Source organism: Cynocephalus volans, chromosome 4, assembly GCF_027409185.1.
Source record: "Cynocephalus volans isolate mCynVol1 chromosome 4, mCynVol1.pri, whole genome shotgun sequence".
NCBI classification, from domain to species: Eukaryota; Metazoa; Chordata; class Mammalia; order Dermoptera; family Cynocephalidae; genus Cynocephalus; species Cynocephalus volans.
Window position 1 is genome coordinate 67284444 of NC_084463.1, and position 106569 is coordinate 67391012.

The 106569-nt window shown below is 39.8% G+C and overlaps 1 protein-coding gene and 3 pseudogenes across 1 annotated transcript; 1 reads left to right on the plus strand and 3 right to left on the minus strand.

Annotated features, from left to right (window-relative positions):
• Positions 1–1145: 1145 nt before the first annotated feature.
• On the minus strand, positions 1146–20810 carry LOC134375276 (protein O-glucosyltransferase 3-like; annotated as a pseudogene).
• A 6806-nt stretch (positions 20811–27616) lies between these two features.
• LOC134377187 (exophilin-5-like) lies at positions 27617–105113 on the minus strand (annotated as a pseudogene).
• On the minus strand, positions 68451–87135 carry LOC134374978 (ADP-ribosylation factor 1-like; annotated as a pseudogene).
• Positions 93362–94210, plus strand: LOC134377025 (non-histone chromosomal protein HMG-14-like). Its single transcript, XM_063095631.1, has one exon. It carries the CDS (start codon positions 93362–93364, stop codon positions 93665–93667), a length of 306 nt encoding a protein of 101 aa, XP_062951701.1. The 3' UTR covers positions 93668–94210.
• Positions 105114–106569: the final 1456 nt, after the last annotated feature.

Here is a 106569-nt window from a genome sequence, read left to right on the forward strand (position 1 = left end):
GGGATGATCACCAGATAGACCAAGCACATGATTAGAGGGTTGTCACTTTCAGCAACCTTGTCCTATATATATATCCTTTATACTAAAACTGTAATCATTATGCTTTCCTGAGTTTTGTGAGTTGTTCTGGTGAATCATCCAATGGGGGGGTGGTCATGGGAATCTCTGAATTTTTAGCCAGTTGGTTAGAAGTGTAGGTGGCCTGAGAACCTCACTTGCAGCTGGTGTAAGGGCAGTCTTACAAAAGACTGAGGCTTTAAACTTGTGGAGTCTCCTGCTAATGGGTGGTTAGCATAAGAATTGCATTGAAGTACACTCAGTTGGAAACAAAACAGAACAGGGGTCTTGCAAAAATATTCTTTTATGACTAACCCTCTTCCCCTCTTTCCCTCCCTTCTGGCTGTCTTGTTTCCCTCTACATATGCTATCACCATCCCCGCCCACTTCCAGGATTTGCTGTCTTCCTACACAATAAAGAAACCCCAGTTTTTTACCTTCCTTCTGTCTAAGAAATGTTTCAGTGTAAGGTATCAGCTTAAAGTTAGCGTCTCCCACTTCCACACAACTCTACAGAGTACTTGGTTTAGAAGAGACTTGGTTTTGATCTGTGTCTGGAACAGCTCCACGAGATGTTGGAATGGGCTGGGGGCAGCAGTGGTTGGGAAACAATAAACAGTGACTCCGTGCATAAAAGAAGGATTTTTATCCTAGGGTCTGGCTAATTTTCTTGCCAACTATTTGAAGTCAAACACACCTCACCACCACAAGGATGATTTCCTTTCCCTCCAAACAAGAACTTTATATTTCTTTATATTTCTTCCTTGGCCTTATTATGCCAGGAGACCATTTGTCCTCTGCCTATCCTTCTTACATTTTCATCATCAATTCAGAATAATGGTGTCTAGCCCACATATCTTCTCTCTAATATTAGATTTCTGCCTACTAGGGATTGAATGGTGGTGACAGAAGCTTTGGTTCATTTATTCATGAAGACATAATAGAATTAAAATTATACCAACCCAGTTACAGAAATACCAGGCCTGTGGTGGTTACAACTTCTTTCTTAATTAAAAAAATTTGTCTTTTTCAAATTTATATTTAGACATTTACTTTATTTAAAAATATATATAATATGTTCTATCACATAAAATTCCAGACATAGATTTAAAAACAGCATAATGAAAAATATAAATATCTGTTTTCTTGTCTTATTTATATCTTTTGTGCATTTATTTTCCCAGGTTGGCATTTTTCTTTATTTTACAACTTTATATTCATACGTATAGTAAAAACAACTTAAGTATTATAGAAAGGTATAGAGCAAAAGGTAAAAATTCCCGTCTCTCCATCTTCTCCTCAGATTTGGTGAATCTCCTTCCAAACTTTCAACCACATGGATACATTTTTTTTTACATGAATGGTTTTACATTATACATGTTCTGTAACTTGTTTTTCAATGAACAATCTCATTGAAAACTTTTTTTTATCTTTTTTATTTTTTATTTTTTTTGTCGTTTCTTCGTGACCGGCACTCAGCCAGTGAGTGCACCGGTCATTCCTATATAGGATCCGAACCCGCGGCGGGAGCGTCGCCGCGCTCCCAGCGCAGCACTCTACCGAGTGCGCCACGGGCTCGGCCCGAAAACTTTTTTAAAAAGTTTTTTAAAAACCGTTTTTTTTTTTTTTTTTTTTTTTTAAAGTCTATGGCAGAGTTAGTGAGGTGGAGGATTACCTAGACTAAGGCTGCTTGCTCTCTATAGAATTTCTTGAGGTTTTCCACTTTATTTCTCCAGCACACCTTTTCTATTCCACTCCCTGAAGCTGTCTGGTTTGTCTCATCTTGCTTTTAACTAATAGGCCTGTTTGGCAGCAAGTTATAATAATTTTAAAATTTTAAGATATTTCTAACATAATACCATTAGCCATCAGGACCTAGGGTTGGAGGACAGAGAGGTATGAGGAAAGCAACTTTTCTTGCCAAAATCCCAGTTCTGACAAGCCCCAACTCTTTGTACAATATATGTAAGACATGGATTCATTAGGATACAGTCTCAGGACAGCTTGCTCTTTATTTTATATTTGTGAACTTGTGGTTTTGAACAATTGATGGGTATTAGAGTTTGCCTTGGATACTTGGCTTTCATTGCACTGTTCTGAAATTTGGTTTTGTTTTTGTCTAGTTAAAAAAATCCTGTGTTTTTATTGTTCTTCAAAAAGAATAAATATGACTGCTTTAAAGTGATTACATTGTTCTCCAGATTAAGTAAATATTTTAATCAGGGGAGTAAACATTTTTAAATTGGGAGTGTGGATAGCTCTTGTTCTAGAGCGTGTTAGTGAACTAAATCTTAGATTGGTGGCACTACAAGAAGTATGTAATGAATTTCTGGGCTATGAGAGTTGTAAGTCTTGACCCTGTCCTCAAAAGCAAGGAAATTTCCAAGGTCTTAATCTTAGCACTGAAACTGACTGAAATAGAGGAAGGGTGGAGTGAGGAATGGGTGTTTGCCTCTGATGCAGGCTTATGAGCAAAACCCACGATACCAGGATTCCTGAAGTTGTTGCAGGGGTTTTCAATATTTTCAAGAATCCCTTTTCAAGGTTAGAAAGAATTAAAGATCCCAACCTGACTACAGCTATCTTTTATCTAAATTTTTATATAGATAATAAATGATGCGTTCAGGATACCTTCATCTACATTAATAACTGTGTTGTTCTTGATGGGTATATAACCCAGATACACTGGGAATTACTAGCTTAAGGCACAATAGCTCCTTAATTTTGTCTCAGGCCTTGATAAAATTTTAGTTAAAAAGATATGAGCAGTGCTTTAAAAAATATTCCCTCCAGTGTCCATGCTACTTTTAATAGCAGAGTCATCTAGTCTTCCTTAATTATTCCCATCAGACCTTCCAAGAGGAGGCCGCCATTACCAAACAACAAAAGCAGCTTGTAACAGGAGAAATTATGCAGTGAGGGGGAAATAAACAAACAAACCCTACACAAAGATTTTTCTCTTCACAATTGGAAGCGGAAGAGGGAAAGTGAAGAAGGTATAGAAATAAACCAATAAATATGATGTAAGCAGTTTCATTAAGGGTGATTTCTATTTTGGCAAGCCTCTCTATCTGCTATGATGCCCAAGTTTTCTTTTTAGAGTCATTGTGATGCTGATAATAGCAGTTTTTACTCAAAGGAAATTTATATACAAAGATTATTTGGTAATACTTGTTCAAATACTGCTATATCCATCCACATTATATAAAGCCACCAAGAGAGATGGTGCACTGGGTAAAGTCTTCTGTACTGTTCTTCACAGCTTAGATTCTATCTTAGGGCTTCTCATAAAGACGTAGCTGGCAAACCCCAAAGTAGGAATCTGGGCTTACTTAAAGCTCTTCTCTTAAATGCTTTTTCCTGTGGCACTGGCAGATGGATGTGTTATCCTCTGGCTGAGGAACAAGTTCCATTCCATCACGTATTTCGGGTTTGCTGGACTGGCACTCAGCTTATTTCTGAAATATATGTTTGAAGGCAACTGAAGGATTAGTCCATACTTCATTCCAGTGACTTCTTCACCCCCAATCATGCCATCCTTGCTAGTTGCTGTGTATTTTCATTCTAAAACCAAAGGTCTGGCTTATTTCAGTCCTAAAGTACATTTTAACTTCAGTTATTATAGGCACTGCTCTAATATTTTATAATCTAGCAAGGAACCCCAACCTACAATTTTTTTTTTTTTTTTGGTGGCTGACTGGCATGGGGATCCGAACCTGTATCCTTGGTGTTACAAGGCTGCGCTCTAACCAACTGAACTAACTGGCCAGCCCCAGCCCACAATTTTATGTGTAGTTAGGAAACCTCTACAAAAGGGATGCCAAGCCAAATGTCCCTACTTGAAACAAACAGCAGCCCTCAGCATTTGTGCTCCACTTGTTAATGAATAATTAACTTCACTGACTACTCAAACCAGCAAACAAAGAAGGAAGCATCTCAAAATAAAGCTGGTAGTCTCACACCTCCTTCCCTAAGGCCTGTAGTCAAATTTTTTAAATGGTAACAGGCCAGTGAAATGTTCCTCCACACTGGCCACTGATTGAAATATTGCTATAAATTGGACATTTCAAGTCTGTGGTTCCATGTCCATTTAGCTGTATGTTCCTGGTACCGGGCCAAACCCAACCAAATGCTGACATGAGTTAGTGAAGCTAATTAATATTTTAAGAAAGAAACACCTACTATTAAAATTAAAGTTAGGCCAGCAGAGGGGATGAACCCATTTAAGGAAAGGAAGAACTGCTTCTAGTAAATGGTGTAATTTATCACTCATTTTTCTATAAGGGTAGTATCCAAAGGCATCTGAGGAAATTTACTTTTATTCTGTCCATAGAAAAACAAAGCTTAGGTTAAAAACAAAAACATAATTTCCTATTTTTTTCTTCCTGGCCAGATTTTACTGAGTAAAACACAAGGCAGTTACTCAAAGGACCAATCCTCAGATTCTCAATAAACACTTGCACTTCAGAATTTAGCCCTAACATATTAGAACTATTATAAATATTTTTTATTTGCCTGATTGATTTCTGTAGCAAGCTAAATATTTACTTTCTGCCCTGTTCTGTGATAGCAAGGGCATGGATCTTCAATAGCAAGAACAAGGAGGCGACATTTTGAGAAGAGACATTAACCATCTCCAGCCCAATCCTCTTGTTTTCCAGATGAGGAAAGATGTTTATCTCTGAGGTTTAGAGAAATTACCTATACTAGGAATTCCACAAGGCATCTAATAAAAGAGAGCACTGACAAGATGGGAGGAGCTTCTAATCAATATTTGTAAGGGCTCTAAGTATTGTTTTTCATAATAATGAATGAATATAAAAAAATATGGAGGTCACAAAGGGACTTAGCACTGGTTCTATCATTCCATAGGCTGGTTCCTGGGCTTAGCCAGCCAGGCCATAGGCTGATCTCCAAGTCCTTCAGGAAGCACAGCACAAGGGGCTCAGACCCAGCACGTGATCTGAGGACACCTGACCCAGCAGGACAGACACTCTGAACTGACCTGTAGTACACTGTAATAGTAACAGTAAAGCCTGTGCGGCTGTAGTAGGTCCCTAGCAGTCAACTGCCCTTCTTTTGCAATCTTCTTGGCTTCTTCATCATTTTCCTGAAAGATTAAAAAAAAGAATGAAAATTACTCCTGCAACTTACAATGAAAACAGGGGTGAGTGTGAGGTGAGACAGATGTGGGGTTGAATGTGAACAGTATGGAAGAGAAGGAAGATCATGGAAATGTAACTTAAGGATGAGGCCATGAAAATAGAGTACTTTCCTAGACATCTCTGTTAAAGAGAAATGAACACACGTTTGGACCCCAATTCTCAGTCCCCCACAGTGCATCAACCTACATGCAGCCTCTACTGTGACTATCTTGGTACTTTCCTAGCTGTCCAGGAAATAAGTTTGGGATTCATCATCTTTGTCCCCAGCCTAGCCCTCTCTCCATGAGAGCAGAATGAATCAATTTTCATGTTATAACATCTTTTAAAAGCTACATTTAGATATGCAGTTAGAGAAGATTTAACAACCACAATTACTTGAAGTTGATACGACAAGCAAACAGAAAGGACATTGTTGGGGGGGAGGGGGGAGGGAGAAGGGAGGGAGGTTTTGGTGATGGGGAGCAATAATCAGCCACAATGTATATCGACAAAATAAAATTAAAAAAAAAATAGATATGCAGTTAGAGCCAAAAAGTTGTAATGGTAGTTATAAAAGACTATATTGTTGTTGTAATAAAAAAATTCAGTCATTAATATCCACAGTCTGTTCCTTCAGTAACAGGAATAGTCAGTGTTCCTAACTATACTTTTAGAAAATAGTTAATCTTCTACCATGTTGTCCAGAGGAAAAACCATTTGCAAGCAATGCTGGCTCTTATAAAGGGCCACAAAAAAAGATTGTGCCTCAGGCACACAGTTATTTCCATAACCATATATTGCTTCTTAGAAACTTAGAATAAAGACTTATAATGGAAGGGTAAATTTTAATAGTTTTATAATAAAACACAATAATTTTAAAATAATTTTCCTTTTCAGGAAACTTGTGATTCTTGGGATGTTGTATAACATGCATTTGTTAAGAACTTGTGCCTTTTTTCTAACTGAGAAAAAGAAAAGTGTACCATAATTGCCTTAAATGTTTTCTTGTGCATAAAGTACTTTAACTCTGTGGTCTTTTCAATCTGTAATTTGCATTTCATGTGTTCTTGTTTGTGTGTATAAGTACGATTCATTTAGAAAATCTATATTCTATTTAACACTGGACTTCAAATCTTCAAAAAATCCTTGAAAATATTAATAGAGGTTATACAAAACAATTCTGATGTTGATTCTTTAGATATTTCAAGGGAACAAGAATTTCAGAAAATAACATTTCTTTTGGTTCCATTATATCAAATTAAATTGCCTTGTGTTCATAATAGCTGAGATATAGAATGAACCTAAATATCTGACAGATATGGGATAAAGAAAATGTGATATATGTACACAAATAATGTACACTACTCAGCCATAAAAAACAATGAAATACTGCCATTCGCAGCAGCACAGATAAGCTTGGAGAAAACTATATTAAGTGAAATAAGCCAGGCACAGAAACAGAAATACCACATGTTCTCATATGTGGGAGCTAAAATAAATAAATAAATAAATAAATAAAACTGAACTTTTAGGAGGAGACAGTAGAACTGTGGTTACTAGAGGCAGGAAAGGGGAGGAGAAAGAGGGGATAGTGGGAGGTTGGTTAAAGGACACAAAATTACAGCTAGATAGGAAAAATAAGTTCTATTGGTGTATAGTTGAGCTAGGCATCTATAATTAACAATAATTTACTGCATGCAATCAAACAGCTACGAGAGGAGATCCAATGTCCACATCACAAAGAAATGATTAAGTTTTGCATTGATGATGAATATGCTAATTACCCTGATTTGGTCATCACACATCATATACATGTATTGAAATATAACTCTGTACCTCGCAAATATGTATAATCAATATATTTCAATAAAAAATAAATAAATAAACTGTGTTGTGATAGAACTCATGTAACTAATACTGGTGAATTTGTTATTCCCTAAAGAAATGAAAATTGCAGGAAGTGTACCTTGGCCCATTTAATTTTCTCTAGTAAATCACTAAGATTTCTTTTAATTGGAACATAATGTTTCCAAGCCTTTAGTGCCCAGTAGAAATGTTCATAATATGGTGACTCCTGCTTCAGAACCAGACTGTCGCCCAGCATGAGATATGGGTATCTATAAGCAGCCACGGTCCCATCCACATTCACTTGATACTTGTACTGGAAGGTTAAAAACAAACATAAACAAACAAAGCTTTTATTTTTTAAGCAGTCATTTGCTTCACTTCTGCTTCTCATCAACGCTGTAATTAATGCTAAATACAAAGGAATTACTTTCCATTTTCCAACTTTTGTGTTTCACAGTTTTATTTTATAACTTATGTTTCTTTTTGAATTAAAATCATAAACAGCCTTTAGCAGATCAATTTTAAGACATACAATGCATTTAAAGATAAGATAATAAATAATTTTTGGAAATAGGAATGAATACCTCTTTCAATTACGTCTGTGTAATGGAGAATCCCGATTTCTGTAACCAGGTAGGAAAACTATTTTTGAAAGTTCTATCTTTATTCAAGATGAGTATTGATAAAAATTTACACTTTCATTTTTCCATAATATTATTTGTTCTTTATACTCAACCTATGAAACAGGAAGGCACTATCTCTATTTTACAGTTTTAGAGCTGAGACAGAAATCTGGAGAATTTTAAGTACTTGTGCAAGATGCCAGCAACACAGTAGGTATATTTCAAACACCTGTCAATGTTTGAAAGGATAAATCATGAGGCATAGAAGCTGGAGGCAGTCAATATCTATTATTTTAGCACACTTTTCAGGAATTCACTGTTATCAAATTAAAAGTAGGTCAGTTTTCATTTCATGTTATCTTTAGATAGTTTACAAAAAGTCCCTGGTCTTGTCTACCAAATAAGTCCACCAAACCACTATAAACAGTAATAGAGGCTATAAAGACAAGGCAGGGCTTTTTCTGCTCATACAGTTTGGTTTAATAAAAAGTTGTGTTGTATCATAAATCTAAGGCCATCAATCAGGGAGAAAGGAATTCAGATTTTAAAGGAACAAGAGAGGCAGAAAAAGGAAAGGAAGAATTCCTTACAAAGTGTTGGAAGTAGTAATATTAAAATTATATCACTATCACAATTCTCTTATATTTGCTTATAATTTTTAATTTTCAAAATTCTCTCATTTCATCTGGTAACATAAAGGCATTGGAGTCAAAATTATGTTAAGTGGCAACTTCACCAAATACATATTTTCAAATTGTATTTGCAAGTGACCAACTCAAAGGAGACTCAGTTAAGGTAGGATTAGAAGATACTAAACAAACCACTTCAGCATTTAGGGTGCTGTTTTTCTCTTTTCTTGGTTATAAAATAAGAAGAATGGTTATTTAAATATGTTAGAGGTCTTCAAAAAGTTAATGGAAAGATTCTTATCATCTTTTAATTCCATTTTTTCCATGGACCTTTTGAAGTACCCTCATACACATTTACTCTCTCTGACTGAACATACTCTTCACCTTTTTTACCTCTAAACTTTTTCTTAGAGAATTAACCTTAATTTACCTGTATTTCCCTGAATAGAGAGGAGATCACTTGTAACACCCCTCATTCCTTCAAGTGTGGAGTGCGTGATGTCATATGTTGGAAGGATAAAATCTCTTGAATCCAGAGAGCCACACCATGAAATGATAGGTATAGGGCCAAAGGTTTCATTGACTTTTTGATGCTCCAAGGGCCAGTCTCCAAGATTAACGTAAAGTTCTAAATCTGGGAGAAGGACTTAAATAAACAGAAGTGTAATTATTAGTGCTGGAAAAACCTCTGTCTTTGGTACTAAATTCTACAGTTCTTTGGCTTTATTAAATATTTCAGAAAGAACTGACTACATGTGTTCTAAGTTCAAGTCATTTTTTTTTTTTTCCAAAAGATGACCGGTAAGGGGATCTTAACCCTTGACTTGGTGTTGTCAGTACCATGCTCACCCAATGAACTAACCAGCCATCCCTATATGGGATCCGAACCCGGGGCCTTGGTGTTATCAGCACCGCACTCTCCCGAGTGATCCACGGGCTGGCCCAAAATTCAAGTCATTTTGAGGTAAAGAGAAGAAAAACAGCTGCAGAAGGTGAAATCTGAATGGGAGGAGTATTTAGCAGAAACAGAGAATGTAAAGAAGTGACCTAGAGGCTGTAAACATCTGGGAGTTCACAGAAACCTTGGGAGTGCCCTCTATGGCTTACTTACCTGGGAGGGGGTCTCTAGCCAATTAATTTAAATCTTCCAAGAAAGTGAGCTCCACAAAGGTGGAGGACTTACAAGCACTCAAGTGGTAAACGTCTTAGAAGCACACTTCTGAGCTTGAAATCCATTTTCATCCTTTGCCATTATAATTTTAAGCATTTAAATATGACAACTAAATAATTAAATTTTACTATTTTTGGAATCAATTTATTCTCATACCTTTCTTGCCAGTGACAGCAAAATCTCATCAGAGAACATTTTGAAGTCTGTGTATTTCCCTAAAGATCTCCGGTAAATGAGGTTATTGAGGATTGTGTAATGAACAATGGCACCCCTCTCATCCCCAAACCTTTTGGGGACTTCATTTAGCATCTGTTGGAGATTAATGCTGGGGAAGGAAGCAAAGTCTTTTGCAATCTGTGGTTCTTCGGTTGGACAAAAAAGAGTTTTCTGCCAGGCCTGAGGATCCTCTTCTGGACAGTCACAGAACTCATGGTACACTGGACCTAAGGAAGAAAAAACATGTACAAAGCCACACTCCATTAAGAAGCACCATAACATGGGGAGTTTGTTTCTGCCTCTGCTTCTTGGTGAATTATAAGATTATCCAGACAGAGATAATCTTCCCTAGTCAAAACGCTGGTGATTGTAATTATGTTGGGGTCCTAAGATTCTACTTTCTGTGTCCTTTTCATATCACCCTGGGTAACCTAGCATAGCACATGCCCTCTCCCAGTCTATCTTACTCACAGACAATTAACTGATAAATTCATTTCTAGTGAGGTATAAATGGCTGACGAACATAAAACAACTTATCTTTTAACAAGGAAAAAAAGAATGTATTAATTTTCAGGCATTAAAGTGTAGTAGGGATTGTGATTTTTTAAGACAAGTTGGGGTCTCCTCCTCTGTGCCCTTAAAATCACTTCCATCAGCACATCTCAGAGGAAATGTGTAACCCAGGAGGATGTGGCAGTGTAATTTAAGTGGCCAGCCATAAGTACAGAACTTCTTTAAATGAGAAGACTCATTTAAAAAAGAATTTATGCAAAATTTATGTCTTGATTCAAGATATAGCTATACTTATTTTAATATAAAAATTATTTTTTTAATTATTTAATTTTCTTGAGGATTGCTATATCAGGCCAAGATGAATTACAGGGACTGGTTTACCCTACTACCTGAAACAGCCAAAAAAGCCCAGACAAAACACATAAAACAACAGTGTTTAAGACACTGGACATAGGCAATGAAGGACAGTGTCTGAGAGATGGGAAACAAATAAGATGAGCCCTGTAATTCCTACAGCTTACTTCTGAAGGGAGTTTGTAGTGTAGGGAGGAGGAATGTAGGCAGAAGCTGGCAGTCTCACTGAGTTGAAGAGATAGAGCTGAGAGTCCAAGGGGACCAAGGAACCTAGAATCTGTAGGACAGAATATCTGAAAGGAGAGAATTGCACAGAAAGATCTCCAGAGATCTGCACAATGTCCCCTTTCAAGTATTTTAGCAGAGCACATGATCAGTGCATATGTGTGAGGAAGCCATCCAAGTCAGAGGAAAACCATCTAAAGTGATGAGGGAACAGTACCTACCACTCACAGAGTGCTGGGAATAGTGCCTATTTGTACCAGCCAAACTGGAAAGCCTCCTGATTCATGGGGCTTAGATAGAATATGCAGAAGGGTGTTGCCTTAGCAGTGGGAAATAATTAGCCCTAGACTAAATATGGCTGTAGTCCTACACAACAAATTGTAAAAGCAAAACTCGAAAGGATGAAACTATTTCCAAGTAACACAATTGCATCCCAGAAAAAAGCTCTAGAAGATGAAAAAGCATCAAGAAATGAAGATGAAAAATATACTGTATGGGATTAATGACAAACTGGACATTGCAGAACTTAAAGACATAGCAATAGAAACTATACAAAATCAAACAGAGAGAAAAAGAATTTAAAAAATGAATAGTATCAATAAGCCATAATATATGAGTAATATATGAGTAATTAGAATCTATGAAAGGCAGCTGGAGTAGAACAGAAAAAATATTTGAAGAAATAATGACCAAAATTTTCTAAATATGATAAAAAGTATAAGCCCAAGGATACAAGAAGATCCACAAATCCCAAGTAAAAGAATCATGAAAAAAACTACACTAAGGCACAGAATAATCAAACTATTCAAAGCAACTAAAGAGAAAAGCTTAAAAGCAGTGTGGAGAAATAAAGATGATGGCAGAGTTATTGTTGGAACCAATGCAAGTGAGAAGATAAAGTAAAAGCATCTTTGAAGTACTAAAACCAAACAAATCCATCAAATTATCATTCTATAACCAGCAAAAATGTCTTTTAAAAATGAAGGTGGAATGAAGACTTTTTCAGACATTCCAAAGCTGGATGAATTCATTACCAGTATTCTCACACTAAAAGAAATGTTAATAGGAAATCCTTCAAGCAGAAGGCAAATGGTACTAGATGGAAATATGGATCTACAGAAAAGAATGAAGAGTACCAGAAATGGTAACTATGTGGGTAAATATACAAAATTTTTTTCTTATCACTTAAAACTCTATAAATTACTTAATTTTCTTTCCCCTAAAGTTTCAAGTTAAATTGAGCTTCAGGAGTTATATATACAATGTTCACTGTTACACATGACTTCGAGGTCATCATAATCCATTCCTGAAAAGCAGGGGACCTACACATAAGGCTGGCTCTGGATTATATAATAATCACTTACCTTTCAAAATATAGGGAGACTGAGCCATAAAGGATGTCTATCTTCAGCCCTTCACTGACAGTTTCATACATCCCATATCTCACCAAAAAAGTTCCATCATTCCTGTCCAAAGGTTTAGGAACATGAATCCGGACTAACTCTTTAGGTGAAAGAGATTTTACTGCTACTTTAAATAGTGTTTGACCTGAAAGAAAAAGAAATATAAACAACTCTACCACTTTATGATTATTATGCCTTAACAATTATTGGATAGGTATCTCCATATATAAGTTACTTATTACTGTAGCATCAATAGTAAACAAAATCATTTCAGCTTGGATGATCCTCGAAGCCAGGAACTATGTCTGGTTCATGTGCTGAAACCAAGGATCAGACTCAGACTCGACATTTAATTCGGTTTTTTTTTTTTTTGGTGGCTAGCCAGTACATTCGATAAAGATGTACTGAGTGAACAAAATCAATTCATTTTTAAAAATCAAAGAAGAAATTAACTTTTTGCCATGTGATCTTTTCTCCTTTGGGTAGGATTGAAGCCCAGGTAGTTAAAAATCCATGAACTCTAAGAAGGACAGACCTCTACAGTAATCCAACTTTCTTCTTGTAAAATACACATAAATATACCATTTCAATATCTAACAACCCTTATTTCTGAAAAATTTGCCCTTTTTTTAAACCCAAATTTCAAGCAATACTTCTAAGCACATTTTCTTAGGTAGAGAGCAATTATAGCTAATTACCAGTTTGTGCACAAATACACACACAAACACACACACACAAACACACACACATATATCTTTATAGATACTAGAGTTTACTTCTCTATTTCCACAGTTTGAAATGAAATATTTATACTATGATGATCCCTTCCAACTCCAAAATTATATGGGTTTTCTGTTCTGGTAAATAATACCTACTTAACAAACTTGCCTTTTTTTATCAGCTGACTTATTTAGGCTTTGAAACAATACTGTTGTGATTAATGTTACTGTGGCCCAGGAATAAATTTTGGAACCTCTTTTTTCAGAGAGTACAGTGGATATATCATTCAGATCACTATATCAGAGGGAGATGTTTAAAAAGTGGTGAATCCTCTAAAATCCACAACCCTAGTAAACAGTAAGTTGTGACCAAAGTTGTCTTTCATCTCACATCTATCATATTATGAAATAAAGCTTATTTAATATATGTTTTTTGAAGTTACTGAAAAAGTTTGTTTCTCCTATTCTTAGTTTCTATATCTAGTGACTGTGAGATTCTACTTTCTTTTGATCTTCAAGGGTTTTATTTTTTCTACTGTGTCAGGAGAAATGTTTCTCAGTCTCTTCTATTTAGTAACTGTAATATGATATCTGACACATTGCTATTAAATAAGTAGCAAACACATTTTAGGATCCTTGAAATAAGTGTAATAAAATTATGAAAGAAATCTGCTAAAATAAATGAACTATAGTAAACAGAGCAGATGTTATTTAAAAAGATAACAATTTAATATGAAATTATTAGAAATGTTGGCCAATTACCTGAGATGCATAAATGAAACACATAAATCTCTGCCTTATTTTCTACTTGGTTTCAGAAAGGCCATGTGGCACAGCAAATTGAAAATCAGGAGAGAAAGTCTGGGAATTAGAAAGCACTTTCCATTGCTCTCTTCCCAAATCGGAAATGTACAAAAAGGTTTTCTTGTCTGCTGATCAAACACTCCTGTTCTCCATATGTTTATTATTTTAAACAAACAAAACAGACATAATGCAAGCATATTATTGACTGTGATTTTTTGGAAAGAGCTGGAATTACAGAAGAAAACTAGCTCCAAAATGCTTCATTATTTGTAAATTGCAAATATTGGACTAGATCACTATGGTCTCTTCCAATTATAACATTTTTGTCTCTGAAACAGCATTTAAAAGTTATGTTTCAAAATGTATCAAGCTATAATATAGAAATTGGAAATACATATTTTAAATGTTCCGTTATTTTTATAGTAATCTTTCATGCCTGTGTCATTGTTGGCATGAAATTAATATCAGCATCAATGCAAAATAATATTGATCAGAGTTGAAACAGAAATAAGCAATTCTAATCTCATAAAAGAGAAAATAAGAAAAGTGAAATTTCAAATTGCTTCAAATGGGAGGAATGTGAGTTCTCATTTACCCTGGGTCTAATATAATAGAACAGAATTGAAGCTCAGCTTGAGCTTTCTACTGCACAAATTCAAACTTCTTTAAGAGAAATAGCTAATTGAATGAGAATGCAGTGACTGTGTGGACAAAAGGAGGTTGTCCATATCAAAGTCTCAACATCATTAGAGTTAGAGATCTTGATCACTTTTGATATGGATAGAAATCAAAAGCATTTTTAGACATTCATGTACTTAGCACTTATTATGTGCCAGCTCCTGAGCTTCAGATTTCGTATGTATTTTCTCATTTATTTCCTACAAGAACTTTGAGGTAGGTATTTGTCACCCTCATTTTACAGATCAAGAAACCAAAGCTCCAAGAAGTTAAGTGACTTGCCCAAAGTCACATACAAAGCCAGTAGCAGAGCCAATATTTGAACACAGCTTCACAGAATTCAAAATTGGAGAAATATTGCTGGCGCTTGTGGTACAATGGGGTCATCTCCTGTTGTTTAGGAAGTTTATTAAGTCTTTCTGAAGCTACAATAAATTGTTGACCCCACGTGGCCAAACAGAGTCCTGGAAGGCGAAGGTGTTATGCGCCCTGAGGATAAATGCAAATGCTCCAAAAATGTCTGGCTGCCGGCTGGCCATGCACACTCTCCAGGATCTTATGGAAAACTGATATTAGGGGTGATTTGGTAAAAGGGAAAGAGTATCAAAGTAGGAATTCAAATGGTTCTGGTCTTGGCTCTGACACTTAGTTGTGGGGCCCATGGGCAAGACCTTTTAGCTTCATTGAGCCCAGTTTCCTATGTGTAAAGTGAAAAAAAAAAATCTATCTTCTTACCTCACCAGACTATTTTTCAGGACAAATTAAATAGGGCATCGTTTAAAACACTAAAGTACTACATAACTAGGAGGTAAGATTATTTTATGAAGATACCATTACTGATGAATGTTGAGGACTGAGTAGAACATAATTACATCCTTCCACCTTGACATATTTCGCCATCCCTACCTCAACTCCTTCTTTCTATTCATCTACAATATTTAGTTGGAATCACTGCCAGGCATTGTGCTAGATGCTTGGAATATAACAGTATCAACAGATTCTGCCTACATTCATAATGGAAGGAAATGCTTAATTTTAGTCAGAGGTTAGTGAAAATAAAGATACAGGTTTTTTTTCCCCATCCAAGCTCACAGACCCCCTAATTTCTGTCTGTGGACTCCAGTTTGAGATTGCCTGCTTTAGATACTGAAGTTCACAATATGTTTTCTAGCTATTTGGATATATGCAGCATAATAATAGTATTCAGATAAATGTTACACTGTTAAATAGGAGTGATAATAAGGAAATCTTCCTAAGTGTGTACAATAGACTACAGCTTGGGAAAACTTTTCCTCTTTTTCAATTAGTTCTGGAAGAAGGAAAGATTTCAGGATTTGCAAGTGTCTGACAGTAGCAGAAAATGTAAAAAACTGATTAGGTGAGCTTTTCAGAACTATAAGACAGCTGTGTGTGTGTGTGTGACTGGTAAGGGGATTGTAACCCTTGGTGTGGTGTATAAGACAGCTTTTTAATTGGAAGCTAGAAATCAAGTGGCCTGAAAGAAACAAAGAGAATCCAAAAGAATGACAATAAGATTGTCTTAAGTGTTTGGTGACGTGGTGAAAGACTTTAGCTTTTTTTTTTCTTATGACTGTTTTCCTGATTATAAAAATATTATGATCATTTTAGGGGAAAATTTTTTTATAGAAAATTAGTATGAAAAAGAAAAAAACCCTTGCTGTAACCACTGATAAGCATAGGTACAGGTTCATTTAATTTTTTACAAAATTGGAATGAAACTATATAATTTCTGTTCTGTTCTGCCCTTAACCTTGTATAAGCATTATTAAATAATCTTTACTCATATTAAATAATCTTTAAAAAATTTTAAAACATTTTAAATTGTGATTTAAAAAACACATAAAATTCACCATCTTAACCATTTTTAAGTGTACAGTTCAGTAGAGTCAAGTATTTTCAAGTAACATTTTAGATTCAAGTAACGTTTTCACATTGTTATGCAATAAATCACCAGACCTTTTTCATCTTACAAAGCTGAAATTCTACGTCTATTTGAGACAGAATAGGGCTAGGCCTGTGAACCAAACTGACTCCATTTTCCCAGCAGAGGACATTTTGTTACTTTTCCACTCCTCTATCATGACACCCCAGTGGACACAATTACCCCATGGCCCTGATCAAAGTAACTGAAAGAGACCCGTTGGGCATGACTGGTTGGGTATAACTACCCTGATAAAATAAACTGAGATAAGAGAACAGATATTCAATTCACTGAGTTCCAAAACCCCTCCCCCGCAAGGCTTGTTTCCTGTAACTGTAAAAATTAAATTACAGATTAACCTTACGACCCCTTTAGGAGTTCCCGCATGCGCACAAAGCTTCAGGGTGACCGCTACAATGACCCTCCTGGGGTGATGATATTGAACACCACGACCATCTTGGACCTATTGAGCAGCACAAGGACCAAAGCCCTAACTGAGCATACACCCACGATGCAATCAGGAAGAGCAGAATGGACCACCTCCAGAAGTGCAGAATGATGACACTGGCCTGGTCCTTGACCCCACTTCCTATAAAGAACCCTAAACAGCTCCCCTAAGGGGAGCTTTCCTGTAGCTACCCCCCTTATGCACTGCTTGCTCTCCTGCTGGGTGCTTTGTCAGTTTCTATGACTTTGGGACCCAAGAGCCTAATTTGGTAACATATTTAACATCTTCCTATTTACCCTTTCCCCTGGCTACCATCATTCTGTTTCTATAAATTTAACTACTTTAGATACCTTTATATACATGGAATCTAAAATGTTACTTTTAATGGCTATCAAATAGTCTATCATAATGAATGTACCATACTTTATTTATCAATTACATAATGGTTGGCTATGTGGACTTGCTGTGACAAGTAATTATAATACTGCAAGAATATCCTTGCATATAAATCTCTGACCACACAGATTATTTTCTCAGGACAGATACCTAGAACTCAGATAAAAGGGCATGATTTTTTTTTTGTACATAATATCTTCTTAAAAATTACAGTTCTTAACTGTTGAAACTCTTCATATATATACACACACAAACACATATGTGTATAAGTTTTGTAAAGTTCAAGACTCTTGATAGTTTGGAAAATTACTTTCCAGAAACAATTTACCAATTTGTGCTCCCATCAGTAGGGAAGGAAAGTGACTATCAGAGTGTCCCATTGCTCCCTTAACAGCTTAGACTATTTCCACTTAAAAACAAAAATCTTTGCCAATATCTTTAGATAAAAAATTGAATTTTATTTGGGCTTGTGTTATTTTTATTAATAGTTAAATTAACATTATTTCATTTCAAATCATGTAATTTTCTTTTTTCACGTATAACTTTTTCTTAGTTTTCCATCTTCTTTTCTTATTAAAGTCCCTCTTCATTTTAACATTACAAAATTAATTTTAAAAAATAAAGCAGAAAATACACCCCTCATGAATCTTGAATTTAGATTTAAGAATCTTTTCTTCTGAACCTTAGGACAATGGAAAGTCTCTGTAAGACCAAAAAAAAAAAAAAAAAAAAAAGTCATCGTTTGCAAGGGTAAGCCATGTAGAAACATAGATGTAATCCCTTTTCTGTTAAGATATTTAATAGACACTGAGTTTAAACTGTTTCTGGTTGATGTGTGTGTATACATAACTTTGTCATGTATCACTTGGATTTTGATGAGGGTCTTTAATATATATATCAGGGGTTGGCTAACTATGGCTAATCCAGCTCATTGCTTATTTTTGTAAGGCCTGTGAGCTAAAGAATGGTTTTTACATTTTAAAATGGTTGGAAAAAAAAACAAAAGAAGAATATTTTGTGACATGAAAAATTATATGAAATTCAAATTTCAGCGGCCATAGTTTCATTAGAGCCCAGACAGCCCATTTGTTTACACACTGTCTAAGACTATAGGCAGAAGTGAGTAAATCTGACAGACTGTATGACATGCAAAGCCTAAATTATTTACTATCTGGCCCTTTAAAGAAAAAGTTTGCCAAACCCTGATATACACTCATGAGTCCCTGCTGTAATTATTCTACCCTAGTGCATAAAAAGCATACAAAACCAGTTTTTTGAGGATTTAGGATCTAATTAGGCCTAATTTGATCTAATGCTATCGAAGTGATATTCAAGGACAACTTTAGGAGTGGTGTTCTGAAGCAAATGTAGAGCACAAGCCCCATGTCACTCTCAGCTCTAAATTCTCCAATGGCTCTCCTTTACCTAGTTCTAAAAAGACTTTGCTTGGCATTCAAGGCCCTTGAAGATTTGGGGCTGTGATCTGACGAGCCTTTCCTGCTCAGCATCACTGAAGTACTTATTGTCCTGAACGCCATGCTCTCTATGCCTCTGTGCTTTTGCACATGCGGGTGCATCCACCTGCGTGTCTGCCCCCCGACACCCTCTCATCCTTCAACTGTGTGCTCCTGAAATGTTCCCGGACTTTTTCAGGCCAACTTGGTAGTTCTTCAATGTTTCCACTGCACTCTGCACATACCTTCATTGTAACAATTATCTTGCACAATTATCTGTTATCTGAATGCTTGTTTTCCCAATAGACTGTAAATTCCTTGATGGCCAGTCATTGTCTTTTCATCCTTATTTGTCCAGCAGAATTACCAAACACATAGTAAGTAGACAGCAAATGATTATTGCTGAATAAATAAAAATTCTAAAAATCTTTAAATCTAAAAGTGAACTATGTTTGGCTCCTAAATTTTCTGCTTTGCCTAATTTGTCCCTAACTCCCCATTCACAAGCTGGGGCTCACTTCTGGCAGCTAAGTGAAGTTCCCAGCTGGACTGGCAGGGGAAGACACTGGTTTTGATTGCCTCTTTGTTAATAGGGTGCCAGTTGGCCGGAACCCTAAACTTAGACATAAATTGTTCAATCCTGACTGGAAGCACTTGAAACCAGCAGGACAAGTTGTAAGAAGCTGCAAAGTTAAGATGTGAAGTAGATCGTGGGAGGGGGACCAGGCATAAAGGGATTCAGGACAAGATCCACCCTTGGTGGAGGGAAAACCGAATGATTTCTATTGTTTCACTAATTCCTGTAATCTGCTTTCAAGAACTCAAAACTAAGAAGAAAACAAAACCAAGGGTGCAAAACTGCCTCCTTTCTGTCTACTGCTCTGACATTTCCTCTGTGTAGGAGTTCGTTGTTTCAAAGCCATCAGGCCAAAAAGCATGTAATCCTAGGTGGGCTTGATGACTCATCACGTACAGGCACTCCCTGCATGTTGTAACAGTTCAGACAACTGAGACGCGGAGGGACCATTCTCCAACTCTGTGACTCACACCACATTCATTATAATGTTGTGGGGCGAAGGCACAGAGGAATCTAAGACCAACGTCAGTGTTGTAGTTTTATAGCTCCTTATTTTAGTGTTGCAGCTCTTTGTTCAGCGTTATAGCGCCTCTTTTTGCTTGCAAGCAAGGAGAGCACTGGAGAGCAGAAACTCCTAAGCCAGTGTCTCCCAGAACAAAGGAAGAGACCCCCTTACATAGCTAAATTCCTGCCCTTTTCCCTCCCAGGTTCCCATTCAGGCCCTCTTATGTAAATGAGGGATGCTGTCCTGCCAACTTAGATTGGCTGGTTATGGGACACAGTCTGTTGGTCACTTTAGGAGCCTAATTTGCCTCTGGCCCCTGGGGGTGGGTGTGAGACTGCTGTTATCTCACAGAGGGTGGATCCAAGAAGCAAGCCCGGTAAATGGCAGGGGCCTGAGTTTGCAGTGGAGCACAGTTTCTAAAACAGTTTCCCAAAAGGGAAAAGCTCAACAATTAAAAATGCTTAGGGTTCCCTGCAGCAATAACGCCCTGGGCGCCATCCACTCGAACAGCAGTCCCTGCACAGTAAATGTGCTAAAACCCTCGGAGTTCGTTCATTCATTCAACCAACTTTTGGGGAGACTCCTTCCCGCTTTGTATCCGGCGAGGAGGAAGGAAGAGGAGCAGACCTCACGGAGAAAGGGCCACCCACGCCAGGGGAAAGGATGCCCCGCAGGTGGCGGGCAGATTCCGGGGCGGGGCTGTCGCGGAGTGGACGCGCGGCGGCGACGGACGGGGAGTGCGCAGCCGGGCAAGGGAGGCCCGCGGCGGGACGGTACCTGGGGGCGAGCGAGTGAGGTTCTGGCCCTCCGAGTCGACTGCACGTAGAAATAGCGGACGGGCAGGACGACAGCCGCCTGCAGCCCGGGCCCCCACACCAGGCTCCGCGGCGCCTCGGGGGCCCCGGCGGCCATGAGCATGGCGAGCTGCAGCGGCGGCAGGAGCAGGCAGGGCTTCAGCAGCGGCAGCAGCAGGGCCGGCGGGAGGCGGCGCATGGTCGGCGAGGCCGCTGCGGTCCAGCTCCACGGCGGCGGGGAGGGGCCGGGAGCGCCGCGGGCCCAGGCCGGGGCCCACCCAGGTGCGGGCCTGTAGGCGGCCGCCCGCCGTCCCGCCCCCGGCTCTCGGGGCGGCGCCGTGAGCGAGCGCCGCAGACACCAGCCGTGCGCGCTGCCGAGCATGGACGGCGGGCACTCGCCTGCTCCAGCCGCGGTGGCGCGCACCGAGTCCCAGCGTGCGGCCGCGCGCTCTTTACGGCCGAGGCCCCGGGCGTGCGGCCCCTACCCCTGGTCGTTTGAGCTTGTCGACTGTTCCGAGGAAACCGTTTTTAAGGGACGCAGACCCAGTGGTCATTCCTGTGGGAGGAGAGGAGGGGCCCCGCCGCGAAGAACTTCGATGTAGGTCGGGGAAATGATCTTGCCGCTCCCCTCCACGGCCCCTCTAGCAGCCCTCTGTTGACACCAACACCGGCCACGTTCTCTGGTCGCCTGTTTTCTTTCTTTTCTGCTCAGCCGTGATTCCCTCCACTCCTTCCCTTTCCCCCTTCCTGCCACACTCCCCTTCTCTCACCACGTGTTTACTGAGCGTCTGCGGAGTTTGGGCCAAGCCCGGGCTGAGGAGCTGGGCCCTGGAGCGGCAGAAGGCGGGGTCTCGGCCTTGCATTGAGCCTGGTGGGTGAGCTTCACCTCAAAGCCAGGAACCTCCTGTCCCCTGCAATCGATGGGGAATGGTTCGTCTTGGCCACTTCCACAGCTTCTCAAGCTGGAAGTCGGATCCAGGAAGAGAGTGGCAGGGACCCTAAGAGCCAGACGCTACTGTCTGCCTCTCTTCTGACCGTTTATCAACGTTTGTTGGTTATTTTTCCTTTTTAAAATCTGCTTAGGGTTTCGATATATTTAAAGGAAATAAAGATTCTCCTCAGGGATCTCACACCCCAGAATGGACACAGGGTTTCTGCACCCTCTTAGCAGGCTTCCATCCGAAAATGTCAGAACCAGGCAGTGGGCAGCCCTGTGGTCATACCATGGCTTTAATTGGCCTACTCAGCAGTCTTGCTGTGACCGAGTTTTATGAGGGCAAAATCTTTCCCACATTTTCACCCGTTCTCTTGACCTATTTTAGTAATGCTAAGCAGAGGTTGTAGACAGTATTCTTCATACTTTGGAAAAGATTATCAGAAACTGGTAGTAAATCACTGGTAAATTGTAGGGCTCAAGTGTAGCATTACTTGGTATTACTTTCATTGATAAACTTATTTGTGGGGGTGTGTCTGCATGCTTTAAATGGAAAGCTGCACTCAGTTCCAACTGTCACTTTAAAAGATTGTATGGAACACATTTTGTTCACTCTTCCAAAATCAGACTTTAAAAAATTTTCCTGAGAAATAATCCGACAGCAGGTACTGGATGATAGTGAATTATGGCCTAATAAATTATATAGCACTTGGGGTAACACCCAGTTTTTTTGTGAGCACATCAAGGAAGCCATATAATTTTATCTGAACACTCTTGTTTAGCAATACTGAGTCTGTACTAACCTGTTTTCTTTCTCATTTTAATCCATCTCATAAGACCCTATCTCTTTAGATCAGCCAATTCCTTGACCAGATTCTTTATCATTAATCAAACTTTATTCATTCAACAAACATTTATTTAGTGCATACTATATTTTAGGTATTGAACTTTGACTTCAGAATACCTGTGTTTAGTGGAGACGAAAGACAAAAGAGGCAATGTAAATAGGGTATCAGTGTTAAAATATGGGTGTTAAGAACTGTGCAAGGTCTGGGATTTTACCTTACAAGCTAACGAGTTAGACTGTTACTGTTTCAAGGATGCTCTTGAAAGACACAAGACTCCTGGGTCAGAGACAAAGGACTTTATTATTCACTGCAGAAGGAGTAGCCAGAGTTTCGTTTTGGTTCATGTTGGTTCCCTATGCCCCCCAAGTCCTGCAGGGACATTGCAAAAGGCCCGTCATGGATGCCTGAAGTGGGTGGCATTCCAAGAGAGGAGCACTGAATGCATAAAATTTTAATTATTTCAATAATATTTATTCAGCACCCACTTGATGTCATCATGCATTTTGCAAGGTGCTGGAGATATAAACTCATTCTCCACCCTTCCACAATTACAGTCTCATAATCAGATTGTGAGACAATTGGTTTAAATATTAACTTGAATCCAGAATCTCATAATATATGGGTATTTCCTCCTAAAAAAACAACTACTCATTAGTCCAGCCTGAGTCAAGGACTCATCTCTGAACCAACAGACTGTGCCCAGACTCTTAGGATCATGTAAGAATATTGATTCTTCCACAGTCAGTATGTGGCCTAGAGGGGAGGAGGGTGTCATTCAGAGAATGGAATTCCCAAAGAAAAAAGTGTCTACTGGGCAAACAATCATATCAATATCTAGTACATGCTTCTAGAATATTTCTAGAAGTACTTCCGAGTTTACCCCAGACTGGAATGACAACACAATGTGGAAAGGATGCTTGGGGAAGAAAGCATGGGCCTAGAGGGAAACTTAGTGGTAGCATTTATGTTATTAAAATACAGAGTTTTGTAGAATCAAGTACGATGATCAATTTTTAAAAAGAAAGTAACTTATTAAATATTCTCCTGGAGAATAACTAAAGAATAAATAAAGAATAAAGAATAAATAAAGTAACTTATCAAATATTCTCCTGGAGAGTAAATCTTTCAAAAAACTATCTTCACCTGCATACCCACTGATATATAATTCTACGTAAGTGCATAATCATAATTATATACACACATATCTCAATATTTCTATATACATGTATATTTAGTTTCTTTTCTGAAGATGGTCTTGAATATCCCTTCTCTTTCTTTTCTCCTATTCTCAAACCCCATCCCCCCTTCCCAAACCTGGCCGCAAAACAACTAACCTAGGATGTATCCCTCCATATGTACACATGCATATACAGTTTTTTTGGTTAATGCTTATTAAAAATGGGATTTTGCCTTTCTCGCTCAAAAAAATCTCATAAAAATTTTCCAAATCAACTTGTCTAGGTCTATTTTATTTTTTTAATGATTTCATAATACCACATATATAATGTTCCATAATACTGTATTCAGGCACTTCTTATTAACTGTTCACCTTGTTTCCAGCTTTTGCCACAAAAACATTGTAGCAATAAAAACTATGTGTAAATCTATACACACTTGTGTTTTTATTTCTATAGCAGTCATTTCTGGGGCAAGTGAATATGGTGATTCAGTGTATTGACCCACTTAATGTCCTGATTCTGCATCTTCCTGATTATAACAGACATAGCACCTCCCTTGGCAAGTCCAATTCTGTGGCATGGCTTTAGGAATTGGTTCTGGAATTTCAGCTTAAAATCTGTCTTCTCAGCCTTACCAATGAATGTGTGAGCAAAGTATACACTTTAATAAATCTTCTATTTGAATCAGCTAGAGAGGATGCTATTGTCTACCACTAAAAATCCTAGATGATCGAATGTATTTTAAATTTTAATAACAGTAACAATATTTTGAATAAAATGCTGTCCATATTTAAGATGATGACACTTTCCTGTCTTTGGTAAGGAAAGGGCTCTGGGTTGCTATTCCAGGAAAGATAAAAGATTAGTATAAATTAGCAAGAATTAACATCACATGTCTTATATTCAACTAGAAAGATCTGCTTATCTGTCATCAGTGCCACTGGGCAATCAGTGCCACATGGTCCCCAACTCCATGTAGCTCCCTCTTCCTCCATAAATATAACCCCCACCCCCAATGCCAGACTTTCTTCACTCCTGTTCTATTATGCAACCAGGAACATTGATCTCTTGATGCTGGTTAGTTGCTTTTTGAGTACAAATGAAAGAAGAAAGAAGCAAGCCACGGTTTTTTTAAAACCACCTATGTGGTCAATCTCATTCAATTGCCACCACAAGATTCCTTTGAATACTTTCGCTCCCCACCCCACCTCCTTTTTTTTATTCCTAAAACTTTCACTCAATCATTTGAGGACGGGGATAAAACCAAACAGTACAACTATTTAAATCTTTTATTTCAACACAGGCATTGTTTTAAATTTGCACCTTGTATTGTAACACATTTCATACCTAGAGAATAGATGTGAGAACAACTACATAAAAGGATTATTTGACAAAGTTTTAACAGAAGTGTTTATAGCTTATTTGTTTCAGAAACACAGAATTGCTAGACACAAACAACCACTAAGTGGCAATACATTCATTTACAAACTTGCTTAGAAACTAAAATATTTACATATTTACACTGTACATTTAGGTGGGATACTCTGATACATTATTAACAATAAACTCTTAGCAATAAGACTTCTTGGAGTTCAGTGGAACATATTAATTTTATGGAGATGTGAAATTTCCAATTTGATTTCCACCTTCACCATAACCTAAGTGAACTTTCTTTAACCACCTTCAGGACACATGCTTACCTCCTATACAAAATAGCTTTTATTAGCTTATCACCAACCAAACCCTTGTTAGTAACAGATGGAGTTTTATTATCAATGTATTTATAATGTAAGGGTAAATTATTTAGAAGGAAGTCTCTAAAAATTATAATCTCATTAAACCCTATTTTAAATGAACTTTACAGTATAAAATTTATGGTCACATGTCTATTATCTAAAGTTAATAATCTACAAGGTACTTATTTGTATTGATACTCTCATGATTTACTCCATTTACATAGATATTTATTTTAATAATGACATCTTTTAGAAAACAAGTTACGAATATAAAAATGACTATTATAAATTACCATAGCTATACCAAAAATGAACATTCAAAAAGCAGCAATTTGTATGTTAAAATACATAGAAACTTGCTCTACTTCTTTAGCAAAATGCTTTATAAAAGTATAAAACTATAAAAGGTGCTATTTTCTTGAATATTCAGTTTTCTTGATACTTGAGCCAGACCAACAAGCAAACATTACAAATAGTGCAACTGAGCACTGGTCATCGATTTACTTTGAATACAGACAGTAGATTCCAGTGCACAGAGTCGGGCCCCAAAGCAGTTGTTCATCCTTTTGTTAACATACCTAACTGTTGATAGAGCCTAAGCTCACTGAAAAATAACTTAACTTTATCTCACCTTTTGTAGAATACATGTAGACTCAGTATTTACTGAAATAGAGCTAACAAGCTTATCATTACAAAATCAAGACTTATTTAAAATATTAACTGAATATCTTAACAGGAAAATATAGGTCATGATTTATGAAAATTTTACTCAAGCACATAAGTAGTAAAAGAGGAAAGGCAGAATTTATAAACATACATGAAACAAAAATAAAATGTTATTCTTTACCATATAAATTTGAATTGACAAGTTCAGAACAGTCGATTTAAAATTTTGTCATCAGTCTCTTTGCACTCAAGATTGGTCAGAGCTTCAAATTTAAAACAGTTGACAGATTTAAGGAATAGCTTTCACATTAATGACCTCATCTTTATTCATTTTGAGTTTCATGGGAACATTGTAAACTAGCCCTGGCACTTTGTTCTAGGCAAGGCAATTATTAGAAGGGTAATAATAATATAGCTCTTTCTTGCATTTCTATCAGTTCTTGCATTGCTATCAGCATGATAGTATTGAGATCCAAGACTGCATGCTGTCTAGTTCTAGCAAATTATCTTCGCCACCATCTATTGGTCTTTATCTTGAATTAGGAGAGAAATCCCCAGATGTTCTGCACAGTAACAAAAGTTAGGAAAGCCAAATTATCAGGACGTATCAGAAGTGATTTACTCTAGATAAATTGAAAAAGTTATAGTGACAGGCACTTAGGAACTCTGCCTTAGAATTTCCCAAGGATTTGCTAAACGATCCTGCAGAGATGCCTGTGAATCCTAGTGTCAGTTCTGACTTGACAGCATTTTTGGGACTTGGCCAAGGTTCCCTCTTGATACTTGTAACTGAAATGTCCCACCTGAAAAGAAGTATTCTATCCTGCAAATAAAGAAAATGTGAAAATGGATAGTTCTAGTTCTGGCAGAATGGGATAAAAAATGGGAGAGCTGCAGTAAAGATGTCAGTGCCATGGAGAGAAGTCTTCTTGTCTCCTCCCCTCAGTTATGCTCCCTTCATGCAGAAATTCTGTGGCCACGCCACTATCCGTATGGTAAGGTTGCCTGGCCTAAGTCCTTGGCTTGATTAAAACTTAGCCCTTAATAATTCAGCCAATTCCCACAAACTGTTTCAGAGATATTCGTAGGAGTATTAATGTTCTATTAGCTTACTAGTGAGTCAGCTCCTCATCTATAACTTCAACATGTGCTTTAAATATGTGCCTCCTGGGCTCCATTATGGATATAACAAGACATCCTAATGAAAATTCTTTTAACTTTGTTTCAAAGAAAAAAAATTCCTCAAACTCTTAAATGTTGTTGAGTCAAACTGGGTGATAATATTTACTCTACTGTCATTGTCCCTACATTTTATTTAATGTCATGAGTATAAGGTACAGACGGGAAGAGGCAATACAGAGTTTTGCAGTTCTGCTGAGTAATTAATAAGTTTTCCATGTGCCTGGGATACTAACGTTGCAAATCACAATGAATGTGTAAACATTTTAGGTGGACGGTAAAGCAGAAAGCCAAAATTGGACATTGAATTTGAGATTAAGTTGGTGGAGAGTCAGGGAGAAGGCAGGCCAAGAACAGACATGGAAGGAGAAAATAGCAGAAAATTCATTGTTCTGGAATTCAGGAAGTATATATATATAGGGTATAGAGGGAAAAAAGGAAATCTGGGCTGTTTGAGAGCAGGCACTGCCCAGACTAGACCGTTTATATTTGCCTTTCCCATGGACACACACATTTACACTTCCTTTCCATGACAAGCTTTTGGCGAAAAGGTTATGCATTTCATTGAAAAAGCCTCACAGTTCTGACTCTTTGTCCTTTTCATCCAGGTAGTATTCATCATCTGTGGTTGTGTCTGTGTCACAATCCGAGTCCACTGGGTCCTCCTCATAGATATTAAGTGGTTTATTTGGAAATAAGCCATCTTCGGGCATCTGACCACTAGGAGAATTTGAGCTTAACAACTCTGATGGGTTGGGAGGGTTAATCACATCATCTTTCAGGAAGCCAGGGTTCTTAAGAAAACTTGGTTTCCATAATCTTCCCTGTGTGAGTGACCTCTTTACATTCTCCAAGAAAGCCAACTGTTGTTCTTTCCCAAAAATACCATAGTCGATAGGTCTGGATATAGATGATGCAGACTTGGGACCTGTTTTTGTCCTGCTGCTATACAAAGTCCAACTTTCATTTTCATCACAGGAAGGAAATTCGGAAAATGATTTGAATCTTAGACTGTACCCATTGTTGACAGAGAATTCATTCCCAAGGGTCAGTCGACTCAGGGTATTGTCAATAGAAGTGCTTTCAGAAAAATGGCGCTCCCTGACTTTTGGAGGATGACTTTTGTGTAGCAGATCACCGTGCACATTGATGCTTTTTAAACTCTTTGAACGATAGAGGTGTGACTCGGGTTCCCACTCCAGGGATGAAGCGCTCCTTTGCTGCTGCTGACAACTGGCCAGAGGGATACTGAGTGTAGATTTCTGTGCAGGCTCCAGTGGAAAAGGAGAGCTCAGCCTCCTGTGATGGTCAGAGAAGTCTGCTTCCCCGAGGCTGGTGAATTTGAGCTGGTCCGGGGCTCCTGACTCTCTTTCCAAAATCTGAGCTACTGTTATGTCTTTAGAATTCTCATGCTTTGGTGGTGATTCTGAGACATTATTAAACCCATTCTGATGTAGTTGTGAAATGCTGTCAGACTTCTGATTGCTGGAGTGTGTAGAAGGTTCTCCGTTGGATATTACAGTAACCTGGAGAAGGTTCTCAGATTTCTCCACATTCATTCCATCATTACTCAACCTGCTTTCACCTATGGATTCTGAGGACTTTGTAGTAGGCTCAGGGGACAGTGGGTTGAACTCCAGTGTGCCGAGAGATAAGCAGCCAAAGCCAGACCTGCTCCCATTTTGGGGGATGATAGTAGCTACACGTGTTCTGGGACTTAACTCTTTAGCAGGGAATTTTCTGATTGCTGTAGACTTGGTTAAACATCTGTGTTTAACTGAAGATCTGTTTTCCTCTTTTTCTAGGTCATCCAGGTTGGTTTCATTTTTATTATTTCCCCCAGGAAGTAAAGGTGGATCCCATGCAAACTTGTGCATTTCATCTTTAACCTTCCTCTTCTCTGTCACATTTACCTCCTCACTTCTTTGAGGTGATCCTCTGGGTTCAGTCTGCAAACTCTCTAAATCTGGGTCCCCGGAATGAGTCTCTTCAACAAGCTGTAGTTTATGCAATGCTGGAATAAGAGCAAAGACTTGGTTTTCTGAGTCAAAAAGTGTTTTCTCAGTCATTTTTTGGCAATCTATTCTGATTTCCCCTTTGACTTCCCTACACTGTGATCCATTGATGCCATCTTCTACAGCTCTGGCTGTGTGATCTTTCTGAGGACACTTTCCATTTCCAGTGAATGTAGCGACTATTTCACTACCTGAACATGCCCCGGAACTTCTTTTGGTTTGGAAATTTTCAATATGATCTTCTGAATGGGCTGGTAGACTAGAAGAACTACAGTTACCTGAATTAATAAATAGTTGACAATTTTCATATTTTTCTTCTGTACCATTTTTTTCTTGAAGCATCAATGAGGTATGCAGGGTTTCACTTTGCAACTTGATTCCTCTCTTTCCTGCTTTGTGAATCATCCAGAGGAGTTTTAGCTAAATCATCTGGGAAAATCTCTGTAGTTATAGATTCTCCTTTATGAGGAGAAACATCCGCCTCAACAGAAACCATTTCCTGTAATGTAGACTCTGAGGGTCTTCTACTTGGGAACTGCAAGATGGTCATATTCTCAGTGGTATGAGAAAGACAATGGCTATTCTTCTGAGCAGAGTTAACCGGCATCTTTAGATTTTCAGATAAAGGTGTTCCTGACTGCTCTTGCACAGAATAGTTTAGTTCGTTTTTTTCTAAAGCTTTACAAAATGTTTCAGTCTCCACTTGAGGTGATTCTGTAAGTGAATCAGTACTTTGTGTATACTGTTGAAGAAGGTTACAGAATGTTTTGCTCTGTTTCCTTGGTAGAGTGTAATATATTGAAACCACCTCAAGACATTTTACATTATCTTCATCACCAGAAACAGAAAACGTACTCGTAGTCTTAAATTTATGTAGTTTTCCCACTTTCCTTTCCTGACAGATCTGAACAAAAAGGTACAGAGTCTTTGTTTGAAAGAGAAAATACACTTGTCCTGGAGGCAGCAATTTTGCCATCCTTTTCAGTGCATTCTTGAGCGTATTCCTTTTGGTGGTATCTTTTCGTTAAATAACAATCTCTAATAGACGAGTCACTTTCCAGAGGGTTAATGTTCCTCTCCCTAGGCCTTGGTGTTATGGCAAAAGCACTGGTGTCTGAGACTGCTGATTTTTTTCTTTCATCCCTTCCATTTGAGGCACATGGATCTCCTGAAGGACATGACATAGTCCTCTTGATAAGGAACGGAAATGGTCCTTTTCTCACAGAAGATTTCATGATTTTCATATTTGTCATCCTTTCCGTGGCTTCAGCTGCTACTGGAACTGAGTTTGAAATGACTTTGGCACATTCACTAATTGACTCAGGAGAACTGGGACTGAGTTTGTTTGATGTGTGCTTTCCTATTGGATCGTCCACATTATGTTTGATTTGGAATGGAAGCGGCCCATTCCTAAATGAAGCAGCCATTATCTTACTTTCAGACTGCCTATTGTTTATGAGAAAACTGGCTGGTTTTCTTGGCAAGGTACAATAAATTGTGTCAAACTCGGAAGCTTTGGAACTGCTCTGATTCACCTCAATGACGCTACTGCTATCATTTGTAGGTGCTGATTTACTTTCTGTTTTGCTTAACTTTTCAATACAGGATATGCGACGTCTTACTTTTCCTTTTCCCTTTCCACTCCTGAAAGGAGAGTGTGAGTGGCATTGGACAAAATCATCCACTTCATCATAGACAGGCACATGACTATCATCGTCCTTTTGGTTTTCTGAGGGGCATACAGCAAATGGATCATTTTGGCTCTTGCTAGCATTGTCTTTTCCTTCTCTTTCTCCCAGAGATGAATCTTCATCTGAAAGGCCTCTCCTGGAGAACCCTGTAGTAGAAGGAATCACAAGAGCATCAGGGAAAGAATTATTCCATGATGAGGAATCTGGTAGTGCACCTGATGACACACCTAAAGAATCACATGAGATATTGTGCCCGGCAGCCAACTTGCTATAGTTAATGGAATGAGTTGTGGTACATTGTTCTCCCTTGGTGTCTAAAATAACAGCCTCCCCTGGAGACTGTGCATTTTGATTACCTGTAGGTTTATTAATACTTGAAATATCTTCATTACTTTCTGTTAATTCCTTGTGACAATCTTGACTCGGGCTGGGGAAAGATAGTGGTGGTCTACTTTTCTGAATGAAATGAAGGGAAGTTGCTGAGCCAAGTTGTCTGTTACCATCAAAACTCTGGTCAATTTTAAGTTCATTGGCTTTATCTCTGTGTGATATATAAATTTTGGAGGAATCTTTCCTGGAAAAGGCTCTGGGTGACCTTTTTGAACTTATTGTCATAGATACATTTGAAATAAACCTGTTGCTCTTGGCTGAATCCTGGGAGAGGGGATTTTGAAAATCAGGTAAAGGGTTAGAAATTACTGTCTGTGAAACAGATTGGGGTATTTCATCTGTCATGTTTATTGGATCCTTCTTGTTTAGTTTGCCTTCTTCTGAAATATTCATTCAAGTCTTTCTTACAATTCACTTCTGTAGCCAAGATATTGGGCTGGCTTTCAGCAAGAAGTGGAGAATCAATGGAATCACTGTTGGTCACAGTGACTTCTGTATGGCTTCTTATTGGAAGAGAGGCAGGCTTATCAGGAATAATTTTCTGCATAGTGACTGTGGGATTCTTAAAGTTGGGACTCTGAGAATCCCCTCTGTCATCAGGAATTTGGGGAAAGGAAGTTTGGAATGAGGATGCTAGAGTCTGAGCAATACCCAATGAGTAAAGTTCTTTGTTTTTATGTACTACTATAGGAGAACTGTCCTGTTGATATTCCAACCCACCAGATGTGATGTGATAACTTGAACCAGACATGGAGCAAACATTTGGTGTGCCATAATGAGGAGTCAGCTGGTTCCCATTACCTTTTGATACCTCCAAGCTTACCAGTGCGGACATCTGAACATCAGACTGCCAGGGATGTGCCTCTTCTTGGACTCTGGAAACATCTGCTCCATAACCAGGAGAAATCGGTCCCCAGTGCTGAGAAGAAACACTATGGCCATGAACAGCTGACGCACTATTTGTTTCAGTGGAAATCATATCAAAGTCTCTGTCAGAAGAAGTGGATGGCTTCCTGCTTTGATGAAAGTCAGACCAGGAGGAATGTTCTTCCTGTTGGCCCCAAAAAGGATTTTGTCCAAATCTCTGTTCTCTGCTTCATCCAAAGGTATTGCTAAAGAAAGATCTAGCGAATGAGTTGTCTTTATGATAAAATGGCATAATCTCTGAGTTCTCAAATGTGTCAGGACTCATTGCATTATCCATGGGGGCATTTAAACTAACACTTTGGTAAACATTCTGTGAATGGTACAATTCATCTCTTCTGTTCTCCTGAAAACACCTGGGATACAAATACTGGTCAGTAGAGTCAATTTCCATTGGTGAAGGTGCCCTCAGAAACTCTTCCTGGTTCTGCTTGTCTGTAGAAGAATCTGATCTATTCCATACGATGGCTGACAGAGGAACTCTCTTTGGGCTCTGCTGGTGGTGTGGCGGCACAAAATCATGCTTGCTCTGAGTCACGGTTGGAAAATGTAAGCTTCTTGTTGTGAAATGCCTTGTCGCTTGTGGGGTTGATCGTCGCCTGCTGTCGAAACACAGAGAAGTACTACCAAAAGTATTCTTTTGCACAGCATCTTCTTTTAAGACTCTGGGCTCCCTTGTCCTGTACATATCATAAATTGTCTTTGTCCTAGGAGAAAAGGTTTTAAAACCTTCCCTAGGAGTTCTTGGCCTTAGGATGTCATAGACAGACATATTGGAAGTTTCATTATAGCTATTTTTGTGCCTTCCTGTGAGATTATAGTGTCTGTTCCCACTGGAGTAAAAATGACTGAACTGTGTTCTTGATCCACAGGTGGGGGGCGTTCTGGTATTCACTGAGCTTGCAGATTGTTCCTGAGCCAGTTTGCTATCCAAATCATCTAAAACTGAAAGAAAAATAGGAGTCAATTTTTTGGATATGATTTTATAGTTAAATAATAATCTGAGTTGTAAAAAACCCATCGTCAAGAAACATAATTTTTATCATATTATCATGAATGCAATGATTATATTAATTTTGGATATAAGATAGCCTGACTTATACAAGACTGTAATGGAAGTTTCTTTTTCATACTTTTTAAAGTCATGCTTTTTCAAAGTAAACCTTACCTAATGACTTAAGGACATAAAGCTATATTTTTTCTAACAATAAATTTTAATCATGTTTTTTTTCTAAGACATAGGCCTTCGTAAGACATTGGTTAGTAATAAAAGGGAATTAATAATGTAAATTGCGGGCCAGCCTGTGGCTCACTCGGGAGAGTGCGGTGCTGAGAACACCAAGGCCCCGGGTTCGGATCCCATATACGGATGGCCGGTTCGCTCACTGGCTGAGCGTGGTGCTCACACAATAATGTAAATTGCAGTATTGGTTCTACCATTTTTTTAAATGATTTTTAAAAATCAACTTTATTGAGATATATTTTACATAAAGTAAATACAGTAATTTTAAGTGTTTAGTTCTATTCCTTTCAACTACCACAATCAAGATATAATTAGTTCCATCACCCTAAAAATTTTTTTCATGCCCTGTCCCAGGCAGTCCCCATTCACCACTGCTTTCCATCACTAAAGGTGACATTTCTCTTTTCTAGGATTTCATATAAATAGAACCATATAGTGTGCACTTTTTTGTGTGTCTGACATCTTTCCTCAGTATAATGTTTCTGATTCATCCACATCGTTGTATGTATCTATAGTTAATTACTCTTTAATACTGAAGAGGATTCCATTTTATAGATATAACACAATTTGCTATCCAAACACCTATGATGACTATTTGGTTATTTCCAGTTCTGGAGTATTATAAATGAAACTGTTATGAACAAGTCTTTGAGTGGATGTATTCTTTTATTTCTCTTCAATATCTAGGAGTAGAATTGCTGGATCATAGAATATGTATTTGTTTAACTTAACAAAGAATTGACAGTTTTCTTTTTTTTCTCATTTTATTTTATTTTGTCGATATACAATGTGGTTGATTATTGTGGCCCATTACCGAAACCTCCCTGCCTCCTCCCTCTCCCCCCTCCCAACAATGTTGGTTCTACCATTGAATAACTAGACAACCATGGGTATTATTAACCCATGTCTTTCTGTATTTTTCATGCCACTAAATCTCTAAAATATTTCCACCTGTGTTTACCTTATGGGCTTGTAATAGAAATGAGTCTGTAAATAGCATGTGATTTCTCAGTTGTACTATTAAAAACAGCATTACTACCAAAAGATAAACAGCTAATTTATAAACATACTTAGATGGATTTGAGGAATACGTGTAATTAAAAGTTCTATACAATATTATTAAATGATATGCTAATGGTAGATTTTTTTCCTGAAAAAATTAAGACCCATTAGCATTCCTATAATACAGCACTTTCTATGTGTCAGGCACTTATCTCACATAACCTTACAAGATTGGTACTACTACTATTCTCATTTTATAATGAGGAAACTGAGGCATGAAGACATTAAATAAATTGCCAGGATCACATGGCACTGGAATTTGAATCCAGGCAGTCTGTCTCCTGAGTCCATGCATGCAAACTCGGTGCAATGCAACTGCTGGGCTCTAAAAGCTGACTTTTCATTTTTACTCTTTATAAACTGTAAAGATGACTTCACTATGATATGAGTTTGTAGTTTTACAAGGATGTGAAGTTGCTGTTGTCAAACAATGATTACTTTGATCTCAGTAGCAAGGTCAGAGGGTGGTGTCCAAGTCGGGGACCAGTGATCTCCTTGTCATACCAAGGACCCAGGCCAAGTGGAGCCCCAGGGCTCATGTTCATTAGGACCACAGTCTCTGTGACCTCAAACAAGCTACAGCATATTTTCATTGATATGGTTGGCATTTCTTCAAATTGTGTTTAATTATATTTGACATCTTTTTCTCAATAAAATCCTGTCAGAATTTAAATAGAACCATAATCTTTCAGGCTCTTTAAATTCTCTAACATCTATCTCATAATAGATGTATTTCACCATATTCATGTACAATAAATACAAATACATTATGTATTTATTGGAAAAATGTTCATTAATGAAAATCAAATCTGACATGGGAAATAAGTTATAGCATTGTTTAAATTGCTGAAAGAGGTTTTTGTTTGTTTTGTTTAGCAGCTGGTTGGTAGAGGGATTGAACCCTGGACCTTGGTGTTATCAACATCATGCTCTTAACCAACTGAGCGAACTGGCCAGCCGCGAAGAAGTTTTTGGTTTACAGAAATCTCTCCTTCTGAGTTACATAAAATAGTGCATTAACGTTTGTTATTTTAAATTACTTGTCATTTAGAATTCTGATTTTAACTAGACAATGACAGGGAAAGTGAGGCATGTTAGTGTCTGCATGCAATGGGATGTACATGTGACCTGCCAGTTATGTTAGGACAGATGCTAAGGGCATTTTTGATGTTTGTTCTGGATTTTCCCTACTCTATTTTATTTGTAAGTTGGTGCAATTAAGTTTGTACAGCCAACAGAAGAATTAATCTTGAGCATAAAGGATCTGTAAACTAAGGAATTCTTTAGGGAATCTTCCTGTCAATGTTTTAATGAAAAACTATTTATTTATCCCTAGTCTTCCAAATAATCTATTCTCTACACCCACAATAAAATAATCAAGCAATGCCAAAGTATAAGGTGGGGTAAAAAGAAAACAAAACTATGTAATGAATGAAAATCTGTCATTCAAACAAATAATAATAAAATCTCTTTGATCTCCATTCTCCCTTTCAAGTTTGTGTGTTTGTTTCTCCCTTAAAGTCTTTTTCTGACTAGAAAAGCAATGTATGGTTAGAATAGAAAATTCAGGAAAGTATAACAAAAGAGGTAAAACCACCTGGAATCCTAACCAGAAGTAACCACTCTTACCATCACTATAACAGGATTTTAAATAATTCAAAGTCAATTAGAATCCCAAATTAATGGTGCTGTTTTTCTCACGACGCCTGATGTCAGAAAAACTTCTGCATGGTTCTCTTCTTTTTTTTCTGAGAGGATGTGTCATTTTTAAAAAAAAATTCCATAAACAGTAGCTCCCCTCTTCAAACAAAACCTTCATTTTGAAATATATATTTTCCTTGGGGTCTCTGCCAGGCACCATCTTACTGAAGGGAGTCCCTCGGGTGACCATCCAGCTGAATGTCTTTCACTGACCACCCCGCCTGTCCCACACACGGGCAAGGTGATGTCATTACCTTTGCAAACTGAATTAGTTCCTCAGGGTGAAACTGGTGAATGACTTTAGAGATAACTTTTCAAATGGCCAGGCTTATTTTCACACAGAATAACCTATGTAAAGGTGAACTACGATTGTATAATAATAAGAAACACGTGCATATGGAACTTTTGGAATCTGTTTCAGTTTTCATCATTATCTATTGTACAAGGTTAATTGTTTAATGACAATTAGATTTTATCACAATGCATTTAGGTCCTAATGAGGAATAAAAAAAGTCTAGTAAGTGCAGCAAACTTTATAGATATATTTCCTAAAGATGCATTTCCTTTGTTAAATATTAAACATGATTACTGTTCCATATATTTATCACTTTGACCTGAGAATATTTGCTTAGATTATATTTAATCACAAGATTTTAAAATATTTGTATTAATAATATATTTGGCATCCTCTACAAATAAACAAAAAGACTTCAAAAATAAAGTACAGGGTTTGATATGTTTTTAGCACTTCAATACAAACTATAATTATTATTTGCTTCCTTTTAGTGCTGGGAGTTCGGAAAGTGACTTAATGCATGGACTTACCTTGAAAAATCTCATTCTCCAGGGAGGCATCCCATGGAGGAGGAATCCCACTTCCTTCCCTCATGACTGCTGGCTTGGAGACAAAGGCACTGATGACTGGTTGATTTTCCAGAGGTAAACTGTATGTTTTTGCCTGCTAATTTTAGAGTAGAAAATACAAAAATACACACATGCTCCCACAAAAATGCCCCAAGCTTAAAACTCCTAACTTAAGGACTATAAATCAATTTTCCTAACATCTATTTCTCAACTTACAATGTTTTGTTGTTTTTGCCATTTGGAACCGATCATGAACTTCATACTTACACTAATTCTTTCAACTATGAGTCTTTAGGCAAGATACTGAGCCTCTCTCTGCCAAAGTTTCCAACAAACTTACACAGCTCTATACAAATCTGTTGTGGGGTGGGAGGGGTGTTCCTGGCAGACAGGAAAGAAATCAACCTTTCCTGAGTGGGAGTGTTGTCTCCACGGCGCCAATGGCTGGGATTTTGTATTTTCTAACGCTGTACCTATTCTATCAGGAGCCTATTAGCTGAAGCTTGTAATGGACCTTCAGATTTGTGAACTTGGTGGATTTAGAAAAAAAGTGTTTTTACCCAGAGGTCACCTAGAATGGTAGAATCCTAGTAGTTCTGGAACAAAGATACCAAAAGGTATGACCTTATAAATTTTTAAAACCATTGCAAGTTTTAAAGGATTTAGAAGAATGATACAGAGGTAAAGTTGTTTTCCTTTTATTTTTTAACTAGCAAATGTTTATCTTGATTTCATCAAATACAATCACTGCCCTACTTTCAAGCTTTAATTTGTCTTTATAACCTTGGGAGCCACTCCCGTATCTTTACTTTCTTGTGCCAAAACTTCATTTGCATTTCCTCTGTCAAACTGGCTCTGTTACTCATGGCTCCACTTTCACACGTCCTGCACATCCCTGAACAAGGCTGGCAGTCACTTCCCTTTCCAGTCTCTTTATTTGCACCTCATTCTGCTACCCAGTCCTTGCCCCTTGAATCCCTTTCCTCCCCAACTTAATCCTTTCCATTTGATGTTCAACATTACATTTCCATCTTTAATGCCTAAGACCAAATGTCTAACCTTTCCAAAGTTCCAACTTCTCAATTTTTCCATCACAGGTCTGTCCAATTCTAAAACCCAGTTCTCTTACCTCTCCATTCCTCACAATCTAGTATTTTCCCTCCTGCCTGTTTTCTTTCTCAAAGTCTAAGTCAGTTATTTCTTGCAGAAGCCTTCCTAATTTCATTGACTTGTGGTTTTCAGTTCTATTGGCAAGCCACAATTGACTACTCACAAAGAAGATTAATTAATAAGGAAGAAATGTTCCCATGATAATCTATTAGTCATTGGATATAACTTAATGCACTAATATGAAATTCGGAAGTAAATATTAGAAGCAAAACATAACTACAGTGAGATACCAAATGAAGGTAATAAAAACTCAACCTAGTCATTTGAGAAATAGATCAGTTAGTTAATTCTAAAGTACATCAAGGTGTTCTCTTTTGTTTCCTGCCTAATGTGTCTCCAACTCTTCATTTATGATAATAACAATTAATCACAAATAATTATAAGAATAGATCTTATAAATCTGTTCTTCCCAAATCTGCAGTTTTGATGGTTGGTGCAGAGTAGATATATCTGATAAAGAGAATACCAAACATCACTGTCTTTCAACCATTTTAACATCCAAACAAACTTCAAATTTCCTCCATGTAGATCAGAGAACATTCCTTGTGACCTCCTGGATCACATTCCTTTAAAATGAAAATTTACAGTGAAATGAAAAGTACATGAACTGTAGGGTCATGTGAAAAGATGAAAAGCTCTAGGATGAGAAGAATTAGTACCATCTAGAGATCTGAGTATAATTTCCTTTGATTATATTTCTGCTCAGACCTCTCCTTCAAGACCAACCCTACTCACCCAACATATTCAGGATGATTCCAAAACATAGAGATGTAAATTACATGGCTAAGAGAAAACACCTAGGGTTTACTTATACTTAACTTTAACTCTGCAAGGATTTTTTTAGTGATAAAAGTGTTTTTAAAAAGTAACTGCAAGGGCTGGCCCATGGCTCACTTGGGAGAGCGTGGTGCTGACAACACCAAGTCAAGGGTTAAGATCCCCTTACCGGTCATCTTAAAAAAAAAAAAAAAGTAACTGCTAGTCAGTGGTAGGTATCATATATAAAGAAGATCAAACGCTCACTGATCTATAGACCCAACTTGTATTTAAGCTATGTGTGAGATATTATTATTACTATTATTATTATTATTGTTAGCAGCAGCAGCAACTAAATATTGATTATTCTGGGCAATGTGTAAGGGCCTTATATGGGTTACTTTATTTCGTTGTTTTAATGACACGATGAGGTTGGTACTACTATTATCCCTACTTTGAGAAAATTGAGGTTTCAAGAGGTCCGGTCATTTGCCTCAGGTCACACTGGTGGAGGGAGAGGTTCACTCCCAGTCTGCTGGATTTCAGAGCCCGTGCTGAATCACCTCACTAGTCCTGATCAAGTTTTGCAGCACTATATCCTAGTATATAATACACTACAGTATATAACATGCTATTAGTGCACTATATCCTAGCAGTAGGCATTCTCTGAAGCCAAACACAGATCTTAGAGCTGCTGGAAAGCACCCTAGAAAAGAGGTAAATCCCTCCAGGGCCCAGAACAGATGCTGATCTTCAACAGGGCTCAGTCTTGAACTCAGAATTCACCTCAAAATAATGCGTGGAGTTGCCATAAAAGGTGAAGTCTATTTCCCACCCCTGGCCTACAGGAGGAGGTTCAAACACCACTTTGCAGCAAAATTGTGTAAAATTCCTTTTCCAATTTTTGATGTAAGCCTTTCCTCCCATCTCTCCATGGATGTCCTGTGCTCCAAGCTCACTATGCACAGTTCCCCAAAATGTCATGTCATATACTTCTAGGCCTCCATGTCTCTGCTTCTGGTTTTTGCTCTTTCTCCGTTTCTTCTTCTGGAAAATAGAGTCCAGTTTATATAACACCATCTCTGTGAGCCTTTCTCCAGCTCTCTTGGGTAGAATTAATTCTGGTGGTATTTTTTATGCACCTTTGCTATGTAGCTGCTATGTCATACTCAAAGCTGTTTACGTTCTTCCCACTTTTAGTTTACCAGTAGTCTTCTCCCCTTTCCCCCTACCACAAATTTCAGTCCCCTCCATGATTCAGAAAACCAAGGATTCAAAGACAAATGAATCAGGACCTTGGACGTGGATCAATCTCTAAAATGACTAAGAAAGCACAGTATTCTTCTTTGTATCCCCAGCACCTAGTATGGTGTTTAGCATATAAGAGATTGATTAATATCAAATCCAAGACTACTCTTCGCACAATAATATTCTCCTCTTCTGGACTTCTCTAACACATTTTTGTGTACTCTTTTCTTACCGACTTTCTTATATTTGAACAGAAGTACTCATTTATTCAGTTTTTAATATACTTTTTAATATCCTCTCTCATTGGGTCCTTACAAAAAATTTGTGAGTTATGTAGGGATTATCATTCCCATTTTGCAGATGAGAAAACTAAGTCTCTTGTAAGTGCCTTACTTAAGTCATATGAATAATGTATGGTGGCTTCAGCTACTCACACTCATATGATCTGATCCTTAACCCTGTTCTTTCCACTATGCTGCTTTTTACTGTTATTTTACTAATGTACATATCTTCAGTTAGACGGTAAACTCTCTGAAGAGAGGAAACTTGTTGTAAACATTCCATACCCTTCATTGCATGTGGCGTGATACTTTGCACAGTTATGAAATGATCTACGATACACCAACTTAGAAATCTACATATACAAAATTTCTAGTAAAGATTATTACAGAAATTGTGACACTGAAAATTTACAATATAGGACTCAGAAAAGCATGTTGAATGCAGGGACAGCACAGTGGTTAAGCACATGAGCTCTACGTAGTTTCAAATCCTGGTTCTGCCCATTAATATTTATATGACTTTGAGCAAGTGACTTAACCTCTCTGTACCTTCGTTTCTTGGTAAAATAAAAAGAACAACCACCACAACAACACCTACCTCATAGGGTTGCTGTGAGGATCAAATGAATAGTTATAAAACACTTAGAATGATGTCTAGCACTTAGTAAGTCCTTACTATTAGCTGTTACTATTCTTTCGTGGTTTTTCCTGAGAATTTCCTGAGGACTTCTGCTGATGCTTGCAGCCCAACAAGCTAGAAAGGTTTCCCACAGGATTAAACGCTGGAGTCTCCAAACGTTGGCTTTCAGGATCTCAGTTACATTCTCAGACACGGTACACAAAATAGGCTGAGAAAAAGGAGGCCTTTTATGCAACTCCAATCCACTCTACTGGTATTGTCTGCAATTCTGACGTGACTAGATAAACAAACCTTCTGTCCCATAGTAACCTTAGAATATTTGAGATTCCTAGGGCAGCCAAACCTGCAGAACACCTGTCAGAGCTAAAGCCTAAGCTCACCGATGCTATCAAATGCTGTGGTAAAGTCAGTTCTGTGTCTGTTTTCCTGAGTAGGTCACATCCACCAATGTTCCTCGTGGCTTAACAACACCCATTCATTTCTTCATCCAATTCCTGGGTGCTGAGGTTGTGCTAGCAGTCGGGATGCACAGGTGGGTATCAGACAGCCCCTGCCTTGGGGATCTCACATGGGCCCAGTGTGGTCACATGGGAGGTGTGATCCAGCGGGGCAGAGTTGACCGTATCACCTAACAGTAGGCCCTGGCAGAATTTGTTCAGAGATAAAGAGTGATCAAGTGGCCCAGGCCATAAGTTTTGTCTTTATTCTCAAAGATGGTGACTACTTTGACTTTGGATTCCTCACTTGTTAGATGGTTCTCAACCGGAGGCCACTTGTTCCTCAGGGAACATTTGACAATGTCTGGAGACATTTTTGATTGTCACAATTGGATGGAGGAGAGGTAATGGCATCTAGTAGGTAGAGACCAGGGATGCTGCTAAATATCCTACAATACAAAAAGGCCAGCTCCCATCCCCCCAGCAGAGAATTATTCAGCCCAAAATGTCAATAATGCTGAGGTTGAGAGAAACCCTAGGCTAGATGATCTCTATGTTTCTCCCCAGCTCTAAAAATTCTATGTTTTCTGAAACCCTTTACTTCTTTTAATTTTACGCAGAGTTAAATAGCCGCTTCCTTCTTTTCTGAGTGGAAGGTCATCTAATAATGTAGTACAACCTCCCGTAAAATTCTGGATTCCCCTTTGTACCAATCCTGCCAGGCTGCCAACCAAGTGATGGGAAGGAAGTTCATCACCTCACATCTTGGCAAGGATACCTGTGGCATCAATGGTCAGCTTCCAGCTCTCTGTGGGCTAAGGGATAGGACTTCCATGAATAAATGATAGAAATCTACATGTCACACAGAGCTCTCGTTTTAGTAGATATTTTCTCTCTCTTACTTTTTGTAACAGCTGTTAACTGGGAGCAACAATCACTGGCTTTTATTTTTCCAGCTCTTCCCTTTTAGATTGACAGGCTCTGAGCAGTGAAATGGTGAAACGTAAGGGACAATCGGGAAGGTCAAAGAAAGATATCTATTAATCTTCAGACTGGATTTTCAAATCCCAAGAACTCCGAATTAGCTCTACTGTCTTATAATTTCAAGGCATTTGCATTTCTTTTTATGTTCTTTATCTGCTTCAGATCCCACGGCTCTCAAACAGGAGGTCAGTCTGAGCACTTTTCTTGGGAAAATTGAGAGTACATGTGCATCCCGGTGCAGGGTTCCGTCTTCTTAGAGAGTAAAGCTGGATGTGGAGGACGTTTCAAGTTCACTGCTCAATTAAAGGAGAGTCTCTGAAGGTAGCAAACAACTGGGGTTCATATGCAAACAGGGGCTGATGAACTACAGACGTTATGACTTCTGGCTGTTGAGTTATAGACACCCAGGTTTTCTAATCCTGACTCTACTATTTACCATTGTGACCTTGAGCATGATCTTTAAATTCTCTAAACCTCGGGCCGGCCCGTGGCTCACTCGGGAGAGTGCGGTGCTGATAACACCAAGGCCCCGGGTTCGGATCCCATATACGGATGGCCGGTTCGCTCACTGGCTGAGCGTGGTGCTGACAACACCAAGTCAAGGGTTAAGATCCCCTTACCGGTCATCTTTTAAAAAAAAAAAAAAAAATTCTCTAAACCTCAGTTTCTTCATCTTTGAAATGGGAACACTAATAGTACTTACTTCATAGGTTTTCTTGGGGGATTAAATAAAATGACCTATGTCCAGTGCCTGGATGATAATAAATTCTCCATGAGAGTGTAGCAGTTGTTGGTGTCGCTGTCATGGCTGTGGATAAATCATACAGAGGTGAGAAACAAGGTTCAGTGTTATTATCCAGAAAAAGTACATTACTCTGAAGAAGAAAGAAGACTCATTTTTGTTTTTGAAGGACCTCTGTTTATATGCACTCCTCACGGAATTCTACCCCATGCTTTTTGCAGAAAAAAAAAAAAAGAAAGAAAAAAGTGCTAAGGCCATAATAAATTGAAAAATGCTGCTGCCCTCCTCCTGCACTCGTAGGTCCTTTCCAAAACTCTACCTTTGTTTCATCTCCAAAACCACACGAATTACACAGAAAGACACAGGCAGCCGTAGATCAAAAGTTATAACCACAAATAAGCATAACAGAAAACTTAAACCTTCTCAGTCTTGTAAGTGTGTGAACACACTGATAAATTTAAATTTAAGACTTTGGGGGAGGTCACACTAGGTCAATGCCCTTATGTGAACTGGTTCAGCAAAATGCATTTCATCTACCAGTGGTTTCCTCTTTCAGTACAACCGACGATCACCCTCCCTGGCAGAGCCCACTGCCTGAGCACGCCAGAACCGCAGCCAGCCGGAAACCAACCATGAGTGGGGAACTTTGAACTCTTGAGAAAAAATCTAAGCTTCTAAAGTAAATTTAAAGCTAGGCCTAGGGGAATCTTATTTAAATAGGTAGCCAACCTGGCATTACATAAATTCGAATTTCTGAGTGTAACGGTTATTCTCTGACCACTTACCACCGGGGTTCCCCTCACAGACGCAGGAGGTCCTGCCTGACCATCGCATCTGTGGAAAGAATTTGAAATAATGTCTTTGAAGAAAAGCCTAATTTTTACCAGGAGGAAAATCAACAGACCATTTACCATTCTATGTTGTTATCTTGAGGAGATATATTTCTCATGCTCTGTAGAAAGACATTTCTTGGTTTGTGCATTGCTGAAAAGAATTTCAGAAACTTTTTCTATGATTGTTTAGAATCAATGTTATATATCTTTTTCATGCAGGAGGCCAAGAACAAATTACATAATAGTGGATTTGTACTTGAGCACAGCATGGAAACCTAATAACAAAAACAGTTACATTTGTTGACTGTTGACTCTGTGTCAAGTACTGGTCTCATGTTTCATATGCACGTTAATTCATTTACATACATCACTCCTGTGAGACGGATATTATGGCTACTCCCATTTTACAGAGAGAAGATGGAGGTACAGAGAAGTTAGAATACACCACCCAAGGTACACAGTTAGTGGCTGCTCTTAGCTTAAGAGTCTTAGCTTAAGAGTTGGGCAAAGGCTGTCTGACTCTCTCCTTAACCAGTACAGCGCACTGACTCTTCTTGCAAATGGGAAACAGATTTTCTGTCTCTGTGTATTTTTATTTTAAAGATAATTAAGTGAGGACCAGAGTTAATAATCCATAGGAGAGTTGTTTAAAGAAGAAACCCTATAAAAACTGCTTCGATATTTTTATTTTTATAAAGATGCCTGACTTATTATGAAACAATTTTGCAGGTGAACAAGTACGCTTTTACTATTTATGTTTCTTCTATCAAATTCAGTGAGAAGGTAAAAAATTTATAAGACCTAGGTCCAAAATAGAGATAGATTTTGATCTTTTAAATCCATAGTCTTTGCTCTGCCTTTATTCTGGTTCAAGATTTAATAGACCATAATGACTCAGAGATCTGTATAAATCAGGCCCTCTCCTCCACTAAGAGAACACTAGGTCGGATCAGTCAAAAGTAGCAAGGCATGGCTGACTTTCATTCAAACTCCTAGCTGCTTTGTGTTCATGAAAATTGTGCATAAAACCTGGGAGACCAAATAATGTTATATTTTAAAGATATCCATGCGTATTTTATAATTTAGCTCAGATTTTAAACAGAAATTGAAATTAATATCATGAATTTCTTCATAGTACTTTGAAATACTAGCTCTACAAATAATATCTAGAAGTTAGATACTGCTTATATTTTTATTCTTCTCTTCTGTACACATTTATTGAGCCTGTATTCCTCCTATATGCTATATACTACTTCGAGCTCTCTGTAGGAAACAAATATGACTGAGATAGAGATTCCATTTCTAAGAGCTTTTAACAATAGGAAAGATTAGCTGCATAATGAGCCAAAATACAAGCTAAGACTTGATAAGGACAAAGAGATATAAGTAAAATGTGCTGAAAATGCAGAAAGGCCAGCAAGCACTTCCTGGGGATGAACAGGGAAGTGACAGGAAGAAGATGGCAGTTGAACTAGTACCAGAGGCTGAGAAACAGCATAAGCAAAAGCTTGGAGATGGGAGCGTTGCAAGGAAGGTTGGGAACTGGCAAGTGATTCAATTTGCCTGGAGCCAAGAGTATACGCCAGCTTGTGAAGAAAGACCCAGAACCCTGTTGGGCTGCAACCCTCACGGTGTATCCCCACATCCCAACACTCTCACCAGCTCACCAGGCACCCATCAGATTTGGAATGAGAGCAGTGTGGGCAGGTTTCTGAGAATGGCAGGTGGGTGGAAGATATGGCTAAAGGACCAGAGGATGCCTGGAGCATAGTCGGGACAGAGCACCACTGGATATGAGAGTGTGCAGGAATGGAAGGATGCACACTCACCTAAGGGTGTGCATGTCGTGTGTAACACCGTGGACTTAGGTATAAGAGGGTATGGGACTCTGTCACCTTGGAGGACCAGAGAGTCTCTACACCTATTCCTAGGCCCTCCTACAAGTTAATTTATGTGTCTGATTTGAATAGACTCCACTTGTTGAGTGAATAAAAGCAACAGTGGTATCATGAAAGCTATGCTGGTAAAAGCCCTCAGAACTTGGTCATATCAAAGGATATGAAGATACCTCCTCTTCTGCATTTACTCATAAGTCCTATTGATGCCAGGTCTTAGAGATCTATCACGTATATCCCCACTTCTCCATCTCCAATCATTCTGCCTGATATTAGACTTTCACAATTTATCTTCTGGACTCCTCTCCATCCTTCATACCACCAGCAGAAAGATCTGCCTAAAATGGAAATTTGACCTCATCAATCCTCTGCCTCAAAGTCTTACAATTATCCCAAATCTTAGCATGACACAAGGCTTTTCTTTTATCTGGTGAATCCCACAGACAGTACCTCACTCTTCGAGCCTCATCTCCCCACACTTCTCCCCTCCACAAGTACCTGTACTCTAGACTTGTCAAGTTAATTCCACCTCCATTAAATATTTTCTTTTCCATACCTTTGCATATGCCATTCAGGAATTCTCATTCGATAGAGTAGGATAGGGCTCAAGAATATTCTTTTCCAACCAGAACCCTGAATGATTTTCCCCCAAGTATTGGTGGAGCACACTTTAACCACTGAGGGGCTCCACCTGGATGGCCACAGGCAATTCAGTCCCTACCTGTCCAAAACAGACTCCACATCTTCCTTTCATCTCCATACCTTCCTGTCCAAGCAATCAACAAATCCTGTTGATTCAAACTCAGAAATCCCCCTCAAATCCATCCACATCTCTACATCTCCCTGCCTTTATCCTAGTTAAGACATCCATCATCCCTTGCTTTTATTACGGCAATACCCCTTTAACTATTAATATTAATCACCCTGTCTGTCGATGGGTTTTATCCTAATCCAATTCATTCTTTATACTTTAGCTAGAGTGATCAGTATAAACTGAATCATGCCACTTCCCTGCAGACTTCCACTTGCTCTTAGGTGAAAGTTGAAATTCTTTTCATGATACCACATAAGGCCCTATGTGATCTAGTCCCTGCATACTTTCCAGCCTCATAACTCATCTTCCCATACCCCTTCTGACACAGAGAATTTGATAGACCTCTGAGCCTATGCACATATTGTTCCTCTGCCTGGAACAAATTTCTACCACCTCTTTGCCTGGATAACCATCTCATACTTGAAGAATCATTACAAATGTCATTTTCTCCAGGAGACCTACCTGGGCTTAGTCTAAGATCCATACCTCTCGTACGTGCTCCCATAGCCTACGGGTCTTCCCCATCCTAGCGTTATTCTTCTTTGTGTCTCTATTTTCTTTTTATTGTCCTCACAAGACTAAAGCCCATGAAGGCAAAGACTGTTTTGTCCCACAGTGCTGTAACGGCCTTCTTGGAGCAGTTTTTGTTGACTATATGAATGAATGCATTCATTCTTATCCTCACCACATCTGCTCTTCTTATGTTGTTCACGATTATAGACCTAGTTTCCCAAGTCATCTCCACTCCTTCCTCCTCACCCACCACGTCTGATCACTAGGTTTTCGTATTTCTATACTCGTAATCTTGCACAAATCTGCCCATCTTTGCCTTGCTCATTGCCTCTACCGTATTTTAGGCCACCACTATCTCAATAGTCTCTTTCCTGATCTCTCTGCCTCTTTTGCCTCCTCAAATCCATTGTTTATGCTACAGCGAGAGCAGTTTCTCAGCCGTGGCACTATTGACATGTCTTTGTTATGGTGGCCTGTCGTGTGCACGGTAGGATGTCTAGCAGCATCCCTGGCCTCTGCCCACTACATACCAATAGCATCCCCGCTTCCACTGTGAAAATCAAAAATGTTTTCAAACATTGCTAGATGTCCTTTGGTGGACAAGCTCACCCTTGGTTGAAAACCACTGAGCTAAAGTGATCTTTCTTAAAATGAAAATCTGACTATGTCATTTCTCTGTTTAAAAACCATCAATGGAAAAAATATACCCACATGCACAGTCACACACACAGAAATACGCCAAAATGCTAGTGGTTTGTCCAGATCAGTGGGTTGTGGGTGATTTTATCTGATATACATATATATATATATATATATATATATATATATATGTATATAAAACATGGAAAAGAATGGTATTATTTTAAAAATGGTCAAGGGCTCCACACTTCCTACAGAATCAAGTCCTTTGTATTGCATTGCTTGTATAAAGTCTCTATGTTCTGGCCTCTGCCAACCTCTCCCACCCTGTCTCTTACCAGTCCTCACCTTATACTGGGTCACTGAACTTCAGTGACCTAGATGAATTCCTGCTTTCTCCAGTCTCTGCATCTTTGCTGTGTCATTCCTTTTGCCTGGTGCAGACTCTACAATCTTAATTGCCTAGCTCAATACTATTTGCCCTTCAAAAATTGGCTCTCCCTTTCCAAGGAGACTTCTGGATCCTCTAGTCTAAATTAAGCACTCCCTCCTATATGTTTTCCTGGCAGGAATATCATGCATCACCATGGCATTCACAATATTATACCACAGTCTCAGTAACTCAGCTGTTACTCAGGTTGCTGCAAGGCCACATGGTAGGTATCCCTGTGTGAGTTTTAAAGAGCATACCTTTCTCAAAACTCCTTACTGTCATTTGTCGGAAATTTCCATAATAAATATACAAATCCATGATGACCATGATGTGACTAGCACTTCCTAGGAGTTCTGAGATGTGCCTCCTGCCCGACCGTAGCAATCTGGTGTTCCCTACTAGATTACAAAGTCCTCCAGGCAGGGATTTTGCTTTATTTTCACTATTTTATCTCTAGCACTAAATGCAGTGTCTGATCCAGAGTAGGACTCTGATAAAAGCTTGATAAATAACCCAAAGGGAAGCTGTCATCTTGGCTGTCATTACCCACACCAGGAATTTTGATGGCCCTTGCTATAGCGGGAAAAGCAGCAACCTACACTGCAGTGGTTCCCAAACCTGAATGAGCATCTGAATATCCTGGAGAATTAGAAGTAAATAAATAAAGCTCCCCGTGCCCTACTTCAGGCCTTCTGAATCAGAACCACGGACTGGGGCCTGATTACCTGTCCAATTTAAATTTTACCAATTTAAATTACCTTTTAAATTGCTTCATGAGATACTGATAATGGTCAACCAGATCAACTGGGAACCACTGGCCACCCAGGACGAAACTCAAAACCACTTCCCCTGTCTTGCTTCTCCCTCGTGCCACCACAACCCTGCTGTTTTTCTCTGGATACACCTGGGATCACAAAAGGGTCATTTCCAAGAAGGATTTTGCTTGCTCTGACTTCTCCTTCAGTCTAGGTGTCTTAGATTCCTGTGTCTTCCAGCTCGGACACAGGCTCTCAACTAGGAAAGAGGAAGAGGGCACAGGAGGACATTTGGAAGGAGTGAGGGGGAAAGAGAGGGAGAGAGAGAGAAACAGAATCCAGGAAAAAACGTGATCTGCCATTTTAACTTTCCAGAATAGTATTTGACCTTTTTTGTTTACGTAACAGAGGTTGCAGCTGGACTGCCTAAGCCATGTACGCCCTGTGGATCAGGCAAATTCGGGCATGTCTGAAGAGCAGCTAGGTGGATCTTTGCATCTGAAATTAAGAAAATCACCCTAAAGGAACAGTGTGGTGGGCACACATACTCTCACTCCAAGACAACAGCTGTCACTCCAATCACAGCTCTATCCTAAGTACTGTGATGGTCCTTGAAGGAAAGTGGTGGTTTAACGTTTCTTTATTTATTTTCTTGGGGCTTTTTTTTTTTTGCGGGGGTGGAGGGTTCAGTGGCTAGCTGGTACAGGGATCTGAACTCTCAACCTTGGTGTTATCAGCACCATGCTCTAACCATGTGAGCTAACCAGCCAGCCTTACATTTAACTGTGCGTGTTATTCAGGAGCCTTATGAACTAGTTCTCTTGCATTTTCACTTTGCCTTAATCCTTGGGACTACCACAGGATAGGGAGAAAAACCCACATCCCTAAAATCGCCATAATGAATTGGTAGCATATGGTTGCACAGCTTTGAGGTGTGTGGACATGAGGGTAGGTGGCTCCTTTCAGGGAGTGGTTTCCTTGTGGAGTCCTGTGGAGCATGGAACAGAGGGCGGCAAAGCACATCACCTATTTATGGTGTAGAGGACATCACTGGGATAACGGGGGGTCTGGAACAAGAAATGAACAATTGTAGACGCTACTTGGCAGCCAGGAAGACTGCATGTATAAGTTCACGACTTACTCTATTGGATACTTAGAACTATGTGGAAGGAATCTGTGAGATGATGGAGTTACTGAAATTCCATGGTGGGGTTTGTGTACCATATGTCACATGCACTAGATACCCCATAATAAGACATGAGGAAACACGATTTACAGGAAAATGTTGGGGGAAAGCTACATGAAATATATGTAATACGTTTCTTGAATTTATTGGCTAGGCTAGCAATAAATAAATTAAAACATGAATGGAAAATACTTTTCTTTTTTCCTGGGGTTAGGGTGGGGTCCATCATTTACAAATAGAAATAAATTAAAATCATAATGGGATAATTTGGGAATTGTATAAGTTTGGGAGGAGGAGCAAATCATATATGAAGCACAAATGGTAAATACTTTTGCCTTTTTGTAAAAATATGAAGTCACTATATTATCCACTGATTTTAGAAAATTCAAAGTTTCAAAATGCCATGCACGTATTGGCCGGGCCTTAAAGTGAGCAAGTATATCTGGAAAAATGATGAGGCCCGTTTTCTTCTGGGGAGGGATACCCATTACTCAGTGTCATTTCTCAGTTAAAACCAAAGCTTAAAAGAGGAAAAGAAATTTCTCTGTTAATCAAGTTTTTTAAAAGGGCTGAACAGAAGGCTGTCGTTTGCATATAGGGGTTGGTTCTTTTTCTTTGATTTGCAAAAGATCCATTAAACTGCTTTGCTGACCTGTTCTCCAAAGCACCAGTTGTGACAAAGTCAATCCCTTGATGGATTCAGCAAGTAGAAACCTGACTGCTGCATGACTGTGCTTCCCCGGGCCCTTTGTCAGTCCCTCCCGGTGTACTAATAGGCAATTAGGAACTCCTGATTCAGAGTCTGTATTTTGAAGGTTGATTTTGTATTTTGAAAGAGCAAAACTGCCAAAGAATGTTAGGTTCTACCTGAGATTAAAGAGCTTCTTAAAATCAACATATACGATACACAATTTATGTTACCAGCCATAGCACAATACCTCTCAAAAAATACTTCCTCCCCCATGTTTGGGATATATATCCAGATATTTAGGTCACATTCAACTTTAAAAATAAAAAGGACATACTTTTACATTTTATATTCTGAAATCTCTTAGGAAGAAAAAAGCAGTGCATTCATTACATTCTGTACCAGCAGAATTAATAAATATTTATCAATATCAATAATAACATTAAGATAAGTGTTAAATATTCCCACTTATGTTTTTAAAGTAAAATGTATTTAAAGATAAAAAATTCTGAAAACTGCTAAGTGCACATATGAAATTTGTTTCATTCCTGCATGCTATGTCATATGTTTCAGTTTGTCTGGTTAAAAGAGAGCTGCAAGTCATCTTACTACCTAAGAACATTTACTAAACAGAATCTTGCAAGAGTTTCAATTTTTTTTTTCAGTTTGATCTATAACCAAAGCACATAACACCCAGAATGCAGATTATAGATCTTTTATCTTCTTCGATCCACTTTGTAACTTGTAACACGAACTTGGAAATAACTTGCCCATAGAGTTAACAGGTTTCTCAACTTTTCCCAGTTTACTAATGTTACATTGTTCAGCTATATAACACTCTGCCTTGAAGAAAATCATCTAAAACACAAATTACATCACAAGCCTATATCACACACTGGGAATATTTCTTTCTTAAAAGAAATATTTATCCTTAAAAGAAATATTTCCTATGCAGGAAGTACTCCTCAATTTTAAATTCCCCAAGTGAGAGAATTACTAGTGTCTGAAACATTTTTACAAAGAAAAGCAACTTAACTATTCGAAGAGTATTTCCTTGCAAGTGACTCTGGTAGAGACAGTCACATAAATCTACATTTTGTTCAGTTCCTCATTATTTCATCAGTCAAAAACAGCCTCAGGTGAGAGCTGAAAAACCTTCCATCCACCCAAGAGGGGCGGACAGTGCTCTCCTAAGTCCAGGAGCCTCTCATCACATGCCCTACCAGCTGCTCACTGTCTATTGTTTTTCAGCTACAGTGACCTCCAACACCTTTTATTCAGTGCTGCAACACTCTCAATGGTTTGCCAGCACACGGAACACATCACGTGCCAAGCCAACACCTTAACTGGGTGGGAAGCTTTGCAACCAGGAAGACATACCGAAAATATTTAGCAGTCAGCTTATGTTCACGTCAGCATAGCCTTGCTTGTTTTTCACAAAACAATCCAACTACATAATGAGTCCGATGAACTGATTTATACAGTACCTCACCGGCAATCATCTGGAACTGTGCCTCCACTGCTCCAAAAGCTTCTCCTTCCTCACCTTATATTTAAATTCTGGGCAACCACATGGGAACGAGTGCCCTCAATATGTCCGGTGACAGTAATACATTTTTCTGCTTTAAGAATCTTGTTTTTCTCTACGCTCTTTGCTCCTCTGATATTTACTCTCATCTAGTCTTTATGCCCCAACTCTCCTTATGACCACAGACATGCATTGTCCCCAGAGAGGGAGTAGTTTGGATTAAAATATTTCTTCCCGGACAAGGCATTGACATGGCTCTTGGAGCAGTGGAGAAAAATCAAGAATTATTTCCTAATGTTTAACCCATCATTCCCCAAGTGCACCACCAGGGACCTCTGCAGTCGGTCAGAAGTTGCATTTCAGGTGAGCCAAGTTTCATGGTTTCTTAACAACTTTGTCACTGTGTGAGTGACAAAGGTTGTCCTCTTTCTTTTGTTACTATGTGAATTGAAATTCTAAGAACAAACATTAAACATTCTGAGCACAAAACAGGCTGCTGGCCTCTGATATTGAATAACTAATAGGCTGTCCCATGACCTGAGTTCAACTCACCCTTTCTGTCCCGGAGACTGAAGCTTTAAAGTCTCCTTTCCGGGTTTTCTGAATGAGAACAGGGAAGCAAACGATGATCTGAAGCTCAGCCGAGACGAAACAGATGTCTTTTTCTGATTCATTAAATTTTTAGATCCTGATGTTTGTAATTCTATTGGATCTAAAAAAAATGGGAAAAATTTTGCATTGTTAAAATATTTCCAGGCAAATATGCTTGGTAGAATGAAGCGTTCACTGTTGCTTCACTCTGCCCCTCTGTGAGTCTGGAAAAGGAGCAGGCATCCTAATGTGAAGACTTCAGGAATTTGGGGGGTCAGAGTCACTTCTCAGTGTCCTGTGCCCTCTGATGGTTCTGCCAAGCAGAGCAAACCCTCACAAATAGTAGGAAGTCTTTCCATATGGACTGTGGATCGGAGTTCTGTCTAATGGCCCTCCCCTCACACCAGCTCTGTGAATATTTCTCAACCTGTCTTCCCAAGGGCTGTCCAAAACCCAGGCTAGGAGGTCAGGGACTGTAGGGACCCAAATGCCCCAAGGGATCACACCCTGATCACATAAGCCCTTCTCGGCCGCACCCCATCATTGCGCTGGTTGCCCTTCTCTTCCGTATTCTCCTTCCCGCCGGCGCGCCAATCAGCTCCCCGCCAAGCCCCATGCGGTATGCTAAATAGGGATTGTATTTTAAGCCAATCAGCTTTCCCCTTAAAGCCCCATCTATATGTGTGTGTGTGCTGCCTGATAAAACGGGCTCTCTCCGGTGGATCGTCAACTGGTGTCGACTCTTCCTTTCAGGGACCCCATCCAGTTCTCAGGTTGCTTAACCACTCTGTCCTTCAGAAATTTTTGTTTTAGGACTTTAAAACCGTCGCGATAGGTACTACATAACTTTTTTTTTTTTTGGAGTAGAAAACTTTTTAAAAAATTTTAATTTATCGGGGCCGGCCCGTGGCTCACTCGGGAGAGTGCGGTGCTGATAACACCAAGGCCCCGGGTTCGGATCCCATATAGGGATGGCTGGTTAGCTCACTGGCTGAGCGTGGTGCTGACAGCACCAAGTCAAGGGTTAAGATCCCCTTACCGGTCATCTTTAAAAAAAAAAAAAAATTAATTAATTTATCAATATACAATATAGTTGATTTTTGTAGCAACACAGATGGACTTATAATTAAAGAAAATTATATTAAGTGAAATAAGCCAGGCACAGAAAGAGAAATACTACATAACTTTTTATACCGAAGTAAAGGAAAAGGAAATTAAGCCATTTAGACTATTTCTTATTCCTCTCCAAAATCTCTCTCTGTATATGTATTTGCTACATATGTGGTTTATATATGTGTATCCATGTAGCATATATATGGATAATATATCTGTATAGATAATATATAGTTTTACTTATGAGCATTAAAAATTCCAAAGCACCATCAAAACATAAAAATAATACTATAAAACTATAATAGTTTTGGACATGCTAATCTTATAAATATTAGAGGAATTCAAGATAAGGGAAAAGTCACCATGGGTGTTGATTTAAAAATCTGGACTGTGAGTCTTTTTATTTATTATTTATTTATTTATTTTTATTTTTGGTGGCTGGCTGATGTGAGAATCTGAACCCTTGACCTTGGTATTATCAATAGCATGCTTTAACCAAGTGAGCAAACCAGCTAGCTCCGTGAGTCTTTTTAGATAAATTTGTTTATTAAGGGAGTTGCAAGATATTATCAATATATAAGTTTAGAAATATTGTTAGATGTTTCATGATATTACTAATGTTAGTAACATATGCAAAAGCAGCCTATGTGACCTTGTATCAGTAAAAAGATACTTTATACTATTTTAATATTTTATAATTTCTAATGCACTTTTTTATTTTCACAATAGTACTATGAAAGCAGGTTTTATTATCCCCATTTACAGATTTTTGTAGAAATTGATGAAGTTAAGTGCATGCTGGTAGTCACATAGAATGTCCATAGAAGACACTTATTAGAATTCACATACGGGGCCAGCCCGTGGCTCGCTCAGGAGAGTGCGGTGCTAATAACACCAAGGCCATAGGTTCGGATCCCATATAGGGATGGCCGGTTAGCTCACTGGGTGAGCGTGGTGCTGACAACACCAAGTCAAGGGTTAAGATCCCCTTACCGGTCATCTTTAAAAAAAAAAAAAAAAAAAGAATTCACATATGCAGTTTACAAAAGTATCAGAAGGGTGGCAGCTCCTCACCATGTTCCCTCCCCTCTTCCCCCTGCCTCCCCTGATTCTCCCTTTCTCTATTCCTCCCCTCCTGTTTTCTCCTCCTCGATCATCCTCACTATCCCACTTATTTAAGTGCTTACTGTATTAATACTTTACAGCTTACAGCTTAATACTTTATACACATAATTTTACTTAATTCTCACTACCACTTATGAGGTAGGTACTATTATACCCATATAAAGATGAGAAAATTGAGGTTTATAGAGAATAAAATATTTGGACAGATTCACATGGAGAGAGTGGATATTTGAATCCAGCCCTTTTTTGACATCAATGGTTGTGTTCCTAACCACTATACTATCTTGCCTGATTCTAAAAACACACCCCCCACAAGACATTCTTGCAGTGAGATTTTGGTTCACTCTTTTTAGTGTATGTTGTGCTATTAAACTACTGTGGCTTATAATAATAGTCCTAAAATATGGATTGGTAAAATTGGAGATCCACTGAGCCATTATCTACAATACTATACCACAAAAAACAGAAAAAAAAAAATTAAATCTAAATTTTTTCTCACCATTTTTTGCCATCTCCTTCCTTAGCCTGCATGTAAGTGGTTGTTTTAACATTTGGCTAACATCTGTGTCATTGCAAAACTTTTTTCTTTGAATTTCTTCAAACCATTCGCCGGTCACTCCTTGAAGCCATCTGATATCTCTCTTTGTCTTCTGAAGTTTGCTGAAATCAAACAAAAACATCAATGCACTTTTAAATTCATTCACGTCTAGTGCAAATTACGTGATGGGCTAAATTCTACCTAATGAAGCAGCAGCAGCAACTATAAATCTAGAAAAAAAAATTGGCTCTAGTCAGAATTTCCTTTTCACCACTGAGTATATATTTCAGATGTATTCTTCTAAATACCATGACAACCTAAAAGTTTTTGCATGTGGAGAAAATAATCATCAAGTCAATGAGGCCAACCTGGGTTGAGCAACGTGCTAAAAACCTGACCTAACAATGCAATTGAATGATAGATGCTCTAATGACACGTAGAAACTAGAATATTCTAGTTCTGATTACTCATTCATTTGTTAATCCATTACATGTTTATTGAGGAATGTTAATCAATTAAATATTTATTGAGGTCCCCTATAGAAAATGGAGATTCAACAGTGAATATAACAGATAGGATTCTTGTCCATCCAGTGGTCAAAGAAAAAAGCCAACATGAAGAAAAGAAATTGTTAAATGTAATGGTCTTAGATAATGGAATTCTTTAATACAAAAACAGAAAAGCTTGTGAATGAGCTCAGGGCTAATGCTCAGGTAGCAAAGGACAGTGTGACTGGAGATGGACAGAAAAAGCAATCCAGGGCACAAATGCGTCTGCCACACACCCTCAGAATACCGGGCTGATGTTTTGTCATTACTGCTTTTTCCTTTTCTTCTGCCCCTTCCTGCTTCATCCTCTTTCACATGAAAATGGTGCTATAAGTCCCTAATTAAATCACCAGTTGTGGACTCATTTTTTTCAAAGTATATTATTTTGCTCTATTTCAGGAGGACCCTAGAACTGTTTGGAAATGAGAGGTGCTTAATCTAGAGAGAGACGTTCCTGGACTGAGGTTAAAAAAAAAAAAAAAAGCAGAAAAGGGAGTTGGAAGAACCTGATGCCAAGGCTTGTACAGTTGTTGGTTTTGCATAGCACTAGTGAAGTCAGGCTTGCTGTTGGGTTCCAAGCTTGGGAAGTTCTGCTGTTTGGGGAAGTATTTCATGTAACTCAGAAGCTGTTATCCTTTGTCCAGGGTCTGCTGTAAAGCACAAGTGTTAGGGTCTTTGTGTTACTAAGAAGGTGGTGAGCAAGGTGTCTGTGAAGTGGCAAATTTGGGGTTAAAGGCAATGAACTGAGATGGCTCTTGCTTGGGGCCACGATACTGCCACTTTATAAAAATATTTGAGAAGGAAGCCAAAGGTCATCTTGCCCAGACTTGCATTTTGAAAAGCATTAGGCAGCATTCATTATGTGCAGCCCATAGAATTTGCATTGGTGCCTCCTCTTTGCGGTTGCTACTCTCTGACATCTGGTCACTCCTGTCTCTATGGCTACCTCCCTTACTGGCAGAACAGGCTAAGAGATCCCACGTATCTGCCTCTAACTAGTACTGGCTGCCTCCAACTTTCTCACACCTCATTTACTAATGTCCCTCCTTTGTACGTGACCTCGTGACCTCGTGACCTTGGCTTCCTCAGTGCCCTCCCTAATTGTTGGTTCCCCCAAAGTCAATACCACCCTACTTCGCTTCTCACACATCCATCTCATTTCAGAGCACAGGCAAGACAGACTTAGGAACACTCTATGTAAACATAAGTTGTTTTTTTTTTTCCTACCGTATTGGGATAACATAGACTCTTTTAGAAATATTTCTAACATAAAGGGCTGAGCCTGTGGAGCGCGGCGCTCCCACCGCGGGTTCGGATCCTATATGGGAATGGCCGGTGCGCTCACTGGCTGAGTGCCGGTCACGAAAAAGACAAAAAAAAAAGAAATGGTAAATGTTTGAGGTGATGGAAAAGCTAATTACCCTGATTCGATCACTACACATTGTATACATGTATCAAAATATCACTTTATACTCCATAAATATGTACAATGATTGTGTGTCAATCAAAAATAATAAAATGAGGGCCAGCCCGTGGCTCACTCGGGAGAGTGCGGTGCTGATAACACCAAGGCCCCGGGTTCGGATCCCATATATGGATGGCTGGTTCGGTCACTGGCTGAGTGTGCTGACAACACCAAGTCAAGGGTTAAGATACCCTTACCGGTCATCTTTAAAAAAAAAAATAATAAAAAATAATAAAATGAAAAAAAAATCACAGTTCATTAAATCCTACCCCATTACGCATTCCATACTTGAACACATATCCAGTACTGCCTGTCTTTTCCATCTTCCAACCAATGAAGTCAGAAATCTGTATTTCCCTGTGAGTACTCATTCACTTTGAATTATATTCCAGGAAATATATCTTAAAGCAATAACCCCACCAGAAGTACATTAATTTAACTGAACATCATATAGTTACTAACAGTAATTATTACACAGGCAATGTAGAATTCTGGGGAAATGCCTATGACATAACACAAAGAAGGAAAAACAAAATGCCACATTCTTTCTATGATTACAGCTATGTAAAAATGATGCAACCACTGGGATACACCAGGGAAAAAATGAAAACATCTGATCTTTTAGAGTAGAATAATTATAGGTATCATTTCTATTTTTAGCTTATTTTGTTATTTTCAATTTTATTTTAGCTTTTTGATTATTCAATACGTAAAATATATGGAGTTATTTCTTCTTTTTGCTTAATTGTGAATTTTTATTTATATTGGTAGTTCTCTATTATATATATTTTTTGGAGACAGAAAAAAAAATCAGTTATATTGTCACAATCCTAACACAATCACTATTGCTCTTTTGGTGTGACTTTTCCTCTGAGTTTTTCACACGGTTGTATTAAAATTTATTGAGTATAAATAAACCCTGCGGAAGGTCTCCTGTGGTTCAGGTGCTGGGATACAATGGTGAGCAGAGCAGACATGGCTCCACCCAAGAGAGCTTACATTCTAGTGGCAGAGAGTGACGAGAATCCAATAATGGTACAGATGTAAGGTAACAAATATGATTTATTCATTCAACACACGTTTGAACCCTGGATAAAGAGCAGTGAACAAGACAAACCCCTGCCCACGTGTAATTTATTTATTTCTTTTTATGGGATACTGCAAATAAATTCTGCTGGGGTGGTAGTGAGGGGGTGGGGGGAGGCAAATGATAAAAAAGTAAATAGCAGCTAAGAGAGCATATAACAACAGGACCTGGTGTGAGGCAGCAGTTAAGACTTCCCGGAGAAGATGGCTTAGGACTGAAAGGATGAAGGATGGAGGATGAGACAAAGGGGAGTGGGCAGGGGGCTCTGGGACAGAGCTTTCTAGGCAGAGTAGCAGCAGCTGCGGAGCAATGAGTGTCCCAGGGAAAGAAGCAAGGAACTGAGATGAAGCCCACGTGGCTGGAGTGTGGAGATGGAGGGAAAAACTAACTGAAGGAGAGAGGAGAGAGGCAGCTGCTAGATCATGCAGAATTAGAGGTCAAGTTCAGCCGCCTGGCCTTTGGTCCTGGAGTAATGAGAAAGCATTGGTGGTTTAGCACGCGGATTACATGTCAGATTTGCATTTTTAAAAGGTCATCCTAGCTGCAGGTGGAGAGTAGATTCCAGTGGGGGACAGGAGACCAGCCAGGGTACTTGCAGGATTTAAGACACACAGGTGTTTGCTTGGAACAGGATGGTGGTGGTGGTGAAGCTGAAGAAAAGTAGAAAGTGTTCAGAGTGACTTAGGGGGTAAAACTGAGCCCCAAGTGATGAGCGACTTCGGGGGGGGGGGGGATAGGGACAGAGACACATCATGGAAGACTCCTAGACTTCCAATTTACATAAGTACACAGAAGATGCTATTCATAGAGATCATGCATATATAATCTTAAAAAACCCAAAACAATTATATCAAGAACACTTTTAACATTACTCATCTTCAGAGCAATCGTTACATATTTTCATAATATTCAAGCTAGTATGTTTTTCATTATTTATTTACTATTCCTCCCTGGTGCTGGACATTGAGAACATCATTGGGCATTTTCTATTTTTATAGTGTCTCTGATAGACACTGAAATAGAATGATTGGGTCAAAGAATTGAAATACTTTTGTGACTCTATACACATTACCAAAATGCTTTTCAAAATGGCTGTACCGATATTACTCATGCTGTAATGTACATGACTGCCATTAGGCATCCTTGGAAGACTAGGAATTATTATTTCAAGTATTTTTATTTTCCTAATTTAATATTTTATGCTACATTTCTTTGGATAAATAGTGAGGTTTGAACACTATCCCATATGTCTGTTTAGTAATTATAGTTTATGTTTTGTCAATTGCATATTTTGTCAATTTATGAATCAGTGCCTCAGAGTTTTTCATTGGAATGAGACATACCTAATAAAAGTATTAGCTTGTTATTTTTATTATATGTTTTCAATATTTTACCCAGGTTTTTGACTTTAATTTTGATTAAATTTTGAGTGTTGGGTCATAAAACCTCATTCTGGCTTGGGTTAGAGTAGGTAAAATATAATTAATCTGTAGATATGTTTATGTTAACATTTGTTTCCTGAAGACAATGAGAAATGAAATTTAGACAGTAGCGACATTCACATACATGAAGGGGGCAAGATTTTGAAGAAATTCAGAGACTTTTAAAGCAGAAGTATTTCAGGTATGGTCCTGGGGATGGTTGTCAGGAAAGTGGATGAACAAGTAAGTACAGTCAAGAACCAGAAAATTCCAGGTTCAGGTGGTCAACAGTAGCATTGTGCTTTTTGCTGTTTTATTTTTTTTTTACTGGTTATACATATTCATGGGGTACAAAGCTGACCGTGACCACTCGTGCCCTAGATGTGGTGGTCAGATCAATACTATCCGCATGCCCATTACCACAAATTGCGATTATTCCCCATGTCCCCCACCCAGTTAATCCCCGACCGCCCTCCCCCTCCCCCTTTCTTCTTTCCCTTCCCCCCTCCCCCACTCCACTCTGCAACCCTAGGTATGCTCTCTCCCTCTGCAAGTCCAACACAAGTAGCATTGTGTTTAACCAAGGAAGCAAAACAGAAATAGTTCTGGCCTTTGAAGTAAGGGTGACCCAGGAAGGGAAACTATGAATGACATAAGTCTAAACTCTTTTGGTGCCTGTGACTCACCATCTTAACCTTATACATCCAAGAGCCCCACGTACTATAAGATAGTTTATAAGATAGATAAGTACACTCACAAAGATTGACTGAGCTTCTTGTACTAAACGGAACACAACAAGTGTAAAATCAGTGGTTTAGACTCATTGATTTACGTACAATAATAAAATATCAAATTAGCTCAACATTAGCAAGTAAGAAAAAATTCTGACATGAAGCAGAAATGCAGTGATGTGTACAACTTGAGGACAGTGTTTTATACCTCATCTGGCCTCAGTTTGACAGAGATAACATTTGTTTGTAAGTGGACTTCACTCAAGTTCATAACCAGCCTGCACGAGGCTCTTCCTCATCTTTGCTCAGCTGGCTGATTGGAGTGTACGGTCCACTATATGCCAATGAGAAGAACCTCAGGGTTACCAATGACACACGTACAGGCAAATCACTAGTATACAGCTAGTCTGTTTAATCAGTCCTGCTTGACTCAACATATCACAAGGGCCTGTTGTCTACACTTCTAACTGTTTTACTCCCAGGCTGATAGACTTGAATAAATTAGTTCGGGTCTTTTCTTGCTGTGACACAGGCTGCCCTCTGCTCCAGGTCAGTGTCCTTTCTTCATTCACATGAATCCTAGTACTTCCTGAACACACCACTCCTCTTAGATTTATTTTTCCTTTGTTTTCCAGCCTTGAGCTATGGATTCCATCTCCCCCTCCTCTTTGACTTCCCAGTTGTGACCTTGCTGACCTTTACTAGTCACCTCTGTCTTCATTCTGAGCAAGTCTTTGTCCTCACCATTATTTCCATGACTAGTGAATTATATATTAACCATATAGAATGTGCTCAGTCAATAACAGTCATCTCTTTATATCCCATTTTTTTGGCCTCACTTGTCTGTCTCCTGTTAATCAAACCCTGGTCCATTCTTGAGTTACCATCAGATAGTAGAAAGAGCATAGGACCAGGGTCAGTTCTAGCTGAGTGATCTTGGCCAAACATCTAACTTTCTTGGCATTACTTTCCTCATTTATAAGAGGGATAAATGATGGGGAGATTTTTTGAAAGAAAGCCTCTGTAATTCCTCTCATTCCTGAAGGTACCCTCCTGGGCAAAGTGACCTTGCCACACTTCCCTCTCCCTTGAATCTGGGCTGGTTTGTGCTTGCTCAGACCAACAGAATACAGTGGACATGGAACTGTGAGACTTCTAAGCCAAGGCCTCGAGAGATCTTGTAGCTTCTGCTCTCTCCTTGACTGCTGTGCAAAAAAGCCTGTGCTAGTCTCCTTGAGGAGGAGATCATAACCAGAGAGAGGAGCAGCTGAGAGCCATCATAAAGTGCCAAACATGTGGGTGATGTCACCTTGGACCATCCAGACCCAGCTGAGCTGCCAGACTACTAGAGCCAAATGAGGGATCCCAGGCAAACCACCCAGCTGAGTCCAGCCCAAATGGAGATCACACATAATCATAAGCTAATAAGAAGAAGTTGTTTTAAGTCTTTAAGTTTTTGGGGGGTTTGTTATATACAATTTTTAAAAAATGGATGCAGATGAAGTTATCCCAAAGATATCTTCTGGTCTGAAATCTATGGTCAAAAGACTTAATATTTCTACTTTAAATCCTTGAGAAATCTTAGAAAGCTGCAAAGGGCATCAAGACATAATCTGATCAAGCTCCCTGTCTTTAGGCGAAATAATACCAATAAAAAATAATAACGGCAGATGATGTATTGAGCTCCTGCTATCTCCCAGGACTGTGCAGTCATCATTGCTAATCCTCACCATAACACTGGCAGAATTATCGATGTCCTCATTTACAGAGAGGGCACTGAAGCCCGGCAGGCTGGAGTCACTGTACTGAGATGTGAACTCACATCTTTGATTCTAAAGTTCACGTTCTCCTAACCTTATATCTCACTGAAATGGGTGTTATTAACCCCACTAATAAACAGTGCAATTGATGTAAACAAAAGTGACATTTGCCAAGTAAGCAGGTGGTAATGATAATTCAAATATGATTGAGGAGAGAGCAATTAGACAAATTTTGAAAGCAAACAAATCCTCTAAGCCAGAAAACAGGAATTATACCTTCCATTTTCTTGCCAGAAAAATCTCAAATATTTCTCAAAATAGTTCCCCTTAATAGCTCCTCTTGCTGAAGGAATAGCTCCTCTTTTTGCTGTTCTCACCTCTCCTCACTGACATTTTTTCCTCCACTTGTCTTACTTCTCTTTGCTTCTATACACATATAATCTTTCTTTCATAGCTGTCCTTCCCCTACTTGATTCTTATTACACCTTGTTCTGCCTTCCAGGCAGCTACGCACCCTGATCCTTATCAACCCTTGATAACAGGCTTCAAGGACCTCTTGCCAAATATTCCGCAAATCCCCCACCCTATCCTTGTCTTACAGCTTCAATCATCAGTGAAGCCCAGAAAGAATTTTTCAGTTACACTGAATCTTGTAAAAGTGGATTTACACTTGATTTACAGGAGATCAAAGAAGCATTAAAGTTTTCCTCCCACACAGGAATTCAAACATATTTTTGTTTCTATTGCTCAGCAACCACAACACACAGAAATGCACAAATGGAGGGCGTGAGGCCAGGAACTGTGAGGCCAGGAACTGTATCCTGAGTCAGAGCTTTAATATCAGCTTAATGCTGTAATGGAGGGCCCCGGCCGGCCCCGTGGCGCACTCGGGAGAGTGCGGCGCTTGGGAGCGCAGCAGCGCTCCCGCGGCGGGTTCCGGCCCTATATAGGGATGGCCGGCGCACTCACTGGCTGAGCGCGGTGCGGGTGACACCAAGCCAAGGGTTGCGATCCTCTTACCGGTCACGAAAAAAGACAAAAAAAAAAAAAAATTCTTAATTAAGTGTTTGGTTCCTTCTTGGACAATAACCTCACAACATTATCTGAAGTTTTGGGCCGGCTCATGGCTCACTCGGGAGAGTGCGGTGCTGAGAACACCAAGGCCCCAGGTTCGGATCCCATATACGGATGGCCGGTTCGCTCACTGGCTGAGCCTGGTGCTCACAACACCAAGTCAAGGGTTAAGATCCCCTTACCGGTCATCTTAAAAAAAAAAAAAATGCTGTAACGGAGAATGGATCAGTATGTCCCAGCAAGAACTTTTTCAAAACCCTAAAGCCCCAAGGGAGACTCACCATCTCAGGAAAGCGTTATCTTTGTTTTCCTACTCCAGAAAGGTGATAGCTCCTGGTGGAGATTTCTTATCTTCCAGGTACAGATTTCTTATTGCTTACACCCTAAGGAAAGCTTTAGAACAAATATTGCGAGTTCTCAGGAAGAGGCAGAATAAAGGAAGCAAAAGTCCTGTGCTTCAGTGGCTGCCCCAGCTGTATTATAGTCCAGGGCCTGGTCTCTCCTCTCCCTGTGCTCTTCTGAAAAGATTATTTGAAAGCCTTTGCCCCTGACATCAGAGCCTATTCTTTGGCTCAGCCCACAGCCAAGACTCAGGGAGGGTCAGGGATTAGAGAAAGCAAGCACGTATATTGAGAAATGTGTTCTTTTCATAAGAGTAAACTTATACCACGGAAGGAAGTCTAGCAGAAGGGAAGCTTGGATAAGGAAAAGTGGTGAACTAAAGCAAGCAAGCAACTATAACAACAAACCTTTAGAACTCAGAGGTGTAACAAAAGAATGGCACCAGCATTTGAGTCAAGCTAGATAATAAAGCCCATTTAAACTCCTTGAATGGCTGTGATTGAGACTGCGCACTCTTTGATAAAAGACAACCTTTTCTATATTTTTTAAATTGATATTGTGACATTCCTGGATGTTTATGTTCACATGACACAAAGTCACAACGAAGTTAAAAATAAGTTATCTGAGTAACAATAAGGATGTGTAATTCCCATACTGGTTCAGATCCCTTACCAATAGTCACCCTTTACTTACTGTCACCTTAAAGAGGGTGCTATAAAAAACAAGCTGTCCACCCTAACGTCAGACTTGGAGTTTAAGTGGCAATTCCTCCTGTGGCCTTTATAAAGGCTCTTCTGTCTTCCTAGGTTTATCCGATCTCTTTTTGAATCCATTTATACATTTTTCATCTCTGTATTTACCAAGTTATATCAAATAACTTGTCATGTCCCTGTTTGGCTGTCCCAGCAGGCTGTCCCAGCTCCTTGAGGTATTGTGTCTCATCTGTTTTGGTATCACCAGGGCCTCGTATGGTCCCTGACTCATGGTCAATCCATCTATATTTTCTCAACTTCTGGGGTAATGAATGAGTTCTACAAAGTTATTATGCCATTATTGTGAAGTCGTTGGTATTTGACATAAGTGATCTTGCACACAGACAAAAATTGTGTATGTAAAAAGTAATTTTTTTACATACACTAGAAAGCAAATCATAGCTGGCATTTACACAATGCTTACCCTGGGCTGGGCATGGTTACACATATTAACTAACTTAAACTTCACAAGAACCCTAATGAAGCTAGATAACATTATTCCTATTTTACCAATGAGGAAATTAAAATACTGAGAGGCTAAATTAAAATCAGATTGCTTGGGATGAATGCTGCCCCTGATCTTTTATTAACTGTCTGATTTTGACCTCTGTGCCTCAATTTACTAATCTGCAAAATGAGGACAAGAGTGATATTATCTCCCAGAGCTTTTGTGAAGGTGACTGGTGTCAACGCATGTAGGGTCCACAAATGAAGTGATGAGTCATTGTGACCTATGAAATTTGCAGGATGGGTAATAAAGTTAGTGGAGAGTGGGGGGAGGGATGGAAATTGTGTATTACCATCCCCGACACAAAAAAGGTCTATGGCAGTAAAGAAAATTGCCCTTAGGTTTTTCTTTTCCTGTAAAGAAACTCAAAAGCATCAACTGTTTGGTTTAGGCCCAACAGATCAGCTCTTCACATTGCACCTAAATCAACATCACAATTGTGAGAAAACCAAACTTTTCAGTGCAGATGTTCACAAACACCGCTTAAATGGCATGTGCAAGACAAGAGGAGTACATTCACTGCTGGTCACCAGACTGGCTCTCACACTACACTGAATTCACTGGTTAATGCCATGGTTTGGGCCACAGAATTGCTAAGAATAGTGTACAAATATTATTAAAAAGGTCTCAAAAGCACATACTATTCCAAACTTGAATAAGGCGAATATACATGAACTGAGAAGAGCTTACACTTTTATATATCTTAAACCTGGATTCCAGTTTAATTTCAAAAAGTAACCATGAATAGAAATCATCATGTCAAAGAGATACATGCACCCCCATGTTTATCACGGCTCTATCCACAATAACCAAGAGTTGGAACCAACGTAAATGTCCATCACTGGTTGACTGGATAAGGAAAATGTGGTATATATACATAATGGAATACTACTCTGCCATAAAAAAGAATGAAATCGTGCCATTCACAAGGAACATGGATGAACTTAGAGAAAAATCATGTTAAGTGAAATAAACCAATACCACATGTCCTTACTCTTAAGTGGAGCTAAAAAATAAACAAATAAATAAAAAGAAGAAAGATGCAACAATCACAGTAATACTTTGACCTTTCAAAAGGAGACAACAGAACTGAGGTTACCAGAGGTGGGGGAGGAGGGGGTAAGGGAGGAATTGGTAAAGGGCCATCAAAAACGATTACACTTTATAATGTTGAAAATACTAATTATCCTGATTTGGGCATCACATATTGCACACAGGTATTGATGTTCAACTCTGTACCCCACAGAAATGTACAATCAACTGTTATAATAAAAACAAAAACAAAAACAAAAATAGTAACCATTCATTGATTTGACTAATATTTATTGAGCACTTGTGTGTCAGGCATTGTTCTAGGAGCTTGGAATACATTAGTGTGCAAAAGAGACAAGGAACCTCACCTTCCTAGAGCTTGCAGTCTACCAAGTATCTCCAAAGTCACCTCCCTGGTCCAAGCCACCACTGTCTCTCACCTGGATGACTGCAGGAATCCCCTACCTGTCTCCCTGCTCCCACTCTGGCTCCCCTTCCATCCAGAATCCACACATCAGAGAAATTGTCAAAGAACAAAATTTCAACAAACTGAGTTTTAAAGATCTAACTGGCTTTTATTACTGATTCATGAATCAGGCAGCATCCCATCTACAAAATAGAAAGCTACATTGGGCATGGCAGAGCAGTTGGTTTTTGTAATGTAGCTTAAGCAGGAATAAGGAAAACAAAAAAAAGTGGATTAGTTAACAACAGGTTACTTCAGGTTACTTTATTCATAAGGATTAAAGCAGAGGGAACTTCCTAATCATGGAGGCTAGGGTGGACTTGGGCCTTCTTTTTTTTTTTTTTTTTTTTTTTAATAATTAAGAGACTTTATTCTAATAGTTATAGTGCTTGTTTGTCGAAATTTAAAGTGAAAACAAATACACAAAACAGTTGATTACTAATTGTATACTGAAAGCAGTAAGCGATTCCACGACACCAAATGAACCAGTTCTGAGGTCTTCCCCAAGATAAATTTAACAGCTCCAGCTTCTTCCGTGTTTATCAAAATACAAAAGAAAAAAGTAGATGGCAAATCGGACCCTTGCAGGCTGAGGGGGCGAGGGCTACTTCACACGTGGTGCCTGGGTGCTCTAGAGGGCGGCTCTGGAACCGCCCGACCCTCCCTGCGAGCGGGGCTCCTGCCGGGGAGACCCCAGGCAGCCCCCTAACGTCTGCGCGCTGCACACGGCAGGCGCCTCCCAGTGCGTCCCCTCCGTGAGCACAGGTGCAAGCACAACGGCTATGGAACGCAGGGTGACCCAAAGACGAGCGAGTCACGTGCCGCCTACCGTGACCATGCAGGGTGGATCCGTTGGTTTCGTCACCACCTCACGTTCCCAAAGGGAAACAGACGAGCCGATGGACCGTTTTCCGGCCGTTACCTCAACACTGGCACTACGCATAGCCTCCCTTCTGCCTGCTCATGAGTTCAACTTATCTGGTATTTTTAACTATTTTTTTAAAAATGCACCGAGCTCGGGTTAAAAACCAACACACAAATGGATCTCAACACAGATCTCAGCCAGGAGGTGCGTCCAACTCGTCTGAGGCGGCTGCTGCTGGGGCCAGACGCCCACGTGCCCACGTCCCTTCTCAGAACTGAACAGTGAGTTGATTTTTCTTCTTACAGTTAAAAACAAGCTGAGTGACATTGCATACGAGTACCAGACACTGCCTCATTGGAAACAAAAGCTATTTACGTTAAATAAAAACCCTGGCTGCAGGCTGCGTCTGCCACATTTACAGCAAGGCGCGGTACACATGGTGACCAAAACCATGGGGACAGCTTCTGGTACTCAGTACCACAGAGTCGCTCATCTGCCTCATGAGAGTGAAGCGGAGGGCGGAGAGGAGGAAGTGGGGTGGGGGTGGGAGCGTTCGCCTTCACTGCTGGTTGTGGAGCTGATGGGGCCGCCAGTCCAGTCCTTCATGGAGCCTGTCCCCGCTGGTGGCGCAGAGTGCAGCCCCAGCTTGTCTGTGATTTCAGATGTGTTCACGGCGGTGAGGAGGTCCTGTTGTTGGTGGCACACTCGGGGAGGTCCTGTTGTTGGTTGGCACACTCGGGGAGGTCCTCCTGTTGGCACACTCGGGGAGGTCCTGTTGGCTGGCACACTCGGGGAGGTCCTGTTGTTGGCTGGCACACTCGGGGAGGTCCTGCTGTTGGCTGGCACACTCGGGGAGGTCCTGCTGTTGGCATACTCGGGGAGGTCCTGCTGTTGGCTGGCACACTCGGGGAGGTCCTGCTGTTGGCACACTCGGGGAGGTCCTGCTGTTGGCATACTCGGGGAGGTCCTGCTGTTGGCATAGTCGGGGAGGTCCTGTTGGCTGGCACACTCGGGGAGGTCCTGCTGTTGGCATAGTCGGGGAGGTCCTGTTGGCTGGCACACTCGGGGAGCTCCTGTTGTTGGCACACTCGGGGAGGTCCTGTTGGCACACTCGGGGAGGTCCTGTTGTTGGTTGGCACACTTGGGGAGGTCCTGTTGTTGGCTGGCACACTCGGGGAGGTCCTGTTGCTGGCATACTCAGAGAGGTCCTGTTGTTGGTTGATACTCGGGGAGGTCCTGTTGTTTGTTGGCACACTCGGGGAGGTCCTGTTGTTGGCATATTCGGGGAGGTCCTGTTGTTGGCTGGCATACTCGGGGAGGTCCTGTTGTTGGCTGGCACACTCGGGGAGGTCCTGTTGTTGGCATACTTGAGGAGGAACGAGTCCCGGAGCTCGTCCTCGGCCAGCATCCTCCTGAGCTCCTCGCGGGCCGCATTCACACACTCCCGCTCACAGCTGTCCACCGTGGAGATCTAACTTAGTGTGTTCTGGAAGTAGTGGCGCCACAGTGGCCGGATCTTGTCCTGGCCACCCCCGGCCCAGGCGGTGAAACTGATGTTCCTGTCGTCTGTGGTCTCTACATTGAAACCTGGGGTGGGAATGGTAATCACCATGTCACCTAGCTTCAGTTTGTACAGAATCATCAAGAGCATGCGCATTTCCTCTTTGTCAAAAAGGCCCTTGAAGAGGTTAAGATATTCCCCATTCCTGCAGACCGGTGGAAGCGACGCTGGCCAGAGAAACTTCAGCAGCTGTTGCTCCCAGCAAGTCACTGGTTTTGCACCCACAAGATGGTGGCTCTCGGCCTGTCGCTTTTTGATTAGTTGCTTTGAGTCTCCTGTTTTCTTGAAAAACTAACTTGTTTGGACATTTTCCTGTTTTTTTAAAGTTTCAGTTTAATTATGTGGCACTTGACAAGAGTGACTCCTTTTGTTGTTGTTATGAATATTCATGAGATACAAGGCTGATTGTCCCCATCTTGCCCTGGATGGGAAGGCCAGATCCATACTGGCAGCATGCCCATTACCACAAATTGCGATTGTAGCCCCTCTCCTCCACCCAGTTATCCCCAACCTCCCCCACCCCACTCCACTTTGTATTCCCAGGAATGTTCTCTCCCTCTGCAAGTCCAACGCACTGCTGTGGTCTTTCTTTCCTCCCTTCTTTCTCTCTTAGCTCCCACATATGAATGAGTACCTGAGGTATTTATCTCTCTGTGCTTTGCTTATTTCACTCAAGTTAAGTTTCTCCAAGCTCACCCATGTTGTTGTGAATGGGAGAATTTCATTCTTTTTTATGGCAGAGTAGTATTCCATGGTGCATATATACCACAATTTCCTTATCCAATCATCCATCGATGGACATTTAAATTGGTTCCATATCTTGGCTATTGTAAACAGAGCTGCAATGAACGTGGGAGTTCAGGTATCCCTTTGACACAATGATTTCCATTCCTCTGGGTATATACCCAGAAGTGGGATTGCTGGATCGTATGAAAGATCTATCTGTAGTTGTTTGAGAAACCTCCGTAATGTTTTCCATAGTGGTTGTATTAATTTACAACCTACACCAACAGTGTAGGAGCGTTCCCTTCTCTCCACACCCTCGCAAGCATTTGTTATTCACCGTCTTTTTGATTTTAGCCAGTCTAACTGGGGTGAGGTGGTATCTCAATGTGGTTTTAATTTCCATTTCCCTGATGAACTAGTGATGTTGAACAGTTTTTCATGTACCTGTTGGCCATTCGTATATCTTCCTTTGAAAAATGTCTATTCAACTCCTTTGCACATTTTTTAATTAGGTTATTTGGTTTTTTACTGAGTAATTGCTTGAGTTCCTTGTATATTATGCATATTAATCCCTTGTTGGATGCATAGTTAGCAAAAGTTTTCTCCCACTCTTTAGGTTGTCGTTTTAACTTTCATTTCCTTTGCTGTGCAGAAGCTTTTTAGTTTGATATAGTCCCATTTGTTTATTTTTTCTTTTGTTGCTTGTGCTTTAGGACTCATGTTCATAAAGTCTGTGCCCAGACCTAGTTGCTGAAATGTTTCACCTATATTTTCCCTTAGTAATTTTACAGTTTCAGGTCTTATACTTAAGTCTTTAGTCCATTTTGAGTTGATTTTAGTATACGGTGAGAGGTGCATGTCTAGTTTCATTCTTCTGCATATGGATATCCAGTTTTCTGAGCACCACTTGTTGAAGAGGTGGTCTTTTCCCCAATGTAGATTTTTGTTGCCTTTGTCCAATATCAGATGGCTATAGAGTGACTCCGTTTTGGTTTGGTCTGTTGGGGCCTATTGCAGGAGCTCACCCCCCCCCAACCCCAAGCTTAGGATATATGGTCTTCAAAGCTGTATAGTGTCTGGACTTCTGCCTTTTCTACCACTTTTAATACCACTTTCCCCTCCACTCAGCATTTGGCCTTCTTTCTGTTCCTCTAGCAAACTGGTTCCCTCTGGGCTTTGCACTTGCTGTTCCCTCCACCTGAAACGCTCTTCCCTACTCTGTCACATGGCCATTCCTTTGTATCATTTAGATCTTAGCTAAAATGTTACAACCTTAGAGAAACCTCCCCTGACTCTCCAAAATAAATGATCTCTTTCCCTAAATACAGTCTCTTTCTACCAAATTAGTTGGTTTACTTTTCTTAATCTCATTAATCTCCTTTTGAAATCATCATCATCATTTATTTACTTTTTTTACTGATTGTCTCCCTGGTGCCCCACTAAAATATAATCCATAAGCATAAGAATCTTGTTTGTCTTGTTTTCTGGAATGCTGTCTGACAGAGCAGGGACTCCATAAGCCCTTGGTGAACAAACGAACAAATGAATGAATGTGAATGAAATTTGGGAAACTCTTTTCTCTGGACCTGCATTTCTTCATCCATAAAATGTAGGGGGCGGGGAACTTGAGGCTCTCATGGTGCTTTCCCACTTTTTGTGATTCTAAGCACACTTTTGCTAATGTTTCAAATATCCTGGTATTTAAAAACGTGGTTAACAAATCCATATTTAGCTCTTTCTGAGTCTGAGGGATTCCAACTCTGTCTTCTTTGGGCCTACTTCAGCCTGAAAAATCCCAAGCTTGTTCTCTTGTGTCAACTGCCCTTTCTTTCTGCTGCTTCTCTCTAAATTAATTGCATGATTAAAACTGATGTCGGAGGTAGGGTACAGGGGGCCCCACAGTCGGCCTCAACACACCCAGTCCTCTTACCAGGTTCTTGACTCTGCCATAGCAAAGAATTCCAGGGCAGGGTCACAGGAAAAAGTGAGAACACGTTTAATATAATAGATAAGAAATACAGGTTCCACAGAGAGTACAGCATAGCTCCTGAGACTGAGCAGGGCCCACACCAAGTTTAACACAAAATTAAGTTCAATATAGACATCAAGTGTTAACACAAAAGCAAGAAAAACAAAGTTCAGTATGAAGTGCAGGTTGGCTCAAGAGAATGAGCAGGTGCAGGCTGAAAGTAAGTTTGATACAAAGTAAAGTATACACACCTCAGCCAGCAAAGTACAGCTGACTCCCCGAAAGTGAGCAACAACCCCGCCTTTGCCTGGGACTGGCTTTTATAGTTTCTCTACCTAATGAATATTCAATTAAGGGGTGGCTCCCATGTATGTAATATTTAGTCTTGCACATGCTCAGTTGGTCTCTTCCTGGAGCATGTTCATTGGTCAGACTCTATTGCATGCACCAGGCATATTCAAGAATATTCAGTCCTCCCTATTCAGCATGCCCAGTTACTAGATTTGCATAAGCCAGCCCCCTGTGATTTCATCTTCCCCCTGTTCCTGCTGAAAATAGGTCTAACTGCCAACAGTAACTTTCCTCCAGGGGAGAATCCAGAGGAGGGGGCCTGAGACCTCAGGGACTGGATGGAAACCCAGCGGTGTGTCCTGAAAGCTGAGCCCAGGGAAACTGAGCACCTCCTATATCAAAATGAAACAACTAGAAGAGGCCATATAATTCCAGATTCAAACTGACAATAACTTTAGGAAGATGAAGATAATATTTAGTATTACTTCTAGCACCTTCATGCTGCTGCTGAACATGATGGGAACTTGCATACTGAAAAGACACATTGTTCCCTGAGGAGAAAAGTGGGTCTAAAATTCACCATTAAACATACATTTTGTGACAGCCACTGTGCTGGGTGCTTCCACATAGCACCATAGGAACCCAGTGAGGCAGGTGCTACTATACCCATTTTACAATAAAAGGAATTAAAACCATGAAAAGTGAAAAAAACTTGCCAGAGGTTGTAAAGAGTGAAAAGAGCAAGGCTTCTACCTAGCTTCAGACCACCACTACCCAGCGTGAAAATATTCGTTGAGTAAGTACAGTTATTTCCAGATTATATTCCAGAGGCTGAATTGTTCAATACTTGCCTAGAATTAGCCTCCTTTGTTAAGTCTCTGCAATTTTTTTCATGCTGGTTGTCTCATCACTGGATTGCCAGCTCCTTAAATCAAGTGCAAGAATTCCTGGACACACATCAAGCAGTGAATAAATACTTGTTGAATAACCGAACAAATGAATACAAGGGAATTAAAAACTAGAGCTTTTAGTTTTTGCCTCCCTTTTATTCCTCTTTATACAGATGCTTGTACATTTTCCACTGAAACTTGCAAGGCAAGTGTTAGTGCAAGTTGAATGTTGGGATTCTACAAGTGCAGGGAATCTGCAAGGCAGGTTAGAGCCAGTAAAGTTCCACAGATAAAGTGTATGATCTCAACATCTTGGATTTGTTTATTATATTATTCATGGCTTCTTTCCAAAGGCAACTACATCCTAAATTCTGACCACATCCTCTGTACCACTAGTTATGTAGAGTTAGGTAACAAGACAGAACTGTACACATGAATATCTAGTGCATCCCTCCTTCACTTTCATTAATAAGAATACAGGGAGTGTTTTTTCTCATATTCAGGCAATTTAATGCTTATTCTTAGAAGACAAAAATAGGAGCCTAGGCAATTTCACAAGGTGTAAGGAAACTGATGCTCCCATAGATTCATTCTGGGTCCAGGCAGAAAGGTCACAAGTCTAAATGGCTTTCACTTCTCACACTGTAATTAAAATCCACAATTATTGTATTCAACTTAATTCACCCTCTGTGTCATGCAATCTTAAAGGTGTTGGAAAACCAACTTAAATTCAACTTTCTGGAATTAGCTTTAGCTTTAAGGAATTCAGTGTTACAATGTGAGACTCTCCCCTTCCCCCTCCTCCTGCCCCACCTCCCCGCGCTGGTCAAATATGCAAGCCAGGAAGAAAGATAGATCTCAGATAGCTATTTAGTCTTTACTTTAGAGCACAGAATGTTGAGAACATGCCCTGAGGTTTCCTAAATGTCACCACCATGAATGTACTGCTCCTGGGTTCCATAAGGGATAGTGGAGGTTCCCAGACTCCATGATTTGCAAACCTGTCCATTGCAGGATTCACCCACTGGGTCAAAAAAAGCTTGATGTTGGCATCAGTTAAAGCTCATTGGTTTGAATTACAGTCTGTAATTCATTTTCAAAAAGAGTTAATCCTTGAAGTATAACCCTTATCCAAGTGGTTGCTGCTTTTCTAAATCCTCTCAAGAAAAGATGCCTTACAAAGACCAGTGCTGTGTTTAAATGGCTTTTTTCCATCTACTGACAAACTAACTGACCTGGCAAACCACTCCACCTCAGAAATTACTGCAGAATCCCATTCCAAGGGCTTTACTTTGAACATTTCCCCCTTGGATCCTTGTACTAAATGTTCTCATTAGAATTATTACTCTGCTGATAAGTTATTCCAAACACACGGATTGTTTTCATATGGTATTATCTCATCCAGAAGACCTTGTTAAGTTTTGTCTTTATGCATGGGTCTGCTCGAAATTATGTAACTTGTTTAGGGAAGCTTGATTTTGTGTAAGATATTTTTCTGGTAATGTCATTTTTGTATGTTCTTATTATTTGCGATCATTTTAACTTTCAGATTCTAGTATCTAAATTCTTCTTTCTCAGTCTCAATAACAAATGAAATTTGTGACCATTCATTATAATGTATTTAATACTTGATCATGAAATCTCAATGGGTCTTTGGAGACAAGACCTAAATGAAGCCTTGTTACACAGTACAAATGATAATGTAACAATGAAGGATGTTACACACTTTAAATTAATATGTCAGTACATCAAGAATAGGTACGGGATAATTGTACTCAATCTGTTAACAATCAGCCCATTTTTCAAAAATGGAAAGAAATATCAATTCAAGGGAGCAGTAATGCCAGGTGCATTTTACAGAAGAAAAATGGAAATGAAAAGAACTGTTTACTTGGTACATGTATATGGGTGTGGCCTATTCTTTATTAACAATGACCTTAGATTTTAAAAATCATCATCTAGTTAGCTTTGAATTACTTGAATTACTTTGGCTTTCCTTTTTGGAAAAATGTTTGTTCGCTTTAAGGTAGGATAAAGAATGTCTAACATAGAAAAAGAAATCTTGAAATTTGATTCCCCCCACTTTTTGTTTTGTTTTGTTTTAAATGTTTTGAACATCCACAAATAGGACTCAAGCCACAGAAGTAATGGATTAAACATGATTTAGATCCATCTGAGAGGCATGGACCACTTTTCTAGCATATGAGCAGCCCATGATGTGTTGGGAGCCTGTCCCATTCATAGCAAAGTGGTCATTGTAGTTGCTGTGCTTTGGGTCATGGGATACAAAACTTTTTGCACTCCTGGCTGTAATCAGCTGAACCAGGGATTCGTGGTTGACCCAAAAGCTAAACATGAGCAAGAATGCTGCCCAGCCGATGTGCTCCATTTTGGAGAGTAACACCTTAATCTCGTCTTTCCTCCTGGCATGTCTTGAAATCATGACAAGTAAGACATACTGAAATGACATAGAGGCTGAGAGACACACAGAGAGAAGGCATTGAGCCTGAGTATGTACCATGAGTAGAAGCCATGAAGCAACAGGGTCATGAACAGGCAGAAGCCGTGGGACAGACAAGAAAGTCAGCCATGGCAACGGAAGTGAGCAGGGAGAAACAGAGCAGAGAAGCTGAGCCACAAGCCTGGCCTATTACCAGCCCAGGTGATTGGCACCAGAATGCTGCTGTATTCTGATCAACTTTCCAGTTCCTGAGGACTGGTTGTGCAGGGCTGAGGCTATTTCATGTTTCCTTACTTCTCCATTGTATCCTTGAAAAAAGTGTCACCCACCACTTGAGCAAACTAGTGTATGTTCCTTGTCACCTAAAATAGCATAACTAAAATATCCAGGCATTAAAACATCAACACACAAAAACCAATAGTCTTACTAGTCACCAATAGTGAAATAGCTGAAGAAGAAATCAAGAAAGTGATTGAATTCATAACAACTATTAAATAAAGTATCTAGGAGTAAATTTAACCAAGGAGGTGAGAGACCTCTACAATCAAAACTATAAAACACTGGTGAAAAAAACTGAAGAGGAGAAAAATAAATGGAAAGTATCCCATGTTCATAGGATGGAAGAATTAACATCATCAAAATGTCCATATTACCCAAAGCAATCTACACATTCAGCACAATCCCTACCAAAATACCAATGACATTCTTCACATAAATAGAAAAAATGATCTTAAAATTTATAGAGAAAAGAAAATTTGTATGGAACAACAAAAGACCCTGTATAGCTAAAGCAATCTTGAGCAAAAAGAACAAAGTTGGAAGCATTGTGCTTCTGACTTCAAAATATACTATAAAACTATAGTAACCAAAACAGAATGGTACTGGCATAAAAACAGAAAATTAGACCAATGGAACAGAATAGAGAGCCCAGAAACAAACCCACACACTTACAGCCAATTGACTTTTGACAAAAGTGCCAAGAACATACAGTGGGGAAAGGACCGTCTCTTCAATAAACGGTGCTGGGAAAACTGGATATCTATACACAGAAGATTGATACCCCTATCTTTCATCATACATGAAAATCAACTTAAAATGGTTAAAGACCTAAATTTAAGACCCAAAACTATGAAACTACTAGAACAAAACATAAGGGAAATGCTACACAAAATGGGAGTGGGCAGTGCTTTTTCGAGCAAGACTACAAAGGCACAGGCAACGAAAGCAAAAATACACAAATGGGAGTTCATCAGACTAAAAAGCTTCAGCACAAAAGGAACACTATCAACAAAGTAAAGTGACAACCTACAGAATGGGAGAAAGTGTTCACAAACTACACATCAGACAAGGGGCTAATAGCCACAATATATTAGGGACTCAAACAAATCAACAGCAGAAAACCAAATAACCCAATTAAAAAATGGGCAAAGGACCTGAACAGACATTTTGCAAAAGAAGATATATAAATGGCCAACAGGCACATGAAAAATGCTCAAAATCACTCAGCATCAGGGAAATGCAAATTAAAACCACAATAAGATATCATCTCTCACCCCAGTTAGAATGGCTATTATTGACAAGACAGTAAATAACAAGTGCTGGCAAGGATGTGGAGAATAGGGAACCCTCCTACATTGTTGGTGGGAATGTAAATTGGTACAGCCACTGGGGAAAACAGTATGGAGGTTCCTCAGAGAACTAAAAATAGATCTACCTTCCAACCCACCTATCATGCTGTGGATATATGCCCAAAGGAAATGAAATCAATGCATTAAAAAGACACCTACAACTCCCATGTTTATTGCAACTCTGTTCACAATAGCCAAGAGATGGAATCAACCCAAAGGCCCATTCATCTGTTGACAGATGAATGGATAAAAAAACTGGTATATATACACAAGGGAATACTATTAAGCTATAAAAAGAAATGATATCCTATTATTTACAGCAACATGGATGGAACTGGAAACCATCATGTTGAGTAAGTCAGGCACAGAATGACAAATACTGCACAATCTCACTCATGTGGAATCTAAAAAAAAATCACAAAAAATACGTAAGTGGTTCTCATAGAAGTAGAGAGTAGAATAACGATTACCAGAGGCCAGGAGGAGAGGGGGTGGGAGGGAGGGGAAGTGGTGGACTAATGGATACAAAACTATGCTATCTACCCTAAGTGAATCGTTGTGCAGTATATGCATGTATTGAAACAACACACTGTATCCCACAAAAATGTACAAATAAATGTTAAAATTAAAAAATAAAACATCCAGCCACAAGCAACATGTAGGAATGTATTCACAAGCGTTGGGACAGGAAATTTCAAATATCAATTAAAACTGACTTTGTCTTACCATTATAAAATTTTTAAGTTAATTTTTTTGTAATTATGAATAAAAATATACTCAATGCAGAAGACTTGGAAATTACAAAAAAAGCTTGGAAAAGAAAAGTCACAATCGCCACAACCAGAGATATTCCTGTGTTGTGTGTATGTCTCTCCAAGTGTTTTAAAGCAGGAGTAACAGGACTGGGATTCTGCCTGTCTCAGTTTTATCTGGGATATGAAAGCAAGAGATCCCAGATATCCAAGTGAGTTTGTAAAGAAGACCAGCCAGGAGAACTTGCTTGGTGGGATTTACAAAAACAAACTAAAGCCCAAGCTCTCTTGTTAGGGTTACAAGTCTCCTTACCCACAGGGTCAGGAGAGCAGAGACAAAGGGAGGATCTGTGAGGAGGCTTTCTTTAGAGAGGGGGGCTTCTACAGCACTATAGAAGAGCATAATTCTGTCCCTACTAGTGTGGGGAAAGGCGGCCTGGTATCTGACTCCTGCCTGAGAAGTCTGAGTTTGAGAAACTGGGGCAGGCCCGCTGCTTTGGCTGCAGTGTAAAGTGCATAGGTCAGCTGGCAATCTGCTCATTTCCAGGGTTTCTTGGGCAAAAATGGTGTGAGTGCTTCCCATGAACAAGACATGGGCCACAGGAGAGGCTGAGGAGGCATGGGGTTCTCTTGGTTTGTGTTCACTAGAGCTGGCTCAAGGGGTGAAGAGACCTTAGTAGAAAGAGGCTGTGGGTGAATCATTGGAATTCTAGGAGAGAGTAGGGGAGAGTACATAATCTGCATCAAAAGAGCTGCAGAACAGTGCCTGGCCATGGGGCATCTCTGAAAACGCCACACGAGCACACACAAGAAAAGAGGCAGATTTAAACATCTGCCCAACCCAGAGAATGTGAAGCTACCCTGCAACCATTCCAGCCAAACCAGAGCCTTTCAGCATATGCCTCCCATTCAAACTCGTGCCTCTCCTCCAACCCACTCTCCACCTCCACCCTGGAATGGTTAAAAACCAGCATCAAAGGGATGAAGAGGTAGAAGCTTAGAGGGAAAGGAAGAAGGACCAAATTCCTCCTCACTGTCTCACTGCAGCAAGTGGTGGCTGTGCAAGGGAAGTGACTGCTCCTCTGAATGAAGCTGGAATTAATCTGGGACAGGGCATTCTAATTATTGTATTGAATTGAGACTATGTTTTGTGTCTTCAAGTGATCAAAGGAACTTTATTACATAAGAGTGAGCAGAAAAGTCACAGGACTGCCCTTGTTTTTATCCAGCTGCATTTGAAGGGATAGTAGGAGACAAAACTAAAGACGGTTTCTGATTATATTCCCTGATTCCTCTTTGCTCGATGTGCCAAGTTATACATGTGTGCAGTTTTAAAAAATGCTGTTACACTATATCTACTGTTGGGCAGCCTAGGTTTCCCACTTAGCACTACAGTAGGATTGCTCTGCTATGTCAATACTGGACCACTGTATCTCTGTACTGTAACGTGTACCTACTCCCCTATTGTTGGATATATGAGTTATTTCTAATTTTTTAAGGTCATAATGTTGAAATGAACATAGTTCAAAACTAGCATTGTGCACATCTCTGATCAATTCCTTAGGATAAATTTCCTTGAAGTGGGATTTTCAAGTCAAAGGATGAGCACGCTTTAATGACTTAAGAAAATATATGACCAAATTGCTCTCCTGGAGAAAGGTCATACTAAATTTTTCTCCTATGAGTGCCCATTTTCCCAAACCTTTGCCAACAGTAGTTATTATTATTATTTTCTAAATCTTTGCTATTCTGATAGGCAAAACTTTTTTTTTGTATTTATTTGATTACTTATAGAGGTTGAACATTATTTCATATGTTTATTGGATTAGTATACTTTTTCTTGACTTCTCTGCTCAACACCTATGCTTATTATTTAAACCAGGAGTCACTGGAAATATTGATTCCATGAAGTTCAAGGTAAAGAGCCAAAAGAAGGTAGAATTGGCAACTTTTGGCATTTGCTTTAGAGTGTAGCTCACAGGCCGGTTTATACGGCACTAATCGGGGCTCAGAGTGGCCCCTACAGCATGCACCTTTTTCTTGGTTGCCTCATATTGCTCTTGCCTCTGTTCAGGTTGCAATGGTAAGTACAAGAAGTAAAATGTGGCCTAGTTATACAGACATTACTGTCATTTACGCTATCACTATTTTCATGTTTGATTGCCCCAGACTGCAGTGGTAGCGTAAAATTACCGTGTGAGCTTCTCTGAGGGTGCTGGGCCTGGCTGGTGAGGACAATCAGTCAGATGATGGGTTCTAATTTGTTCCTTGGGCTGATCAAATAACATCTGTGTGCCTCATTTTCCTCATCCGTAAAACTCACTTCTTTATGACCGGCCCCCTGCTTAACCATCCGGACTTGTTTACCATTACTCCTTTGATTAAATCTAAGGTGCCAACCATTCTGAACTCTTCGCCATGCTCTCTGGCCATTTTCCAAGTTTCTCTTTTGCTTACAGTGAATGCTCTTTCTTCACATAATTTGTCCCGTGATCTAATTCAGTGCTGGCACTCAGCTAAAGGTTGAAAAATGTCTTTTTGAATGAAAAAAAAAAAATGAATCCAATTCAACCATAGTGAGCATTTAAATTTGTAAGGATGATATGAAGACACTAGGAAATTTAAGATCTATTGGTGGAAAAAGATATGTTCAAAGTATCTGTGATATATCATGTAATAGAAAACTAAGACTCTTGCTTTGGGATGATGAAGAAGAATAAGATTAATTCTAGCAAAGGGCTAGGAAAGCATTCATGAGGATGGGCCTTAAAAGATAGAATTAGACTTTCTGGAGTACAAGCTCCATTAGAGCCAGGTCTGAATCCACCATTGTTCATCTCTAGTGATGCTCATTCCCCAATGAATAAGTGAATGACATGGAAAGTAGATAAGGTGTGCAAGTGGGGGGTGGGTGAGGGTGAGTGAAGGCCATCGCTGGCAGGGAAAGTCCTCTGAGTGTAGGAAGTGAGGTAGGAGAGTAAATGACTTGGCTTTGGTTTGTTTGTTTTAAGTGGTCATACGAAGTTTTTATTTGCTAGCCTTGCATCAAGGGAAACTGTCCAAAGTTACTCATGGAGGTTAACCATTGTCTATTAATATTTTCATTATTGTCCGAGTCACTGGACTATAACTAAGAATCCTAGAAACTCTGAAATTCTCTCGATTTCTTGGTAGATACACAGGAAAACATTCAACACTAAGATCATGCAAGTTTCTGGATGCTTCCTATGCTCTTGTGTAAAGAACAGGGCTGGGAGGTGGGAGGGGAGAAACTAACATTTCCTCCTGTGGGCTCATGCCAGTCACTCACTCACACACTATGTGATTGCTCTGTGATACGACTGATTCAGCTGATAGCCAAAGATATGGAGAAAGGTGCCACAAAGCCCTTTAATACATATTTAAATTCTATTTTATCAGAAATGATTTTGTGCTTTTCTTCTATTTAACATTTCCAGAATTTAAAAACAAAAACAAACAAACAAAAAAAAAACAGTTTAGCTAAATCTCATTCTCTGTGTGCAAGTCTGTTAAAAATTAATGAACATTTAGCCTTACTGAAGAGGAACAGATTGCTGGGGAGGGGGAGGGAAGGAAGTCAGGTGGGAAGGAATGTTCTAGAGCAAGTCAGCAGTTACACACAATAAATAATAAACGAACATCAGCTTTTTCTTTAGGGCTTTAGCCTCCAATATTGACTTGAATGGTCTTTGTGAATTGAAGATTGAAATATTCCAACTACACTGGCATTAAAATTCAATAGTGTGTTATGTAGAATTGACTCGAAAGCATTAAGAGGCCGAAACTGGAAATCATTTTCCCCCTATCCATCTTCCACGTATCCACATCCAAAAACCCTTCAAGGCCATCCTTTTTATGAAGGCTTTCCTACTAATTTCAGCTCCCATCCATCTTTCTCTCATTCCAAAACCCTACTTCACTACTGTCTGTGCCACTCATTAGGAACTTAGTCATGTGCAGCCTTATAATGTTATTTAAATTTTCACTTTCTGTCCTCCCAAATGGATTACAAATTTCTCGGGTCCTACACTTTGCATTTACCATAGCAGATTGCATGGCCCACACAAATAGTAGGTCTTCACAATATTTGTCAAGTATCAAAACACCACTAATCTTAATCCCACAGACGTGCAAAGGTGTTGGGATTTAAGTAAGCTCACATCACAATAAACTTGGAAAGGGGTATCTCTTTGCTTTATCATCATGCCTGCTGAAGGTATCATTCTCAGCCTTGCTGCTTTGAGCCCAGGGGTGTGTGTTCAATATATTTAGGCAAATTCTGGAATACCAGGGTCAAGTGAGCTCCAGGGGCTTCATGCTGGAGCACAGCAGCTTACCTGGTGGGTGTTAGGAACCACACGGCAGAATGATGGCTTTGCCTCTCTCCTCAGTGACTCTGAACAAGCTTCAAAACCAAGATCCACAGTGCCCTACACTGGTGGTCACTGAAGAAGTGATCTCCCACTTGCTGAAGTTGAAATATATTTCTGGTGACCCTGAACCGAAAGTGAGGGTGCTGTTGAAGAGTCAGCTTGTTGCTGCTGCTTCAGGGAGGAGAAACAGCGACTTGAAGTGTCTTTTTTTTTTTTTTTTTTGGAGGGGAGTGTCTCAATGATCAATTGCCTTAATTATTTTTGCTTAGAGTAGGAGAGAAATAAAGCTCCTGTTCAAAGTCCAAAGCTGAAAGGGAGGAAATGAAAGCACCTGCAGTTTCCTCTGGTCTGCTGGGCACCTGCTGACTGCCAGGCTGTTGACCGGCAGCTGCTGACCATGGCTTGCCCGAGTGGTGGTTCCTGTGGGCCAATCAGTCTCCTTCTCTACTGTCAGGTGGCTGCTGTCAGCTTCTCCTTCAGACGTCCTTCACCAGGCCATCTGGAGCTGGGGGACAAGTTCCAAGCTCCCTTGCCAGAATTCTGCTTTAAAATCTGCCCACCTTTCTCCTCACCCCCAATCCTGGTCACAGGCCTAAAACCAGATCTTAATTGTCAAGAGATAACGTACATCAAGAGATACTGTATCTAAATATTTTGAAGTTGATAGAGGAACTGATGTCCTTTAGTATTCAGAGAAATTACCTTAGTCTGGACTTACAAAGTGTAAGGTCCACTTGGATCCACTAGTATCAGTGTAAACAGTAGGTCAAATGCCAAAAACTCATCAAAGCCAGAAACCTGAGTTCATATGAACTCTCCTTTATCCTTCCTCCTATAGCTAATCAGCCACCAGGTCCTGCTAATTTGTTTTTCCAAATATTTCTTAAATCTCTTACTTTTTCTTCACCCTTAGTCAAGGCTCTTAAACACAACTCTCCTCTAATCCAGGCTTCACCCTTCACCCAGAGCCACCCACATAAGAAGCAAATTTGACTTTGTCACTCTGTTGCTGAAAACGTTTCGATGGCTCCTCCTCGCCTCATTTCATCAAAGCCCAGGGTCCTCAGCACGGCACTCAGGCCTTCCATGATCCACTCCTGTCACCTGCTCACTCTCTTGCCCCTCGTTCCTTCTCAGTTGGCATTCTAGTGCTGCCCACCACTGATGGTGCCTGCATCTCACCATAGTCTTTCACATCTTTGTGCCTTACCTGATGCTGTTCGCTCTATTTGGTTCATTCACCCCATGCCTCCTCCAGCACTCAGTTCAGGCACCATCTCCTCCAGCAAGTCTTCCTTGACACCTTGCATGGGTTATATGACCCCTGTGTCTCTATACATTTGCCACATTATAGTGAATACACTGTTTTTAAATCCATCTCCTTCACTACGTTGAAAGACCGTAGAGAGCATTTTTGTATCTCTAGTACTAGGTTTTTAGTAGGATTTCAGATATATCTGCGGAACAAACGTGTTTGCTGCTGAACAGAAGTGTTGAATCATGATGTGGAGAAAAAGTGATCTATCCTATGGGCTGTCACTCTAGAGAGGAACTCAGAACTCCCCTGATGCTGTGAGGCATGGAGAGCAGGGTTCTGAGGCAGTGACAAGTTCCAAAGACCACTGCCTCAATGCTGCAAACAGAGGATCTGGTCATACCTGGCAGCTCCAAGAGAAAGAGGTGACATTGCAGTGCTATTCCCAACACTTAATTTTGACGGTTGGCTGACCTACAATAAAGAACTCCTGCTGACATCCTGCCTCCCAGGAAGGACGGCCGATCCAAGCCAAAGGAGTAGCTGGGAACTGGCTTACCTCCTGAAATGACCCAGGCCCCTGGAGGTGTAGAATCTTTATCCTTAGGGGACTGCCACTCGTGAGGACCTGTAGCACCTCAGAGATGAGGCTCAGGTAAGCTGAGAACAGAAAAGTATGTTTAACACTTTAATTTAAAGTTATTGTTGTTCTGAAGCACTGTTTGGAAATTGTGTCATTTACCATTTTTGTGAGTTGGCTTTTAGATATATGCAAATCGTTTGAACAAAAAATTTACATCTATGTATTATTTTGTTTTGGTGAACTCTCCTTAAGGTTCTGGGAGGCCCAGAACAAGGAGTTATAAGTTGGCACATGGGGGAAGTGGAAAGAAAGCTTGAAGAAGCTGGAGCCTGAGCTCAGTAGAACTGGGTGTACAAGAGCTGGGTACAGCCAGGTGAGGGTGGGGTCTGGTGTGGCTTTGAAGGTGGAGACAGCTACCCTGGAGGGCATATGTTACTCATAAACCTTTTAAAGACTTTTGCCTGAACGGCAGTGGCAAAACAATTAAAAAGCCTTGGATAGACATGACCTAATTTATTGGCCTTTGCAATTGCCGTCCGTGGAGCCCAAGCTATACCGTAACCTACAACTAAGAACGAGTTTCGGTGGGTGAGGAGGGGTTTGCCGAGAAGAGGGGAGATACTGGTGTCCTTAAGGAGGAAGAGGCACCAGGAAGCAAAGCAGCGATAAAGGAGGTGGCCACACCCTCCCTGACAGACTCCCCACAGAGAAGACCATTGTCAGAATTCCCCCTACCCGTGCTTTTTCTACCTGAGGAGTGAAGCACCTAATTGCCACCACTGAGGGGACAACTTTCAGCAAACAGAGCTCTCACTTGGCCCCTGGTGATCCTGAAGAGGAACTTCAAAGTGTGAGTACATGTGCAGTAATTCAGCCAGCAGCTTAGACCTACCCTCAAATATGCACAACCCCAAAAGTCATTTTTATATGCCCTTTATGACATCTGGAAGAAAAGAAGAGAACCACACATAAAATACATGACAGCAGTATTAAAAATGGCCACTGAACATAACCACTCATACAACCAATGTGAAGAACTTATGACTACACTGGGGTACAAGAAGGCCAGTTCACAAGGATGGCCAGGAGGTATTCAGCTTGTGGACATTACAGCATTTGTGTTTATGGTAACCCACACTTAGTGGGCAGTAAAACAAAACAAAAACAACAAAAAGCAAAAAGTGATTCTTCCAGCTGCCAGACTAAACAGCTCCAGGGGCAGAAGGTCCCTTTAATCCTGCCAAGCAATTTTAAAGTTGAAAGTACTAGAAATAAGGTTTATTACATTTGTGTCAGGCATATTTCTCTCCATTGTCTTTTGCGAAGATCCCAGGCTTTCCCCTCCCAAACTGCAGAGTTTCCTGAGAAATCAACAGTCACACTTATGCAAAAAAGTGGGGTGTAGGAAAGATGTGACAGGTGAGGTCAGTGACCCAAGAGCCCAGGCAGCCAGGACGGAATTGCTTAGTGCACATTACAGTCATCTGGGTAGTTTTAAAAAAACATTACGCCAACCTGGTCACCAACCCATTAAGCCAGAATGTCTTGGGGTGAGACCTGGCACTGGTAGTTTTGAGTTCCCCCAGGTGGCAGTAATTTCAGCCCAGGGTTGAGAATCTCTGCACTAGCAGAGTCTGTGGCCTAAGACCTGTCATCAAAGACACCAGGCAGACACATGAGATGTGTCATTAGTCTTGGTGCCTAGGTGAGCACTCAGAGAGGAGAAGCAGAGGAGCACAGAGAAGGCAAGTGCACTATCCCTTCTGGACAGGTGAGTCTCAGTGCCTGCCATACCAACATGACGGCACTTTAGCTAAACTGGATGGTCTATAGCCCCTGCTCAGAAAGTCCAGCACTAAGCTTTCCCCCGGAAGTGCTACAGATTGGATGCCCTAGGGCAGCCCAGCCACAGGCTGGCTAGAGATGCGTCAGGTGACCTGGCATGATGGCCATGACCATCAGAATCTGGACCAGGGAGAGTCAGCCAGTTGAAGAATGAAGCAACAGGATGCGAGGGAATCAGAGGCATCCTGGGTAGGCTGTGAGAGGTGAGCAGAGTGGGTAGCTGGCCCCTAAAGGCGTCTTGGTTCCCCAAATCCTTCAAATTCCAGTTTCAGTCCATGTGTAATCTTTCCTTCTCTGCCTAAGGTGCCCCGAGTGAGACTTTCTTCCTCTCCACCCAAATATCCTGACTCACACGTGCAAGATAGAGCCGGATCACGGTCCCTTTCTGGGAAGAACACCCCAAAAGGAGTAAGGTGTAGAGAAGCAACAGCAGAATACAGCAACTTCTGAAAGATGCAGAAGCAAGAGAGAGAAACTGTAAAAGAGCAAAGAATGGGCATGAACAACAACAGTACAGGGAAAAGAGAAGAGAAATAAGTGAGAATTTTTAGGCAGCGAAACAATATATGAGTGGGCAATGAGAAAACGCAGAATCTAAAAGATGACAGAGAGACAACAAGGATAGAAGAGAACAGAGGAGGACAAGAGACTGTCCATCCCTGCTTTGTATTGTGCTGCTGAAAGATGACCCCTATAGGCTGCATTTCCCAGGCTCTCACAACCTGCCCAGCTGCTTCCAACCAGGTCTGGCCAGGAACTGGCAGGATATTAGAAGGTGAGAAGAAGGGAAAAGTCAGGGTATTTCTCCTCCTCTCTCTGTCTCATTCAGAACTTCTGGAAATGTCTGTCTCTTCCACATCTCCAAATCCCAAGTCACACCTGCCGTCATGGTTCACATTTCTCTTAGGGGATCCTATCCTGTGGGCTAGTGGTGTACTACAGCTGGCTTGTACTGGCTCACAAAAGCAGATCGTTAAATATTCAGGAATTTTGCAGGCTGGTGTTAAATTGGCTTGAAATTGGCCAATGCTACAAATCAGGGCTTTTTTCTTCTTTTTTTTCCCCAGGAGAGCCAGTTACCAGCACACCACTGCCTCCAGCCTAGGGGTAGTGGAAGCTTCTGCTGCTGCCAGTCTCTGGTTTGCCTCACTGTCCTCTGACTGGTTTCTCTGCTTCTTTTTGTCACTGTGTAACCAATTCTCTGTACTACATTCTGTTTTGAATACCAAGTAGTTTCTGTTTTCCTGGTTGGACCCTCACTGATATGGAGACCACGGTCTGCTAAAGAGCTTTATCAGCTCCCCTGCGAGTGGGAAACATAATATTCACAACACGTGGGGTTCTGATTTTATTTGATTGTTTGTCTAGTAATCCTGTTAATCACTTATCTTTGTGATTAAGTAATTTTTAAAGCAAATTAATTTTGTTATAAGTTAAAAACTGACACTACCCTACCAGGGTACTGGTTTGACCAGCAAAAGAACCAAATCTAAATGACAGTCAGGTCACTTGATGGAGACCTAAAGATGAATAGTCTACCCTCAGTTTGGTGTGCCACCTTGCATACAAAATGGGAAGAGGGAGGAAACTGAAACATGACCCATTAGCTATGTACACTAATATAGGTATAACAAACACATTTCTCTATACAAAAGCCTCTTCCCTACAATTTCCTTCTTAGATTTCATGAAAGCTGATGCTGCAGCATTTTGCCTCATCAAACTCTTTGTTGTTGTTGTCATTGTTTGATTGTTTCCCTGTCTTTTCTCTAAAAGAAATTATCACAGGCCTTAGAAGGAGATGGGAATAAATGGTACCAGAACAATTTGATAGCAATTTGTAAAAAATCAGTTTATATAATTATCCTACTATCTAGACAAAATATATATCAAATGAATTAAAGTTAAATTTAAAAAAGATTTTTAAAAGTTAGACATGAACATTGATCTAATCTCGATGTGTAGAGCTTTCTAATCTTAAAAACAAAAGGAAAATTTTGTAAAACTTGGTATATTTTCCTACATAAAAATGAAAAAACAACTTTTATTTTCAGATAAATAGAAGTTAGGAGCAAACTGAAACCTGAGAAATAAATTTATAATAAATAGGACAAAAGTCAATTTCCTTAATATGCAGTGAAATATATAAATCAATAAGAAAAAAAACCACACCAAGACTATGTCAGACAGTGTTGGTTGCCTTCTAGAATTTATTCCCCTCAACTCCTCTCCTTTCTGTTTTTGTTATGAGCAGCAAAGTGTTCAGTCCCAGGGGATGGACCATGATTGATCTCATATTTCAATCCCATTCCTTGCATTCTCAATTCTCTTGCAGCTAAGGGTGGCTATAATGACCTGGTTCTGGTGAATGAGAAATAAAGGGGAAGTCTGCTGATATGGCATCAAGGAAAGCTTTTACTTCTATGATGAAAGGGACACTTCCACTCCCAGGTATACCCCAAAGATGCAGTTGTCTCAACTCTTTCCCCCTTCTCCCTGTCTTGAACATGGGTGTGATGTCTGGAGCAGCTGCAGCCATCTTGCATGGCAAAGACACCATCCAAAAGTCCTTAAACCACTAGACCAGCTAGCAGCTGCCTACTTCCAGATGTTTTGTTATGTCACAAAAATTTACACCCAATTTGTTAAAACCACAGTTAGATTTTCTGTTATTTGTGACAAGCAGCATTCCGGATACAGACCCTGATATACAAATGGGCCAAGATATTAGTAGACAATTCTTAAATCAAGAAATGTGAATAGTAATCATGTGGAAAAAAAAGTTTATGTTCACTATAACCACAGCATTAGAAATTAAAACAAGTACAAGAATTTCTTTTCCTACAAAATTGGCAAAGATTAAGAAAAATAATACAACACTGTCCAGTGCTGGGAAAGATGTGGTAAAACAGGGGGTCTTCCCACACTGACAGTCAAGGTGCAATTTGGTAGAACATTTTTAGAAAGCAATTTGGTAACATGTAACAACTTAGAATGTATTTATATTATTTAAACTAATAATTCTACTTTTTGAAATTTACCTTTGGGACAATTTAAATTGAATTAAGGATGTAAGCACAAAGGTTTGCTACAGTGTTATTTCACACAGCAATAAGAAAAAAATAGAATTTAAAAAATCAAAGTGGCTAAAATATTGAAATTGTTAACTAAATTATAAAATATATACAGTAGAACAATATGCAGCCACAAAAATAGTGTTGACTCTGAGTCTTTAATTTGAAGGGGTTATCTTTATGCTATGATATTATATAAATAAGAAACAAAAATATACACAGTATGACCACAAGTGTGTTAAAAGTGGATGTGGGGAAACAGTTTGACAGTTCTTCAAAAAGTTAAACATAGAATCACCACACGTCCCAGTAATTCCTTTCCTGGGCATATACCCAAAAGAATTGAGAACAAGGACTCAAACACATACTTGTTGACAAGTGTTCATAGCAGCATTATTTACAGTAGCCAAAAGGTGGATACAACCCAAATGTCTTCCACCAGATGAATGGACAAACAAATTGTGGTCTACAGATACAATAGAATACTGTTCAACCACAGAAAGGAACAAAGAACTGATACATGCTATAAGATCGATAAACCTCTCAAAAACACTATGTGAAGTAAAAAAAGACAGACACAAAAGGTTGCATATTATGATTTCATTCACATAAAATATGCTAAATAGGTAAATCCATTGAGACAGAAAGCAGATTAGTGGTTGCCAGCAGTTGGGGGGAGGTGGGAATGGCAAGTAACTGTTTAATGAGTTCTATTCCAGGAAGATAAAAATATTTTGGTACTATATAGAGGTGGTGATTGCACAATATTGTGAATGTACCAAATGCCAATGAATTGTTCACTTTAAGGTGGATGATTTTATTTTGTTCGAATTTCACCTCAACAAAAAATATTTTAAAGAAGTAAATGTGGGGAATTCTGGTTCCAGGTAAGACGGAATAAGCGCTTTCCACTCTGTCTCTCCTGGTGAATGTAGCCATAAAATCTGGACAGAATGCAGAGCTTCCAAATATATACAGCAAAAAACTAACAGACCAGAAGGAAGAAATAGACGAACTCACAATTATAGTTACAATGTCAGCACTTCTCTCTCAGTTGCTGACAGAACTAATGGACAGATACAAGAATGAAGAAGTGAGCAACGACATAAGCTAAACGGATCTAATCAAGATTTATTGAACAGTCCACCAGACAACAGCAGAGAAGTACACATGGAACCTTCCATGATAGACCATAACCTGGGTCATAAAACAAACTTTAGCAAGCTGAAAGGAATTGAAATCATGTAAAGTATATTCTTGAAAATAATAAAGCATAAATCAATGATAGAAATGTAACATAAGAATCTCCAAACACTTGAAAATTAACACACTTTTAAATAATCTATAGGTCAAAGTCTCAAGGGAAATAAAATATATACTGAAGTGAATGGAACAAAAATACAAATATAAAAGTTTGTTGGATGGGCCAGCCCTTGGCTCACTCAGGAGAGTGCAGCACTGGTAGTGCCGAGGCCGCAGGTTTGGATCCTATACAGGGATGGCCGGTGCGCTCACTGGCTGAGCGTGGTGCAGACCACACTGTGCTGAGGGTTGCGATCCCCTTACCGGTCAGAAAAAAAAAAAATTTTGTTGGACAAAGTCATAGCAGTGCTGAGAGGGAAATTTATAGCTGTCAATGCTTATATTAGAAAAGAGGAAAATCTGAACTCAAAAATAAAAAGGGAAGTATATCAAAATTTGTGGGATACAACCTAAGTGTGGTTTGTGCAGCAGCACTGTAGAGTAGAAGCTTGAAATCTCGGTGGCATCCACGTTGTGTTAAATCTGTAGGCCAGCAGGACATGAGAGCAGTGGATGCATGGCAGCCTCCACCCAGATTCCAGAGGATGTATTGAAAAGCCTGGAAGCCCAGGCAGAGACCTGCTGCAGGGGCAGAGCCACTGCAGAGGCCATCTACTAGAGCAATGCCAAGCAAGAATGTGAGGTCAGAACCCCCACAGAGAGCCCCCAAGGAGGAATGTCTAGTAGAGCCGAGGCAGCAGGACCACCATGGAGACCCCAGACCTATGGAGCTACCAGAGTGGAACACTGGCCTGGAAAAGCTGCAGGCACCATCACTGCCCACTGGGCTATGCCTGGCAGAGCTGTGGAAGTGAAGTTGCCCAAGGTTTTGGGGGCCTAGATACCCAATTGTGCCCAGTATGCTGGACTTGGAATCAAAGATTATTTTGGAGCTTTAAGACTTAATGTCTGTTAGGGGTGGAATGATGGAGTTTGGATGTGTCGTCCCCCCCAAAACTCATGGAAATTTGATCCCCAATGTGGCAGTGTTGGAAACTGATTGAGTCATGGGGGCAGATCCCTCACGAATGGGTTAATGCTCTCCCTGGGGGAGGGGGGATTAATGAGTGAGTTCTTGCTCTATTAGTTCCCGCGAGAGCTTGTTGTTTAAAAGACCCTGACACCTCCTCTCTCTCTCTTGCTTCCTCTCTCTCTCTTGCTTCCTCTCACCATGTGATCTGCTTGTACCTGCCAGCTGCCTGCCACTTTCCACCATGAGTTAGAAGCAGCCTGAGGCCTGTGCCAGATGCAGCTGTCCCAGAATCATAAGCCAAATAAACTTCTGTTCTTTATAAATTACCCAGTCTCAGGTATTTCTGTTATAGCAACACAAAATGGACTAATACACAACCAAAGCCATGCCTAGAGAGAAATTTGTAGCATTAAATGTTTATACTGGAAAAAAAGAAAGGTCTTCAATCTAAGTTTCTACCTTAAGAAACTAGAAAAAAATAGCAAAATCAACTAAAGCAAGCAGAAGGAAGAATAAATATCAGAAGAAATCAATGAAATTAAAACAGAAAATAGAGAAAAATCAAAACAAAACAAAAACTGGGTTCTTTGAAAATATAAATAAAATTGATAAACCTTTAGCAAGACTGAAAAAGAAAAATAGGGAAAAGACAAATTACTAATATCAGGAATGGAAGAGGGCTATCATTACATAACATCCAGACATTCAAAGGATAATAAGTGATTACTATAAGCAATTTTATGCCCCTAAATTTGACAATTTAGATAAAATAGATCCATTTCTCAAAAACCACAAACTATCAGACTCACCCATGATGAAATAGCCTGAATAGCCCTCTATTTATATCAAATAAGTCGAATTCATAGTTATAATCATTTTTTTAAAAAAAGCCTCCAGTTCTAGATGGTTTCACTGGTGAATTTTACCAAATGTTAAAGGAACAAGTAACACCAATGCTAACACAATCTCTTCCAGAAAATAGAAAACACAAGGATACTTCCTAACCCATTTTACAAGGCTAAGATCACCCTGACACCAAAACCAGACAAAAATAGTATACAAAAAGGTAAAACTATATATCACTATCCCTCATGAAGCCAGATGCTAAATCCTCAACAAAATATGAACAAAGTGAGTAAAAAACACATAAAAATAATACACCATGACCAAGTCGGATTTATCCTGAGAATATAAGTGTATTAGTTTGCTAGTGCTGCCATAATAAAGCACACGAACGAGTGACTTAAACAACAGAAATTTATTGTCTCGCAGTTCTGGTGGCTTGAGGTCAAGGTGTTGGCAGGACCATGCTCCCTCTGAAGGCACTGGGGAAGAATCTGTTCCAGGCCTCTTCCCAAGCTTCTGCTAGTTCCTTTGCTTGGGACTGCATAACTCCAGTCTGCACATGGCATTCTCACTGTGTGCCTGTTTGCTTGTGTCCAAATTTTTCCTTTTTTATAAAGGCATCAGTCATATTAGAATAGGGCTCACCTTGATGACCTCATTTCAACTTGATTACCTGTATAAGGACCCTACCTCCTAATAAGTATCTCCACATTCTGAGTGTAGTAGATTGAATGATGTCCCCCCGAAACTCACTGGAACTTGAAGCGTGTCCCCCACGTTTTATGTATTAGAAACTTGGCGGCGGGTCCTAGAAGCTCGGGCGGCGGGAGGAGCGGCAGCGGCCCAGCAGCCCAGCTTTGCGAAGGCTCTCGGCGCGCCGCGGCCCGCAGGCACCCCGCACGCGCCCCCCGCGCCGCCAGGATGCCCAAGAGGAAGGTCAGCTCAGCCGAAGGCGCAGCGAAAGAGGAGTCCAAGAGGAGATCGGCGAGGTTGTCAGCTAAACCTGCTCCTGCAAAAGTGGAAACGAAGCCAAAAAAGGCAGCAGCCAAGGATAAATCTTCAGATAAAAAAGTACAAACAAAAGGGAAAAGGGGGACAAAGGGAAAACAGGCCGAAGTGACTAACCAAGAAACTAAAGAAGATTTACCTGCAGAAAATGGAGAAACTAAAAACGAGGAGAGTCCAGCCTCTGATGAAGCAGGAGAGAAAGAAGCCAAGTCTGATTAATATCGTATACCAAGTCTTATCAGTGGTTCCTGTCACCCTTGTACAATCCAGAGGAATATTTTTATCAACTATTTTGTAAATGCAAGTTTTTTAGTAGTTCTAGAAACATTTTTGAGAAGGAGGGAATCCCACCTCATCCCATTTTTTAAGTGTAAATGCTTTATTTTAAGAGGTAAAATCATTCGCTGGTTGTTTATTTTTTGGTACAACCAGAAAATAGTGGAATATTGAATTATTGGAGGCTTTGACTGTCCTGGGTGTCAGCTTAACATTCCATAGATGGGGGTAGTTTTTATATCCTGTAATACAAAGCATACTAAATGGCAATTTGAAGTCACAGTCACATATTTACTGTGTCTTGAACATTTAAAATTAGTTCTATTCCCATGTTATTTTTTAGTAGAATTGTTTCTTAAAGAAGACCGCTCCTTAATCATTGCTCTCCCTGTCAGAACTGTGTGCCCTCTGTAACATCTTTGGTCATGGTAGTCTAGTTTTCCTAATAGTTTTGTTAATGTGTTGTGAATGATTGGAAATTTGATTATGTAGTGTATATGATATTAAGTTGTGAACTGGTGGGACTTATGTAACAGCTTACCAACATCTGGAGATACTGGTACTTGATATCCTCTTAAGGAAAATTTGCCTCCAAATTTGAAGATGGAAGGTCACTGGAAAAACTTTTTAAAAAATCATGATATGTGGCTTTTTAGAATTTCGGTACATATGTTAAGAATTGTGTACAAATTGAAATGTCTGTGATGATCCTCAACACAACCAATAAAATCTCAATTATGAAAGAAAAAAAAAAAGAAAGAAACTTGGCCTCCACTGTGACTGTTAAGAGGGTGGGAAATCCTATTACGGTAATTGAAAGGTGGAGCCTTGAAGAGGTGACTGGATTGTAGGACCGTGCAGTAGTGAATGGATTAAAAATGGTGGTCAGGGGCATGGTTCTGAGGGCTTTAAAAGAAGAGAGTCTGTCTCTCTCTCTGCTCCACCATTTTCTGCAATGTGAGACCATTGGGTCACTGTTGCCACCACCAGATGGACTTTGGACTTCTCAGCCTCAGAAACTGTAAGCAATAAATTTTGTTTTCTTTATAAGTCACCCAGTTTCAAGTATTTTGCTATAATCAACAGGAACGGTCTAATACACTGAGGTGCTAGGGATTAAGATTCATATATATCTTTTTTTCAGAGGACAGTTCAACCCATAACAGTAAGTAATAGTTTGATATTTTAAAATTGATTACTGTAAACTATATCAACAGTCTAAAGAAAAAAAACCACATGATGATATTAGTTAATTCAGAAAATCATTTGATAAAATTCAACACACATTCATGATAAAAACTGTTAGCAATTAAGAAATAGAACCTGGGCTGTCCAGTTAGCTCAGTTGGTTAGAGCTTGGTGCTGATAACCCCAAGGTCCAGGGTTTGATCCCTATACTGGCTAGCCACCAAAAGAAAAAAGAAATAGAACCTGATAAAAGGCGTCTACAAAAAAAACCTTACAGGTAACATCGCACTTAATAGTGAAAGACTGTATACTCGCTTGCAAGGCAAGGATGTACATTCTCAACACTCCTATTCAACATCAAGCTTGAAGTCCTACCCAGTATGAGGCAAGGAAAAGAAATAAAAGGCATACATACTGGAAAGGAAGAAATAAAACTGTCCTTATTTGCAGATGACATGATTGTCTACATAAAAAAAAGTGCCAAAAAAGAAATCCTAAAACTAATAATTGTGTTTAGCAAAGTGATAGGATATAAATCAATACTAAAAAATCAATTGTATTTCTGTATACTAGCAATGAACAATTAGCAACTTAAATTTAAAAATTTATATGGAAAACCAAAGACAAAACAATTTTGAAAATGAATAAAGTTGGAGGAATCACAATGTTAAGACTTACTATAAAGCCACAGTAGTCAAGATAGCATAGTATTTGTGAAGGAAAAGATGTATACAGTAGTCCCCTCTTATCCACAGGGACGCCTGAAACCAAAGGGATGCCTTATACCTCCAATGGATGCCTGAAACCACAGATAATGCCAAACCCTATCTATACACTGTGTTTTTTTCCTGTATATACATACCTATGATAAAGTTTTATAGGCTCAATGCTTTCTGGCACAACAAGTTGCCATCGCTCGGAACACATATTCTGTTCATGTCTTCTACCCACAAATTTAATACCTTTTCCATCTTAACTAATTACTTATCATGCACTGTGACTGTAACTTTTGCAGTTTGAGATGCAAACTAGCACACATTTCTTTTTCCTTCTTCACAATTTTATGGATGGAAGATTCATTCTTACTGTACATCTTAGCAACCTCAGCATACGATTTTTTTTCTTAAGTTGAGAACTTTCACCTTTCCACTTAAAGGAAGCATTTTATCACTTCTCTTTGGCATATCCAAATCGCCAGCATCATACTCTTGCACTTTGACATTATTAAGTCAAATAAGGGTTACTTGAACACAAGCACTGCGATACTGCAACAGTTGATGTGGTAACCAAGGTGGCTGCTAAATGCTAACGGGCAGGAGGCATCTACAGCGTGGAGATGCTGGACAAAGAGATGATGCACATCCTAGGAGGGGGGAGGAGGAGGGCATAAGATCTTATCATGCTACTCAGAATAGCACGCAATTTAAAATTTGTGAATTGTTTATTTCTGGAATTTTTGATTTAATATCTTTGGGCCATGGTTGACTACAAGTAACTGAAATTTCAAAGAGCAAAACCATGGATAAGAGAGAACTGTAGATCAGTGAAACAGAACAAAGTCTAGAAATAGATCCAAAAAATGTAGTAAATTTTTTACAGAGGTGCAAAGGCAATTCAATGAAGGACAGTCTTTTCAACAAATGGTGTTGGGATAACTGGGCATCCACTTGCAGAAATGAAACAAACCTCAATCTAAACCTCACACTTTACATAAAAATTATTTTAAAATGGATCAATGTGAGACATAAAATAATAAAATTTTAAAAAGAAATCATAAGAGAAAGTCTTTGCAATATGGGCTTGGGTGGATTGTTATTAGAAGGCTACCAAAAGCATGACTGATAAAAGAAAAAAATTTGATATATTGGATTTCATCAAAATGAAAAATTTTTCCTCTGCAAAGACACTGTAAGAGAATTAAAAGACAATTTACAGATGGGAAGAAAATATTTGCAAAACCCACATTCAGCAAAAGACTTGTATCCAGAACGTATAAAGAATTCTCAAAATTCAACAGTAAAAAATAAACAAGCTAATTAAAAAATGGGCAAAAGATGTGAACAGACACTTCAAAGAGAATATATGGAAGGTAAATAAACACATGAAGAAATGTTGGAAGGTAAATAAACACATGAAGAAATGTTTACCATCGTTGTTTATTAGGGAAACTCAAATTGAAACATGACGAAATACCCCTACAAACCTATTAAAATGGCTGAGATTAAAATGTTGAAAATACCAAATACTGTCATGATTGAAGAACTATTGTGCTATGTTATGAATATATGTGTCCCCCCCACCCCTAAATTCATGTGTTGAAACCTAACCCTCAAGATGATGGAATTAAGAGGAGGGACCTTTGGGAGGTGATAAGGTCAAGAGGGCCCCATCCCTATGAACAGTTTTAGTGACCTTACAAAAGAAGCTTGAGAAGGGGGTCTTTTCACCCCTTTCACCATATGCAGATACATTCAAGTCTCAGTCTATGAGGAATGGACCCTTAGCAGACACCAAATGTGCCAGCACCTTGATCTTGGACTTCCCAACACCAGAACTGTGAGCAATAAATTTCTATTGTTTATGAATTACCCTCTCCAAGCTATTTTGTTATAGCAGCCTGAACGTTTAAGGCAGAAATTGGAACTCTCTCACACATTGCTGGTAGAAATGCAAAATGGTACGGCCATTGGGAAAAACAGTTAGGCAGTTTCTTGTAAATTCAAGAATATGACCCAGATATTCCACTCCTAATAAAAACTTAAGTTCATGAAAAACCTGTACATGGATGTTTATAGCAGCTCTATTCAATATCTCCCAAACTTGGAGACAATACAAATGTCCCTCAGCAGGTGAATGGTTAAACAAACTGCAGTACATCTATATAATAGAATACTACTTAGCTATATAAAGGAATAGATTATTGATGCGTACAACAACTTGCATGACTGTCAAAGGAATTTTGCTGAGTTAAAGAAGCCAGTCTCAAAAAAGATTGTGTACTCTGTGCTCCCATTTATATAACATTCTTTAAAAGATAAAACTATAGTGATGGGGAATAGAACAGTGGTTTGGTGTAAACTGCCCTCTCTTCCATCCCCCTTCCTCCTTCAACTACTGTTAAATGGATTGTTTTGAAGTTGAAACCAAGACAAACTTGGTATTAACATAAAAAATCACAACCTTTTGTTGGGGGTGAGAGATTTGGTCATTGCAGCCCCCAATTTCCTCTTTCATCACTTGAAAGCCTAACACAATGGAACAAGGAAGCTGGCTCCTGTGGTATGCCAAGTTCATATGTGAAGTACAGACTTTTGAATAGGGCCATTGGCAACATCAATAAGACAGCATTCCTGAGAAGGAGAGGAAGGCAAGCCTATGGCTCTCAAATATCACAGCCTGTGCAGTAGCTAACTGCAGAAAAACAGACCGGAATGAAGGTGAAGGAAGAATTCACCCGTGTGTGTGTGTGTGTGTGTGTGTGTGTGTGTGTGTGTGTGTGTGTGTGAAAGACAATACCTCAGCGTGTGTGTGTGTGTGTGTGTGAGACAATACCTCAGCGTGTGTGTCTGTGTGTGTGTGTGTGTGTGTGTGTGTGTGAGAAAGACAATACCTCAGCAGGCTCTTAGCCACCTGCTTCTCAGTTTTAGGACCCAAGTGTGCCAACAAGGAAGGAAAACATTTTCTTACTAACTTTAACCTGACTTCCCTTTGACCTTCATGTGGTTCTCAGTTTTAAGACCATCTGTGTCAATGAGGAAGGAAAGTATTTTCTGACTAACCTTAATCTGACCTTTTGTCCTTCATGTGGTTTTGGCCTCCTTTTGTCTTTCATAGATCTTTCCTTCCCTTACTTTGTATTCTCTACAAACCAATAAGTTAAGTTCCATTTAACTAGGTTTTGTGAGGTTTTTTTTGGGCGGCCAGTGTGTACAGGGATCCAAACCCTTGTCCTTGGTGTCATGACACCACGCTCTAACCAACTGAGCTAACTGGCCAGCCCCCATTTAACTAGGTTGAGTACCTACTAAGTGTGTGAGGCTCTCCATTCCTGAGATAATCCTTGACCACAAGGAGCCAAGGTTGATATACAACCTACCATGTACCAACTTACCCATGTATTATTACATTAACATAAAAAAAAGGATAAGGGCAAAAAAAAAATTTAGACTTAAAAAAAAAAGAAATTATTTAATAATTTAAAATTATTTATGAAAGTAAAAAATAAACATTCTGCATTTCTTTATTATCAAAAGAAACAGTCAGTGTTACTTTTTTTTAGTAACATACTCATATGGTAAGTGTAAGAAATAAAATAGTAGTAAAAGGGTTAAAGTCCCTTTAAATATCATTCCCAAGAGATAAGCATTTTAACAGTCTGGAGTATATCCTTACAAAATACATATATGCATTTTTTAACATAAATGGTTGCCAGAAATTTTTTCTACGTAGACAGATACCACTAGTTGTCCCCCCTTATCCGTTATGCCATTTTCCTTAGTGGTAACATACCCAACATTTAGTTGGGCACGTGACGACCTAAAATTGTGTGTTCTCTATTTTCATGGTCAGTGGAAATAGCAAGAGTTTTAAAGTGAAAAAATATCCAGGTCAGGCACAGAAAGAGAAATACCACATGTTCTCACTTATTTGTGGGAGCTAAAAATAAATAAACAAACGGGGGGGGGCAGGGAAAAAGAAACAACAATCACAATTCCTTGAACTTGTTAAGACAAGTGAACAGATACGATGTTGATGGGTGGGGGTGGGAAGAGGGAGGAGGAGGGAGGAATCAGTAAAGAGACACAAAAATCAACTACATTGTATATTGATAAAATTTAAAAAATAAATAAATAAAAAGTAAAGTGAAAAAGTCCCAGTCCTGATTGTTACAAACTAGACAGGCCATGACAGTTCAACTTTTTTGTACTGTAGAAGGCAGCACTGCACGGTGATTACATGCAGATGGAGCTCCCAAATCCCACACTTCCTAGCAATATTACCTCAAGCAAGTTACTTATCCTTTAAGCTTCTTCTGTAAAATGGAAATAAAAATATCCTCTGATTCATCAGGTTGTTGTGAGAATTCAATGAGATAATACATACGATGAGTTTAGCATAGAACAAGTGCAACAAATGTTAGCTATTATTATAGTCACTATTATTATTTTGAAAAAGATGAAAATACCTGCATTACAATGTTTAAGATGAGGATAAAAACAAAAAGATATGAAAGACTTTAAGAGCACGACCTTGTAATACCAAGGTCCAGCACCAGCCAGCCACCACAGGAAAAAAAAAAAAAAGCTACAAGAGTTATAATGTCAAAAAGCCTAATGAGGACACTACTCCCTGACCTTGGGATATGGAACGATATTATTGTGGTTGTTCTATGTGTATTACCCATGGAGAGCAATCCACAGGAGTAAATAGACAGGAGAATATATCTGAGACAAAGTTCTCCCCTCTGTTTAAAGGAAGTAACTAAATTGGATGTTGTTGGAAAGAGCAGACACCTCAGAGATCCATGAAGTTAATCAGATACTACCTTGTTATATATCAGAATACTCAAGCCTATTGGGCATGCCTGTGACTTCTAGGCATTGCTCTCATGGTCCCTTTTCCAGGCCACATAATAGGGCTGCTTAAGGGTGAGCTCTATTTATGTGAACGCTTCATCTTATAGGTTCTACCACCAATAAAAAACTTGCATAGACTTTAGCTGTTGGGGCAGAATCTGTGTTTTATTCTCTTTGTAGTGTTTGGCACATAGTAGATGCCCAATAAATAGGCATCCAATGTCTCTTGAAACTCTCTTAGCCAGAGGCAGATTTCACAGGCTGGGAGAGGAGAGAGCAGGCAGACAGCCTGGGAGAGACAGGATGTGTCTGGCTTTTAATCTCTGCAGGATGCTGCAGCTTCCACCAGCTATGCTTCGCAACTGTGATGTGTTAAATTAAGTGTGAGCTAAAGGTTTCTTCAGACATAGTGAACTGGAACCTAACTTGAGGTATAGACAGACTGTAACCTACTTTTGGAACCAGTAGCCAAGTCTTAGCCAATCACCGGCAGCCAACTATTGGACCTGCGTTCAAATAAGGCAAACACCCAGTTATAACCAATCCAGCTGTTTCTGTACCTCACTTCCATTTCCTGTACGTCACTTTTCCTTTTTCTGTTTATAAATCTTAGCCTACCATGCGGCAGCCTCAGAGTCACTCTGAACCTATTCTGGTTCTGAAGGCTACCCAATTTGCGAATCTTTCTTTGCTCAATTAAACTCTGTTAAATCAAATTTGTTTAAAGTTTCTCTTTTACCAGATACATACAGTCCCCTTCAGGACTGTGCCACAGCTCAAGGACACTACTGCAAATCAATCAGAAACAACTAAATTCTGGAAAACCTTCCTAGGCTGCAATCTTGCTATTGAGCAAAGATGGTCTAAATCTAGACATGCCATTTTTCAACTTGATTGCAGCAGTTTTGTAACATCTTATACTTTATAAGTTTTCTGCAATAGGAAAAATAAACATTTCTGATGTATATATATATATATATATCTTTCATGAGCTGATGAGGTGATATAACCTTTTGGTACTCTCCATTTCAGAGTTCCATTCATGAGACCTGGTGATGGAGGTGGAGGTAGTTGTGGTTTTCGAACCATGACTATATATACATATATGCATATGCACCCACACAGCACACACACACACACACACATACATATATACATATGAGGATACTTCAAAAAGTTCAGGGAAAGATTCGTATTATCTTTCAGTTGTATTTTCCACAAACTTTTTGAAGTGCCATTGCATACACAAAAAGAATACAAGCTTTGGAGCCAGATAAATTTGGGTTCAAATTCTAGCTCTTCCATTTATGAGCTGTGTGACCTAGGGCAAGTTCCTTACCCTTGCTAAATTTTAGTTTCCCTTCTGTAAAAAGCCATTAATAATATTCATTCCAAGGAACAGTTATAAGGATTATTCAGTGCTGATGGGTAAAATAGTTCTGAGATAGACTTGGATTTGAATTCTGGTTCTACTGCTTAACTTGGACAAGGCACCCAACCTTTGTAAGTTTTTCCTTCTCTGTGAAATGGAAATTAAAGTATGCACCTAATGAGGTTATTGGGAAGAATAATTAAATCTGTATAACATGTTTAGTACAGTGCCTAGTATACAGTAAGGGCCCAATAAATGTTAATGGTTATTATTATCATAATAATTACTACTATTATATTAAAAAGCAGTACTTTATAAATGTTGGTGTGGTTATCTTCTCCACCTCAATTTCCTATTAATAAGAAATATCCAAGAATTGGACAACTGAGTTAAGAGTAAGGTATATCTGTATAGGGATTGCCATATTGCTCACCAAAAGACTCACAATGTCACTTACAATATGCAGAATCTTTCTGCTTCTCTCTCTCTTTACAAATAGATTTTTCTATCATTTTTAAAGGGGCAACATGATATTTCAAGGTTATTTCAATTTTTTTTAATTACTGTGAGGAAAAGCATTTTCCTATCTGTTTTGTTTACTGTTTGGATATTTTCTGGTGTGAATGGTTTATTTCTATCTTTTGCATATTTATCAATTTGAATCTTGGTGTTTTTCTTAAAAATTTGAATAAACTTTTTATATATTAGAGACATTAACTATTACATTTAATATAAATACTTTCCCTATAAGCTGGAGCCAGAGAGGTCCAGTGCAGATGAGGAGAGACAGGCAAAAGCTCTGTGTGTTCAGCAGCATTTCTATGGGTGGGGCTGCTGTCTCCTACACGGTGAACTCAACTACTCGCACGACTTTAACATCCATCTCTGAATATCTCTGGCTCTAACTATAGGATATTTCTTCTTAGTTGTACTGTAGACACCTCAAGCCTATCACAGTTATAACTGAACTCATCAGTTGTCCTCCAACCAGATAACTTTCCAAACTTCCCCATTTGGTCCCTTTTCTTCCTAGTCAAGAGATCCTGAGGCTGTTTCTCAATATAGTAAAAAGTCTGCCCAGAGTCTCTCAGACAGGCCTGTTGAACTGTCTGTGAAATTATATCCTTGAATATAATAAGTCATGTATCCTGATCTTTGATTCGGAAAATATGATGATCATACATATCAAGAAAATCAGCAGAAGAGGCAGCCAGGTTGACACGTTATCTCAGGCCCTTTCTGCATGTCAGTATCTGCTACTAAAACCATGTGAGCCTAAGGAAGGTAAGCAAAACAATCCCATGGAGACTGCTATCCAGACATGAGTGTTTGAGAGTGGAAGCCAGGAATTATCCGGGGGAAAAGCCTAGAAATTATTGCGTTGAATATTTGGTCCAAGCATCTACTTTCCTTAAATTATTTTTATATTTTAATGGTGACATTTTCCGAATTGAGTAGTTAAATATTATTAGTAGTTTGTTACAGTATTGATTTTGTCTTAGCACCGTGGCTTTTTCTGTTGATGTTTCAGTTAGGATGTGAGGGACATGAAATCAGATGTTTTTTAGTCTTCTAACACCTAGCCCATTGGCCTTTGCCACCTATGTATAGATCTAGTTCCCTCTAAAGTCAACTGAAGTGGGTACCATGAACTGCTATAGAGGAAACACAAGGCAATCATCAGGTCAAATATAAAAAGTCAAAATTCTCTTGAGTGAAAATTAAAATAAATTATATCTCTATTTTTAAGAGTATAGTTCATGAGAAATCAATTTGATAACCTAAATGGGAGCTTCCCTTCCTCTTGTTTCCTAATTCTCCCCTCAATTTCCCCAAATACACAATGTATCACTTAGAAAGCCCTATGCTCTTCAGAGACAAGAAATATTTCCAGTAATGTATACTGAGAGCAACCAGTTTCTTAGCGCCTTTGGAACATGTGTTGAAGCCAAACTCCACGCAGTTCTAAAGTTCTCCTTCCCAAAGTTGGGTGTGCCTGGGTGGTGCATGTGCATATGTGTGGGTCCATGTACGTGGGTGTGCGTGGGTTTGGACATCCTGCTCTCAGGAGAGCACACCTTTTACACTGTTTGGAGGAATGATAGTTTATTTTTCTAAAAGCCGAGTGTGTGAAATCCACACCCTCAAACTTCGACAATCATCTAGAGAAGTTTTTGGATGGGTCTATTCCAACATTGGGGAGAGAGTGCCTTTAATTCATCCCAGGACTTATCCCACCTTCCCCAGCAGGAAACTGGTTAATTTACATCCCACGTAATTTTCAGGATTCCATTCTCTGTTAACTACTCTCTCACTGGCAACACTGTATAGTAAGGACAAGGGTGAAATTCCGTAGACACTTCCTCCCCAAAGCACCACACACAAGGAGACCCACCCATTCCAGCCAAGCCCGCGCGTCCACGTGCCATTAACTCACACAAGCCTATGTGTGGCAAATTCCTCAAGCTCCCGCCCGAGAGATGGGGACGTGTCGCTGCCCGGGAGGTGCCAGCTCTCCCGGGCCTCTCTGACTGGTAGCGTGGGGTGGACAGAAGTGTCTTTGGGGCCTCGGGAAAAGGCGTTAGGAGAGGGTAGACGATCTAGAGGACCGGTGTGCGCACGTGGATGCGCGCGGACCGCAGAGGAGCAGCGGCAGGACTTGGAGCCACGCAGCGCCCCCGCCCCATTCCCCTGCCGGAAATGGCCCTCGGCCCCCAACGGCGGAGGACACACCTGAGCAGAGCGCGGCGTCGCCACACACCTGGACACCACGCAGCCGAGCGCGGCCCACGTGTCCCGGACGGGGCTGGACAGTCGCTCGGGACCCGCTCGCAGAGAAAGGCACCGAAGAACTCGCCACTACCCTGCGAGACCCCAGACTCGCAGCCATACCCGCCCGGGATGCAGTCGGTGTCTGGAGAGAGCACCCACCAGGAGTCCCAAAGTGCTTTAGGGAGGAACTCAGTGCACTTTTCCTCTTCCCGACCCGCAGCATCCGCTGGAACGCGCGTCCCCGGCGTCCCGGAGCCCCCGGGGCAGGGGTCCCGCGACAGCCCCGCGCCTCCCAGCGCACGCCCCGCTCTGGGGAGCTGCAGACCCCGGCCCAGGGAAAGGGAAAGGAATTTGCTCTGTACCTGATCCTGTCCTTCTCTGCCCTCTGTAGTTCCTCATTTCTTTCCAGCACCTGAAGGATCTTCCTGCCTTCTTCGTCACTTAAGAAACCGAAATCAAACCTCTGAGGAACTTTCGTCATTTTCTCTACTGTGTGTGTTAAACTTGAGCTCCTTGGCGCCTCCTGTTACAATGGCATTTTTCAAGGTATAGAAGACTCGTTTCGGGAACTTGATCCCAAAGCCCATAAGTCCGCCCCTTTGAAAATCTCAAACAACAAACCTAGGGAACGTCCCACAAGTACAGGACTCGTTTTGACAACACCTTAATGCCATGTTTCTCTCAACCTGTCCAACCGAGATGCAAAATGAACAACTAAAAGTGGAGAGGGAACCAATCCCCTTCCAAGGGGGGCGGGCTCTTCCTCGTCCCCGCCCTTTCCCCCTCCCCCTCCCTCATCTGACTTCTAAGCAAACAAGCCTACATAATTCTGCATCTAATGAGGCCAAGGCTTAACTGCTGGCCCAACACTATTTGCTTTGGCTGTTGCTGTTTACTCTCAGAACTTGAACTTGAGTAGTAGAAGGAATGAAAAGGATAAAGACTCATGACTAATCTTCCCTTTCAATATTTAAGAGCCGGTAAGAAACAGAATGTGAGTAGGAGCTTTAGAACTGATGGAAGCCTTACCCTATTTAAAAGACCAGAAAAGGCTGAACTCATTACACAGGTAGCTGTGGATGGACCTGGCCGAAGGGCTGAAATGAGTATATCTTTGGAAATTTAGGAGAAGACAGCCCTGGGGCAAAGGATGGTAGAAAGCACCTGTCAGAAATTTTTTGTAAGATTTTATAATCTTAATAAGTTGTTTCAGAAAGTAATACACTTTCAAATACCTAATCCTCTGACTAAAGCAAAATGTAACAAATAGCTTTTCCTGGAAAGTCAACTATTCCACATTGTAATGAAGTATGGATAGAAATTTCCAAGAACATTCATATGTGCACATTTTAAAAATTATCAAGGCTTTTTTTCAGAAAACATGTTGTTTCTCTTGGTTTCATTTCCTACCCCGAAATAACTTTGCCAGATCAACTTTCCTGCCCCATAGCCTTAATTTGGTTATTCCTTATGTGGTTATGACGATTACTAACATTTAAAATGTACTGCCATATATATCATCTCTTTTCCTGGCAAATAAGCCTAATAAAGATTTTGTGGGCCGACCCCGTGGCTCACTCGGGAGAGTGCGGCGCTGGGAGCGCAGCAGCGCTCGGGCAGCGCTCGGGCCGCGGGTTCCGATCCTATATAGGGATGGCAGGTGCACTCACTGGCTGAGCGCAGGAGGGTTGCGATCCCCTTACCGGTCACAAAAAAAAAAAAAAAAAAAAAAAAAGATTTTGTATCTGTAACAAAAACATGATGTCAAAAAATGGCTATTTATGTTTTTGTCTTTGGGCCCTCTACCCACCCCGATCATCATTACTTAAGAGAAGTCTAGGCAGCTAGCCATTCAAGTAACTTTTCGTGGGTGTCTTGTTTGTTATTTGCATGAAGCAGGAACCAATTCTGTTTACCAATGTTGTACTGCACACAGA

Excerpts from the sequence above, each read along its gene's own strand:
- LOC134377025 (XM_063095631.1), top strand. The coding sequence starts at position 93,362 with ATGCCCAAGAGGAAGGTCAGCTCAGCCGAAGGCGCAGCGAAAGAGGAG.